General features: G+C 36.3%; 2 protein-coding genes across 2 annotated transcripts; one reads left to right on the top strand and one right to left on the bottom strand.

Annotated features, from left to right (window-relative positions):
• Nucleotides 1–51,288: 51,288 nt before the first annotated feature.
• Nucleotides 51,289–103,277, bottom strand: LOC145690589 (protein obstructor-E-like). Its single transcript, XM_081765627.1, has 5 exons — nt 103,111–103,277; nt 82,117–82,323; nt 63,657–63,863; nt 61,853–62,066; nt 51,289–51,826 (listed from the first exon to the last, which is right to left on the bottom strand). Exons 1-5 carry the CDS (start codon nt 103,151–103,153, stop codon nt 51,793–51,795), a joined length of 705 nt encoding a protein of 234 aa, XP_081621753.1. The 5' UTR covers nt 103,154–103,277; the 3' UTR covers nt 51,289–51,792.
• Nucleotides 103,278–112,789: 9,512 nt separating this feature from the next.
• LOC145689427 (uncharacterized) lies at nt 112,790–118,000 on the top strand. Its single transcript, XM_081763584.1, has one exon. It carries the CDS (start codon nt 112,790–112,792, stop codon nt 117,998–118,000), a length of 5,211 nt encoding a protein of 1,736 aa, XP_081619710.1.
• The last annotated feature ends 26,179 nt before the right edge of the window (nt 118,001–144,179 follow it).

The raw sequence follows: 144,179 nt of genomic DNA, 5'->3' as shown, positions 1-144,179 counted from the left end.
AAACCTCCGCAACAAAAGGATTTGAGTCAAAACACCCGAATCAAAACGCCCCTCTTTTAACAAGCCCGGCTGAAAAAGAGCCCTGCTACAAAACAGCCCGAGTCAAACAGCCCGGGCTAAAAGGCCTCCGCAACAAAATGGCCCGATACAAAAGGGGCCGAATCAAACGACGCTCATAAAAAGAGCCCGGGTCTATAGGGTCCCACGACAAAATGACCCGAGTCAAATTGCCCCGCGTCAAACGGGCCCGAATCAAAATACCCCTCATCAAAAGGTTCCCACTACAAAGGGGCTCGAGTCGCAAAGGCTCTGCGTCAAACGGGCCAGAGTGAAAAGGGACCCCGCTACAAAAGGACCCGAGTCAAATGGCCCGTTGTCAAATGGGCCTGGGACAAAAAGTCTACGCAACAAAAGGGCCCAAGTCAAAAGGGGACGAATCAAAACGCTTCTCATGAAAAGAGCCTGGTTCAAAAGAGTCCCACGACAAAAGGGTCCGAGTCAAAAGGGTCCGGCATCAAACGGACCCGAGTCAAAAGGGGACCCGCTACAAATGCCCGAGTCAAAACAGCCCCGCGTCGAAAAGGCCCGGGTCTAAAGGATTCTGTGACAAAAGGGCCAGAGTCAACAAGAAACTGCGTCAAACGGGCCCTGATCGAAAGGGGCACCACTACAATAGGGCACGGGTCAAAACGGCCAGGCGTCAACTGGGCCCGAGTCAAAAGGGCCCGCGTCAAAAAGGCCCAAGTCAGAAAGACCCCGCGTCAAAATGGCCCGGTAAATACGGTTTAATGGGTAAAAAGCTTGAGATCAAAGCAAGAGTGGATATCAGGCATACACAAGAGGATTTTGTCCCCTTAGTAAGTTGAAGTGTTTGTGCAAATGAAGGAAATATATCTGTAGTTATTAGTAACAAATAGGAAATTTGAATGGTAATATTAGTTTTGTTTGCTTGTTGATTGTTTTGGAACACTTGCTATCGCTTAAGTCGTTCTCCATGAAAGTTTGCTTGCATTCCCGTCATAGGCGGACTGGGTATATTAGGGCCTTGGCCGTGGTTATCATGGAGGGCCCTCAGACTATAACACTAATTTCTAAAGTAACGTACAATCAGTGGCGCAACCAGCTATGAACTCGGGGGCCCATGCCCTCTCCGAAACAAACCTGGTCTATCTTATACAGCAGCGCTGCAGACAAATTTTGGTGAAATTTCAAAATAGATCAATGCATAAATGAATATTGAATTAAGTCAAAGCACTGTACGAAAGAAGAAATACCCAGTGAAAACCCCTACATTAATTTCTTAGAGTAATAAATGTTAGTAAAGAATGCGTCATTTTATGCAAAAATAAAGATGTTCAAAATAATTATTATAGCGCAAATTTTAAAAATTGTAACAGTTAATAATAGGGAGTTTGTGAATTGGAATTTTCATTTTAAGGTTTTTTAGCATGTTAATAATAAGGCTTACTAAATTGCTTGTAATGAGGAGAATTCAAAATTTCAATTTTGTCCACATCAAGTGGTGCAGCACGTCGTTTGCAGACTACGGGCCCTGATATTCTTAGCCCCTCCCGAAATAAAATCCTGGTTGCGCCACTGCGTACAATGAACATCTGCGATGAGCCATCGCGTTATGCAGTTGTAAATTCGTTGTTACTTGATAGTTGTTGCAAGCTATAATTTATCATTGGTCATTGGAAATTTGATGTCACAGCAAGCACAGGATTTCCAGAAACATAAACTATCAAGAGAATATTTTATAATTATTATTGTATTATCACGGGGTGTCTAAAAAGTCCCCTGACATGGATAACTCTGTTATTATGAGTTACAACAAAATGTAAGAGGAGAAACCGCCTACAAATATAATGTTTTTAATAGACAGTAACTTCATTCATTTATGTTGTAGGTCCGGGTAAATGGTAACGTTGCATTTTCATGTAACATTGGGCGCATATAGAGTGTACAGCCCAAACGGCTTGTCCGATTTGAAAAATTCTTGCAGTTTAGATTGAAAACATCATATTTGGAGACCGTTTTCCCCCCTATATTTTGTTATAACTCTGATAATAAGAGAGTTACCGTATGTCATGGGACTTTTGAGACACTCTGTGTAGTAGCTGAAATACTAAAAAAAAATAATAGCGAATAAGTTTTACTACGGAACGAACAGGACAGCTTACTAAAAATTGTAACACTAAACAACTAATAATAACTTTTGACTGTGGAATGAACACGGTAGTTTTACTGAAAATGATAAACACTGCTAAACCACTAAACAACTAATAATTTTAAAAAGTTAAGATTCTTTGCAGTTCAGCTTATGAATTGCGGAGTTCCTGAATAACTTCCTTCACAGACACTAAATTTAACATGTCTCTTTCCATATTCATTAGCAAAAATGTGTCCAAAATATCTTCACACAAACTAGCTCTGAGATTTGTTTACTCTAACTTTAACTTTGAGAAGCACCTTCCACATGTCACTTGTGTGCATGGTAGAGACAACGCATGTTTGTATACAATGTATAAATTATTAAAGCAACTAGACTGACAGAAATTGGTACAAAATTTTCCCTGCACATGACAAACAATTTTTATACAAGGTGTTTGCAGCATCATTATCACTCTTACCGTGAATGCCGTCCAAAGATGTTCCATCTCCCATAGCATGCTCAGATGCATAATCATCATCTTCTACGGATTCAGGGGCATCACTCTCTTCAGGATCATCAAAAACCAGAACGTTTTGTGACAGTGAAATACACGACAGAGAACTGCTGGAGCTCTTTGAATATTTTCTCCTGTTTTATATTTAGATTTTTTTTCGCAAGAACTCTGAAAGCTCTTGCAGATACATCATTCTTCTTGATTTCTGAAAAGTGCTTGGGTTCCAGTATTTGGAGTTCTTTTGGCTGCTGAAATCTATCACTGACACATGTAACAGCTGCATTCAGAATTTTCGTTGAAGTTTTTTATTCTGAATAAATCATTTTCACTTATATTTAAGTTCTTTTCCAGTTCATCTGCTCTCCTAGCATTTTCTTCTTCTTTAAGATTATTCTGTGCAGAAAGTCTTTTTCCATTGCTATCTCTACACCAGATTGCGCAAGCTGTTGATTTATTTTCACACAAAATATTTTTGTATTTTCGTAAAGCATTAAACAGACATCTTTTGCCTCTATTTCCTTCTGAAGCTGCTGCTGCAAATTGTCTAGAAGTCTCCAGGTTGTAAGATAGTCCAATCCGTGAGACTTCAGGTATTTTGAAACAGGCTCCGTTTCCGTAAATAAGTCCTGAAACACAGAAGTCCTCATTACAGTGTTAAATTCTGTCCATTTATTCAGCAAAGTTTAGCTTAAAATTTTGATTTCGCATTAAAACCCCTGTCCTGTACATCATCATTGAGGAACAATAAAAATGAAAGAAATCTTGATGATAGACAGTCGTCCTCGTCTTGGCTTCATGTTTCGTAGCGAAACTCGTTAGTGTCCACTACTGCATTCAGTGCCTTGTTTCTGCTCCATCATCGTGTCGTACCAACTTGTTGAACTTTTCGTAGTCTGTCATGTCCCTCGTGGCTTGCATCAATCATTTTCTTACAAACATCCTTTCTTTTGTAGTATTCAGACAGAACACGGCACTGGTTTCAAATAAATTTGCAGCTTCAGGGATCTACTCAGTCGAATTTGTCATAACCAAATTAAGAGCATAAGCCATGCATTTGGTGTAAATGATTTCAGAATTATCCTTCTCCAGTAATGCTTTAACCCCCTAATAGCAGCCACTGAAGTTAGCAGCTTCATCAAAAGAGCAACTTACAATATCAGACATCAAAACATTTTTGTCACAAAGTACTCTTTTGATTTCATTATAAGTTACTTGTCTTGTAGTGTCACTGTTTACCACTGGCGTCTCTGGCATATACAATTTGGGGAGGACATCAAAGAAAGTTATTTAAATGGTACTATCTAGCCCAACCTGTTTATTATCTTTAATTCCATTTGTTACATTTCTGCTTACCTTCACGGACTCCGTGAGGCATATCAAGAACTCTGTTAACAGCCTGAATATTATTTGACAAATAAATATAATTATTATTATTTATATGTTATTCTGTCGTTAGTAAATAAATTAAATTAGAACAAAATATTGAATATTTTGTACTTCAAAATATTGGGGGGACGCGTCCCCCTCGTCCCCCCGCGAGAGACGCCCAAGCTGTTTACGACAACTGCTAACAACCGCTCAAATACTTGACCGTTTATAACGTAGAGAATTACTATATCCAGCTGATTAAGCCCTGAAACATCTTGGATAGAATCAACCATTATGTTGAAAATGCCCGCTTTCTTGGCGTCTTCCACTGTTTTCTCCTGTTATTTTGTAAACTTTTTGATAGAAAATAAATTTTTTAAAATGCGCTGTTTTTCCATTTTTGACTTATCAAATATAGACCTACAAGATGTATTAACATCCATAAAGAACCAATCAGCCTGTGGTTAAGTATGAACCCAGCTACAAACCAGGCACCAGTCTTCAACCTTGAAAGGGCCGCAACTACCCAACATTATGAAAAAGAGGTCCCAGGTCCCAACAGCTCAACATGATGAGAAACATGCCTAAGACCGCAACTGCTCAATGAAATGAAATAAGGGCCCCAACTGCCCAATATAATGAATAAAGGGCCCAGGGCCCCAACTTCTCAATGTAATGAAAGAAGGCCCCAACTGTCCAATATATTGAAAGAAGGGCCCAAGGCCCCAGGTACAAACTAAATCACAGTTTCTGATAATAAAAGACCATAGTGAAATATGGACCTAGCCACAAATCTAGTAACAAAAGGACCCTATTGAAAAAGATAACTTACTGATTGATGGAAAGATGGAAGAGGAATGTGTGTTGGTAGCATAATAACACTGAGCTACCGAATTATTTAGCTCTCTTTTGTTTTAGCTTTTCTTTCTCTTTCTTTCTTTATTCTTTCATCATTGTTTTCTTAGAGGGCCTACGCCGCGATTGCGACCTAAGGACCCTGGCCAGTCCACCCCTAACTACCGTCTTTCTGAGTTTGTATTCTCGTGACATAGCCCAATCAAACTTTATCTATTGCTGACTTTCTCCTTACTTCTAAAATTCCATTTCTACTCCTGGATCAAAGTATAAAAATACATATTAGTATGAAAAATATTCTGTGGAAAACATTAGTTTAATTTTGCTATGAGAAGACATATGTGGATCTGTATACAGGGTTACTGAAAAGTATTGGGACAGAACAATAATAACGACATGTCAATTGCATTGATTTGGAGTGTGGTCACCATGGAAGGCATCTTGAATTCCGCCATATTGCATATCACACAATATTGTTTTAAATGTAAAAGGTTATGATTTTACACTTCAACTTAGACTTGAATATTCCCACAAATGACAATGTGAATTCATTTTTGACATTTCATCTGTTTGAGACAGGGTGTGCTATGTTTTACATATGTATCAAATAGGGAAAGTATTATGACAGGGCTGTAACACAGAGACGCATAGAAGGAGGAAAAGCAAATTTTACAATTTGGCATTGGTGTATAAACTGCGTTAAATGATTTAGTGCACATTATGGCAGCCATCTTGAATTCCGAATATTGTATACCACACAATATTTTTAAATAGAAAGAGGTATGTGTTGACTTTTGATTTAGAGTTTAAGATCCCGTTCAGCAGTGATGTTATATGAAAAGAGGTATGTGTGTCACATATATTGATGCTAGAATCTTCGTACAAACTACATTCATCGTCCGTTTCAAAAGCATCGGAGTCTACATTATTTATTATTTCCATAATTTCTCCGGACGAAAATACGCCACTATCATAAGAACCACGACTTGTCGCGGTGGTATTCATTAGGGATTATTAGGGAAAGAAGCGTGGCAATTATTATCTTAAAATGGCCAAAGCTCGGAATCTCTGAAGATTAGATATATGAAATTTGATATATGAACTTAGCATTTAAAATTATTAGACAGGTCTTTCCATACATGAAAGTTCTTCGGGATCGTAATATGGCAAATTGTGGATGCGTTAAAATATCAAATAATACTTTTCATAAAGTGGATACTTTCTAATATTTAGAATCAATATTAACAGATGAAAACCATATTCACGAATAAATTAAATGTCGACTAAAAGCATTGAATTCGTGTTATTATTCAGTTCAAAATCTCTTGTCGTCGCGAATTCTGTTGAGGAATTTGAAGCTTAAAATATATAAAATAATAATCATGCCTGTTGTTCTGTATGATTACGAAACATGGTCGGTTACTCTGAGGGAAGAACATAGACTGAAAGTACTGAGACGAATATTGGAACCCAAGAGGGACGGGAATGGGAAATGGCGGAAACTTCATAACGAGGAACTACATAATTTATACGGTTTATCAAACATTGTTAGGGTCGTCATATCTAGGAGGCTCAGGTGGGCAGGTCAAGCAGCCAGAATGGAAGAAAGTAGAAACGCTATCAAAGTCTTAACTGGAAGACCAATCGGAAAACGACCATTAGTAAGACCTAGGCGCAGATGAGAGGACAATATTAATATGGATCTCGCAGAAATAGGAATACAAAGTAGAAACTGGATCCAGTTGGCTAAGGATAGCTTTTGTGAACACGGCATTGAACCTCCGGGTTCCATAAGCCATAGAGTTAGTTAGTTAGCTTTAGACACGTCTTTTTTAGTCTAGTTTTAGACGAAAATGGGGTGAAAAAAGAAGTGGGAATTATAATTATTATAGTAAGATATTCATATTCGGAACCTCTTAAGATTAGAGATATGAAAGTCAGTATTTGTACTTCTCATTTAAAATTATTAGTCACCAGTTTCACCAGTTTTGATATTTGCCCTAGAAGGGAAAGAAAAAGACGGAAAGAATAAGGTGCGAGTTATAAGTATTATAGGGTGAGTCAAAATAAGTGTTACAAGCCAATATCTCGCGAACTATACATCATATAAGAAAAATATTAAGAGACAATGTACAATACAGAGGGGCCTAACAAATGAGTCAAACATTAGGTTTCCCCCGCCCCCATTTTGGGGGAGGGGGTGAACGTGAAATTTTCAAATGGGAACATAGGTCCAGTGATACCTCGATCGAAAGAGCTTGAAAAATTGAACAATTTTTGTAGGAAATAATTTTTTATATGGGGCACCGTTCTCAAGATAGACCCCAAAATTGGTCCTGTAGCAGATAAAATTTCCAGTACTTATAAATCGGAAACGGCTAAGTAGAAAAACATGAAAGAAAAAATGAAAAAGGTAAACATCATAGGCAACGTGGAATGGTGTTTTGGCGGTGCCCCAGGGCCCCATCATGGGGCCCCGGGACCAATTTTAAAATTTCAAATCTGAATATAGGTCGAGTGATACCTTGTTTGATAGATTATGGAAAATCAAACAGCTTAGTAAAAAATTGTTTTGATTTCGGGCAAGCCTGTTGTAAAATGGCCGCCGAAAATGGTTCCACATTCAGATAGAAAGTGCAGTGTTCAAACTGAGTGTTACAAGCCAATATCCCGCGAATTATTGCATCAAATAAAAAGTGTTAAGAGTCAATGTATCCTCGTCGCCAAAAGTGCCTTTACATCGCCGCGGTATGTGACAGCGCAGTACTCTAAGGAAGGGATGGTTGCATAAGAAATTTTGATTAATTTTGAAGAGTTTTTATTTTGACTAGGGAAATAATGTAGGTATAGGGAGTAAGGGCATAGATTTAAAGCATCAGTGCACTGTCATCTCTGAAAAGATTTGTATTCTCAGCTTTTCAAATTATTATTTCCTATGTTAAGTTAAAAACTGCTAACAACTGCTACTAGCGCTGTTCTCTTCAGGAATTTACTACGACATGTTCGGGCTTGAATTATTTCATTCGCCTCACTGTAATTATTTGAGAATGGAAACTGATTAAGCTGAACATGAATATGTTTCGTTGTCTTAAAGCAAGGGCCGTAATAAATGTAGATAAGGTTCTTATTATTATTATATAAAACACATAAGTATTTATTCCGTGTATAGAATAATATAATACAGTAACTAGGCAACATCATAATCACTAACGCCCGCGTCAAAAGGTCTCCGCAACAAAAGGGCCCGAGTCAAAATGGGCCGAAACGAAATCCCCTCATGAAAATGGCCAGGACCAAAAGAGTCCCGCTACAAAAGAGCCCGAGTCAAAACTTTCCCACGTCAAATGGGCCCGGGTCAAAAGGTCTCCGCAACAAAAGGGCAGAAGTCAAAAGTGGCCCCTCTACAAAGGGCACGAGTCAAAACGGACCCGCGAAAAAAGGGCTTGGGTCAAACTTCTCCGAAAGAAAAGAGCAGGAGTCAAAAGGGCCGCGTCAAAAGGGTCCCACGACAGAAAATCCCGAGTCAAAAGAGATTTGCCTGAAACGAACCCGGGTCAAAAGATGCCCGCTACAAGAGGGCCCGAGTCAAAATGGCCCTCGTCAAAATTGCACGGATCGAAACCTCCGCAACAAAAGGATTTGAGTCAAAACACCCGAATCAAAACGCCCCTCTTTTAACAAGCCCGGCTGAAAAAGAGCCCTGCTACAAAACAGCCCGAGTCAAACAGCCCGGGCTAAAAGGCCTCCGCAACAAAATGGCCCGATACAAAAGGGGCCGAATCAAACGACGCTCATAAAAAGAGCCCGGGTCTATAGGGTCCCACGACAAAATGACCCGAGTCAAATTGCCCCGCGTCAAACGGGCCCGAATCAAAATACCCCTCATCAAAAGGTTCCCACTACAAAGGGGCTCGAGTCGCAAAGGCTCTGCGTCAAACGGGCCAGAGTGAAAAGGGACCCCGCTACAAAAGGACCCGAGTCAAATGGCCCGTTGTCAAATGGGCCTGGGACAAAAAGTCTACGCAACAAAAGGGCCCAAGTCAAAAGGGGACGAATCAAAACGCTTCTCATGAAAAGAGCCTGGTTCAAAAGAGTCCCACGACAAAAGGGTCCGAGTCAAAAGGGTCCGGCATCAAACGGACCCGAGTCAAAAGGGGACCCGCTACAAATGCCCGAGTCAAAACAGCCCCGCGTCGAAAAGGCCCGGGTCTAAAGGATTCTGTGACAAAAGGGCCAGAGTCAACAAGAAACTGCGTCAAACGGGCCCTGATCGAAAGGGGCACCACTACAATAGGGCACGGGTCAAAACGGCCAGGCGTCAACTGGGCCCGAGTCAAAAGGGCCCGCGTCAAAAAGGCCCAAGTCAGAAAGACCCCGCGTCAAAATGGCCCGGTAAATACGGTTTAATGGGTAAAAAGCTTGAGATCAAAGCAAGAGTGGATATCAGGCATACACAAGAGGATTTTGTCCCCTTAGTAAGTTGAAGTGTTTGTGCAAATGAAGGAAATATATCTGTAGTTATTAGTAACAAATAGGAAATTTGAATGGTAATATTAGTTTTGTTTGCTTGTTGATTGTTTTGGAACACTTGCTATCGCTTAAGTCGTTCTCCATGAAAGTTTGCTTGCATTCCCGTCATAGGCGGACTGGGTATATTAGGGCCTTGGCCGTGGTTATCATGGAGGGCCCTCAGACTATAACACTAATTTCTAAAGTAACGTACAATCAGTGGCGCAACCAGCTATGAACTCGGGGGCCCATGCCCTCTCCGAAACAAACCTGGTCTATCTTATACAGCAGCGCTGCAGACAAATTTTGGTGAAATTTCAAAATAGATCAATGCATAAATGAATATTGAATTAAGTCAAAGCACTGTACGAAAGAAGAAATACCCAGTGAAAACCCCTACATTAATTTCTTAGAGTAATAAATGTTAGTAAAGAATGCGTCATTTTATGCAAAAATAAAGATGTTCAAAATAATTATTATAGCGCAAATTTTAAAAATTGTAACAGTTAATAATAGGGAGTTTGTGAATTGGAATTTTCATTTTAAGGCTTTTAGCATGTTAATAATAAGGCTTACTAAATTGCTTGTAATGAGGAGAATTCAAAATTTCAATTTTGTCCACATCAAGTGGTGCAGCACGTCGTTTGCAGACTACGGTACTGGATATTCTTAGCCCCTCCCGAAATAAAATCCTGGTTGCGCCACTGCGTACAATGAACATCTGCGATGAGCCATCGCGTTATGCAGTTGTAAATTCGTTGTTACTTGATAGTTGTTGCAAGCTATAATTTATCATTGGTCATTGGAAATTTGATGTCACAGCAAGCACAGGATTTCCAGAAACATAAACTATCAAGAGAATATTTTATAATTATTATTGTATTATCACGGGGTGTCTAAAAAGTCCCCTGACATGGATAACTCTGTTATTATGAGTTACAACAAAATGTAAGAGGAGAAACCGCCTACAAATATAATGTTTTTAATAGACAGTAACTTCATTCATTTATGTTGTAGGTCCGGGTAAATGGTAACGTTGCATTTTCATGTAACATTGGGCGCATATAGAGTGTACAGCCCAAACGGCTTGTCCGATTTGAAAAATTCTTGCAGTTTAGATTGAAAACATCATATTTGGAGACCGTTTTCCCCCCTATATTTTGTTATAACTCTGATAATAAGAGAGTTACCGTATGTCATGGGACTTTTGAGACACTCTGTGTAGTAGCTGAAATACTAAAAAAAAATAATAGCGAATAAGTTTTACTACGGAACGAACAGGACAGCTTACTAAAAATTGTAACACTAAACAACTAATAATAACTTTTGACTGTGGAATGAACACGGTAGTTTTACTGAAAATGATAAACACTGCTAAACCACTAAACAACTAATAATTTTAAAAAGTTAAGATTCTTTGCAGTTCAGCTTATGAATTGCGGAGTTCCTGAATAACTTCCTTCACAGACACTAAATTTAACATGTCTCTTTCCATATTCATTAGCAAAAATGTGTCCAAAATATCTTCACACAAACTAGCTCTGAGATTTGTTTACTCTAACTTTAACTTTGAGAAGCACCTTCCACATGTCACTTGTGTGCATGGTAGAGACAACGCATGTTTGTATACAATGTATAAATTATTAAAGCAACTAGACTGACAGAAATTGGTACAAAATTTTCCCTGCACATGACAAACAATTTTTATACAAGGTGTTTGCAGCATCATTATCACTCTTACCGTGAATGCCGTCCAAAGATGTTCCATCTCCCATAGCATGCTCAGATGCATAATCATCATCTTCTACGGATTCAGGGGCATCACTCTCTTCAGGATCATCAAAAACCAGAACGTTTTGTGATAGTGAAATACACGACAGAGAACTACTGGAGCTCTTTGAATATTTTCTCCTGTTTTATATTTAGATTTTTTTTCGCAAGAACTCTGAAAGCTCTTGCAGATACATCATTCTTCTTGATTTCTGAAAAGTGCTTGGGTTCCAGTATTTGGAGTTCTTTTGGCTGCTGAAATCTATCACTGACACATGTAACAGCTGCATTCAGAATTTTCGTTGAAGTTTTTTATTCTGAATAAATCATTTTCACTTATATTTAAGTTCTTTTCCAGTTCATCTGCTCTCCTAGCATTTTCTTCTTCTTTAAGATTATTCTGTGCAGAAAGTCTTTTTCCATTGCTATCTCTACACCAGATTGCGCAAGCTGTTGATTTATTTTCACACAAAATATTTTTGTATTTTCGTAAAGCATTAAACAGACATCTTTTGCCTCTATTTCCTTCTGAAGCTGCTGCTGCAAATTGTCTAGAAGTCTCCAGGTTGTAAGATAGTCCAATCCGTGAGACTTCAGGTATTTTGAAACAGGCTCCGTTTCCGTAAATAAGTCCTGAAACACAGAAGTCCTCATTACAGTGTTAAATTCTGTCCATTTATTCAGCAAAGTTTAGCTTAAAATTTTGATTTCGCATTAAAACCCCTGTCCTGTACATCATCATTGAGGAACAATAAAAATGAAAGAAATCTTGATGATAGACAGTCGTCCTCGTCTTGGCTTCATGTTTCGTAGCGAAACTCGTTAGTGTCCACTACTGCATTCAGTGCCTTGTTTCTGCTCCATCATCGTGTCGTACCAACTTGTTGAACTTTTCGTAGTCTGTCATGTCCCTCGTGGCTTGCATCAATCATTTTCTTACAAACATCCTTTCTTTTGTAGTATTCAGACAGAACACGGCACTGGTTTCAAATAAATTTGCAGCTTCAGGGATCTACTCAGTCGAATTTGTCATAACCAAATTAAGAGCATAAGCCATGCATTTGGTGTAAATGATTTCAGAATTATCCTTCTCCAGTAATGCTTTAACCCCCTAATAGCAGCCACTGAAGTTAGCAGCTTCATCAAAAGAGCAACTTACAATATCAGACATCAAAACATTTTTGTCACAAAGTACTCTTTTGATTTCATTATAAGTTACTTGTCTTGTAGTGTCACTGTTTACCACTGGCGTCTCTGGCATATACAATTTGGGGAGGACATCAAAGAAAGTTATTTAAATGGTACTATCTAGCCCAACCTGTTTATTATCTTTAATTCCATTTGTTACATTTCTGCTTACCTTCACGGACTCCGTGAGGCATATCAAGAACTCTGTTAACAGCCTGAATATTATTTGACAAATAAATATAATTATTATTATTTATATGTTATTCTGTCGTTAGTAAATAAATTAAATTAGAACAAAATATTGAATATTTTGTACTTCAAAATATTGGGGGGACGCGTCCCCCTCGTCCCCCCGCGAGAGACGCCCAAGCTGTTTACGACAACTGCTAACAACCGCTCAAATACTTGACCGTTTATAACGTAGAGAATTACTATATCCAGCTGATTAAGCCCTGAAACATCTTGGATAGAATCAACCATTATGTTGAAAATGCCCGCTTTCTTGGCGTCTTCCACTGTTTTCTCCTGTTATTTTGTAAACTTTTTGATAGAAAATAAATTTTTTAAAATGCGCTGTTTTTCCATTTTTGACTTATCAAATATAGACCTACAAGATGTATTAACATCCATAAAGAACCAATCAGCCTGTGGTTAAGTATGAACCCAGCTACAAACCAGGCACCAGTCTTCAACCTTGAAAGGGCCGCAACTACCCAACATTATGAAAAAGAGGTCCCAGGTCCCAACAGCTCAACATGATGAGAAACATGCCTAAGACCGCAACTGCTCAATGAAATGAAATAAGGGCGCCAACTGAACAATATAATGAATAAAGGGCCCAGGGCCCCAACTTCTCAATGTAATGAAAGAAGGCCCCAACTGTCCAATATATTGAAAGAAGGGCCCAAGGCCCCAGGTACAAACTAAATCACAGTTTCTGATAATAAAAGACCATAGTGAAATATGGACCTAGCCACAAATCTAGTAACAAAAGGACCCTATTGAAAAAGATAACTTACTGATTGATAGAAAGATGGAAGAGGAATGTGTGTTGGTAGCATAATAACACTGAGCTACCGAATTATTTAGCTCTCTTTTGTTTTAGCTTTTCTTTCTCTTTCTTTCTTTATTCTTTCATCATTGTTTTCTTAGAGGGCCTACGCCGCGATTGCGACCTAAGGACCCTGGCCAGTCCACCCCTAACTACCGTCTTTCTGAGTTTGTATTCTCGTGACATAGCCCAATCAAACTTTATCTATTGCTGACTTTCTCCTTACTTCTAAAATTCCATTTCTACTCCTGGATCAAAGTATAAAAATACATATTAGTATGAAAAATATTCTGTGGAAAACATTAGTTTAATTTTGCTATGAGAAGACATATGTGGATCTGTATACAGGGTTACTGAAAAGTATTGGGACAGAACAATAATAACGACATGTCAATTGCATTGATTTGGAGTGTGGTCACCATGGAAGGCATCTTGAATTCCGCCATATTGCATATCACACAATATTGTTTTAAATGTAAAAGGTTATGATTTTACACTTCAACTTAGACTTGAATATTCCCACAAATGACAATGTGAATTCATTTTTGACATTTCATCTGTTTGAGACAGGGTGTGCTATGTTTTACATATGTATCAAATAGGGAAAGTATTATGACAGGGCTGTAACACAGAGACGCATAGAAGGAGGAAAAGCAAATTTTACAATTTGGCATTGGTGTATAAACTGCGTTAAATGATTTAGTGCACATTATGGCAGCCATCTTGAATTCCGAATATTGTATACCACACAATATTTTTAAATAGAAAGAGGTATGTGTTGAGTTTTGATTTAGAGTTTAAGGTCCCGTTCAGCAGTGATGTTATATGAAAAGAGGTATGTGTGTCACATATATTGATGCTAGAATCTTCGTACAAACTACATTCATCGTCCGTTTCAAAAGCATCGGAGTCTACATTATTTATTATTTCCATAATTTCTCCGGACGAAAATACGCCACTATCATAAGAACCACGACTTGTCGCGGTGGTATTCATTAGGGATGGTCTTTTTCAAAAAATCTGTTTTTCGATTTTTGGAAATTTCATTTCTCGTTTTTTCGTTCGTTTTTCAAAAAAAAAAAGTTTTTCGTTTTTCGGAATTTTTTCCGTCTTTCATTTTTCGAAAAAAAAATTGTTTTTCGGTTTTTCGAAAGATTTTTCGTTTTTCGAAAAAAATCGTTTTCCATTTTTCGATGATTTTTCGTTTCTCGAAAAGTTTTCGGAATTCGTGGAATGATGATGTGGGAGGAAATGGGAGTATCCCGGGAAAATACACGTAAACGATGTTGTCTGCCACGAACTTACTTGGCCTGGGATCAAATACACAAGAGGAAAGCGTTCTAACACTGAGCTAGCGTGCTCCTTGAATTTGGATCTAATGAAAGGATAGTGTGTAGTGCCTACTATTGATGAAACTCATCCAATCACGACCAAAATTAGTATGGTTATGGACTGCAAAGTATTTAGTACACACGTTAAATATTATGGTGTTTGGGACTTTGGTTCCAGAGTTATTGCTAATCAAATTTGTGTTTTAAGTTAGTGATATCAAGAAATTTCACTAAGTCGCATTTGATTAAACTCAAATGATCTTGACGAAAGTTGGTAGGATTGTAAATATTGACAAGCTTGGTATGCATTGGAAGCTCATGTAAAATATTATGATGTACAGACTTTTTGTTCCTGAGTTATTAGCTATCAATGTTAGGTTTGGAATCAGTGAAATCAAGAAATTTCATTAAAGCGCGAACGATGAAACTCATCCAATTTTTACCAAACTTGGTAAGGTGGTAGATCTTGACGAGCTTAGTAACTATAAAGGTAACCAAGAAAGATCTGTCACTTTTTCACCCAAGACCTTCAAACATCGATATTTAACCTAAGACATACCTGGAAGATCAAAAATAGTCTCCTTCTGCCATCGTTTTGGAAGGCCATGTATTCCATCGCAGTAGAACTTGGTGGGCCGTGAATCGAAGAAGGTATCAAGTGCATGTTGCACCTCTACTAGGGATTTGAACTGGCGTCCTCTGAGGTGATTGTCCAAGGAATGGAACAGGTGGTAATTGGACGGTGCAATGTCCGGAGATTATGGCGGATGCAATAGTGTTTCCCATCCAAAGTGTAGAATGGTGTCCCGGATCATCCTAGCCACGTCATCTTAGCGTTGTCCTGTAACAGGGACCCCTTTGCGATTCAGAAGTGCTGGCTCCAGAGTCTTGAGTTTTTCTTGAACACGGCTCAACTGCTGACAGTACACAGTTGCATTGATGCTCTGACTAGCCTGTAGCTGCATTTTTTTCTCAAAATACTGTCCAGAAAAAGTAGACTTGAACTTAGTTAAACAATAAATTTCATTAAAACGCGTTAACCTCATCCGATATTGGCCAAAGTTGATATGGTCATAGACTTTAACGAGTCTGGTATTCGTGCGAGCTCAGACCCTTGGTTCTCGGTTCTTGAGGGATATAAATTAGAAATAATAATTCACAAAGGTAAACAGGGTAAAATTTATATTTTACAAAATATTAAAAATAATTATTTACTAATAGTGATTATTAATGTGTTATCGACAATATGGCATTACTGCTGAATCGCCGGACCAATTTGAAAATCGAAAAAATGGAGCAAAATATATTGCATTCGGTTACATTTGGTTGGATTACATTAAGTTACGTTAGATTATGTTATTAGATGCGCAGTTTTACTATACGGATCCACAGTATAAGTAGGAGTAGCAGTAGTAGTAGTAGTAGTAGTGGGAGTAGGGGTAGTGATAGTAGTAGGAACGGGTTAGAAGCCCCACAGGGGTTTGTTGGTTTCTGTTCTCGACATGAAATGGGCAAATTAAAGATTTCCTCAAATTTATCTATACATTTTACAATCTACAGATCCGTATAGTAAAACAAGTGTACCTCTCCGCGAAATAGTCCATCCGCCTCCACATACAGTGCCGCTTACAACATCAAAAACAACCAGCAAATACAATCACTATCTGAGCTTTCGCTATTCCCCTTACCTGACTTTCAATCACTCTTCCTCATAAACTTAAATAAATTCTCCAATTGACCCGGTAAATTTCCTAAAATTTGTCCGGCGATACAGCAATTAGCCCGACAGTATATTTTATAATGTAAAAAGGAGATTAACAAATTACCAAATAGAAGGATCCTGTATAAACTGATCGTGATAGTGTCAGGCAACTCTGTAATAAATTCACTTTTAACAATTGATTTTAACAAAATATGAAACATGAAGTGATTATATGTACTGATACTAAAGACTTCTCACTAAGATCCCCCATTCATTTCTCTTATTTTCTATAACTAATTAAGTCAGTATCAAAAATAATTTGATTCTTTCAAAAATAGGCAATTTAATACTAACAAAATACTATTGAATGGTTTATTTGTTCTAAAGATGTTTTATGTACGGTAGGACAAAGAACTAAGTATCTGACTATAATAATCTCATCAAACGAGAATTCAAATTTTAAATAGGTGGGTCTTCGTTTTCGTATTAGTTTTTACTGCTACTAACTTCAGTAGAAGAATACTACTAACATGAAAATTTTTTATTTAGTTGTTTGTTGAAGTTCAGCGTCCCTTTTCAGTATCGAGCAAGACTATACAAGACGTGGACCTACATTTTAAAGTGGAATCCGAACTACCATAACCCGTTCAATGTTTTCCCACTCGGGACTCTGTGCATCAAAGGAATACGCGCTAGCCACTAGACCAATGGCAGGGCTTGAAATCTTTTCTTGGAATAATGAAATTATATATTTAAAAGAAACGTTTGTCGCTTCCTAGTACTTCTCTCGTTCTATGAGAAAAAAAATTGTAACCAGATATATAGTAAGTATTTATCACTTTCGGTTGCATTAAACAGAGATGGAAACTACCATTGTGGCACAGAATCCATATCAAAAACTGCTTTCGGCTATCGTCTTTTCTTTACTATGAAATCGGAAATGGTAGTTTCTCACTATTTCCGGTTTACATAGACGGATAGCGATCGATATGACAATCTTCGAATCCTGGATTCATATATATAAACATATCTCATTATCTCATTATTTTTGCTCTATGGTGATCACTATTGAAATTAGAAGTGGTAGTAAATTTCTACCACAGAATAAAACTTGGAGATAGTCTATTGCGAAGGTACTGAATTCATGCTTCTCGCTATTACCATACTTGCTCTATGGTGATCAAAACTGAAACCGGGAGTTGTGATCAGGGCCGGATCCAGGACGGACTTCTGGCGGGGGTTATAATACTGCTACTTAGAGCTATTTTTACGAGCTCCAACTCTGGGATGGGTTTTATTTATATATAAAATAAGAGTGTTCTTCTGGGGGGCGATCGACCCCTGGATCCCCCCTGATTGTGATACATTTTTCCTACTTCCTGTTTTTGTAGAGAAACAAATGAGTTTCGTTTCACAGTGTAAAACTAAAAAAAAAAAAAAAAAAAAAAACTAAGACTTGCAATCCATGCGAATTGAATATTCAAACTTCATTACAACAAGTAACACAACTAAAACTTTTGGTTGGAATAGATTAATAAGATCAAAGATAGAATCTGTTCCTCGGATGCTGAATCCATATCAGAAAGCCATTATTAGCTATCACTTATCGTTTTTGTTCTATGGCGATAAAGATTGAAAGCAGGAATGGCTAATTTGAACCACTTCCGTCTTGAATAGAGGGTTAAGGGAGGAGACGGAATCTATTTTTAGGATACTAAATCGATTTTAAAAAACTTCTCCATATCTTTTATAGTTTTTGTTCTATGAATATAAGTATTCGAACCGAAAGTAGTAGTAATTTCAAGCATTTCCGTTTACATCAGAGTGAAGCAGGTTATGATGATATGTTCTCTTAAAACCCTGAATTGATTCCAGAAAATTGCTTGTTGCTATCTATTACAATTTTTGTTTTATCGCGACAAGTGTTAACACCGAAAATGGTTAATTTGAACACTTTTGGTTCAAATAAAGTGTTAACGAAGAAGGTGGAATCTATTCTTGAGATGCTGGATTAATTTATTTTTTTTAAATGCATCTCGATATCTCTGACCGATTTTTCTCAATGGAAATTAGTATTACCTATAAAATCAAAAATAGTAATAAACTTCAACCATTTCTGCCCTTGTGGAGTGTTGCGGATTGTAATTGTATTTCCTCTTGAGAACCTGAATCGATTGTAGGTGAACCACTTGTCGCTATCTATTACCAATTTTGTTCTGTGGCGATTAATGTTGAAACTTGTAATCGTTAATTTGACCACTTCTGGTGTGAATAGAGATCAAGGGAGAAGGTAGAGCCTATTCTTAGAACGCTTAGTCGATCGCGAAAAGCCGCATCACTATTTCTTCAAGCTTTTGCTTTATAAAAATCCGTATTGAATCCCTGTTGAATATACTAATAAATTCAGCCACTTTCAATTTCGATAGTATTGTGCGTTGAGATGATATATAGCTTATATACTCTTGAGACGCTGTATCGATTCGTTTAAAAAAAAAAAAAAAAACACACACACACACACTTGTGGCTATCTATTACTATTTTTGTTCTATATCGATCAATGTTAAACCGAAAATGATTATTTTAAACAACTTCCGATCAGAAAAGAGGATTAATGGAAAAGATAGAGCTATTTCTAGGCAGTTGAATCGATTGCAATAATCTACATCTCGATATCTCGTAATTCAGTATTGAAACCGGAAATAATAGTAAATATAAAGAATTTCTGGTTTTGATTGAATGTTGTGGATAGTTGTATGTTGTCTAAGACGCTAAATTGTTTGCAATAAATCGCTTCTCGCTATCTATTACTCTTTTCGTTCTATAGCGATACAAATTGAAACCAAAAATTGTATTTGAACCACTTACAGTTTTAAATGGAAGGTTAATTTAGGAGATCGAACCTATTTTAGGGGCTCTAAATCGACTTCTCATTTTAGGGGCAAGAAACGACTTCTCAATATTTGTTCCTGTTTTGCTCTGACACCTCTCGACAGACAGACGGACAAAGCCATTCTAAAGACTTCCGACACTTATGCATAGCTTAAGCTGCAAGTGTAATAAGGGCGAACATTGAATATATTCTTGGGACACTGAATTGGTTCTGGAAAACCGAGTCTTTCTATATGTTACCGTTTGTGTTCTGTGTTGATCAACAATGTAGCAGAAAGCGATAGATCTCTACCACTTCTGGATTAAATAAAAGTCAAATGCATTAGATGAATCTATTCGTGTTGCAAATCTATGCTTCTCGCTATTTCTTACCGCTCTTGCTCTGATACCAGCTGACAGACGAAAGGATGGATAAGCAGACAGATGAACATAGCACATAGCATGAACATAGCATGAACATATGTAGAATCATAAACAGCACTTCAACTTCACGTAATTCATGATTTATTCATAATATTTCTGCTACGCACCACTGGTTATCATACATGTAACAAGAGTTCCTTTTTTCAGATTTCATAAATCTACACTTTGAATTGCAGAAGTTCGATTTTGGGGGAAGCATGAAGTTAGTTCATGGTGACCCATTACTGCCATAAAAACTTCGCCATTTTCCGAAAGCCAAAGATGACTTCGTTGAACCGGTCGCATACTTTCCCTTTTTTTTATTCCGAAAGTCGTCGAATTCAGTTCCAGGCAACAAAACGATATTAATACCCGGAGTTTGTACTTGCACTATACTCACGAATTCTTCTGTGGTTTTAGTGGGGGCGCGGTGGCTCAGTGGTGCCGGTGGGTGTAGCCGAGCGGTCTGAGGCGTTAGGCTGATGATCGTTAGGTGAAGCTCATTGGAGGTTCGAGTCCCTCTGTAGTAGCAAGGGTGGAATTTTAACTGTCCTCGATGTTTCTGTGTTCGTGTCCCTGTCGTGTCTAGTAGTCCTGAAAAGTGGTTGTAGTAGGAAATAAGTCAGGAAGTTAAAAAAAAGTGGTAGAGCGTTCACCTCCGGTGCTTGGGGTCCCTGGTTCGATCCTAGCTCGCGCCGTGTGGGCTTTGTGGTGGACAAACACTGTGCTCGTGGGTTTTCTCGGGGTTATCTCGTTTCCTCCCACTTTCTGCATTCCACCATTTCATTCATTTCTTATAATCACAGTCTTTAGCCTAACTGGCATAAGCGTGGGACGTAAAACTTAGATTTCATTTCATTTTCTTCTTCTGCGGTTTTAATACTGTGTATCTGTTTTTGCTTAAGGTTATGCCGCGTTGCCACATTCTTTACACCTCCCCCCTCAATACCGTCGCAGAAACCGGTTTCATGGCCGGTTTCACTGCAAAACCACTGCTTTATCGGACCTGTCTGCATATCGAACATCTGAAAGCGATTTTTAAAGTGGGATGTAACACCATCAGAAATCACTGACACGGTTTGGGAAATTGTAGACACTAATTTCACGTATTCAAACCTTTTTCTACAAAATATATTTTCGCTTTTCTTCGAGTATTTTTAGAATCTTGTCTATGGCTATGAGTACATGAGCCGAATCGTGTGTTTTATCGTCGTTTATTACAACAAAACTGCCAGTTGTTTCATATTCCGGTGATAACTCTGAATTTCACTTTGAAGATTAACAGTCCAGTTTTCACCGAAGTCCACATGAAGTAAAATAGAATTTGTATCTTAAAGTTTTATACGGTGCTTTTCGGTAGCAATTAATTCTCTTTGGATTTTCTTCATGTAGTCATGAATTACAATTCTTAGTTAAACCAGCAATGTACGATACGAAAACAGAAAGTGGCACAGTTTTTTAACGAGATTATTGTTTTCCATATGGCATATGTAACACTTTCATTTTCATCAGGATCAACAATTAAAGACTCCACACTTATTCCTTCCACTCCAGGACATTCACCACATTCTTGAAGAAGACAGTTGTCATTTTCTACGGATCATACTACTAAAGGAAATAGATCACTCATGACAGCTTCAATACAGGCTGCACCTTTGATTTGTAGCAACGCAGTAGCAGCTAACTTAAAATTTGCACAATACACACACACACACATACACACTTCCCTCGCAGGTTGCGGACTGACCCACTTTAGCCGAATACTGTAAAATTCCGAGTGACCCATTCTTATGTTGGGATTGTTCTGTTTAAAAAGTCAGTAAATTTCTTTGAAACGCGTAAGAAAACGTTTCGTTTTTTTTTTTAACTTTTTGTCCTCTTTCGATCACTGTAGTGACATCGCACTTAATCGAGACTTTGTCAACAGCATTCCAAATCATCACTGAGCTAATAGTTCAGGCTTTTTGTAAATCATCAGAATTTATTGGATGGCCATTTCAAGTAAACTTAAAATTTGTGTGTTTCGTAATCGTAATTTCCACCTCAGATTATTTCGGTTTAACAAAACGGAGGAGTAGGGGGAGGCTCATTTTACTATTTCAGAGAGCCTTCTTGATCAAAATGATGGAAAAAAAAGTCAAGAAAACCTTTTATTCTTCATTTAATGAATGTGAACCACAAACATCATCAAATCATTGCACTTTTATTGTTTGCAGTGTTGCTAACTGTGACATCAAAGTTAACGAAACTTCGATAACTTTAAAAGGCTGCAGTTAATTCATGAAGCATTGGTCGAGAATGGTATTTGGTGTGTTTATTATTCATGTAAAGTTGAACAATCTGACAAAATTTCAGAATTTTAAAAGATGGTGTTTTCGAGAAAATGCCGCCCAAATATGGAGATTTTTGAAAATTTTTCAATTTCTCGAATTTTTTGCGACTAAACGGTTGCACACACAAGCGATACAAATTTTTTTTCGGAAAGCAGGTAACCAGGTCTTACCAACCGCGAAAACAGAATTTTGAAATTCGAACGGGAAGTGCTCGAAAAAAATTCGCAAACTTCGACTTTTCAAATAAATTGACGTTCATTTGTTAATTTATGTACAAAAAGATACGCATGCGCAAACCAAACTATAATAAAATATAGTTTATTTATATCCCTATGTACATACCACAACAAGAATTATAACTCTACCTGTCTCCATAGCGGAATGGTGAGGCTCCAAAGTTGACCATTTTCTATGTCTTCTACAATTCATAAATTGTACTCCCTGTCTTTGATGGCCCATTACTTGGCGGGAAATTTTTTCGACAAAACAAAAAAATATAGGTCTCTTAAAAACATGTCTAGTTGCTATAAAAAAAGTTTCAACAATATCTGAGATGGTGATGGTACATGCTCTGCCTGAATTGAAATGGAAGGCACCAACATGCCTTTTAAATCTACGCCAGATGTGACCTGTACGCATGAAGGTAAAAATATTCGTAAAAGGTAAACAAAAGAGACTAGTTTTATGCTTCTGTTTCCTAAAAGTCAACTTCGTGTTCAACTGCAGGAACTGACCTTGATACGTACTACTTGACTGAACACCTTGTAACAAGAGGGCAACTATAATTACCCATAGGTCTCTTGCAGCTACACAGCGAGCTGTGTGTGTTATGTGTCAGTCCCTCTCTGCCCCTGGCTGTGTTCGCGAAAATATTGTATGCTTTTCATGCTTTGAGGGAAGGGGTAAGACACCCTTGCACACCTTCGAACATAAAATGATCGAAAGACGACCGATGTTAATGTAGAGTTCATAGTTTCAAACAGTGGCGTATACTGGTTTGAAGGCATGGGCTACCACTGACCTTGCATATTATTATTATTATTAATAAAATGTTAATAATAATAATAATAATAAAGTAATATAATAATAATAATAATAATCATAATCACAATATGCATAACAATGAAGAAAAATGGTTGATGTGTTTTGTTTGATCTTTTGTTTTGAGACCGTTAGTGCGTTTGCACACGGCAACGATAATATCGGTGGGACCACCGATAATGTCGGCGGTGAAATCGACTTCAATGTATTCAAATCGTAGCTTGCACACGCCACCGATATTATCGGCCGATCCTCCGACACGCAGATGCTGTCGGCCAAGCCCCTGATACTGTCAGCGGTATCGCCGACACCGATTTTGTCGGGGGCAATGTTTTCTTATGATTGGATGCACACGTCACCGATAATGTCGGCCAGCCAGCGGGTCAGATGAAGAGAGTGAGTGACAAGGCGCTGTGTATTTTTGTTTCGTTTCTTGTCTTTGGAATTTTGTTGTTTCCATTTTTTCTATTACAATTGTATATTATTATTATTATTATTATTATTATTATTATTATTATTATTATTATTATTATTATCTTGTCCTATAAACAACTTCGGTACAGCTTACTATTTTTTTACAGTCTCTGTTTTGGAGTAGCTAATTCCCTTTATTAAATAAGTATAAAATGTGGGAAGTCTGAAGAGTACTGGTTTCCCTCTAAATAGCTATTACCAAATAGAATATAGGAAATTTAGATAACCAATTTCTTGATTATTTTCCACTCTTTTTTTATTTTTGTTCTTTCTCTCTCACACACACACACTCTTAGATGGTATATTTTTTAATCTATTAATGCTCTTAAATTTAATACATTCTGGAAATTAACTTAAGCATAATTTTCAAAGTTTGATACACTGTGAACATAAGCATATGGAAAAATCCTGATTATTATTACTTTCTTTTATTTTCATCAGAATTGTGTGCAGATCACTTTTCCGGGTTCCACTCAATAAGCAATGATTGAATAGAATATTTGTTGACAAGTCAAAGTAGAATTATTATTATTATTATTTTGAAACGAAACCAGCACAATCAAACACTCTTTTCAAAGCTCCAAGGACAAGTTACTCATTTGGCATTTTCTTGATTGTGATCACAACAATAATGATGGATGTGACTTCATACTTCACTTGTTGCAGATTTTTCCTCTCATTTCCAAAACTATCCCCCTCCTTTTTAAAAATAATTTGTGGAATGGCAATTGAAAACAAAGATCAAAGCTATGTATCCAAGTTTTCCCTCTCCCCTTTGAACCGGGATCGACCCCTTGATAGAGTTCTGCAATTTAGCTACAGTGACTGAATGAAAAGGTTGTGTATTATTGCATTCGTATCTTTCTAGTTTTGCTTAGATTTTTAGAGATGGCAGGAATTTTTCCATTTGATATTTTAACCCTTATTGAACTTGTGGAATGTAGACCTTGCATATGGGATAATATAACAGACTCTTTCAAGGACAGAATTCAAAAGCAAAAAGCATGGCGACTTGCCCAGGATTTTGAGTTTATGAACAAAAAGAAACGGGAAACGACAGGTATGTATGCAACAGTGCAAATCTGTCTTCAACATTGGGGAAGGGGGGGTAAGATCGTTCCCATATTATATATATAGCAATGTTCAAACTATTTCTGTAGTCGAGAAACAATGCTGTGGAGGATCAGGGGAGCAGAGTTGTCTTCAACATTGGGAGGCGGGCAGATTTGAGGCTTATTCTGAGTGGACATTAATTTCATCTCACTTTCCTTTCTGGCGATCGGACACAATCAAATTTCTCTCCCAAAAAAACACATTTCAAATCGGATTATTGGGGGAGGCAATCTCCCCAGTTCTAAGATTGGAGGGGACATGTCCCCTTCATCACCCCCGGGATTTGCGCCAGTGTATGTATGGAGCAACGTAAAACAGAATTACTAATTCGAATCTTATCATTTAATCTACTATGACATTAATGTTAATTGCATGGAAAACAAAATAATATACACACAATATGTAAGTTTTCCAACAAAAATTAAAACTAATATAGTTTGCAATGTACAGCAGCATCAATTCTCATCGAAACGAAAATAATATGTTTACAGCATCTATTTAAAACGGCACTGTTAAATCTAAACATGTTTAGGCATAGGACTATTTTTTCTACCGTTTTGTACCGTCCTCCACACCTCTTCAGAACAGTTTTTGTAGTCCTTGTTTTAAAAAATAATTTTCCCAATTATTTTTTTTATTTGTTTTCATATATGGAGAAGATTTTTTGTGTGTCGCTTACTTCGCTCATCACCGGCAACGATATTGTCGGGGCTTCCACCGACATTGTCGGCGACGTGTGCAAAGTACGCCGACACCGACATCGATAATATCGGGGCTTCCTCCGATTTTGTCGGTATCGTGTGCAAACACGCTTAATGTTTTCCACTGTAGATGAAATTCCACCATACATTTGCGCAGTTAACTTCTTGTGGATTGCGTTCGTAAAATGTTAATTTTTACCAATGACACTTCCCTCAAGAGTCGCCTCTGTTACTGACGTTGGTTGTCATTCCGTACCAGTCTACACAAAAATTCTGCAGACATCATTATAAATGTTATGTTTATTATCCCTATCTAAATCTCAAATTTTTGCGTTGTGTTAACAAACGATTCTCGCACCTTTTTGTTGCGAAGACCTTTCGACCCGGGCCCTTTTGATGAGGGGCGTTTTGATTCGGGCCTTCTGGCTCGGGCCTTTTGTTGAGGAAACATTTCGACCCGGGCCCTTTTGACGCGAGCACGTTTGACTCCGGCTTTATTTGACCAGGGTCCATTTGACGCATGGCCTTTTGACTCGGGTCCCTTTGTCGTGAAACCCTTTTGACACGGGTTCTTTTTATGAGGGGCGGTTTGTTTCGGCCCCTTTTGACTCCAGCCCTTTAAACCCTCCACCTTTTGACGCACGGCCGTATGACTCGGGCACTTTTGTAGGGGGACCCCTTTGGACTCGGCCCCTTTTTATGAGGGTCGTTATGATTGGAACCCTTTTGTTGTGGAGACCTTTTGAACCGATCCCTTTTGATGTGAGGCCGACTTCACTCGGGCCTTTTGTAGCGGGGGCCATTTCGACCCAGGCCCCTTTAATGCAGGGCTTTTTTGACTCGGGTCCATTTGCCGTGGGACTCTTTTGATTATGGCCCTTTTGATGAGGGGCGTTTTGATTCGGGCCTTCTGGCTCGGGCCCTTTTGTTGAGGAGACCTTTCGACTCGGGCCCTTTTGACGCGAGGCCGTTTGACTCCGGCTTTATTTGACCCGGGTCCGTTTGACGCAGGGCCTTTTAACTCAGGTAACTTTGTCGTGGAACCCTTTTGACCCGGGCTTTTTTTATAAGGTGCGTTTTGATTTGGCCCCTTTTGACTAGGGCCTTTTTAACCCGCGACCTTTTGACGTGCGGCCGTCTGACTCGGGCCCTTTTGTAGCGAGGCCCTTTTTGACTCTGCTCCTTTTTATGAATTGCGTTTTGATTCGGGCCGCTTTTACTCGGACCCTTTTGTAGTGGAGCCCCTTTTGACCCGGGCTCATTTGACGCAGAGCCATTTGACTCGGATCCTTTTCTCGTGGGCTCCTTTTGACTATGGCTCTTTTTATGAGGGGCGTTTTGATTCGACCACTTTTGACTCGGTCCTTTTTGACGCAGGGTCGTTTGACTCTGGCTCTTTTGTAGCGGAGTCCCTTTTGACTCGGGCCCTTTTGTTGCGGAGACCTTTCGACCCGGGTCCTTTTTATGAGGGGCGTTCTGATTCGGGCCCTTTTGACCCGAGCCCGTTTGACGCAGGGCCTTTTGACTCGCGCCCTTTTGTTGCGGAGATCTTTTGACTCGGGCCTGTTTGACGCAGGGCCCTTTTTGACTTGGGTCTTTTTGTCTTTGCCCTTTTGTCTGGCCTTTCTGACATGGAACCATATATATAACGCAGCAGCTGAAATACCTGGGGCAGGGGGCCTGGGGAGTATGAGTAAATCGATGATCGATCGATCCAAGGCGCAGTAAAATTAGTTACACCACTGTTCATATCTATTTCTTTCTATTCTCTCGACATCATGTCTGGAGATGAATGTTCTGAATAATAGGCTACAGTGGCGAAAGACGATATACGCTATCAATGATAAATGTTATGACTGTTAACTTAATATATATAGGGAATAAAACGAAAACTGTACATCGGACTTCCCCCCTCCCGTTGGAAAAAATCCTGCGGGCGTTAGTGATTATGATGTTGCTTAGTTACTGTATTATATTGTTCTTTACACGGAATAAATACTTATGTGTTTTATATAATCATAAGAACCTTATCTACATTTATTACGGCCCTTGCTTTAAGACAACGAAATATATTCATGTTCAGCTTAATCAGTTTCCATTCTCAAATAATTACAGTGAGGCGAATGAAATAATTCAAGCCCGAACATGTCGTAGTAAATTCCTGAAGAGTAACAGCGCTAGTAGCAGTTGTTAGCAGTTTTTAACTTAACATAGGAAACAATAATTTGAAAAACTGAGAATACAAATCTTTTCAGAGATGACAGTGCACTGATGCTTTAAATCTTTGCCCTTACTCCCTATACCTACGTTATTTCCCTAGTCAAAATAAAAACTCTTCAAAATTAATCAAAATTTCTTATGCAACCATCCCTTCCTTAGAGTACTGCGCTGTCACATACCCGTCACGGCGATGTAAATGCACTTTTGGCGACGAGGATAAAATACAGACAGGCCTAAAAATATGTCGAACACGAGGTTCCATCATCATACTGTAAGTGAATAACAAGTAAAATGTTCGGGGGAAAATCGACCTATAAGGGTTAACGTAATAATAATAATAATAATAATAATAATAATAATAATAATAATAATAATAATAATAATAATAAGAAGAAGAAGAAGAAGAAGAAGAAGAAGAAGAAGAAGAAGAAGAAGGATACTACTACGAAAAATAATAATAAAACTATTAATAATAATAATAATATGAATGAAAATAATAAGACAATGAATAATACTAATACGTATGCGCAAAGAGACGTCGTTCCTCAATCACTACAATCCTATGAGAAAGGGATTGGAAGGTACCTATTAGGCCTTACTTGTAGGCAACATCTCAACATGTGCCCAGTTAGAGTAAGGAAAGCCCGTCAACGTCATTGCTTGGGGAATGGAACCGATGGCCTTCGGAACATAGTACAACGATAACGTTGTATATTGCATTCACACAGGGGACAGGGAATGTGATTTTCATTGTTGATGTTCTACTGAGAACATTTGAATGTACCTGTGTGTTGTTTGTTCATGCAGTATGATTAGTATGGTATTATTTTGTTCTTGTTGAGTAGTAGTGTTGAAGGATATTGTAGGTAGGGGCTGTAGTTGTGTGTTGAACGGTTCAAAAGCGTAGAAAGAACGGGTTATCAACTTTGGTGATAAGTTTTCCGTACAAGGAAACGAACACTATCGCATTAATATTATTAGTTTGGGTAGCGTTTGAATAGAGCAATGGCGGTGTTTGATCATTGTGTAGATATGTTGCTGGTGTTGGGCGAATGTAGAAGAAACTATCGTAACGCGGCACGAATGTATGCAATGCGCTATCCCCAACGCCAACAAACATCTCACATGGCATTTCTGCGATTGGAGAGACGTTTGCGGCAACATGGTAGTCTTGTCCGGGGACGAGATATGGGTCGTTACCGCTCTGCAACCAATGAAGAACGTGCAACAGGAATATTGGCAGCAGTGCATGTAGACCCACATGTTACCACGAGACACCTCGCTCAGGCCAGTGGAGTTAGCCAAAGATCTGTAGTGCGTATTTTGCACGAGTACATGTTTCATCCGCATCATATCATCTTACATCAGGAACTATCTGGCAATGATTTTCATGGTAGATTGCAATTTTGTCTCTAGTTGGAAGGTATGGAAAACAGACAGCGCAACTTCATATCCACCATCTTGTTTAGCGATGAAGCTACATTTACAAACACAGGACACGTAAACCGACATAATATGCATTATTGGGCTAGGAAAAATCCACTATGGCAGAGACAAGTTGCTCATCAGCATCGGTGGTCTCTTAATGTATGCTATGGCATCCTTGGTAACCATATCATTGGGCCATATTTTTTTGATGGACGTCTTACTGGTGATACATATGCCGCATTTATCAGTGATGTTCTATACCCGGAGTTGTTAGAGAATATTCCCTTCGCTGAACGTATAAGAATGTGGTATCAACATGATGGTGCTCCAGCACACAACGCACGCCAGGTCAGAGCCTTATTGGACCACCGTATGGCGAATAAATGGATTGGGCGTCGAGGTCCTATTCACTGGCCTCCACGATCTCCTGACTTAACCCCACTTGATTGTTTCCTCTGGGGTTATGTTAAGGATCGGGTAATGTCCAACGTACCAACAACTACTGATGATATGAAGGCGCGTATCCTAGGTGTGTGTGCATCTATCACTCCAGAGTTGCTACATAATGTACGAATATCCCTATGCCGCCGCTTACGGAGGTGTGTGGAGCAGGATGGAGGACATATCGAGCATCATTTGTAACATGGTAAGTGTTGAAATTATTTGCTTTACAGTGATAAAAATTACAATTTTTAACATCGCACATACCCGTAGAATTACTAAACGTTATTCTACTACTTTACAGGATATTAGGTTGTGGTAATGCTGTTGTGACAGGCTTGCTTGAAATCAAAACAACTTTTGTAGTAAGTTGTTTGGTATTTCACGATCTATCAAAGAGGTATCACTCGCCCTATGTTACGATTTGAAAATTCCATGTACACCCCTCCATAGAAAAGCGGGACGAGGGAACTTCCTTAACACAAATTTCAGGCTTTCTGTATTGTACATTGACTCTTCACATTCTTCTTATTTGATGCGTAGTTCGCTTGATATTGGCGTGTAATACTCAATTTGAACACTGCACTTTCTATCTGAATGTGGAACCATTTTGGCGGCCATTTTGAAACAGGCTTGTCCAAAATGAAAACAAATGTTGTACGAAGCTGTTTGGCTTTCCACGATCTATCAAACAAGGTATAACTCAACCTATATTCCCGTTTGAAATTTTGAAATTGGTCCCGGGGCCCCATGATTAGGGCCCTGGGGACACCACGACAACATCATTTCACATTGCCTATGATGTTTTTCTTTTTCATTTTTTGTTTAATCGTTTCTTACTCATACGTTTCCAATTTATAAGTACTGGAAATTTTATCTGCTACAGGACCAATTTTGGGGTCTATCTTGAAAACGGTGCCCCATATAAAAAATTGTTTCCTACAAAAATTGTTCAATTTTTTAAGCTCTTTCGAACGAGGTATCACTCGACCTATGTTCAAATTTGAAAATTTCACGTTCACCCCCTCCCCCAAAATGGGGGCGGGGGAAACCTAATGTTTGACTCATTTCTTAGGCACCTCTGAATTGTACATTGTCTCTTAATATTTTTCTTATATGATGTATAGTTCGCGAGATATTGGCTTGTAACACTTATTTTGACCCATGAAATTCGGTATTTAGACTTATCATTTAAAATAATTAAATAAGTGTTTGTGTGTGTGTGTGTGTTTTTTTTATATGTTCCCTATAAGGGAAAAAATCAGGAATAAAAGTAGAGTCGGGGAAGCAATTGCTAAAATAAGATGGCCATATCTCAAACTCGTTTAAGGTTAAAGACATGAAAATTGATAATTAGGCCTATAATTTAAAATAATTCCAGATGGGTTTCAGCGTTTTTTGAGGTTTCTCTTAGAAGGTAAGAAAAAGACGGGAAAAATGATGGGGTTTCAAGTATTATAATAAGATGCCCATATCTCAAAATCTCTTAAGATCAAAGGTATGGGATATGAGAAGTGCGCGGCTGTAGGCCGATCAAATCCGGAAGTCTGGAGGCGAAGTACCCAACTAGCCGAAGGCTAGTCTTTCTATATAAAAGAAGTCCTGAGTGAATGATCAACGCCCAGGCCAAACCCTTTAAGCTAGAAACCCTAAAGTTCAACACTGCGTAGAATTTGTAACGTAAAGTAGCACTAAGGAAGGATTTTTGGAAATTAAATAAGAAGGAGGGAAGAGAAAACGGGCCGACAATTATTATAGTAAAATGTCCATATCTTCGAATCTCTGAAAGATAGAAAAGTTTGGTGTATGGATTTCTCATTTAAAATAATTAGATATGTGTTTCAGCGTTTTAAGAGTTTTTTCTAGAAAAGAAGAAAAAGGGTGGGAAACAATTGAATCTTTGAGTTCGAAAACCGGTCATCTCCATCGAAGCTAATTTGAGAGGAGTGACAAACAAAACTAAATTAGTCAATATGCATCTGGCATATAGGGCTGATTTTATTTTCGGACCTTAGAACTGACATCTTTCTACTTTCAAAAATTGAAATAACCCTATATGTCAGAAACATATTGATTAATTTAGTTTTGTTTGTCACTCCTCTCAAATATGCTTGGATGGAGATGACCGGATTTTGAACTCAACAATTCAATTGTTGTAATACATTGCTATATCTCGAAATCTTTTAAGACTAGATACATGAAGTTTGGTATAGACCTATATGTCTTTCATGTAGTATAAAGACATGTTTCAGCATTTTTAAATATTTCCCTTACAAGAAAAAAAAAGGCGGGAAGAAGAAGAGCGTGCGGTTTCTATTGTTAAAATAAGATGAACACATCTCGACATCCATTTAGGTTAGTTACATGAAAGTTGCTCTTTGGATTTTTAGTTTAAAGTAATTAAAGACGTGTCAGAGATTTTAAAATGCTTTTCCGTACCAAAATAAAAAAAATGAAAATGATGGGAGCTACAGTTGTAATAAGACCATTATATGTCGAAATTTCTTTAGATCAAAGACATGAAAGTGTTTCAGTGTTTTTATGATGTTTCCCTTAGAAGCGAAGACAAAAGGGTGGGGGTTACAATTGGTATAATAAGATGGTCGTATCTCAAAATCTCTTAAGATTAGAGACGTCTTGGGAATATAAAACTTCCTATATAAACTCCATATTCAAAACAAGTCGTAGCCTTTACGAAAATTTCAGTCTCATCATTAGAGGAGAGGAGGAGGGACGGACTACTTGAATTGAAGTTTTGAACCCAGTTAGCACTTGGACTGACAAGGGTTTTTATCACTCCACCTTGATTAAAATAGTATTCCAAGGGACAAAAGCAGTTTAAAATTTTCACACAAAATAATGTCATAAACTTAATCTTTTCATACGAAGAACGGAAGCGAAGGCTGAAATACGAAGTGCGAGGCCGTAGGCTGAACAAATTTGGAGGTCAAGGCGAAGTTTCCTTCTAATCGAAGGCTACTCTAATATATAAAAGAAATTGATCTTGCTGTGATCGAATGATATAAAAACGGCTAAACCAATTGAAATGACTTTTTGCCTATAGCTCTCAACTATCTCGAGCTGAGTTAGTATCGTGTTGCCTTGACTAAAATGCTTAATCCATACTCTCTCTCTCTCTCTCTCTCTCTCTCTCTCTAGGGTGTTAATGAACTGTACCTACAAACTGCAACAACTGATTCCTCACAACAAAGTAAGAGAATAAGGTCATAAGGACCTATGGCAAAAAGTGTATAGTTTCAGAGCTAGGGCTGTCCAAAATCGCGAAAAAGCAGAATTTCAACAGGCCCTATTTCGAGTTCCAGAAGCTGTGGATGGTGGTTCTTATCAGCGTACAGGAAGCCACGCATACACAATCTAAAAGTGCATATTTCGTCAATTTTCAATGGGTGTATAGTGGGCCATAGAAATTCTTGATGTACGAAGTCCGCGAGTCAGGCAACCCAACTAACGCCTACTCGAAGATTAACTACACTGGTAGAGTAGCTAGAACAGCAGCATGAAGTTGCCACATCTGTTAAAAGAACAAATCGTAAAGTGTGTTTTTGTGCAGGAGTGAGGAGAAACGCTGGCTGACAAAATGACAGAAGGGAGATTTTGGATACTTGTATTCACAGTAAACAGCACAATACCAGAAAAATATACGGACACCAGAGGCACCGATCAGTAGATAACAGTCAGGGGACTTAAATAATCTTATAATTAAGTCAAATGGGATATTATATAACCAAGGTAACTTACTTCAAATGACTATACATATATGCGTATCAAATAATATACGGATAGATTATGCGCTATATGTATTAGTTTATTTTTTAAAATAAAAACAAAACCTTGCGCTGAGTTTTAAAATTATTAACAGTAGTCTTACCTGCAAATCAATTAAAGTATGGATTGATCATTCAGAGGAAGAACCCAGCTCTTAATGAAAATTTTGGCGGTCTAATAGTGCGTGAGCTCTTAGGTTCCAGCGCAACTGATTCATACGCAATGTCACTTCGAAAGAAGAACTTGTCTGATTTCATTATTCGTTAAATAATTTTGGAAAATGCTAAATATTGTTATGCAGTAATTTATTTGTAAATATTAAAAATGCAAAATTCGATAACACTTAAACAAGTTGGAGAACTTGCCCATACTAAGAGTATTTCTGCTTAGGTTGCAAATATAAGTGACGGTCCGTGATTTGTTTAATATTTGGCAAATTTACACATTGAAAAACCCGGAGAAAAGAGGAAAATAGACCTATAGTGTCAATAAACAGCAATTTAAAAATGCACGAAATTAACGGTTAATATCAACTATAGAATAATTAACTGAATTAATTCTGTAACTCGTTTTCTCCATTCATTTTCCTTCCTCTATTTTCAGGATTACATCATCACTGAATTTCTCCACAGCAGTTTATCTTTCATTTAGCAGCATCGAAATGGATCTCAGCCTTATAAATGAAACATTTTAAGAAAGGTAAACGGTGAAGGCGGGAATCGAACCCTGGCCGCCAGATTAGAAAACTACAACTCTAACAACTTTTCTTTTTAAAATACTTTATTGTACTCTTATTAGCCAATTACATCAGAAAGGATTAACAAACAAATTGTACTGTGAGCATCCAATTATACAAAGAAAAGTACAATAGACACATGAATAAATTGCTGCTAGAAAATTAGCAAACTTTTGTTTACGAATTGAAAGTGTTAGAGTTTGCATACGGAACAACAGTTGGTTGACATACAAAGTCACATTACTATTAAATTCATTACATAAAAGAATATCGATAGTTTGGGACGTGATCCATAAAATTGCGTTATGCTTAGTGCTGGGATAAAATTGATAATCCGGAAGCAGCATGAGTGACGTACAGTGATATTAGAAGGAGTTGTTCTGCAGATACGGGCAATGATTTTTTGATAATGAAACCATATAGCTGTGTTTCGTGGGCAGCTTTCGAGCCGGTGTTGGAGAGTATCGAGAACATAACAAGTACCACAGAAAGAAATATTACAGATATCAAATTCATAAAGTCTCCCGTTAGTAGGATATATATTATGAACAACACTGTACCAAAGAGATTGCATGGCAGGAGACAATACCGGAGTATGAATGTTTGCCCAAATTTTCTCCCAGTTTGTCATTGGGTAATGTTCTACAATACGGGGAACCGACATTCTGGTGGCATGATAACGATTATATAATTGTCTAACAGAAAGATCCTCAAGGTGGCTCCGTGCGATAAGCGAGTAACTAATATCAAGAAATACGTCCTTGAGTATGGCACAAGGGAAATCCAAGGTTGTATATGCAGGGGAGCTTGTAACTCAATATGACGGAGTGGTACACATAACGCCTTGCTGGAAAAGGACTCTGAGTAGGAGCATAATGTTTGGCAGATTCGATGTATCAGCAGCGAGTAGCTCTGAAGTTTAATGTCTTTAAGGCCAAGGCCACCGTCACGTTTTGATAAACACGCAGTCTCGTGACTTACCCGTAGGCAGTGATTATGCCACAGCAGTTGCCCTGAGTGTTTTCGTATGATACTTAGATATTTATTCGGCAAGGAAAATAATTGAGTCAGAAACCAAAGACGACTAAAAATAAAAACATTTAAAAGGTACACTCTGCCTGCAAGACTTACCTGCCGGACTTTACTTTGGTGTATGAGTGCAAACAAAGTAAAGGTTGTGGTATGAAAATTGTAGTCTATAGTATCTGCTATGCGACGTTGCCAAGTTACGCCTAAGATTTTGATGCGATCAGTAAAGGGGACCGTAGACATATACACGTGTTGGTCAGCCGGATTTATACACATCAGGCGTGACTTTTGTTTATTGAGAATAGCACCTGAAACGCACTCATAGTTTGATATGAGAATTTCAACACGTGACAGTTCCTGTGGACTTAATGAAACAATGTATATCGTCTATAAATGCTTGTAATTTTAAGGATGTTGCACCAATCTGTAGACCTTGAATGTGTTGTTCCAGTGTTAAAAGAAAAGGGAACAAGAACCAACAAGCTATATAGAATGGAAGACAGGGGGCAACCTTGTGCAATACCTTGACGTACATTGATAGGATATGTAAATGCACCATTAACCTTTAATCTTACATATCGTTGAGTATAAAGAAATTTAATCAAATTAAGAAAACTGTCTCCGAAACCATAGTTTTCAAGTACCTTAAACATGTAATCATGTGACAATCTGTCAAATGCCTTATGAAAATCAAGAGCCAAAAAAGCGACCTGCGGAGAACTTGTTTTCTGACACCAATGAATATCTTCTCGTATATTACTTAATGCTAAAAACATAGGTTTTGTATGTTTTAAGCCATACTGATCATTGTGTAAGACTTGATTTAAAAACGGTTCTAAACGAGAGGCAAGGCAACGAGATAAAATTTTCTGGTCAACATTAAGGAGGGCAATCGGTCTAAAATTATCGAAGTCATGCGCACCTGCATGTTTAGGTACAAGTACCATAATGCCAGCGGTAAAGGAAGAGATGCACGTGGAAGTGAGTCGGATTTCGTTATACATTTCTGTGAGAAAAGGCGTAAGAATGCTGTGAAATTGGCCGTAAAATTCTAGTGTAAGACCATCGGGTCCCGGAGATTTATTTAACTTCCCCGCAAAAATAGCGTGCTTGACTTCTCTTTCTGTAAAGGGCGCATTGAATATGTTACAAGCCTCCGGGGTGAAAGTATCGGTCGGACGCTCGAAGCAAGGGTCAGAAGATTCGGTTGGAGCGGGGGAATATAGGTTCTGGTATGGATCCTACAAGGCTGGGATTACCTGATCGTGCTCGTGAACTACACCGTTAGGAAAGGAGGCCTTGGAAATAAGGTTTTGTTTACCTCTGCGTCTTTCACAGATAACTGTATGTAAAGAGGGAACTTCATGCTGAAGCATCGTTGTTTTGCTTCTCGTGAAAAAACATTGATTTTTTTTACGATGTAAAGTGAGTAGGAGTGCCTTAATTTCCTTAATACGAGGGAGTACGTCTACTCCTTGAGAAAGTTCTTTATAGTAGTCACATAATAAGTGATGGTAATAATTATATTGCTCTTTAAGAAGAGAGGATCTGTCCTTGCAGTGCTGTTTACAGATAGATCGAAAGGACGGTTTAATGTGATGTAACCACCATGAAAACAACCTTTTCTTGTGAGATTTAAAGTGCATTAAATAGTTCCATCTATTGGTAATTAGTAATTGTAGATCCTCGTCAGTTAAAATGCTGTTATTGAGTGACCAAACAAAGGATGACTTTAAGTAATTACGGATGGGTAGATCAATGGTACAAACCACAGCACAGTGATCAGAAAAGCATACCGGTTGAACGTTTATGGAGCGCACAAAATTAATTAAAGTGGTACTGACATAGATCCTATCCAAACGTGAGGATCCATTTCGTCGAAAAAAAGTGTGGCCTTGGGCGTTACCTTTATAATGACGCCATAAGTCAACTAACTTAAAGTCTTGAATCAATTTACGCAATGTAGGAGAAGTATTGTAACCAAAACTTGAGTCTATAGGATCAAACACTGCGTTGTAATCTCCTACGCAAACCAAATCTCTGGCACCAGAATGTAACTCTATTGGAACGTCGGTGAGATAGAAGGAGTTTCGCTCAGCACGTTTGTTATTCCCGGACGGCGAATATAAATTACAAAAGTGTATGCTTTCATAATTGGCTGAGATAATACGTCCTGACGGAAATTTTGAGAAGGCGGTTAGTGAGACATCTTTACGATATATAATAGCTGTTCCAGAACCAGTTTCGGAAGGATTGACTTCCCACAAATGATTGAAAAGAAAGGAGAAATTGTCAATATTGCATTCTTGAAGGAAAATTATATCCAGAGAAGATGTGTTGATGTAATCGGCTAGTGCTTTTTGCTTGGTGAGACTAGAAATGCCGTTGACATTAAGAGTGGCTATACGCGTGGCATACATGTTCAATGGCCACAGAAAAATAAAAGACACCAAAAAAGCACGACACAAGGTAATGACACAATACACTTGAAAAAACCAAGACGGGGGGCAGCACTCGTCACACATTCCCGTTCTATACTGGAAGGTGATATGATCGCTTGTCCGAAGAGGCAGCACTATCATTTGCTTAGCACTTGCTTCACTATGGTGGGGATCTACTCGTGACCTCGTGAAACCAGACACACAATTGTTGTTTACGGGGGGAACACTCTTTGTTTTTTGAAGTTTATTGGCTCTACTGGATGTGTGACGAGGGGAAGACTGAGATCGACCTTTCTCGGGTAGAAAGGGAAACTGGGATGCTTCTGTAGATGGTGAATCTCTATCGAAAGAATCACTCACTTCCTGGTGAGAGTCATCAATGCCCACTAACGGTGGAGTACTTACCGTGATTTCAGGTAGCGTATCCATCTCCGATGCGGAAGATGCTGAAACAGTAATACTCTGTTGTGGAAAATCCGAACTATTAGGCGCTATGGTAGTGGAACTGGATGAGTCACTCTGCGTTATATTGGAAGCAAGGGTCTGCTGGGAGGCCATAGCAGGGGAACTGGTGTGAGATGCAGCTGTAGAACTAGGGGGAACATCAAGCGGACAAGTTGATTCAGTTTCATTGAGTGCCTTAGCAAAAGTATTTGCAGAAGTTGCAGTTGAGGGTGGAAGGTTCTCCTGTAAAGTTGGAGGACGTTTCTCACTTAGTACGGGAAAACTAGTAAACGAATGAACGTTCGGTAGAGTATCCACTTTATTCAAATTGCCGGGCATGGGCGGGGCTCTGGGCGGGACATTGCAGCATGCGTTTTCCGAGTACGAGAAACCGTGCTACTGACAATCCTTAACACTTCCGACATCCCGCCAAGTTATTCCATGTTCACTGCTACCAAGGCTTATCTTTCGCTTACTTTGGACGAATCATAAAGTCAGACCATATCTCAAAATTCGGTTGAAGGTATGTCTGGGAATTTCGCCATGCATGGAATACTCTGTACACCCATTGAACATTAATGAAATATGCATTTTTGGATTGCATATACATAACTTCCTTTGTGCTGATAAGGACCACCATCCACAGTTTCTGGAACTCGAAATATAGCCTGTTGAAATTTGGGTTTATCGCGATCTTGGACAGCCCTAGCTCTGAAATTATGCACTTTTCCCCACAGGTCCATCTGAACTTTTTCTCTTATTTTGATGTAAGGAATCAGCTGTTACAGTTTGTCGGTAAGGTTCATTAACACCCTGGATATATATATATAGGGTGTAACATAAATAAATGCATGGCCAAAGTGACGAGGTGATTGCAGACATCCAAATAAGTAAAAATATTCTTATAAACATGTGTCCGATGCAGCTTCATTTCCGAGATATAGGATGTTCAAATGTCGAGTCCTAATAATGGTTCACTATGGGAAAATAAATGGAAATATTCAATATTACAGAAATAATACAATGAAATAGAATTATTCCTGGGCAAATACATTTCCACTAACATAGAGAGCGAAACTAATAAACATTTGAGGTTGTTGGGTTGTCAGTGTTGCCACCTTGGCACAAAGTGTTATGTTTTCAAATAGCACTAGACGTCCACGTTAACATATGATTGCTGACATCAAAACGTTCTTAAACATGGGGCAGATTCCACTTCGGTTTAGAAAAACAAAGCGTCCGCAAGAGTGTGAAGTCTCGACCTAATCATGTACCTCGAACTAAGTTTGAGCTCTCTCGTGGCTATGTGGATAACGTAGACGCTTTTAGTATAGAAACCTAGGTTCAATTCAAGGCAGGAGTTCATGTGATTAAAATTCCACGTTAAACTGTAGGTTCACGTCTCATATAGCCTTGCTTCTGAAAGTTACACTAATCCCAAAAATCTAAATCTAATCTAAATTGAACTGAGTTGTTATCATGTTACTTTGATTAAAATTCATATCTAAAAGAAAGAGCGAGTTATTATAATGTACACAATAATTGAGTATCTTAGAAATCCATCAAGTAAGTAAGATGCAACTCATTCAGAATAATTGAGGTGAAGCGAACTCAGAAGTTCCCCGCCGAGCCGAACCTGACCCAGACCAAGCCTGACAACTAATAGTGATATTTAGTTCCCAATAACAGTAACAGTTACAATTTAACAGTAACAGTAATAATAGCAAAACTATAAAACAATAACAACTAAACGAAACTTAGGGACTATCCGACAACACTGCACTCTTGGGAGACGTTTTTCGCATAACTCACGAGACGACACTGAAAAAAAATTCAATGGATTGGGGTTGATGACCGAGACACACTTTCGCGTTCTATTGGATGCTGAAATTGGTAGATCTAAGTCAAGCTTCACGACTCCGTGTGATCGCTATAGGTGGCCATTAAGACCAAGACGTGTATCTGACCGAGTCAAGGTAGGGCGAACCGGGCAGACTGTATCCGTAATGAGCAGAAGCGTATACAAATATAGTGTAAAAGTCAAGGTCAAGTATATGCTGCGTAGCCACTAAAAGACTAAAAGGCCTCTAATCGAGTCAGAGCAAAGTGGGACAACTTGAAAAGTGTCCATAGGGAACAGGCGCGTTAGAAAAGTTTGGAATGCGCGTAAACAAAAGGTAAGAATATGAACTGGTGACCACTAAAACATGAAGTGTATCTATCCGAGTCAGCTTAGGGTGAAAGTTGTGGGCTCGTGTGGGGTTGTGTCCGTAGAAAACAGACAAGTTAGCGAAAGTGGCTACGTACGTAATCAAATATAGCGTTAACATACTGGTGAAATAATATTCCATACTTCTTCCATAAATATGTGTGACGTAGCATTTCTTAGCATAGATTAACTTTCGGAGTGCATAACCGTTAATGACTATGAGCGAGAGTTTTACTATGATAATTGAATCAAAACCACCTTAAAAATTATGAAACTTTTGCTTTTTCTACGATGCTCCACAATAATAGCATACAGATTTGCAATATTCTCCAAAATGAAGTCAAAGAAGCGGTTATTTTTAAAAAATATTTATAAAACTCTAATAGGTGGTCACTACAAACTAGCATTACATTCCGATACAGAATAGAAAAAGGTGGGGGCTTATAGTAAGTTGTTCCGTCCGGAGGAAGCATGTCAGCGACGGTGGGTATGTGTGAAAAAGAATACAAGGACGAAAAATACGCACCAGTCTGTGCTATGGGGTCACTACGATCTACCATTACATCTTTGTAGTTCAGGATAGAGGAAGGCTGTGAGTAAACGCGGAACTGCGTCCGTAGGAAGCAGACGTGTCGCCGACTGCATCCACATGAAAGAAGATAATTGCGAAAAATACACATAATCTCTGTTACGTGGTCACTAATAGCTACCATTGCATTGTATACCGGTCAGAGGTGGGCAATTTTCCTACCTCTTACTCATACTTACCCTCAACGTAATTCTCTCACACTCACTCTCTCTCGAAGGCCGCGGTGGCTCAGTGGTAGAGCGTTCGCCTCTGGTGCATGAAGTCCTGGAATCAAACCCTGCTCCCGCCATGTGAACTTTATGGTGGACAAACACCGTGTGTGTGGGTTTCCTCGGGGTTCTCCTGTTTGCTCCCACTTTCTTCATTCCACCATTTCATTCATTTCTCATTATCACCGTCTCCTTTAGCCTCACCGGCTTAAACGTGGGACGTAAAGCTCAAAAATTTCACGTAGAACTTCATTCCATTTTTCACTCTCTCCCGCTCTCGCCCTCAAATATTATTCACCTCTTCACCGTCACTTGCCCTCATACTCAAATATTATTCATCCCCTCAACCTCATATATCGAAATGAGATTGAGTGAGGATTAGATTGGTCCTCAAGCTTTGATAATAAATAAACAGTGAATAAGAGTAAAAATGACCCTCATTCAAGTAAGTGAATTTATATAATATATACATTTTATTTACATTGCTATTTATATTTATATTTCAAACTATTTTATGTTTCTGAATATGAGCTGTGACAGACACTTGACCCGTTCCTGCTTCCCCTCGTAGTGTAGTCATTAACCCTCTTGTCTCTATTCGAGTTCGATTTGTCAGTGGGTTCAATCGGTCGAAAGAGTGTAACAGCTTTTTAACGCCAGTTGTTCTGAGCGAGTCTTTCTTGGGATTTCCACATTCACATGAAGCAAAAGCCGTGATGCTATCTAATATACAGGTCCCAGGCTGCGTCTTTCTCTTTCCCCCCTTTCTCCCTTTTCTCTTTCCTGGATAGTGTGCTCATCGAGCAATATCATCACTTAAGGGTGACGGGCTTAAGAGAATATTTGCTGGTAATACCCAGAAATATGTATAAATAAATTGAACCGTTCTAGTCTTATTTTTGGATAAATTACTAAATTAATAAAGTATTAATATTATTTATTATTTTCGCCTGAGGTAATATCTAAAATCAAACTAATACATATGAACGTATTTTAACATTATAGTGGAAAACTCGTAACCTCTAAGAGATATCTTGTGTTTGTTTCCAGTATAACCCTCGAAACTTTAGTGGTGCTTCCTAAGTTATTTTCCTATGTAAAAAGTTTATTCAATACAACGGGTACATCTAATATAGATCTAAAACTTACTTATTAGCAAGAGTTCCGTACGAAATAAATTCCTACCGCGAATCGAACTCGGTTCAATCCACCTATACAAATTAGGGATGGGCAAAACCGTTTTTTATAAAACCGGAAACCAGTTTCTAGAAAAACCTAAATCCGAAAAACCTCCTCTAAAAACTCACAGATCTCGAAAGCCAAGTAGTAGTATAAGTCCTATTGCTATTATTACAGTTACAAATATCAATATCCAAAAGTGTCTGAAGTTCTTTTTTCACTTGGTTAGATACAGTATATAACATTCTTATTCGTACACATTGTTTTTTCAAACAAAATATTTAATTTCTCCATTAAACTACAATATTGTGCTAGCTAATTGTCACATTTGGATACATTAGGGCTTCACAAACTGAAAAACATAGAAAAATTAATTCGTTACAAATTAAATATTAATTAATAAAAACAAACAATGAGAGAAGCCATGTTTTCGTACAACTTTTCTATTCGTACACGTGCTATTATACCATAAATAAATAAAAGAAAAAAACACAAACTTGGTAAGCCTAATATTTTGTGGCATATCCCTTTGCCTCAATTACTGCTAGACACCGTCTCTTCATGAAGTTTACAAGATTTTTGCACTTTTCGGGGCTTATTTTATTCCACTCAGCTTCCACAACACGTTTAAGTTCCTCTTTTGATTTCACACTATGTTTACGGACCTGCCTTTTCAAATTTGCCCACAAATGTTCAATAAGATTTAAATCGGGGCTTTGAGGCGGAGTTTGCGGCAATTTCGGTACGTTCCAAATCAACCAAGGCACGCTAAGTCTAGCCTTATGTTTACTGTCATTGTCCTGTTGAAATCTGTAGACAAGGGGCATACCCATTTTTTGCGCACTCTGCTTGACATTGTTCTTTAATATGTCACAATATACATTAGCATCCATAATGCCATCAATAAACTGGATGGTGCCAACTCCCTTCGATGACATACAGGCCCAAACCATTAGTGACCCACCACCATGTTTAACTGTGGGGAGTGTGTTCATATTATTATTCTCTGTATTTGGTTTTCTCCATACCCTACGTACCCCATCTGACCCAAAAAGGTCTATTTTCGTCTCATTGGACGATATAACACTATCCGAAAATTCTTGATCGTTATCACAATGTTCTTTTGCAAATGCAAGGCGCTTCTTGCGATTCTCCTTACTTACATAGGCCTCTTTCGCGCTATTCGACCATGATACCCATGATTCCACAACACACGCCGGACAGTTTGGTCACACATCTGTTTCCCGGACACATTTTGCTCTAATGGACACAGTTCGGGACGCTTAATTTGGGATTTTCTCCAACTCTTTGAAGAATGAAACGTTTTTCGCGTGCTTTTAATTTACGTTCCTTTGGTTTCCTCGGTTAATTCCTCGTTGAACCGTGCTCTCTGAATTTTTGTACTATGTACTGCACAGTGGAGTGCGAGATATTAACGGTACGTGCTATTTGACGTAAAGAATTTCCTCTCAGTGCTAAGTTTATAATTACCTCTTTTAGGTCGGAATTCAGCTCCTTCTGCTTACCCATTTTGATCCGTGGTGTTGGAAGGAAAGTACGCGCTGCACCTACCACTACACAAGAGTCACCTACACCACCCACACTGCTTCAATACAAAACGAAGAATACTCTTGAATGATAATATTATTTACAACTAACAAGACACGTATTAATGTACGAATAGAAATGTTGCATGAAAATGTAGTGTTTTTCTTTAATTATTACTATTGGATAGTTTTAAAAACTATTTTGGATTGTTTTTTAAGTTGAAATGTGTGAGCAAAATCTCCTTTACTCATATACACATAGTAGATATAAAAATTATAAACATAAAGTACATATATGTTACATTTTTTCTCCAAAATTCAGGTGTACGAATAAGAATGTTATAAACTGTATACTCACCTCAGGTAAGTAGACAGAAACAAGTGAAGGTCTTGGAAGTAAAACGAAGACAAATTTACCAGTCTTCAGAAGATACTGTCTACAATGCAGTGAGCAGAGAGGGGTCGGTAGATTACTGAGTCGGTGGATCGTAGTGGGTCATGGTGGTGGTGGGTCGCAGTGGGTCATGGTGGGTGGTGGGTCGCAGTGGGTCACGGTGGGTGGTGGATCACAGTGGGTCATGATGGGTGGTGGGTCGCAGTGAGTCACGGTGGGTGGTGGGTCACATGCTGTTGATTCACAACCCACTCAGAAAACTTGACCCACTAGACCTACTGACCCACCGACGCACTGACCCACTCCATCTCTATTTGACACTAGTAACGCTACGCTTGTAACATAAAAATACAACTTTTGTGTACTGTACAGAAATACAATGTCGTCAGAAAATAATATCTAATACAGTCCTATTTCATATGCACTTATTTATTTGAACCGTCGAGTAGCACTTGTAACGAATTTACACTAGTAATTCTATATCTGTAAACATAAAAAAAATAGTACTACTTAGGCCTACTATTTAATTCAGTCGCCTGTGGAACATTTTTCCATATAAAGATGTCTTCCTATGCAGAGTGTTGAATTTAACTTGTAAATTCTACAAAATGTGGGGTACTTGAATTTAACCCACACCAAGAAAAGAGTGAACGTTTCGTTTTATAAAGGTCAAATATGTTTATTACTTCACAGAATATCCATAATTTCTCTGAGCGATTTACCCATTGCTAACGATCAAACTGCATTACAGTTGCTGACTATGATTTTGCTCAAACCTTTATTTGTTGGTTCAGTGGCTTGCACGTTCGTCATTAATACATGTAATATCTGGTTCGATCCCCAATAGTGGAGAACTTTTTTCACAATCATTTACTTTTATTAATCATTCAGCTCAACTTCTCGATAACTTCTTAGATATATATTCCAATTTTAGCTGCTGAAATTATGGACACTCTAGATCCAGATATTCTCAATGTCGACAAATTAATAATTTTAGCCATGTAAACATTATGTATTTTTAATGGGCGCCGAACTTCTGGAGATAAGGGAACCCGTGTCTCCAAAAGTTTTCGTATCCCTCAGCATTCGCATATTTTTGCTTCGATATCTGATGAAGATACATATCACTATCAAGAGATGTCCTCTCACTTTCAGGATCCTCTTCCTCAATGATAAATAGTAATCGGCGCTGTTGTTCGTTAGTAGTTTCCACAAAGGCGAGTTCTACAGATAATTTCCTTGTGTAGCTATCCGAGAACACTACTTCGCTATAGGAGGAATAGAATGCCCAGTATACTCTTTTTCTGATTCAAATGTGTTTAAATACTGGAATTGAGAAAACTGTAGTTAAGAAATAGGTTGAAATTTTGGAGTAAGAGTTTCATGTACACGAGTACTTAAACATAATGGCTTCATAATACAGATATTCACTTCAACAAAGTAATTAGCATTCTTCCAGAATAAAGAAGAGAATGAAAAAAGTTTTGTTTAACGTCCCACGTTCTTCTCTTTAGGCTAAAGAAGGCGGATGATTAATGAAAGTGAAGGATTGTGAAATTAATATTTTTGTGCTGCCTCACTTCGAATCGAACCCGGAAGGATGTGTACCAAAGACATCTAGTATAAGGGAGACTGACTTCTTATTCTGATTGAGTAGCTAGAAAAATCTTGCGAAGAAATGTCTTCTTCACACCGTCATAGAAGGAAAGATGAAAGGGAAGCGAGGAATAATAATAAGAAGAACACAACTGATCGGTGATTTGAAAGATGGGAGAAAATATTGGGAGTTAAAAGAAGAAACTGAAGATCGACAAAAGTGGAAGAAACATTTCCAGGACCAAATCTAATTAAAAAAAACAATGTCCTCATTAGTCCCAGGACCTGCCGAAAGACAGAATGCTTAATAGCTAGACAAAGGCTTTTATAACACAAATCGTAAGTCCTTCCAGTTTGGATAGTTGGCGGTTTTGAACACTGGACCCTCGTGCAATTCTGCTAACAGATACTACTTAGGAGGATATTTCGTTTGAAGTGTATTTCTAATCACGTGGTTCTTTTGCCACATTTCTTTGGATCGTGTACTTGTATGCAAAAACACACACACTTGGTTCGTTTGACGGCTGACGCTTTCTTACGACAAAAAAGCACGTGTTCTGTAAAGCACGTGTTATTTTCAGGCATGTCTCATGCTGCATGGCTATAGCAAACGACAGGTATTTATTTCCAGAAATCATCCTCCATACATATTTTTTGCCCTATGTTCAGAAATGAAAGAAAATCACCTATTTCTTTGATATATTACATGTGTATAGCATTAGAAACTTTTAAGAAAGATCCGCTCTTTGCCCTACCACTAAAAAATGTTGCAAGGTACTTTTAGAACGATGTTCAATGAGAAATTGTAACAATAAGAGAAATCCTTCCTCGTATTTGAAAGAAACACTGTTTAGGTTCTCGCTGGTAACAATTAACATCAGTACACAATCAAGAATGCAATATGATCATTTTGAGTGAATGTCGTTTTATACTTTTGCTTTTCCAGGAATTTACACCGTAACGTACATGAACTGCCCCTTTCAAGGGAAAATATAACTCTTTCTTTATTATTTACAGCGACAACCAAAGCACTTTATTGTACATTAGACCAATACACTGCCCTCCTCAATCTGTGTCTATTACAAACTAGCTAATATCTCGAAGAGTTACAGTGGGTAATATATTTCACACATTTCGAACTTTCCATCCATGTGAACATGAATAAAGAAATATAAACCTTCCATGACCTAGTGAGGATCTAAAAAGATACATTTGCTCCCTTGAAGGATATTGCGTAGCATGGAGATTGCGATTTTAAAAGCTGAATTATCCCAAATCGGTAAAGCAGAAAGCTCAATATCCATATTGAAAAAGCAATCTGCCCCAAGGATTTTGAGGAAACTAGAAGGCCACATTCATAGCGAGGCAACACACATTGAAGAATGTAGTGCCATGTGTCTAAACATAGGAGTGCAGTTTAAAAAATTAGAGAGAGAGATGAAATAACTCCATGTTTACACAGAGGTATTGGTGAAGTTAAATGGAAGGAGTAAGATGATTTCTGGTCAGATAGATATAGAATTGTTAACTCTGCAACACAAAATAGAGTTGGATTTATCTGGTAGGATTACACGTAAGAAGTTTCAACATAGTTATCGAAAGAATCATAGCGATGAAAGTAACTATCAAATTAAGAGATACAACTATCATCTAGGAATATATCACAACGACAGTACACAAAGTTGAAGAATAAGAGCAAGTCTATGAAGCCATTGGAAACATGATGAAAGATATAAAAGAAATAAAAACGTAATTCTACAGGGGGTTGGTGTGCGGTCGTAGGAGGAATAGTAAGAAATATATTATAGATTAGGGGAGAGCAGCGAAAGAGGAAAAATATTATCGAGTTTTCCAGAAATAATAGACTAGTGGTAGCGAATAATCTGTTCAAAAAACACAAGCATAGGATTAATAAGCGGGAAAATGCTAAATGATCAACAATGATACCAGATAGATTACATACTTTTTAAGAAAGGTTCAGAAACTAAATATACCCTAAAAACTCTTAAATTTACCAAGGAAAGAATGCGGATAGTGACCACAGCTTAGCCGTGATAAAGGGTGAGCTGAAATTTAAAAAGTTGTAAAAAAAAGGAAGAGAAACGGAAGATTACATATAGGCAAACTGTAGAACAAGGGAACTTAAGAAATTTTCCCGAAATAGCTCAAGATAAATAGAAAAGATAGGACAAGAACTAACAAAGGAAAGAATTTACCAGAAATGACAATACATAAAACAGTTAAGCAAAAACATACTGAGTCATAAAAAGAAAATAACAAAAAATGAATGAATGAATGATATTATGAAATTAATGGACGAAAGAAGAAATTTTAAGAATATCAACAATAATTATTGTAAAAAGAAATACAAAAGAAAAAGATTGTTCAGGAATGAAGGCTTGACACGAAGAGGGGATAAGACACAAATATCAAGAAAGAGAAAAGGATATGAAGACAAGGAGAGTGGTGTACCTTATAAAAATATTAGGATGAATTTCAAACCACAAAGACCAAAGAGGAATGTACTTGTACTAAAAGAGAAAGAAAGGATATGACCCATTATTTAAACTGAAGATAAGGAGAAAACATGGAACAAATATTTAAAAAGGCTCAGTGGAAACTCATGATATAAACAGTCTATAAAAGACTAGAATTCAAAATAGAAAAGGTGTTGGGAGAGGATCAGTTTAATTTCAGAATGTCGAAACGCGAGAAGCAATATTGGCTTAAGAGGATTGATACAAAAAAAAAAAAAAAAAAAAAAAAAAATCACATAGGAAGAAAAAAACATTACGAACTGCAAGAAATCGTTTCATAATGTAGAATGGAATAAAATGTTCAAGATTCTGAAGGAGTCAAGAGGAAACTAGGTGCTAAGAAAAACATAACTTGTCCAAAAAACAGAAGATAACGATTGAAAGAGAAGGGAAAAGAGAAGAAGCAACAATCCAGAAATGAGTCATGCAAGAATGTTTATTGTTACCAATTTAGTCAATCTTTAATTCAAGAATTCATAAAAGAAATTCAGGGACTCACAGCATAGGAATAACTCTTCATATGCAGAAAATACACGCACACATATTTGCAGACGATATAGCGTTGTTGTCAGACAGAAAAAGTTTGAAGCAAGTTTAAGTGGTTAACAGCAAACTCAAAATGAAGATCAAGAACAGGAAAACAGAAATTATGAAAAGTACTAGAATATAAACAAGAAAATTGTAAATCAAAATAGGATATTAGATGGTGGAAAAGATGCGACAATTCTGTTACTTAGGAAGAAGTAGATTAATAAGCGATAATAGGTACAAACACAATGTAAAATCCAGAAAAGCTTAGGTTAATATTATATCTGAAGAAAAACAACAGCTTCTGACCGGCAAACTTAGAAAAATGTTTGGTAAAACCATACAGATGGAGTGTGGCGTTGTGTGGATGCGAGACATGGAATCTAGACGAAGAAGAAAAGCAGAGAATGGAAGCCATCGAAATGTGATGGTATAGAAGAATGTTAAAAATTAGATGGGTATCAAGTGAACGAGTATTGTAAATAGTACGAGAAAAAAGAGTATACTGAAGAACATTTAAGAAATAAAAGATAAATTATTGAACATATTATGAGGCATGAAGGAATCACCCTGTTAGCTATGGAAGAAATGGTAGAAGGGAAAATATCCAGAGGAAAACTAAAATTGAAATATACGAACCAAATAACACAAGATCTAGGAAAAAGAAGTACAGAGAAGTAAAATTTCTGGGTCCAGAGAGAGAAGAATGGAGAGCAGTATCGAAAGTCACTGACCCAAGAAGAATATATTATTAACAAAACAGAAATTTAACATGAAAATACTATATTTGAAAAACTCATGTTCTTAGCACAATAAAAGGTCACGTTCAGACCATGTAAAGATAAATATTCATAATCTAAGTTCGAAAATCCAAGAAAAGTTATGTATAGGAAATACATACAGGGTGATTTTTAAAAATTCACAGGTTTCATTTGGGTCTAGAGTTTCTAACTGAAGTCCGATTTTCATGCGGTTTGTGGCAAATGATCAAGGAAGGATGGGAGGTTTATGGAACTATGTTTACTGATTTAAATTCATCCGGGGAAATATTGGCCACACCTCAAGAAGAAACGCAAATATTTGCCAGTGTACCTTACAACATTGGAATTAGGTGCGGTGAGGTGTGGAGATTTGAGTTTTCTTCGTTAGAGGGCAACCTCGCGAAGGTCAATAAGAAACATTAAACTGGGCCATTATGTTGGGCCAGTATGCAGTTTTATGTTACTGTGTGAGTATGGTCAGAACAGCGACTTCTCCTGAATGAATAATGTACTCTTTGGAGCAACATGAGTTTATCGTTAAAAGTTTTTGGATTTGCCTCAAGTTCTGCCCCAGACAGAAACATAATATGGTCGCTAGTGAATAAATTGAAAGAAACAGGATCGCTTCTGAGTGAGACAGGAATGCACGGACCTAGCAGGAAAGCACGATGTTGCCGAAGATGTTAGTTATCGACTTCTTAGGTCGCCCAAGAAATTACTCAGTCCTTTGTGACAAGAAACCGGCTATAGTTATTCAACATGTGATTTCTGGGTGTTATCAATAACACTTAATTTGTGTTCTCATTAACACTTAATTTGTATTCTGCAATTTCTCTTCAAACATCCAAAACCTCATTTCAATTGTAAGGTATACTGGCAAATATTTGCTATTTTTCTTGAGGTGTGGCCGATATTACCCCGGATGAATTTTAACCAGTAAACATAGTCACATAAATCTTCCATCCCTTGTTGATCATTTGTCACGAACCACATGAAAATCGGACTTCAGTTAGAAATTCTAGACCTAAATGAAAACCATGAGTCAGGTCCATATCCAGGGGGGTCTAGAGGGGGCCGGGCCCCCATTAAATTTTTGCTGGCCCCTCTAAAATTTTCACGATAGGCTTGGAAATGAACTATAATATGGTTGGATCATTCCCTCCATAACTTCAGCCGGCCTCCCCCCTACATTTTTGGGCTGGCTACTGGCCTGCCGTGAGATTTTTTTTTTAAAATCACCCTGTATTTCCGATTCGGTTCCAATCGTAGCCTATTATATAGTACAGCATAGAATATTTCTCTGAACAATCCTTAACCTACGATTTAGGCTGAGTTACACCATGTTCAGTTTTCGCTGTTTTCATATACGAAAGTGTTCACAATGCTGTAATCTTAGTAACAGTAGTTTATTCTATATTAGTGATATGTGTTGATTTTGAGTTTAACGTCTCGTTCAGCAATGAAGCTATATGAGACGTGGATCTACTGATTAAAAGTCTGTGGGCTTATATTTACGCCATTCTTTAACAATAAACTATGTCTTAGTGAATACTAATGCCAAATTTGAAAATAACTTCTCCAAACTATGCAGACTTATTGCTGTTATGAAGCCATATATAGATTTCGTAGTACATTTTCACATCGTTTTTTATAAGCATATTATTTTGCATATCAAAAAGGCTCTTCAGCAAGTGGTCACATAGAAACTTCTAGTTCAAGTTAAACTTAGAAAGAAATCAATCCAAGAACGTAGTACCTGTACATACAAAATTTACTGCGAGTCTATAACTAAGTCTGTTAATAAAAAGTAGAACAATATAATTGGCCAAAATATTTAATTCAAATGTGTTGTATATAAAAGTTTGTTTTACAGAATATACACTTAGTATCATAAAATTCTAAAAGAAAGTTGTTTTGACAACTATTGGAAGTATTTGCATAAATTAAAATAATACAAAATGCAGTTTGTAAAATCAATACAACACAAGTGTTTTAAATATGCTTACTTGATAACAAAAATGTAAAGTTGACACTCTCATTCCACAAACACACATTACGTACTTTTTTACTGTAATATTATAGCATGTTTCGTTGTTTTTGACCATAAACATGTAGTCAAATTTTGTGAAATCAATTTTTTATTATGTAAAAACAACTATTTTGTTTAAATAGCACTTTGCAAATCTTCGATTCTTTCTTCACTAGACACAATACTTCCATGAAAGAGTTGTTGATCAAAAGAAAACGAGTCTCATATTTCTTTATCACATTTATCAGATATTTTGACGATTAGATATTTACACTTCTACTGTAGTATTGTCACTAATTCTTTCCATCTTCTTCGTACCAGTTTTCACTGAAAAAAGATAAATAATATTTAAGTTAGAAGCTTAGTAGTTTCAGTTGGTAGCATAAATTAAAAGTAAATTTAAATACATTCATTTTTACGTACAAAACTTAAGTAGAAGCTCAAGTAAACAAGAAATTATTTGTAAATATTACATTGATGAAATATCGTGCATCGCTGTGTACAATTCAGAATGCGAATGGAAAGAAAAATTTCGCAAATTTTCATCTGAACAAGTTCACAAATGATAAACTCGTAGTTCACGAAATATTTGTCACATTGCCATTCTTAAATGTGTAGTGCACATCAAATAGAATTACGCATCTCCGGCGAACATAATGGCAAACGGCAATTCCGGTGAAATTAATTAGGTGCAAGGGTTAGGATTGGAGCATAGAACAGCATGTAGGTAGTTTAATTTCGGAAAGGTACTGGCAGATGGTAAGGAAGGTTGTTTAATATGTATCATTGCATTGAATTACATGAGAATGTTGAACCTTCTTTTCAGTTTACTCGGAAGGTAGAAATGTAGCATACTATTATGTTTCCTCGAGCAGCTCAACCTAATATACATTTTCAGCAAAGTTTAAAACCATAATGCGATAGTATACTAAAGCTTCTCTATTATGACGAGAACAATAGACAGAAACCGAAGTTAAACTATTAGCACATTTGCTTAATAGCCACAGAGCTTTCAAGATTTGGGCATTCATTAAGTTTAGAAAAGTTTTGCCATTACTGAAATCCTTTGTCATTGTAACTAACTTTTCCAAAGCCCAAATTCCTAGCTTCGTTGTTTGGTTTATTTCTTATGGCAGTAAAGGTCAGATGTAGTGAAATATTATAAACAATCCCCAACACGTGAAATTGTTAAGATATCAGTGGATTAGAAATTATCTACATATTCTTATTAGTTTTGCAGTTTAAACTATAGTATAATCTAGAACTGGAAACCAAGCCAGCAGGTACCAGCGTGTTTTATTCTCAAAATAGACTGCAAATGTGATATACAGGTTTCAAATATGATAAAAAATGTGTAGTTTTTGTTTTATTTTAGTGCCTAGAACAAGAGATAGTGTAAATATAAATTTAAAATATTTTGACTCATTATTTATGATTATAGATGACCGGTTTTAAACCTTGTACTCCTGATGATCAACAGCTTTAAGATGAGCTATAAGTAACACTAACGAGTGTTTGTAAAAGTTCACGTTTAGTGATAAGGACATTTCATTTCCCTTCGGAACAATATTGCTATCTTTTACATGAAAAATGAATGAGTTCCGAAACAATTAATTTCAGCTAGAACTTCCTACGTAAGATACCAGGCAAGTAAAGTTGGTGTAGTGAATTATATGTAGTAAGAGTTGGACTTATATGGATTGTAGTTGGGATTTATTCCTTCTCGAAAATCTAAAACAAAAATCTCAACTGGTAACTTCTCACATAAAAATCAACTTCACTGATTGTCTTAGCTGAGCTCACGTTGCTACAAGTACCAACTTTCTCGATTATTGTTTAAGGACATCAGGACAATTTCATCTGAGATTATATGGAATATCGCTTAGCTGGGGCTCAGATTATTGCCTATATAAATTAGGTAAAAAAAAAAAAAAACATCCAATTTTATGATGTTTCGCTACCAAATATCTGAATAGTAGAGTGATCGAGCTGCCTAAGTTGAAACTAGGAACGGTGCTGAAAGCAAAACTAGTCTCATTCTCGCCTCTTCCCGTCTCGGAATTTTGAAACAAGATTGGAATCGAGACAAATGTTTATAAATCGAGATGATCCCGAGACTTACTCGAGATAAGATCAATACCAAGACAGACATTTACATACACGAGACGCAGCCTACTCTGTGAAGTCTTGGTCTTGTCTCGAATATTGAAATAAATAACTTGAGTTGTATTTTAAATTCAAAATTCGTTGGATGTTACGTTATATTTAAGACAGTAGAATGATTGCCCTTGGATGGTCGAAATCATCTACCCTTGGATGATCCCAGCCAAACAGCCGAATTTCAAACCAATTTTACACAAACAACTACTTAGACAAAAATGGTTATTTTCAAGAAATCACTTCTGAGTAACTAATAACGTCAGTATCGTAAAATTACACACAGTTACCAGTAATGGCATGTTGTATAGAAGTATTCATTCTCACGTGTGAGTGACTATCGGGGATTAAGATATAAACCCTCTCAAACTGTGTTTTACGTGGTTTTGTAGCTGACTCACTCACATAAATGTTTGGTATTTTCCCGATCAGTTAGAAATCCGAAATTTCACACATTGATAGGGGGTAACACGTAAATCTTCTGAAAAATTCAACATCAGGTACCAATTCTAGGAAGAACAAATAGCGCCATCAACTCCGCAGATAGACCGAAATGATCATTTTCAACAAGATATGGCTACTGGCAGTATAATATCAGCTACGCCAAAGTACAGACAGTTACTATCAGGCCCATATTCAGAGTGGAACGATTGATCCAGGCTCTCGTAACTAAGAGTACAGGAAGATTTTCAAAAAATTAATGAAAACTTATTTTCAAACAATGAGAAAAACCATGCACACAATATTAGTTCACCACAAATACAACATGGTATAAGCCAGAATTGAACGAAGGACCTAAAGTCCTCAGGAAAGAGAAATAAGAGAGATCAGTGAGCCCCTGTGGTACCTCTAATTACTAGTAATGGCATGTTCTACAAAGCTACTAAACCTTAAGTGCGAGGTTTATGAGAGGTTGAGATACGAACCCATTGGAACTGTATTTTTCGTATAAATTGTGGACAAGATCGAAATAGTCATTTCTAAGACACTACTGCTGACTAGTGAAGAAATTGGAAAACTAAAATATTTTATGTTACTTTTACCAATTACTTATTGAAAAGAATTATGCTCACGACTAACTTAGAGGTGTGAGCGGTCCCGGGTTCGATTACCGATGGTGACACTCGTTTGAAAATATGTAAAAGCTTTTTCAGGCCAGCCATCCTGAATGGGCTTGTTCTGGATTCTTCTCATTCCTTTCTTCCTTCTCCCTTCCCAGGATAGTGTGCTCTTTAAGGGATATCATCCCTCATACATCATAGACTTAAGCCCACAGATGCCGTTGTGAGCAGTAATATGTTTAAATAAATAAATACCACTAATTAGAAATACAAATTTTTCACATTGATAGGAGGTAACATTCACATATCGAGAAAATTCCTACATTTCGGCCAAAGTAAATTATGATATTAATTTTGCCAAAATCTTGAAATAAATTTCCTCATCCTGACCATTTAGTTACAACAAATCATAACTTACTTGCATAAAAATTTGGCTGTATTGATAAACGTAATCAGGTAGCCAAGTCCTTCAACTACTTTCAGAATGAGGAATATTTTCAAGAACTTGGCAAAGTAGATATCATAACTTACCTTGGCTGTAGAATTTGACTATATTGATAACATAGAAATCTATAAATTGATAACATAACCTTACTTTCTTTATATTAGTTTTCAACTGGCTTTTTTTTTTTTTTTTTTTTTTTGACACAGTGTTTTTGATTGAGATAAGTATATATAGAGAGAACAAAGGGACAAATGCCACCATTTACCATCTTTGGTGTATCGAAAGTGTTTTAAACAGCACGAACTTTTGAGTTGAGATTCAATATATTTTATCTTCTTTGTAGTTATTTTATTATTCAAAGACCTTGTTGCCTAATTAATGTGGGAAGTTTAATGTTATAAACCAAAATATAAGGTTTCAAATTCCGAAAAAAGACATGCTTAAAAATTTCTTGATGTTCCGCTGCAATCGCCTATATAAGTAATAATAAGTGCTAAACTGAGTTTAAAATATTCAGATTGGAAGAGAGAGGAACCTGGAATTTCAGAATGAGAGGAGGCAAGATCACGGGAAGAGGAAAATCACTAGACTGAACCAGGGAATTGGTTAGAATTATTAAGTGTAAAGTAATGTAAAGTACTGCAGTTGTTTATTACAGCTTAGCTTCCCTTTTCTGTACCAAGAATACATGATATAAAATCTATTACTTAATCTGGGATCTGAATCATTATTCGGGTTGATCCAAGGTTCGGTACACACAATGAAAATAAAACCTGCGAATAAGTGCATAGAAAGCACGACTGTTAGCAAATGAAGTGAAAAAATAAATAGAAAAACGTTAGGAAAGAAATACATGTGTAATTTCGCACAATTTATTTCTAAACTATCGAGACGAACAGGCCGGTAGCCAGGCCAAAAATGTAGGGGGGCCCGACCCAACCATATTATAGTTCATTTGCAAGCCTACCGTGAAAATTTTAGGAGGGGGCAGTGAAAATTTAGGGGGCGGCCCCCTAGCCCTCTGTGGATACGGGCCTGGAGACGGACCGAGACCGAAACGATGGTTTTTGACCCGAAACGAGATCCAAGCTGAAATCAATATTTATCCATCTAAACTATATGAAATCTCGTCTCGATTCCATTCCTAGTTGAAAACACATTACAAATTACAAGATTAAACAAAACCCCACTGATTACCATTTCCACTTACAAATGAGATTGAAATTTTTTCAAATAGTGATTAACAATAACTTTTCCTTCACCTTTAGTGTTCAGCTATCACCGTCTCCCTTCTCTCCCACTTCAATTTATAGTAGTAAAAATTTACTCCTCTTTATCGTGTATCTACAAATCTACCTGCTCTACTAGTGTAAAAAATGAAATGAAATCTTTAAGTTTTACGTCTCACAGTTACGCTAAAGGAGACGGTGATAATGAGAGATGAGTGAAATGATGGAATGAAGAAAGGGGGAGGAAACGGGAGAACACAGAGAAAACCCACGAGCACGATGTTTGTCCACCACAAAGTCCACACGGCGCGAGCTGGGATCGAACCAGGGATCCCAAGCACCGGAGGTGAACGCTCTACCACTGAGCCACCGCGCCCTCTCTACTGGTGTAGTAACAAGATAAGAGTGAGAAACTCAAGGACTACATTTTCTTCTGTTATAGTAAATTAAGAAATAGAAACTAAGAAGTTTTGGTTCGAGAATGTTTATATTCGATATGTTTGTTGAAGGATTGCGAAGTGAGTTTCGGTGCAATTTTAAAGCTTAGGCTGTTAGCTTCTGTGAAACGTTCTCTAAAATTACATATATAAGGACTAGAAATTGTACAGAATATGAATATGCTATACTGGGACTTTTGACCGGCATCGAGAACTAGAACATATACAAGAATTGTAGAATGATTTAACCTGAATCCAACTTCCGTAAATATATTATGTAGTCTTTTAGTTACAAAATTAACTGTAAACGTACAGATCATTCTAAAATATCGTAGTGGTTTACTAAACTTCTAGAAACTGCCCTTCAAATTTCACATTTCTTGTTTGTAGAAACTACGTAAAAACAAGACTTTATATGATACTGTGGTGCATTTTTGAAACAAAATAGTTGTTAATTTACTTGCTTGTGTTATCTACCCCATACGTATGTATAAAATCATTTTGAAAGAAACAATATTAACAAACTTCAACAGAAGCGCTAAAAGGTAAAAAAATAATAATAACAACACTAAAAAGTGGAAAATAACAATTTTACAGCATTTAAAAGCAGAAAATAATCCATTAGTATTATCTATAAAAAATGCGAATATATGCCAAGCAAGACAAATTCATACATAATACAAAATTAGTTTCGATGATAATTTTATGAGGCATTAATTTGTTTGGTTTGAAGCAGGCTTCAACTTTTTTATGTAGGTAATAGTACGTAGTGAATTATTCTCTGCTTTTCAGCACTTCATTTTTATTTTCTGCTTTCTAGCGCTTTTATTATTTTCTACTTTTTAGCACTTTTGTTGTAGTTGGTTAATATTGTCTTTGCAAAAAATATTTTTATCGTTTCTAGTCTGTTTTTGAAAACGGTTATTATTCTTGTAAGGGAAGACATAAACTTCCTATAAATTGAGTTAGACTACGAAACATGTATGACCATATATATAAAGCGGTCCAAAAGTGTGAAAACACTCTAGTAAGTGGTAAGCTCTGCAACATACAACAAAAGTAACAAAAAGCTGAGGAGCAGAGACAGGGGAAATTTTCGAAGACACATTACAATGAAGTCCGCCACTTTGAGTATTAAACAATTGTCTTAAATAGAAACCATGGCATTTGATTTAACATTTTAATAGGAAAGCTTCGTAGAAATGGAATAGCACTACAATTTTCGCTCTAACGCTAACCATTAGAAGTGATGACTTTTACTTTGTTATGTCTCCAACAAAAGAGGTTATTCATACGGCAAGGTCCTTTCACTGTTACAAGACCATTCTGGTCAATTCTCAGATATAATCTGAGTTGTCAGTGACTCAAAACCTTGCGCAAAGTATCGGCTGTAATGTTGGAACATGTGTACACAATTTATTCCTTGAGATGCTAAACACCCTCAAATTCTACTGCATATACAATAGATTTCACATGTCCCCACATATAGTAGTACAGTAGGGTCAGGTCTGGAGAATGATGTAGCAATTCAACAGCACCTCGTCGCCTAGCTCATGCATTAGGAAACTGGTGGATGAGATATTGACGGACAAAGGCAACGTAATGGGTCGGAAACCATTACGCTGGAAAACAACTTGAGCTTGACCCAACCACCGACAACAGTGATTGCAAAGTTTTCTAACAACAAGTTGCCGTTAGGGTTTTGTTGATGAAGCATCGATCCACAATGCAAGTTACTCACACGCACCATCACATTATCACTTTCCTAGGAACACCTGCGGATTCGTCAAACCAATGCAGATTATTCTCCGACCTATACCGCACTTCCATTTCTTAAACTCGCCAGACACGTAAAAGTTTGCCTCATAAGTAAACAATACGTCAGAGTTGAACGTGTTTCTTTTCGTAGCTTACCTATGTGTCATTGAACGAATTCTGGTGTTGGTGAAGTTCAGCTTACAAGAATGCCGCTTATTCACTGGGATAATGCGCATGATCGATGTGAGACTAATACCACTTTAACGGAATACATTACGCGTGCTTCTCTTGGGACTTTTATTAAATTATGCCAACACTGCCACAGCTGTTGCCCCATGTGTTGCAATGAGTTGGTTACCAATTTTGGGTCAATCTGCTACAGATCCGATTTTCTGAAATTGCTTCAGCATTTTAAACACAATACCATTGCTGATGGGACTCTTTTCCGGAGGACAGAGGCTAAAATCGTCTGTAATCATCCTATTGCTTCATTCTCCAGAGATCATCACAATCTTAATGCGCTTTGCATGCGTCAAGCCTATCTTCTGTTAGTAAGTCAGCTGCAACGATGCAAACAAAGAAACAGTCATAATCGCAATGGTTAGCAGTAGAGCAAAACATAACAGTGCCATTCAATTTCTACAAAAAATTGCTATTAAAGTGACATATCACATGCCATTTAAGACAATTGCATGAAATTTAAGATGGCAGACGTCATTGCAATATGTCCTCAAACATTTTCCCGGTCCCTATTTCTCACTTACATTATTACTTTGGTTGTATTTTGCAGCATTTAACATTTATTAGCTAAAACTATTATGCGTTCAGTAGTTTCAAGTCTAACTACATGGTGTGTGTATACTATACATAAATCTTATCTGCGTTACTAATGTGTTCGAGATGGAATAGCAGCCTAGAGAGGTTGGGTACGTAGAAATTAGAGGGTGCCTAGTCTCTCTCTCTCTCTCCCTCTCGCTCTACTATATATATAATGATAGTAGTAAATATCTTAGAAATCGTAAAAGGCAGAGAAACAAAATTTTGCCACAAGAAACTGTAGGGAGAGGGACAACGTCCTAGGAATTTTGTAAGATCGCCGGAGAACAGTGTATACAATCCAATATAAAGTTATGTTTTTTCAAATGGCACTACGTCAGATTATTAGATGTTTCAAATCAACATGTCAAACTTAAACGTAAAATACCACATTTGTTACTCAGTATTGTAAGCCAAGGATGTTATAGTATCACAAACATCTTAAATTTGAAAGCCTCTATCTCTCATACACCACAATGGAGATAGACAGGATAATATACATCGAAAATACCTTAGCGTTGGATCCATAGTTTGAGATATTGAAATGCTGTAAACGACAAAATCATTTGCTTGTCAATTGCAAACCATACCAGTAACTATATTTATCTAAGCATGTTTTCGAAATAAACCCTTTCGAAAAAAAATTAAAATTTTCAAGCTCTTGTAACTTCATTCGAAAGAAGTTATACCATAACTATGGTATCCAACGCTAAGGTATTTTCGATGTGTATACTATTATCTAGCCCATCTCCATCGTGTTGTATAGGAGATAGAGGCTTCCAAATTTAAGACGTTTATGATACTATAACATCCTTAGCTTGCAATATTGAATTGTCAACACTGTTTCTTGGCGCAAAAATTTATTTCTCTGCGTTGTACAATCCGCGGCAAAAAACCTGCAACATGAGGATGTAAGTTTATTGTGAAACTACGCCTAACAGCACAGGGAATGAATATAATGTCTAAGTGGAACGAATCACGCCAGGATAAACCTCGGCCTCCTCCCGTGCACACTTATTTTGGAGCAAAAGACTTTGTCATTTCACAATAAACCTATGAGCTCATGTTGCAGGTTTTTTGCCGCGGATTGTACAATTTCTGAGATATATATAAGTGAGAAAGATAGAAACTTGAAATCCAAACAGTGTATGGGATTTGTGACGTAAGATGACATTATGACATTAAGGAAGAATTTTCTGAAATTGGACATTTGGACGAAGATAGAGAGGATTATTATGTTAAAATGTGCATATCTACGAATCTCTTGAAATTAGGGTCATGAAATTTGGTATTTATACTTCCCACTTAAATTAGACCAGCGTTTATTTTATATTTGACCCAGAAGGGAAGGTAAAATGGAGAGGATTACAATTATTATGTGTTACAATTAAATTTTAAAAGTAAGAATACATCACAGAAAAGGCTAACAAAAAATTGATAACATTGTTAGGCGTATGCTAAAGATAAATTGGGCTGAAACGTATATGGGAAAGCGTTTTACGTAATAGTATATACGCGTATTTAAAATGTTTATCATGGATCCCATTATATGGTATATGGTTTATACATATATACTATCCAAGGCGGCCAGAAAAAGAGAGGTGACGTCACAGGGCATCACGAGATAAGTTTGGCAACCCTCTAAGATAATCAAGTATAGAATTTTCATGTAAGTTCAAATATAAGTGAACATTAAATACTTAGAATGTCTTTAAGCGTAATGAATACCTAAAATATTATCGTATGTTTTGGTTTTGGTTTGTTGAGTGCTTTTTCCATTTCTGCATTCAGACTATGCGTGACTGCAAATATTCTCACCGGTAATCGAATCCTAGACTCTGACACCAAGGACAAGAACGCTACCCACGTAACTATGATTGAGCTCATAAATAGCTCAAAATACTCTGTATATGTAATATTCATCATTCTGGATAACGCATATCAGATTCGGTTTGTGTATTGGATACAGGAAAGAATGAAATTATGAGTGATAAAAATTATGAACATATGTAAAGGAGGTGAATATATTTCGATTGGAAGTCACTTGCTAAAAATACGATTTTTTTAAATGTATGACACACATACTATTGACCGAAATAATCCATCCGTGAAATAAGGTCAAACGTTTTGTTTTAAAAGAAGTGGACTGTCGTATAGAAGAGGATGGTGATGAAAAGCAATAACGGAAACTTGTGCGTCTGAACTTTCGAAAGAAAGGAACAGACATAAGAATAGAACGAAGAAAATTGATTAAAACTTAACTTGTTCGTGCTCTACTTTTCAGAAGTGTAATGCAAAGAATGAAGGCAATCACACAAATTACAGTTAGTGACCTGATGTTCCAGTACATCCTGACCTACTGACAATAATTACTGCAACTCGTCTGTGACGGCGGAGTTGCAACATCTTAAGTAAAAATAAAACATTTAACTTCGCAGAAAAGTACTCACCAGCCCTGAACGTTGGCGGGGTCATCGCACCTGAAGGTGACGTCATTATATACAGTTCCCGCCGGACAGCTTCCTAACTGAGGCTGAACTCCATTGCGGCAGATATAAAACTTTTGGCAGTCTTCTGGATGAGCGTATGTTGGATGAGGCAATACGCGACCATTGGGTCCAATTACATCACCATCAGGACATGAAAAGCCGTCTTTCAGCACCTCTGAAAAAAATAGATGAAGTTAGTGTTTTATGTTACTGTTTGTAATTAAAATACGAAAAGTTGTATTGAAAAATGTATTAGTATCACATGAAATCTTCAGATTAAGGTATCGCTGCTATGTCTTGTAGGTAGGGCTCTCAAACCAGTGGCGCACGCACACCTTGACCAAGATATTATGGAAAAATAAACATTTATTATGTTAAGATGTATATACAAAAATCACGTTTGTCTCTAAAGGATATAAGATTGAGTCCCTGACCCCCCTTAACGATATTCTGCATACGTCACTGTCCCAGACGTGCCGGTTTATCAGAAGTGTCCAGGATTTACATCGTCTGTCTCCCCAGGGATTATTCAAAACTCGAAACGTCTAGGTTTTCCTCCAAAACATGCATTAAAATCATTCGTACGATATACATATACACACCCTCTGTAATTAGTTATCGACACACAACTGATAGAAATAATCTACTCCCTGTCACTCGCTTGCGGTTAAAGTTAATTTGTTGTTTAATTGATTCTGATATTTCAGCAAGAAGCTAGTGCATAAGTATGAAAATACTGAAAAGTTTCATAGAATATCTGGTTTTTTAATACAAAGATATGGGAGACCTACCTGTGGGTTACTAGAAGCAAGTGACAAATTAATTGATTGGCTACAGAGAAGTTCAACATCTCCTTTCAGTTCCGAGGTTATAGAAAACGTGGAGTTACAGCTTAACATAGGACATGAACATATAAGTTCTAACTGGGGATAAAACCTAGGTCTCCCGTACGTATGCTACTCACATAACCATGAGGAAGCTGAGACAAATGATAAATGCAAATGCATAATATGAAAGAGGAATGAAGAGTAGTAGACAAGAAGAAAGCCCATGGGTGTGATGTTGCCCACCCTGAATGTGTGATGTTGTCCCACCGCATATTGTCCACCCTGCGATCGAGTCAGGAACCCCTCGCACGAGAGATGAGAGCTCTATCAAAGAGCTATTATGATATTTGCTTATAATGTAAACTTTGTACTCAACTTTTATTTGAAAGACGTTAAAATTCTTATTTTGATGCCTGAACAAATATTTTATTATAGTGGGACATAAACTTGGGAAGTTCCGACATTCATTTATCAGTTTCTAATTAAGTTCTAGGCATTGCCTGTATGATTCATGGGAAATATTAACAATGACATATGGAGAATTTTTTTTCTGGAAGAAAGCCAAACAGGGTTATTTAAAGGTACTCTTCCGGCATTCGATCTATTGCATTAAGAATTACATCAAGGTGATTAAGTTCAAATGTTGCATTGCCGGTTATATGAATCTACTACTAATAGTAGAAGTTTTGGAGGATGATCTGATGAGATGAAAATGGCTTTTCAAGACTATTTTCTTCACACAATTACTAGTTAGAACAAGTAATTAAAAACTCTTTAATGAATACCTTTTTTATTATTATTTTATCGTAGCTTATATATATTTTGATTGAAGAAGAGATTTGAAATGTACTTTGATAAAAGAAGAGATTCAATGGTATCTCTTAACTTAAAATAAAAAAAATATTAAAAGGAACTTAAATGCATATGTAAAAACCTACCTTTCTTGCTCTTATCGCAGCCAGTTCTGTAACTTTCTTTGGGCCATGCACAAGTGTTAACAACATCATCGTAAACCAATCCAGGCGGACATGGAATTTCGTTGGCTACTCCGTCCACGCAGTTGTAGAATCTATCACAGACTTCAGGATCATCGTGAGGGAAAAAGCCGTTGGCTCTTGGGCAGTGAGGACTAGGTTTTGGGGGTTCTGAAAGTAACAAACAAAAAATTATCAATGAAGCATATTATTTTTTATGTATTTGTATTAGAGTTAGTGACAATCAGTGTTGAGGTAAAAAGGAAAAAAAAAACATAAGGGGAAGATATTGAATCCCAAATTTAATCTCAAGATACAATGTGTATCCACCAACTAATTTCGATGAGATGTATTTAATCAGCATGTACCCCATATACAATTTGACAATTCATCTCGTTAATAATAATAATAATAATAATAATAATAATAATAATAATAATAATAATAATAATAATAATAATAATAATAATAATAATAATAATAATATGATAATGAGTAATGTACAAAACACTTAATTTTTTTCAAGGTAACCAAGAAAATTCTGTCGCTTTTTGTGGAGGTCTCTGTTCAATTGGACCTCACACTGTAAATTCAATGCGAATGGAGATAAAGTGAAGGTCAGTTGTTGGCATGTGTACATCCAACATACAACCTGGTTATGGCAGTTCACTTACACCGTAAACTTGCATAAGGACAGAGTGAACATGGGACCTCCACAGAGCGGCATAAGGGCTTGTATGCTGTACAAGTTCAAACTGGGATCAAACGCCGCTGGAGCGAGGCGGAAGATATGCCAGGCCTTTGGTGAGGGTGTCGTGATTACGCGGACAGTGCAGCGGTGGTTTAACAAGTTTAAGGACGTTGACGAAACACTCGAAGACGCATCACGTGCTGGAAGATCAACACATGTACACAATGAAGATCTTCAGGCAGTAATTGAGACGAACAATGGCCAGGCATGTGAGGAACTGGGACTGCAATTCAGTGTGAGTGGAGAAAGCATTCGGCAGCACCCGCATCAACTACGGAAGCACTTCAAGGTGGGTCGATGGGTCCCACACGATTTGACTTCGGGCCAGAAGGCAAAGCGAGTAGACACCTGTGTTTCTCTGCTTTCTCGTCTGAAGAAGGAACCATTAATGGACAGGGTGTTGACATGTGATGAGAAGTGGGTCCTGTACGAAGCTCCACTGCACTGTCATCATTGGTTAGCATTCCATGTACCGGTTCCCAAACAGCCGAAACGAGCACTGCATCAGAAGAAGGCCCTCCTGTGTGTTTGGTGGACTTCTCGCGGCATCATGCATCGGGAACTGCTACCAGCTGGTCAGACCATCAATGCAACTGTGTACTGTCAGCAGTTGAGCCGTGTTCAAGATACACTCAAAAGACACAAGATACGCATAGGAGTTCTCCTGTTACAGGACAACGCTAAGCCCCACGTGACTAGGATGATCCGGGACACCATTCCACGCCTTGGATGGGAAACACTATTGCATCCACCATACTCCCCGGACATTGCACCGTCCGTTTACCACCTGTTCCATTTCTTTTACAATCACCTTAGAGGACTATAGTTCAAATCTCTAATAGAGGTGCAAAATGCACTTGATACCTTCTTCGCTTCACGGCCCACCAAGTTTTACCGCGATGGAATTCATGGCCTTCCAGAACGTTGGCAGTAGGTCGTCGAAGCTGATGGGGACTATTTTTGATCTTCCAGATACGTCTTAGGTGATTTATCGATGTTCGAAGGTGGGTGAAAAAGCGACAGAACTTTCTTGGTTACCTTTATATTTAGGATTAATGTTATATAGCCCAACTTATAAATTTTGTTTATCTTTTAACAAATTTCAGGTGCAGATAGAAACATTGTGTACTGAAATATTTACAAAGAGAATGAACTTTGAAAGCAAAAGGGCGGGTTAATTTCTTAATTGAACTGAAGATATCCCTCAAATAATCATAGTCAGGATAGCCAACCTCGGAGAGTAATATGCAAAGTAACACTTAAAAGATAACTTAGCCTAATCACTGAGATAAAACAAAAACGTACTTTTGAAGATTGTAGGCTTCCCAACTCATTCCAGATTGTTGTGAATGACAGTAATACATATTTCGGTGTTGTTGAGATGATCTCGTTTTTTTCCCCTTACCATCTACATCCCAGAAACTATTTTAATGTTGTTCATTCTGATTTATCGTTCGTGTCTTTAGCAAGTACTTAAACGTTCACTTTATTCTCATTTCTTTGTTTATTTAAAAGTATATTGGTATACTTAATATGTTGAGTGCGGAATTTTGATATCGAAGTAACATAAGGTTTGAGATTTTCATATCCGTTATTTGGTAAGCAATTAACACAACGAGAATAATACATATAGAAGAATATATTTATGACTTGGTTTTCAAAGAAGTTAATATTGAAAAAAATGAAATCTTTAAGTTTAACGTCCCACGCTTATGCCGGTTAGGCTAAAGGAGACGGTGATAATGAGAAATGAGTGAAATGGGGAATGAAGAAAGTGGTAGGAAACGGGAGAACCCCGAGAAAACCCACGAGCACGGTGTTTGTCCACCACAAAGTCCACACGGCGAGAGCTGAGATCGAACCAGGGACCCCAAGCACCGGAGGTGAACGCTCTACCACTGAGCCACCGTGCCCCCAAGTTAATATTGAGTTTAGAGTTTAAAGATAGTGATCGAAGTTTATAGTAAGAAGTTCTATAAGGAACAAACTCCTACTAACTGCTCAATTGGACAGGAATACTTCTTTGTGCAATTATCATTCCATATAAGACATTGTAAAATTATGTACTATTCGGATATCACTATACATTGTATACCCACGTCGCATATAGCTTTGATGAGGAGACTCTAAACAACCATTCGAATAGGAAACCATACATCAGTTATTAAAACTGAAAATAATCCAAGACAATACATTGAAGGAAATACACTAGTCATCAGAGACTGCAAGTATTGTCTCAATTATATTTTTTCTTCATTTCTTTATCCTTGGGTAAATGAGGAACAGGAAATGAAGTATACGTAGATTGAACCTTGTCATTCATTGTCAAGTGTTCGTGAAGTGCAGTTGATAAAATCGTTAAATTTCTTTTATTGTATCTGTATTCCATTTATGGATGCTTTACGTGCATCATGCGAAAACCAAAAGGTTAACTGAATAATGAAAAAAAAAAAAAAAACATTGGCATGCTATGTTTATTTCTTCGTTGCTGGCAGTCGCAGGTTAACATACAATAGATTATATATCATAATGTGACTCAAAAGTGATGATATTATCGACGACATTGTAACTCAAGGTAACTGCAATGTATAGCAAATATTATCTTGGATTAGCTTTAAACACAAAAACGGTTTTCTTAAGTTATTATCTTATAACACCTAAAACAATTTTCTTAAAAAAAAACTGAAATTAATTTTGCAACAGAAATGTTTAAAGCCCTTTGCTTTCTATGTGTGTGTGTGTGTGTGTGTGTGTGTGTAGTCAGGGTGGCCCAAAAGTATGTATACACCCCTGCATTGATCAAGTATAACATTCTAGTTATGGATTTATTTGTTCCAGGATTAAGTTCTAACTTAAAAGACGTTAAGAGCAAATAATAAAGAAAGTAGATCTACCTGTTTGATAACAATAAGAAATGATATAAAATATAGTGAGCTGATCAGTACGGGACTGTATACCTACTTTTGTGTCACCCTATATATATATATGTGTGTGTGTGTGTGTGTGTGGTGTAGTCAGAGTGGCCTAATAGTATGTACACACCCCTGCATTGATCAAGTATAACATTCTAGTTATGGATTTATTTGTTCCAGGATTAAGTTCTAACTTAAAAGACGTTAAGAGCAAATAATAAAGAAACTAGATCTACCTGTTTTATAACAATAAGAAATGATATAAACCTACTTTTGTGTCACCCTATATATATATATATATATATATATATATATAAGAGGAAGTCCTAAGTGAGTGAGTGTGTGACTGGTTTGTTGATCAACACCCAAGAAGCTTGACATTTTGACAGTGCATAGGATTTGTAACATAACTTACCACTAAGGAAGGATTTTTGGAAATTCGACGGTGAAATTGAGAAAATGGGGGTAGCAATTAATATAGTGAACTTCTAATATCTTCGAATTTCTCAGCGATAGCGACATGAAATTTGGTAAATAGACCACATTTAAAATAATTAAATAAATTGTCGTGTGTTCCACAGGTTTTGATATTTATAATAGAAGAAAAAGAGACGGGAAGAAAAGGGTTATGGTTACAATTGTTTTAACAGGATGATCACATCTCGAAATCTTTTAAAGTTAGAAATATAAATTTTAGTATTTATACTTTTAATTTAAAATAATTAAAGACGTATTTTAGCAAATTGCTGTAGTGTATTTACGTTCATAGTGTATTTGCGTAAACTCACGTCAATTTCTAATCTTTTTATAGTTCCAGCAGGAAAGGTCAATCGAAGGCCAAGAACTATCAATGCTATAAACGTGTTGTTGAAGAAATGAAGAAAAGACTCAAAAGAAGCTTTTAGCCGTATCAGCCTCAGGTACTCATTTCCTTTTTAAAATATCTTTAATCTTAATTAATATTACACTTTGGAAGACTTTCGGTTAAACTGTGATATGGGTCTATAATCTAGTTTCATCCAAGGCTTGATATACCCACTGAGAGCGGAACCCGTAAATATACACACACATAAAAGCACAACCGTTATCCATTTTACTATGAAGGGGTCAACAATAATTCCCTAGTAAAGAATTAGGTAAATAAATAAATCGAGAGTTTTCACAAGAGTAGAATGTGAAATTATGAATCCTCAAATATTATCCTTAGACCTATTATAACGATTTCTAGGATAGTATAGAACCTTTAGAAGGATTAATAAAGAGTTAAAAGTTCAACTATTTGTGTAATGTGTTGTAAACAAGTAATAAAAAGGTATATGCCATTCTAGTAACAATTTGCAAAGGAGTATTTAGTATCAGTTATCAGGTTAGTAGTATACAGGAAAAATAACAATAACAAGATTCCTCAGGTATCCCTTGTAAATATTAAGGGGATCAGACATAGAATACTGCGATGTTCTAAAACCACTTAATAGTAGTACATAAGTTGTGGTATTTCGGTTTAGCTAACAACATCATGCGTTCTGTTCATCCATCATTAACCATTGATAAAGTTGTAAAATTAAATTGATTCTCATACTAATATTACACCTGTGTGACATATATTTATATATATCTCAGATGGAACTACACAACATTAAAAAAAAAAACAGTGTCATTTATATGAACTAGGAAGAATGTTCATTATACATAGATTACTGCCAGCGGTTATGGCAAAGTTTCATGCTTTGGTTTGAGGTACCTAGTGAAGCACTATGCAATTAAAGACAATTTTCAAAATCTTACTAAGCCTATTAAGGATTGTGCATCATTTATAGGTGACTTTAGCAAAACGCAGACTCATATTCAGTCAGTGTACCTAGCTGCGCATGACCTCCCAAATAATATAGGAACAAAAAACAAGTGGAATAAATAACCTGAGACTCATGATTGAAATTCAGTCTTGCCACTTGTGGGCAGCAATCGCTCAAAGTTTGCAATAAACAAACTGTGAGACACAATATGAAGATTATCGCGAAAATATGTAGTGTTGGAAAGATTCAAGGAACTGAACTGCATGTGCATTTCGGACTTTAAATGGTCTTTCCTAGTAAGATAGTGAAATCGGTCCTTGATCCAAATTGGGTCGCTATTGACCCAAAAGGTTAAACTTGATCTAAAACTACCTCAAAAAAATTTGACCACCTACCCCCTCCCCTTACTAAATTATTGTATCATATATGCTCAAAATTGAATATTTTTTTAAATTTTGGTGGGGTGGTCAAAAAATTTTGAAAGTTTCACAGATTGTAGATACTATCTAGATCTAAATGTGCATTTTTTTTTCAAAACCATCGATGCGCATTTTGTTTATGTTTTTGGGTATTGAAAATTTCCAAAAGGTGTAGAAAAAAATTTGGGGGGGACACGACGCTGATTTTTGCTTAAAAAAATTTGTTATACTCTTAGGTACAACATATATTTTTTTCGGGGCCTGAAAGTGACGGCAACATTGTCAAAAAGAAATAAAATTGAAAACAAACGTGTTTTTCGCACAGTTTTCTCAAAATTTTAGGACCTCAAGGTGAGGGCCACTTCAAACAATCCTTTCCCAAAGTTCAAAATTTTCATTTCTCTTGCGCCACTTCCGCTTCTGTAGTTCTTCGGCTCCTTCGTTTGTGTCCATTTCGGAATAGAAACACCAAATATATCTCCGTAACAGTGCTTCCACTTCAACCGACTCTTGCACAACAAAGTTAGACAGCTCGCGGTAGAGAGCGCCACTGTGTATTTGGCCAGTGAAGCAAGCACTGATAGATACGAGGAGCCGACGCGAGGTGTGTGTAACTTCGTTGTGCAGGAGTCGGTTGCAGTGGAAGCACTGTTACTGAGATATATTTGGTGTTTCTATTCCGAAACGGACACAATCGAAGCAGCCGAAGAACGACAGAATCGGAAGGGACGCATAGAAAGGAAAATTGTGAACTCTGGCGTTTGTTTGAAGGGGGCCTCAATGAGAAAACTGCGCGAAAAACACGTTTGTTTTCAGTTTTATTTCTTTTTGACAATATTGCCATCACTTTCAGGCCCTGAAAAAAAATATATGTTGTACCTAAGGGTATCGGTCCATGATATGCGCAGCACTCTGTGCCAACACCACATTTCAAATGCTTCCGGCTTGGATATTTCAGCTTTTCTCAATTTCTACATCTCTGATCCGTAAACCGCCACGCTCCATACCAGTGTCTTAATAAATCGTTTACGAACGTCAGCGACACATTTCTTGATGTTAGCAGTCTTCTTTTCCTATTGGATGCTTGTTTAGCCCGTGCTATTAAAGGTGTAACTAAAACTAGTAAATTAAAAGCGCTAAAACTTCGTATGACGAAAATATCGATAGGAAGATATTGAGTATGTCATTGTCAGCAGTGGATAGGTCAAACATTACGTATTTTCGCAAGTACTTTCAGCATTATTTCCGGTGGTTTCCAAGAACATGAGCTATTTACAATGGTTAAATTTGTGTTCGCTTACAAATCTTATATATAAAAGAGAACGCACAAATCCTTTGTTCCCTCATCACGCTAATACGGCTGAACCAATTTCTTTCATTTTTGGGGGGTTATTAGGATTTGGACCCTAGATGGTTTTTATCATATCACTTTAATTTTTAATTACCAGTGTCTTGAGATAATTGACCATTCAAGTGTCCATAACGTACAAATCCTTTGTTAGTTCATCATAGGTAAAAATAAACGTATTTATATGCAACCCGCATGACCGTGTCACTGGGCGGGTTAACATAAATGACAGGCGATATAATGTTAACATTTACTGCAATCTTCTATGGTTTTTATCATATCACTTGAAAGCGAAAAAGTAAAAATTATCTAAGTAACAAAGTTTATTGCGTTCCGGGGTGACCGCAGCGAAGCGGGGTGAACGCTGCTAGTATTACAATAAAAGAGAAAACTGTAATTTTTGTTCGACTTTACAGTAAGAAATTTAAAGAACAAACTAACTGAACCTGCGCTGTCTACTCAACTCATCGTTCTGTTATGACCATGAATCTTCCACTGTGCATGTCCCCTTACTCACACAAGCGAATGATAGGAGACTCACAAAAGAAGTTGCCAGCACGTGAGGCCTTTGTAGTTGCCAGCATGCAATAGGTTTTGCCATTCAGATTTAAGCAAAGCACCTGCAATGTCCGTCAACCCGCCATGCGTAACTTCTCTACTGGTTGCCTAACACCGTAGTTTCGGCTTTCAACAATGTTAACCTTATGGACTCAAAACGGCCCCTAAAATGTTGAATAGAAGAACACCGACACGGTTTTTGAAAATTTGAATGAGGATTTAACAATCTACATAAAATTTGGAATCCACCAATGAAAGCGGCACATTTCTAGCCCGTGTGGTTTTCGAGATCTCATTGTCGAAAGGATTGCGGACAAACATATCAACTTAGCATTTTAATATATACGAGTAGATGGATGAAAGATAAGAGAAGCAAGAAAATGTACTCTATTTACACGAAAATGAAGTAAAACAATCACCGGAGTGTGATATCTTTACTCACCAAACATACTATTTGGAACTGAAAATATGAGCTTTACAACTCTGCACTTGGGTTGACAGCAAAAGTAACAAAATTACTTCAACCGTACTACCAGATTAAGTGTTCCCAACCCAACACAAGGTTGTGATTCTTCAAATGGCATTGCCTGAGATTATTAAAAATTTCAAATCTGCTTGTTAACCAAAACGCACAATACAACAGTTATTACTCAGTATAAGATGCCTCCAAAGTTTAACCCTTCATGGATGTTTCTGACCCTCTAGCGTCCTTAGTTTGCAATACTTGATAATAAATGTAGTATTATATGTTTTCGTTTAACATGTAGATTTGAAGTTTCTGTCATAGTGCTATTTGAAAAATAAATATGTAAATTCAATTTTATGGTGGGTTGGCAACACAGTTAATCTCGTGGTATTGTGAAGTACGTCAAACAATGCTCTTTGACAATTTATCGTACGAAATTGCAGCGTTTCTTAAGCTATGCCTATTAGTTTAGAAGTTACAAGAGCGTTTCCAGATAAATATTATTATCCATTATGTACAGTGTGTCCGTAAAGTTGCGCAACCCAAAGTTTCCTTATATCTTTTGAACCAAGAACTATTAAGACCTGAGACGAAACAAATGTAAGCGCGTTCCATGTATATGTTTCCGAGATCATGTCCAGTATTGGAATTTGTAATATTTTTGTGTAGTTATCGAAAGAAAGTATCGAAAATGTAAAATAAAATGCACAAAATGAAGAAAATCAATATTCAGTTACACAAAACTGATTTTCTGTGGGTGAATCTACAGAAATGGCTCCTTTCTCAGACGAGACAGCAAACAAACAGAAGTGTCCCCTCATGTTGCCTTCTGGCAAAGAGTCAAATCATATGGGAACCATCGACCCAACTTGTAGTGCTTCCCAAGTTGTTGGAGGTGCTGCCGAATGGTTTCTCCACTCACACTGAATTTTAGTCCCAGTTTCTCACATATCTGGCCACTGTTCGCCTCAATTGCTGCCTGAATATCTTCATTTTGTACGTGTGTGCGTCCAACCTTAACCAAAGGCCTGGCATATCTTCCGCCCCGCTGCAACAGCGTTTCTCTCCAGTTCGAACTCGTACAACATACACGCCCTTATGCTGCTCTGTGGAGGTCCCATGTGCACTCTATCCTTACGTAAGTTTACGGTGTAACTAAACTGCCACAACCAGAAAATATGTTGGATATACCCACACTAACAACTGACCTTCGCCTTATCTCCATTCGCATTCAACTCACTGTGTGAGGGCCAATTGAACACAGACCTTCACTAAAAGCGACAGAATTTTCTTTGTTACCTTTATATTAAATGAACCCACAAGTTATTTAAGAATACGACCAAAATTTAAGCGACGCATAACTGTCTAGTAGACTGTTATACAAAATTCGACTAGATTCACTTCACTATCTAGTCGAAAAACATGGAGCCAACAATTTTGAAAGCAGACACTACATACCACACACCAATCTCTGCAGAATGGTGTTCGACAGTAGCATTGGAATTTCTGGCAGCTCAATATTTGCTGATTTTAGTGTGGATTTATCGCTGTAAGCAGTGTTCGAAGTGGAAGAAAAGTAGAGGTGGTATGTTTTATTATGATTTTGACTCACATACCGGCTATTTAAATATTGTCTTGATCACTGAAAAACCAGAGACGGAATGTCCTCACCGCATACCGTCTCACTTCAACCACTGGCTGTAAGTGAAACTACACCTCATCTGTAAACGATGTTACTGAGCTAGAAAAAAAAATGTTTGGTTGTAGAGTGAGAAGAGGCTGAAACTTTTACAATACTATGTTTGCCTTCTTTTGGCAATTCCTTCAGTTCATGTGTTACATACACTTTATACAGTTAAATGTTCTTTCTCTCTCTCCTTAATGTTGTTTTTGCTGCCACAGCCAAATGCAGTATAATCTTCATAGTATCATCCAAAGCAAAAGTAATATAAGAATTTAGTGTTACTCACGAGACGAAACAGAATTTTTGTGACGACACAGAATTCTTCCAATGGAAACATGCACACCTTCCGAGACGAGACATTACTTTCAAGATCTTTTTTTTTTTTTTTTCGATCCGAGACAGCCTCAGGTTTGTCTCATGCGTAACCCTAGGAGAGTTCCAAAACAACTTTTTAGCCCTATGAACAGTGGTTTAGTTGGATCAGAACGCACAGGAACATCGTTTCGGAGGACATTTGTCTATATTCTGCAGTTCAGTAATAGATTGGCTTTGAGCTGTATGCATTGTAGCTATTGTGGTGGTAAATACTTTTTCCAACTAAAGTACTACCTACTAGAATGATATACTCACTACTTGAATGGTGTATTCCTGCACCTTGTATTTGGGACATAATGAACCTTATTACACTTCTATCCTTAAGATTATTTATAATTATAAACATCAACTTCCCCGAGAATGTGAATATTTTACACTATTATTTTTTTTTAAAAAAAATCATACGATGACATTCAGCGAATAAGGAATAATACATTAGGAAAGAGCACCTGGAGCCAGAGGCGGATCCAGGAGGGGCGATCGGGGCAATCGCCCCCCACCCAGAAGAGGAAACTTTTTTTATTTTATATATAAATAAAACCTATCCCCGAGTTTGACGCTCCCAAAAGTAGCTCTAAGTACCAATATTACAACCCACCGCCCCCCCCCTTAAAAGTCCGTCTTGGATCCGTCCCTGCCTGGAGCACAATTCAATACATTCAACTTTTAGTTACGGAGATATCGAATTGATTACACAGAAAACAATAACCTTCTTTGAAACTTTTGCATTGAAATGTTATTATAGAAAATTCTAAGATCTCCTTTGTGGTTAAACGGTTACCATACGTGCCTTTGGTCTGGGAGACCTGGGTGTGATTTCCAGCGGGAACTCAAGTGATTTGGATTACACAGTAAGCTGTAGATCACATCTCATATAGTCATGCTGCTGAAAGGGATATTAAATCGAATCAATCAACAAATAAAAGTATCCAGAAATACGAAAAGTAATATATTGTCAAAAAAAAAAGTGTAAAATAATAATTTTACTTCAATCTCCTTTAATAATTAGGTTAGCTGGAAGATTCAGACGCATCATTTGTCATGCATGGTTTCTATTAATAGTTGAGAAGTGTTTTTCATGCAATACGCGGAAGCTTGGTAAAACGAGTGCTACCGGAAACCAACTGATGGTGTAACTGGTTTCCTTCTGTTCCTTCTTCTTTACGAATGCCTATTCTATATGGATGATGAAGTTCCGTATTCGTTAAAAGAATCACGACTTTTCCTTGAGGCAACCAAGTTTTCATCTTTGTCTTATCTCTGTGTAGTAGTTCAATATTCACTTTCCCCAGTTGTCCACTGACTCTTGTCGCTGTTGTGTTGCTGTTTTATGAACCAGAAAACTAGCAAGATCGCTTTGGTCCTTCCCTTCCATTCAAGGTTTCCGGGTCTCAATGAAGGAAGTTGAACTTACCTTAATATTATGGAATTGGGTCAGCGGCCTTCGCTTACTGCATTATCCCAATTATGCATTAACACAAACTGTGGTTTCCTTTCTACAACCGCATATCTAACTATTGTGCTCGTCCTTAAAATCGTAACTATATATTTAATGCCTCGTTGACATATTGATTTTATTTCACTGACCTTTGTAACATTTGAAGGAAGATTATGTTCTAACTTTAACCACTTTCCTTACATACAGATTTGCATATTAAAATTAATGAGCAATAACTCCTTCTAAAAAAATTGTATTGCATACGTAGTGGTTTATTTCAGACTTGACTTCAATTTAACTTTAACGTCTTATTTTATCACCAATGCTGTGTCAGTAACGGATCTACAGTTTAAATTAAGGACCACATCTACTCAAACTGAGAGTCAAACCCAAGCGTCTCACACCCAGGACTGTAGCCATCTAACTTGGGTCTCTTTTCTAACCATTATACAACTCTTCCCTGGTTCTTGATTGATATAAACGTGTACTTGTATATAACAAATTAGACCCCTCACAATAACGTACTGTATCCTATTACAGCGACTGTTTCAAGAAAAACTACCGTTTTTTTCTATCAATTCCTATTAAACGCAAGTAGAATGTCATGTGTACACCTCGTGACGGAGTTTGATTTGTATGGTGTGATACTTCTCAATTATTATTATTTAAACCGGAAGTGGTAGTAGATACTACAACCGGTTTTAGTAGAGAGATCACACTGAAGATGAAATATATTTTAGGGACGCTTAATCGATCACAAGAAATCACTCTTTCTATTTATTACCGTTTTTACTACTTTGTACAGATCAATATTAAAACATAAAATGGTTGATTTTCTTCTTCTTGCGATTTTAACAGAAAAAATAGAGTGGGAATTGAAAAATTCTTGGAATGCTTAATCGTTTGCAGAAAATCGATTCTCCTATCCATTCCCGTTTTCACTCTATAATGATCAAAGGTAAAACCGGACGTGGTTGATTTATACTTGTGTGGTTTAAATAGCAGCATGAACAACAGTATTTTAATAGAGAAGATGATGCCTATTCTTAGAATGGTAAATCGATTACATAAAACTCGTTATATCTTAGCGTTTTTGCTCTATAAAGGTCAATAATGGAACTCGAAGTCTTACTGAATTTCTACCATTTCCGGTTTTAGAAGAGATTTAAAGACAGAAATGAAATGTATCCTTGAAACGCTTAACCAATTGCAAGAAATCACTTCTTTCTATATATTGCCATTTCTGCTCTATAGCAATCAATGTGAAAACAGGAAGTAGTTGCTACCACTTCTGGTTTGAGTATTAGCTCCAAAAAAGAACTCGTTTCCGGTTTTTTTTAATCCTTTACACTTTTAACAAATTGGGTGATGATTGTTCAAATAATTCGTGGTATTTTTTCCCTTCCGGACGACAGGCTAAATATATTTCTCTTCTAGATTATAACTCTCCACACCTCTTTAGGATATGAATTTTAATAAAAATGACATGATAAAACATTAATTTCAGGTAATTCATAATTGAGTGGCTCAAGAAAATACGTGTTCAAACGGTATCGAACCTTTCGTTAGCAAAAATACATTTATTGATTTGGAAATCCGAAACACTATCCCCTCAAAATAGTCTCATTAACAACGCACGCACTTCTTCCAGCGCTCCCGCCATTGTTGCAAACACTTTGGAATAGTGAGCAACCGTGCCATCGCATTCCGCATAATGTCTTATCTTGACTCAAATTGGATCCCTTTTAGTGGAATTTTCAGTTTGGGAAATAATCCAAAGTCACGCGAAGCCATGTCGGGTGAGTAGAGAGGCTGACGACACAATAGTGTTGTGTTTGGTGATGAAAGCCTCAATCAAATTTCGCGGACACTCTCCTCACGTCCAAATTCTCGTTCAAAATTGAATGTACCGATACGATTGAATGGTTTCCACTTGGGTATCGCCAAGCTTTTGGCAAAATTTGATGCAAAGTCGCTACTTACGTTTTTCTGCCATTTTACCAAAAAAAAAAAAAAAAAAAAGAAAAGAAAAAAAGAAAAAGAAAAGAAAGAAAGAAAGAAATCAGACGACCGCTCACTACACGCCCTCACTCTTTGGCCGGCTGAAAAAGAAATTTCAATATTCCTATGTAATTCAATGCAATAACACACAGCAAACAAGTTTCTCCTGATGCCTACAGGTATATTTCCGAAATCAAACTACCTACATGCTGTTCTGTGATTCGACCCCAACCCATTCCAGCAAACAACTCTATTTTACTGGGAGTGACGATTATCATTATTTTCACACGCGCCGCTTCATTATATATATATATATATATATATATATATATATATATATATATATATATATATATATATATATATATATATATATATATATATATAGATAGATAGATAGATAGATAGATATAGATGTAGATAGATAGATAGATATAGATATAGATATAGATATAGATATAGATATAGATATAGATATAGATATAGATATAGATATATAATTTAATCGGTTCAACCGTTGTCAAGTAGTTCGGTCATACACAAGATTATTTTCATCTTTACCTTTGAGCTACAATAGGAGAGAACAATTTATAATGATCGTGAAAAATTCGAAATCAATATTTCTACAGATTTACACGTTTCATGACCCATACATACATTTATTTCTGCATGACAAGTATGGTATTGCGTGTTTTTATTTAAAATCTAGATTTGAAATTTGTAATAATCTGACATAGAGCCTTTGAATGAATACAACTTCATGTTGAATTGGCAGCACTGTTAATCTTCTGATATCATAGAGCGTGCTATCCCCTGTCCAATATTTGCATGGTACAAATTTCAAAGTTTTTTGTTCATTAGTGTAAAAGTTACAAGAGCATGTTAAGATAAATGGTCCACCCTGTATATATATATATATATATATATATAATATATATATATATATATATATATATATAACTAACTAACTAACTCTATGGCCTATGGAACCCGGAGGTTCAGTGCCGCGTTCACAAAAGCTCTCCACTGACTTCTATTCTTAGCTAATTGGATCCAGTTTCTACTTTGTATTCCTATCTCTGCGAGATCCATCTTAATATTATCCTCCCATCTGCGCCTAGGTCTTCCTAATGGTCGTTTTCCTATGGGTCTACCAGTCAAGACTTTGAAAGCGTTTCTACTTTCTTCCATTCTAGCTACATGACCTGCCCACCTAAGCCTCCTAGACTTGACGACCCTAACAATGTTGGGTAAACCGTATAAACTATGTAGTTCCTCGTTATGGAGCTTCCGCCATTCCCCATTCTCGTTCCTCTTGGGTCCGAATATTCTTCTCAGGATCCTGTTCTCAAATACTTTCAGTCTATGTTCTTCCCTCAGAGTAAACGACCATGTTTCGCAACCATACAGAACAACAGGCATGATTATCGTTTTATATATTTTAAGCTTCAAATTCCTCGACAGAATTCGCGACAAGAGATTTTGAACCGAATAATAACACGAATTCCCTGCTTTTAGTCGACATTTAATTTCTTCGTGAATATGATTTTCGTCTGTTAATATTGATCCTAAATATTTGAAAGTATCCACTTTATCAAAAGTATTATTTAATATTTTAACGCCTCCACAATTTGCCGTATTACGGTCCCGACGCACTTCCATGTATTTAGTTTTCTCTGCATTTACTTCTAAACCCATGTCCCTGCAAGCGTTTAATAATATTTCTGCATTTATTTCTACTGTTCTCCTATCATCCCCTATTAAATTTACATCATCAGCATATGCCATAACCTGGTGAATGCCGTTCAACTCTAGGCTCTGGTTGCTATCTTTGATTTTCCTTATGGCGTATTCCAGCACAAAGTTAAATAGTAATGGCGACAACGCATCTCCTTGTTTCAGGCCATTTTCGACGTGGAAGCTCGTGGACAAAAATTTTCCTACCCGGACTTTACTTTGGGATTCACTTAAACATATCTTAATTAATCTAATTAGCTTTCTCGGTATTCCAAGCTCTGTAAGAATGTTGTATAATGTTTCTCTCCTAACCGAGTCGTAAGCCTTTTTAAAATCAATAAATAGTTGATGTACCGGGGTATTGTATTCCCACTTCTTTTCGAGTATTTGGCGAATGGTAAATATTTGGTCGATAGTTGATCGATTTCGTCTAAATCCGCACTGATAATCTCCAATAATTTCATCTGCGTATGGGGTCAATCTATATATATATACAGGTAGAACTGAGAACTTCCTTCTTGTTTTGAAATCAGTTAAAAATTTTAGAGACGAATGATATAGATTTCTTATGGTAATGAGAGTATATGTTTAAATGCTAAGGATAAACAAAATATTAATGATATGCGGTTTGTTTGGTTTGTTAATGAAAATGTAGTATCAAAAATGAAAGAATATTGGAAATAATTGTGTTTATGATAATCAATTTTTTTGTAATATACGTTGATAGAGAATTTGCCGAAATATGAGAATGTAGAGGTAATATATTATTTGCAAGGAGAAGATAGAGTCACTGTAGGATAACAGAATATCGTGGATATGTTAAAAAAAAAAAAAAAAAGCGGTGATAGAAAATAAATGGATAAGAAGATAAAACAAGGTTTTGCTATAATATAGGCATAAGCATGTGAATGACCAGAAACTGTCACAAAAATCCTAGTAAACTACCAAATTTGTGATTTCTGATAGAATATGTTGAAAGTCCTGTTGTTAGTTTAGTAAACGAAACAATAAGGAAATTTTATAGTAAATTATGGAAAAAACAAGAAAATAGGTTAACAGGAAAACGTTTACTAGATGAAGATCTTATAGCCTTATTGTCACCAATTATGTTTTCAGAAGTTAGAAACAGGATAATAAAAGGGCAATCTGAGGGTTCTCTCCCCGGTTTGTAAAATAGGAAAGCAGTATACATTTTAACTAAATTTTATAATATACTTTTGTGTATGGATATATCCTGCACAACGAACCGAACGGTTTTGATCTCAAAATCGGATAAGGATGTGGCAGAAGTTAAAATTGGCACCCAATAACTATATCATCTCTGCTGTTCAGAATTTTTATGGTCGTACCAGATGCTAGGTTAAGGAAAGTTATACAGTTAAATGCAACTAAAAGAGGTTTTATACCTAGCTGCTCCATCGTCATGAATTGTTCTATTCTAAATACTGTAATCAAACAGAGTAAGAAAGAAAAACCTATATTTTGTTGTGCAATAAACATATTCGTGGCGTTTGACATATTGCTACCACATACATAATGCTGTTATTAAAAATCACTAATTTATATATATATATATATATATATATATATATATATATATATATATACCCAATAATTATTTCAATGATTAGTAATCTCTATTAGAACAACTGCATAGAATTTAGTGGAACTGGAGTTGAGACTCAAGATAAGATAAGCGTAAGGTAAGGGATCCTCTCCTCTTTAATTTAGTTATGGACAACGTAATGCAGGAATAATGAAGGATATAGGACTTTTACTGTTGAAACACCGATAATAAGCTATGCGGACGATGCCATTTTAATAGCAAATTCTGAATTTCAGTTGAAGAGTATTTTCAGCAAGGTTACACGCCATTTACTTCTTTCTGTGGGGGTTTGTGAAAGATAAGGTGTACACCACTCCCCTACCTGATAATGCTAATGAACTGAAACATCGCATCACAAAAGCCATGGCGGACGTTACCCCCGAAATGCTGGCTTCTGTTTGCCACGAAATTGACTTTCATTGGGATGTGCCCAGGATGACCGCAGGTACACACATTGAGCCATAATGGATTTGCCATAAAAAAAAACAACAACCTTGAAGTGTTTTGCAGTGGTTCCAATAAAGAATTATAACTGAAGTTGTAAACCCTATAAAGAATCACCCTGTATATATATATATATATATATATATATATATATATATATATATATATATATATATATATATATATATATATATATATATATATATTGTTCGGTTATTATAAAGAATATTTTTAATGTCTTTGTGGTGTGGTAGTAATAGCACTACATCTGTTCGCTTTATAATAGCTTCAGCTAGCTGGGGACTTCGCCCAAAACCCCCTCATTTACTCGACCTACAGCCTTTGAAACGTCTAATACCAAATTTATTGTCTCTAACTTTACTGTATTTCCAGATATGACAATTTTATTTTGTCTTGCAATTTCCATCATTTTTCTTACCGCCTTTTCTCTTCCCTTAGAAGGGAAATATTTAAAAACGTCAAAAATACGTCATTCATTATTTTAAATGAAGAGTCTAAATACCAAATTTCATGTTTCTAACCTTCAGAGATTCGGAGATCTGGACATTTTACTGTAACAACTGCCTCCCTATATCTCCATTTCCCCGTCGAGTTTTCAAAATTCTTATTTAGTAGTATCTTAGGTCACAAATTCTATGCAATATCAAAATTTCAAGCTTTCATCCCAGGTTTGGCCTGAGCGTTGATCAGTCAATCAGGACCCCTTCTTTTATGTATGGACATAATGATAATTAAATGAAGTAGTATGACCGCTGTTACTTCTGCATCAAATGTAGATTCTATGATATATGTAAGTAGTAATTTTTAAGGACTGGAATGTAAAACGTACATTTTAATTAAAATGTCGCATTAGTACTATCACTGTACTTACGCAGTTCTGTTCTCTCTCCACACTCAACATTCACAGGCATATCGCATCTCTCATGGTTGGGATTATTGTCATCGAACACAAGACCATCTGGGCAAAATTTTTCTTCTGCAACACCGTCTACACACTCGTAGTAGAGATCACACTGGACAAGGTCGGGGAAGAAGCCGTTTTTCTCTGGGCACTTAAATTGGCTCTGACTCAAAGCGCCTAAAATAGAAAGTGAGAATACCAATGTGAATTATTTATGTAAAAGTAATAATAATAATAATAATAATAATAATAATAATAATAATAATAATAATAATAATAATAATAAATATGTTCAATAGTCGCATAATCCTTTCCATATTTGTTTGTCAATAACTTCAGAACTGAGCGATCAATTGGGATACACTTATGCTGACAACGAAGAAAACTATTTTGTACTTCACCAAAAGCCATGCTTAAAATTGATTACGTCAACACCAAAGATATTTGAAAAAATTCTATGATTAGAAAACAAATTCTACAAATAAATTCCTAATTTATTAATATGAACTGTCTAAATAGTGGTATTGTCTTAACTGTTCACAGCGTTTCTTTTCTTTTTTAATGAATTAAATACTTTTAGCGGTAACACGAAACTTGAGTCTAATCATACAGTCTATGCATTAGTACAAAAGTATATGACATAATTGAGAAATCATACAGTTTATGCATTAAGTACAAAAGAATGTGAAAAAATTGAGACTATCTTGATTGGAATTACACAAAATTAATCTCTCAATAAACTAGTCAATTAGCAAATAAAATAACTAGCCCAATTTAAACGGAAGCAAGTTGTCCCCATAGGAAAGAAATGAATACGAAACGTCCTTATTAAAAAGTGTGGATTCGATATTCTGCACAACAATAAATAAATATAATAAAATGTTATCATCCAATGTTTAGAGGGCGAAGAAGTAATTTAGCCTCTTCTTGGGTATGGGCCTGTCTGACTGTATGGAACAGGCAATGTATTTGAGACGAACACAAATATCTCATTATTAATGTAGTCATGAGCGATCAGACAAATCATCTGTAGATAAAGTTAAGTATGTAACTTAATACTCTTTCTTCTACTGGCGGTGCTCATATAGAGAGAATGGGTCTTCATAATCTCTTCCATAACTTTTACTAATTATGCAATACTTTTCAGTTGAAAATGTCACTAAATTGTCACAATACCTGTCAACTAATACTTGAGTCCCTACACTGGATTTTGAAAAATGTATGTGTTGCTATTTATTCGAGAACTTGACTAAAATCAAATGGAGAAACGACGACGATTTGCTAAATATCGTTAGTTCTCTGTATCTTAAGAAGATACTTCAAACAAGAACATTACAGAAAAAAATAAATAAAAAATAAAAAAAAGAAATAACAAGAAGCACGTGCAACTATGTGGTAGTTTTAAAAGATAGAAACCACTTTTTGGACGTAACCTGTTTTGTGGTTTTCATTCTTTCTTTGTCTTAAAATATTTGAGATCCATTATAAATGATACCATTAGTTTTGATAGTATTAAATGAAAGTAAGTTTTATTTACTTTGATTATTTCTCTCATAGCACTACGTGTTTCAAACAGTTGTCTCTCTATTTCTTCAAAGTCAGTCTTCCATGTCAAGTAGAACAACTTTATGTACACGTAAAAAGAAAACCAAAAGGATCAGAAAGTAAAGGGAAAAAGTAAAGTTAGAAAAATAAAAGACATTGTGGTAGCATGTCATGAGGCATAGGCTGCGACAACAGAAGAGAAAACTAAAACGGGGACGAAACGATCTTTCCCGACGCATCACAAGACATGTAGCTCACTTCGTTAAACAATTTTTCCCTCCATGTTCTCTCTTAAAAAGATATTTTTGAGGAATATTTACAGAAGAGAAAGTAAACCAAACTTTCATTGTCATGGTTTATTCTGTTTTATCACATTTTTCCCTCTACGTCTTATTCAAATAATAATAATTGAGTGACAGCATCTTTAAAACTAGAAATATTTACTAAATCGAATATGAGAAGTTCTCTTAGTAGAATTGTAATATTTAGGTATATATGTTATTCTGTTCATAAATTTTAGGACTATAATTGAATTAGGCTACATTACTACATAGCAATTACACAAACACTGTGAATTCCTCTCATTCATATCTTTGGGAACTTCGAGCAATCTGATAGCAACTCACTAAAAAAGTAATGCGTTTGACCAATTTCACACGTTCTTCTTACGAAGTAGCCGGTCTTTGTGAGACGAATGTGTGAGTTGTATATACATCTTTTCCTTACTGTCCTTAATACACAGAGACGGACTCGCTAGGCACTAGAGACAACAACAACAGCAATAATAATAATAATAATAATAATAATAATAATAATAATAATAATAATAATAATAATATGGTATTATGGAACAAAAGTTTTTTAATACATAATATTCCGAATTAAATGTCATTCATTGTAGACGAAGCATATACTAATCGATAGATCTAATTAAAATGAACAAAATGACATAGGTGAATAGAAACTCTCATACATAGCTACCGAGAAAATCGATTTTTGAAAACCTAAAAGATTGATGCTATATGACAATCATACCATCCATTAAGATGAAACTGACATCAAGTTTTTTCTTTATTATGACACTGACAAGATGGCAGTACAATATGATTGATGGTTATAACTCTAAAGTATAATTCTCTTAAGACTTATTTTTTGTTCAAGTACAATTTGTCTAAAGATGAGACGCATAAATTACATCAAGCTGAAAACATTTACATGCTTGAGGGTAAATTGTCGTAGGTAACTTTCGAGAAAGTAGAGCAAATGACATTTTATATCAGTAAAAAGTATGCCGTCTCATTATCTATTAATCGGGGCTTCAAGTTTCGCCTAATACATTCTAGCTATGCAAACGTCAATCAAAGTGATGACACAGAGTTAATTTTCTTATTAGAAAAGTTGAACTTTTTCTAAAACTTGCTTTTTCCTTATTGAAATTATTTTCGAGCTCTTATTAAATATTCCAGTATGTAGGAGAAAATTTTGATAAACCCGGCAAATATTACTAAGTTAATGAAACTTCCAGGATAGTTTCCTTTCATCAAATATAGTAATATACTTGATACATAGGGCCTACAGTTTCACCTGTTTCGACCTAGTAGATACTGATGGCAATGAATATGGTCTTAAACAGGTTTCGAGGTGTCAGTATTTGTCTCAGCGAATCCGAATACTGTGGATTCAACACTCATACCGGTTGTTTCTGATTATTATTTTTACATATCAACCGCTTCCTAACCTACTCCTAGGAATGATAGGAGTGTCTTACACTTTCGACTAAACTTGGACTTAAATGTCACCGAGGCTGTCACTAGTCAGTTTAGTAACCTCGAAAACTTTAGATTTGACACCCATATTGGTTGTTTTTCACTATTTTTACATGTCACTTTTTTTCACTCCTGTGGCTGCTAATGGAATTACACTTGGACTTAAACGGATCAAGAGAGCCAGTATTCATCTCAGAGGCTCCGAGACTTGTTGATTCGGCACTAACAACGGTTTTTTTCAATTACTTTATGTTACTCTCTGTTAACCTCTCTAGGAATTGTAGGGATGTATTATCCCCTCATTACGTCTTCCATGTTGTAAGTCATATGTTTACCGAGGTCGGTTAAAATTGCTGCAGGCGTTCGGCTTCATGGCTTCTACTGTCTTTTCTGTGGCTAACTTATACTCTGGCTATTTGTTTTCCTTGTTTAATCTGCATTGTTTTAAATTTCTCTATTCCAAACTTAATTCTTAAGTCTGTTGAAAACATTCCGGCGATCGTCAGTAGATTTTACTATTATTGTTACCATTTAGTTTGTACACCAACTAACTTGCGGTTACATAAATATTAATGTCAAATACACATATGGTTCGACCTGTTACTGCTAGTAGCTATGCTACATGTGGGTACGCACTAAAGCTTGTTAAATATTGCACTGTTCTATAGCTAACATCTGTCCGTATTTCATATACTGGTTCACGTTGGTTAGTGATGTTGAATAAACACTTGTGAATTTTATGCAAATAATTATAAGATTTTGATATTTAATAGGGTCTTTGTCTAAATAATAAATAGCAAAACACATTCATTTTCAGCATCATAACTATCCATTTTCAGACAAAGACAGGCAGGAAGGCAGGTACGAAGCAAACGTAGGGGAGCGGTAACTGTTAACTATTAGGAATTATCGTGACTCACAAACTATATTACCATAAGATTTATCAAAGTATATTGCAAATTCGCAAATGCGAACTTTGGTTGGCCGAAGGAAGAACATAGACGGTCGTTCTTTCGATATGATCTACTAAAGGACGTTTCCTGCATAAGACTCATATGTAATCCAATTTAATTCTTAGCTCCTGGAGGGAGAATGGTTAGAATTTTTGGGGCGACAAAGTCCCCTTGAAAGTATGTCTGGAAGAAATTCCAATCGGTGACAAGTTTAGACCTTTCTGATTTTTTTGTTCGAATTTGATGTTATTCGATTCTACACGTCCTAATTAATAGTATACACACAAATTTTCAACTTGGCAAGCTAAGGGGTCAAATTTTACCAAGTTTACTCCTTATGTCTTTTCACTTTTTGAGTTTGAAATTTATGTTATTCAATTCTACACGTCTTCAAGGGTATACACACCAAACTTCAACTTGTGCAAACTAAGTAGTTAAAGTTTTGCCAAAAATACAGAAACTTTTAGTTTTTTCATTATTTTAAGTTCGGTTTCAATTTGAGCTAATATGAATTGTTTACTTAGTTCACACATCAAATTTCAACAAGAACAACCAAGGGGTCAAAACTAATAGAGGGTAAGCTTTTACAAAATGATTAAGGACTGTTTCCATTGATTCCAATGGAAAGTGAGGAAATATTTTCCTATTTCGTTTAAAATGCATGTAAAAACTAAAATTTGCATCCTTAGCCAGTCAAAACAATTTCTAAGGAATATGACTTGATGCAAACTACAAGCTTTCTATTCTCACAATTATTCTGTAATATTTGAAAAGATTTTGATCTTTATTCTTTTAAAGATTCTCATATTTCTTCTTGTTTTTGTAAAGAAAAATAACGTATTCAAACTTTTACGAATCCTTAGAATTAGACAATAATAATTTACAGCATTTAGTCAGTCCTATATCTGGGGTACAGGATTTGTGTAATCCGAGTTGTTCTATCCATCTTCATTAAAGTTGATAAGTGGTCAAAAATTATGGAGAGCTATTTTTTTTTTTTTTTTTAATGATTTTATATTCCTGTTTCGCTAGAAACGGATTGTATTTAGCAATGCAGCTTTAACCCGTAAGCATATAAAGGACGTCAGCCCTTATCTTACACTCGCTTCGGTCGGTTTACAGACGTGATTATTGCTGGTGTGGTTGTTGAAAGCTACTACTATTTTGACATAAATCGTGTACTTGCCACGCCTGAGTCTTTATTGATATCCTGCTCACTGTTGACAATCATGGAGAAGTGGCCAGAACTAGAAGGCATTGATGAAACCGATTTCAATGATTGTTTCAAGGGTGAAGAAGTGAGACACTTCTGACTGCCCTATGTTATCATGCTTAGTAGTTGTGGTTTTGACTCACTCATTTCAAATGCTCTTTTTATACAAATTTAAATAAAGTTGTCCCGCATTTTCCATTGAAATCAATTCATAGGATACTATAACTAGTTTTCAAAATTTTATCTTCCATTTCTTCTGATCTCTTGGTTTGCTCATATCGAAATTCGATACATGAAGTAAGAAAACAATCTATTAAAATCAAAACCGAACTCAAAAATCGAAAAGCCTAAAAGTATATATACTCGTATTTTCGGGAAAACTTTGGCTCCCATAACTTTTGACCCCTTTTTGTGCAAGCCGAAATTTGGTATGTAGACTTACTAAGAAAACTTGTCACCGACCGAAATACCGGATGTAAATTCCCAGATATATCACTTTTAATGCACTCCTAAGCTAGAAACTCACAGCACCTGTTTGACCCTGTCAAAAAAGTTATCAGCAATACAGTGCAAGTTACATGAGTGAACGGAGCACGTACAATAGGTAGGCATATCTCAAGAAAACCGAGACAGTTGACCGGTGAACACATCGGACAGTGTATAAATCAACTAAAAACCTCATATGAATATAGGTTTGTTTTTGTATCTGCCTTCTTTGGTACTGTTGAATTTTGTTCACTTTATTACACTGCAAGTCACTGAAACTACATTATTCATTATACCTACATTTCTCGTGTGTATACAGTACAATGATAATTCGTTTATTTTTAAGCAAAGAATGATCTATCAATTCTTGTTATTGAGCAAAGTAAATAATAAAATAAATATTTATTTAGTCTCTTTTTACTTTTATCAGTAGGTATCATATTCTAAAGAGTTTGTAAATAGATCTACATGAAGGCTAAAAGAATGTTTACTATAAACATATAATGTGGATCCTAGCGATTACTGACAGTGTTTGTTGGGAATTTGCTTTCAGCGCAGATTAAAAGATGATTTTTCTTGTAATATTTCTCCTTCGTGACATAATAATGGCAATGTTACGAAAATAAACTAGCATTGTCCTTCCTCTGTTGGAAGTCACCTTGCTACTAGGTCAGAAGAAGAATTTGTGAGAATCGTGCGAATTGAGAGAGAGGAGGATGAGAGAGATCCATACATGATACTTCGAATTTGCTTTGTCTCACTTTTCGCAGTATTTTGTCTTTTTTTCTCAAGAGTCTGTGGGAAATAATGTCAACGTGAAATTACACCTCATTAACACTGAAAATTATTATTATTATTATTATTATTATAAATTTCTCCTGAAGTAGCTCACAATTGGTGTTTGTTTACGTGTATCTCTTTATTTAAGCAAAATATTCTACCTAGGTAAAAACCCTTCCAAATGTCTTTTTGTAACATAAGGATATCCCAAATGATATTATATCCAAATAAAACGAATAACTCCTATTTACAGCTCTGCTTTTCTCTTTCCAATACAATAGATCCTATTTTGTTGACGGAAACTTGACAAAATAATGTCAGGTAGTATACGTAATCTTCTGATATTATTTTGCACAGTTTCTGTTAGATAGGTTATATTGAATTGTAAAAGTATAAGTTCTTTTGTAATATTGTAAAAATGTAATATATTAAAGTAATAATTGATGACATCACTTTAAAAACCCGTTTGTCTTAACTATTTACTACCTGAACTAGAAAAATAAATTACTGAAAAAAGCAACGTTTATTTTTTAAAAAATAATAACTGCGTGGCAGTTTCGCCAACTAACTGAACATATTGGCTTCATCAGGCACTCTGATGAAGTGTCTGACGTCATTAGGAGTGTCTGATGAAGCCAATATGTTCAGTTAGTTAGCGAATCTGTCACACAGTTATTATTTTTTAATTAAACGTTGCTTTTTTCAGTGATTAGTTTTTCTAGTTCAAGTTATTTAAGATAGCAAAGCTAATATGACCCAGTTTGTTATTTACTAGATTGGCAAATTAGTGTCCCAAGAAGAATCAGATCTAAACTACTTGAACTTCATTGTATATTAATTACTTTGAGCATATTCTCTGTATTTATCGCTGTATTACATTGTTGTATCGTGTGTGTATATATTGCCGTACTACCCAAGATTTTTGTATGCTACTTGCTACATGAGTTTGGGTAGGTTATCATGGAATATCGTAGTTGCAGTTGGCCTTCAAACAGAAAGACTTGAAAGTGAGTTTTGACCAAATAGAGAAAACATGGTCTATTGCATTTTTTGCTAGTAATGAGGGTCATGTAATACCATGCAGTAATGCAATTACCAAAAAACCATCTGTGCTAGCAATGAGTATGTTTTTACATAAGTTCAAATACGAGTACAAATAAATAATATTCATAATAATATAAATTTAATTGTAGTAATAAAATACTTAAATCTTCTCAAATGAAATTAATTTTCTTTTAGATTATAAAGTTTTAGTTTTTAGAGAAGATTTCTCATTGTACACTCAAGAATACACAGTATTTAGACGTTATATATATACACAGTGGCGGCGATTGGACGTTAAAAGTAGTGGGAGGTACAAGATATGATCTGAATATGTGTATATCAATATTAAGTGTTCCTTGTTGTTTCTAACACTTTGTTTGACGAAAGGTTGTATAACTAATAGGATACTATCTTTTTCAGTTAAAACACCGTATATCGTGTTTCATATTTAAGTAAATTGACAAGAGCAACGCACATAAGAGCTAACCCTTGATCCCTTGCTCAGGAACATCTTAAAATTCTGTCTGGGAAATTGTGTGACCAGATTATTTAATAACATATTTGTAAAACAAATAAATAGAAAGGATAATATTAATCATAGTAATGAAAAATGAGGTTTGTTTTGTAGAAGTTATATTGAAACTGGGGATTAATGAACAACTTATATTTTTAATTCCACACTTGCCATTAAATGTATGTTACTACTCTTAGAAAATGAAAGACAGTAAATACTACAAGCATATGCTACGACGCAATTGTAATATTAATTCCTTTGAATTGCAATTAAAACGCAATTCCTGTAGCTGTCTTAACTCCACGGGAAGACAAATAACCAATACGCAACAACACTTACGCAACGACAAATATTATATGGTACCATTTTTTTTCTATGAACCAGTAATATATGCAAAAACTTTACATTTCCAAATGAAACTATATACACAACCATTTTAAATTATGGCTTTTTAAAGGTAAATTATTGAATTTCAGTCAATCAGCTACAGCATCATCCCTATTTATCCTAGAATCATGGTTAGTACCTCATTCTCTTCAGAATAGAACAACCTATCAAACGGTTCCATTTACGTTTTCCTATCATGTCTCCAAGGCGGGAAATTTTGAGAGAAATCTGGATTTTTTCTGCTTTTTTTTTCAAACTTTGATCCCCTCTGGACCCCCTTTGTTAGCGCACAGATCTCAAAATAAACTGAAAAATACAAAGGGGTGTACTAAATGTGCATAAAAAAATTCAAGCTTCTATCTTGAAAACTAAGTGCTGGAAAATGTTTACCAATGAGCTAAGAACATTCCCACAATGCCTCAGATGACCCGGATGTACTATAAAATTTTCCTGAGACATCCCTATTTATATTATGATCATTGTTCGTACATCATTCCCTTCAGACTAGAACACACTTTCAAACAGTACCACTCGCATGTCTCCATCATGTACCTGAGGTGGGAAAATCATGAAAAAATGGATTATTTGTTTAAAAATTATCCCTTCTTTGTACTTTTTTACCCTTCTGTACCCCCCTGTTTTAACGCAGAGATCTCAAACAAATCTGAAAAATACTAAGGGGTGTACTAAACGTGTGTTCAAAATTTCAATCTTCTAGGTGCAAAAATAAGCCCGCCAAAAATAATATTTCTACAATACTCCAGATTCCCGTATAAAAAAGGATCTCAGGTAAAAATTCCCTGAGACATCCCTATTTATGCTAGGATCATGGTTCGTACATCATTCTTTTTAGAATGGAACAGTCTTTCAAACGGTACCGTTCATATGTCTCCATCATGTATCTGAGGAGGGAAAATCGCGAAAAAGGTATCTTTGTTAAAAAGATATCCTTCTTTTTACCTTTTTGCCCCTCTGGACTCCCCTGTTTTATCGCAGAAATCTGAAAAGAATCTGGAAAATATTATGGGGTGCACTGAATGCATGTGCAAAATTTCAATCTTCTAGGTGCAACAGTAAGCCCTTCAAAAAGTAATAAAAAAGTCATAACAAAAATATTTTTTAGTTATGACGTCATCACACTCTACGTCTTGACGAAGAAAGGCGTGACAGCATATGTAACGTGTTCTAAAATGCCTCTAGGCTTGAGAAAAAAAACAGAAGTGAAAAGCTTTTTTTGGTACTTTTTTAAATCGAATAATGAAGTTTCTAGACTATCACCGAAAAATAGATTATATAATTTAAAAGAGTTAAGTGGTCACTTCAAAAAAGTGGGGGGCAACTGCCCCCTCTTGCCCCCTAATCTCCGCCCATGTATATATATATATATATATATATATATATATATATATAATTCTTATTTGTCGTTCTTGCTTTGTGCGGGAGAGGACCAAGATTCTCCACCGACTAAGAGTTTGACATTTCTCACTAATTATATTAGTTTTCAACCGCTAAAATATATTTATTTATTAAATTCAAAGGGTCAGTTGCATCCTGCCCTCCCCAAACGACGTCCCTGGTTATAGCCCACTTTAATAAAACATTGTTTATACATACTGACTTTGCAGTTATATTCCTCAGTTAACTGTTTGAGGGGAGTCAGCAATGCCAACCTGTGGGAAAAATCCGATTTTGAGGGATATTTTGACGTTCATTATTCAGAATTGAATAAACGGTAGGTTCATTTTCATATTTTAATAATAATAATAATAATAATAATAATAATAATAATAATAATAATAATAATAATAATAATAATAATAATAATAATAATAATAATAATAATACCATGTGATAAATTAGGATGCAAAATGGGATTTTTTGTCTTTCAAGATGGGATATTATAGCATTTCAGGTTGATATCCCTGAGACCAGTTTTTTGCTTGGTATTCCCAGCGCGATCTAAATGTCAAATATCATTCGTTGTCTAACCGCTTCCGTGTGATTTCCTCTTCCCCTGCTGTTGTATCATTGATAATAGCTTGCCTAGTTTTCCTTCCTAAGTTGTTCGTTTCCTCACTGGTATGGTGTGGTTTATTTTGTGTCTTAAAACAATTCACATTTTATGACATGAAACAACGAATAATAGACAACATTTACATGTAATAATTTATAATTTCATAGTTGCAGCGTAAAATGTTAACTTCCACTACCCTCCTCACTATGCATATTTTAATGAAAGTGGCATGATTAAAACCCAGTTCGAGGAGATACTATGTTCAAAGATTCATGCCAATGGGCTCAGGAACTCGGCCGTCATGCAATCATAAACAAGATTACATTCACTCTTATTAACGCAAGTAATATGAATGTATGCAAAAAGAGAAGTGTCACAAGTAAAGGCAAATTTAAAAGCAGTGTCCAGACTCTTTAAGGATATTAATATTTGTAAGAATTTCAGCCTCATCTTTATTAGAATTTGCTTATATTAAAGAGTCAAGATGTTGAACATTCTATTATAATATTATTCAATTGGATTCAGCGTAATTTAAACATGAAAATTGTAAAGGGAAATATGCCATATTGTTATACAAGGTAGTTGAAGGTTTATGAGTAAGTATGATTTCATTTAACCCTTTAACGCACCATTTTTTTCGCTCAGACTGCTTTTTTTTTTAATTTGGAGTGGTTTCGGTGTAGGAAACACGCGGATGTGAAAAAACATTAATGCAAATAATATGAGGTCTATGGGATATTTTATGCTGTTTGTATATAGGGTCTATGCAAAGTTGCTCGTTGATATCTGCAAAGTCTACTAAAACCAGATAGAAAAAATGTCAGCATACTTGCACTTTTGCACTCATTACACTTCTGTCTAACAGAAAAAGTCAACTGTTGGAAACTGTCCACCTAAAGGAGCAAACAAAGCTCAAATATGGCAATATGGCGTACCTCCGCGAGCAACAAGTAAGACAAATAGTCCAGCGCTGGCTTACTATGACATCTAGCGGGAAATTCAGAACTTCATTAGTGAAAGGGCATCTTAGCTGATACCCAAAGCTGCTTTTCTATGTCCGAACTAGAAACTACATGGTGGAATACAATTTCAAAGTAAACTTTGCATATATGGAAAGCTGAGCACTAAAGGGTTAATTCTAGCACTTGAAGATTAAGTAACGTGATAAGATACATTGATCCTTCATTTAGGTAACAAATTTAGAAAAGTAAAGCTATGAGAATAAGCATAACATCCTATAAGAACATTCCCCTATGGGATGCAGATGATCAGGGAGGATAGGATAACGCTATCCTAATGGGGTGACGCCTTCACTAAATTAAACACTGTCTTTTTGTGTGTGAAGATAAAGAAGTTTTGAATAGAAAGTCAGTAGTCAGAGTTCTATGGGATACACAACCAGTAATTCTGCGAACTCTCTTTTCAATCTTCTTAACTTCAAAACCAGTGTAAGAAAAATAAAAAATCTTAGATGTTGCAACTGAAAAAACTAGCTTTTGATAGCTAGTAGATACTGCACCTCCTAATAAAAATTTCTGCGTATAGTAATAGGGCGATGGCTTGAAGAATAATTTAAATGTAAATTTGCTTAATTGAAACTAATTCCAAGAAAACATCACTATTTGTAATGTTTACGTATAAATAAGCTCGATGAGAAAAGAATCAAAAGAACAGCTCAAGGAGCGTATAATCACTTTGTGTCTATAGATTACTCTAATACTACAGTGTAATGAAATGCGTTTCCGGGAAATGTTATATTACTAAGAAATATGCTGTCTTTATATGTAATGACATAATTGGCTATAATATCAGTCATTGATCAGGGATTTATCAGGAAAACTTGTACTTTGACTCTTGCTGCTTCTAAATAAATGAACACAACCAGTGTTCATTTCGAATGTTTTATGTGTGTAGCAAAACGGTTTAAAGTGCTCGCCAGTGATGCACACAGACTTTAGTTTAGTTAGCAGTAAGAATACATTTTGAAGTAACTTTCAGGAGTGATATAATAAACTGAAGTTTCAAATTTCTGCATATGAATTTAATGTTTAAGTCTAAATATTGTCCGTTGCAGAGCCTACAAGGAGTGGATTAGTTCCATGAAAAACTATCAGAAGCTGTTGTATTCACAAAGCCAAGAGGAAGGTGTAACCACCATCGGTATCAACTTGTCGTTTATAGTTCAAAGACAATACGCGCTCAAAAGGCAGTCTTTTCTTCCCCAAAACACTGAATAGATTTGTCTTTGTCTTTCCAAGATTATATTACAGATTTCACGTTTTCAAAAATACTCATAGAAAATAATGTCATATTGAAAATCGACTAATATGGGGGCTCTATGAGCAGTCACAAAGTCGTATGTCTTCCCAATTAGTGCGAAGAAAAATAAGAAAAGAATACGAAGATTTATTCCTGTATGCAAATAAGAACGACTGAAGAAAAAAATAGTTATTTTAATATAAAGTTCTCAACTCTGATATCTGAGAGATTTGTCAACACAGTGTATACTCTGTGTTCACGTGTTCTGGCTTGGCTCTTTATGACAATCGCCTGCCTCACAGAACAGATCTTTAAACGTTTGTCCATATAATATATATAGAAAAGAATGGCTCATATTGTATCAACAACGGAACGGGAGAAATCCACGGTAGAATTTTGAATCATTGTTCTCTTGCGATACTCAGTTTTAAAGGAGTAAAGAATAACATTTCTTAGAGTACTGAAAACTTTGTAATTTTATAATTTAGTAACACTTGATGTGTGTTTACTTTTTTTTAACAAGTGTTTAGGAAACGAATGAATATTCTTGAATTACATTTAAATTGAATTACCACAGAAATGCTCATGTAAAACCAAGCATGTGAAGCTACAGACAAATGTTAAGTGTTAGAGTTGTAATTCAATCATAAAATAAGTAGAGAATAATCAAATGTCAAATCATGTAAGATAGGTTTAAGGTGGGCAACGCTTACGGGCGTAGAGTTGCGGAACTTCATGCATAGTTAGGGTTGCCAACTGGCCGGTTTTTCACCGGCCTGACCGGAAATATTGCTGTTATTTTGATTAAAGCCGGTGACCGGTACAAACTTCTTACCAGCCCCTTTATGACCGTTTTTTTTTTCAAATGTGTATCTAGTACTAAGCAATTGCATCTAGTTCAAAGTATAGATTTAAAAAGTAATTCTCATTCTGTAAACTCAAAACTGTCACCTTTCACTGTCTATCAACGATTAATATATTTTGTTCATGTATTTAGATAATTTTAGAGATGACAGAGATTGTATCCGGGAAAATTTGAAATTTACTTGTAAGGAATTTTATACATTTATTGAGACTGAAAAAGGACTTCTTAAAGCAATTTCCTGTAGTTGAAGTAAAGTTTAAAGAATAAATTTCATTTTCTAAATCCAAAATTGTCATGTAAAGATTAATATACTTTCCTTCATCTGTTTTTAAAGAAGTGGCATATGCTGGTAATGCCGATTTCAGTTTCTCATTTATAGCACAATGTATCTATTAAGCTTATCAATGAAGGTACTAAGGATATGCAGAATACAGATGCTAATGTACTTCTATTTACGATAGTACATTTCCTTCCCATGAATGGTCCGAACAGAGATACTTCACATTTACGAGGAAACCGATTCAAGTGTAACACGAAATTGTGGACAAGTTTATGCGCAAACGAAGTGTTTTTGTGTACAATTAAACTCATTAGAGGAAAAACCCTCGACCTCAACCGTTCCGGAGATATAGAAGAATGAAGGGAAGGCTGCTGCTCCGATATTTTGCTAAGTTTTGTATATGTAGCAATAGTACAAGTAAAATATACTTTTAAAAATGAAAAAATTCTTTCATCCACGAAACTTTACTAATACCTTGCATTAGACATGAGTGTTACAAAACCGAGCAGTCCATAAAAATTCTAGAGGAAGAATGTTTTGGAAGGGGAAGGAGAAAACGGAATTCAGTTGTTGCCTGAAATAGGCGTGTAAGGTGTTTATGTATAGGTTTCTTGGTACGCTGAATCGAATAAAAACATAATTAGGTCAAATAGGACGAAAAATATAAAAAAGATTGACGTTTGCAATAATATGTGTTTATATTTCATATTATTTGATTTGTTCCTCTATAGCGCTTTTGCACAGAATATGGCATTGTATTTTTGTTCACATAATAAGGTCTCTGTTCCCTTAGGAATATAATTAATACATTTTCATATAACTCTCATTTTCTACGTACTAAAGACATGATATATTAGCAAGTAATATCATACAATTTTGTTTTTCGTGTCAATGGCGTTATTTCTCACATGCCCTTCTTTTTCCGGCCCCGGGTAAAAGCTACGCCACTCACCTCAACATTCAACACAATTTTCATTCGCTCTGGTGCATCGTTCTTAACGTTTAAATGCAATTTTCAAACATATTCACTCGCAACATAGCCGAAAATCTACAAAATTTCAGAGCACCAGTTTTCCCCTTACCCTTCTATATCTCCGGAACGGTTGAGGGTGTGCCGTCTTTTTTTATTTTTTTATTTTTATTTTCCAGAAGTAGCAACTCTATGTATAGTTTGAAGCTTCATAATGAATATGTGGGTTGAAAACGCATCCTCGGCATTCAATTTCGGGTAGGGACACGTGTGATTTCAAGTCAATGTATTGGTGATGGAAGGTAATGGTCGAATGGCAACCATTTGCTTTAGAAATGATCGAAATTGAATGCGTACTTGTTTCAATGCATCTGTCCCTAGTTTAGAAGTTAATAAATAGGCTATTGTGTGTAGACTATATGTACGAGAAACGAAGCTAGTTAACTTTTCACTATTATCCCTTTCAAATTACACCCTTAACATAAGTATGAATACAGATAAGTATGTTACAGAATGATTTTTACAGAATCGATTGAGAAGGGTCACGGTGGCTCACTGTTAGAGTGCTCATCTGTGGAACGAGCAGTGCCTAGTACGATTCCCGTCTACTCGAATTTGTGGTAGGCAATATCATGTCAGTAGGCGTCGCGGTGGCTCAATGGTAGAGCGTTCACCTCCGGTGGATGGAGTCCCTGGTTCGATCTCAGTTCGCACCAAGTGGACTTTGTGGTGGATAAACACCGTGTGGGTTTTCTTGGGGTACCCCCCTTTCTTCCCACTATCTTCATTCCACCATTTCCTTTATTTCTCATCATAATCATGTCCTTCAGCCTACACGGCATAACCGTGGAACCTAAAATTGAAAGATCGTGTCAATAGGTTTTCTCGTGGTTCTCCCGTTTCTCCTCACATTCTCATTCCTCCAATAATTTCATAATTTACGTTCATTAATTCATCCGTCGCCTTTAGCCTAAGGCGCAGTACCGTGGGACGTAAAACTAGAAATTTCATTTCATGTCATTTACAGATTCGATTGAGAAAACTCAATTGAACTAATAAGTTGAAGAATGTTGTGAGCATCAATTGTGTGTCTTCACCTCCCTTCACCTCCCCTAGTTGTATCCAAGACCCGAACCTCATCTATGTTGAAAATTTGAATGAGATCGGTCCGTTGGTTCAACAGTTATTAAGTCACAAATATAGTGACTTTTATTTTTTTGTATATAGATTACATGTAGTACAAGGCGAACTATTCATCTTGATGTCCCCTTGTAACTTTTAAACTAACATACTTCGCACCGTGTAAATATCGGAAGAGGTCGTTGTTTTAAAAACTCAGCAATACAACTAGATTAAGAGTGTTGCCAACCAAACATAAAGTTGTACTTTTTCAAACAACGCTAGAACAGATTATTACAAAGTTTATAAAATGAAAACTTTACACTTAAAAGATATTACACTTGTTATGTAGTGTTGCAAATTAAGGATGTTACAGTAACACAAACTTCGTAAAACAACCAAATTTTGGGTGATTGTGCAAAAACGATAACACAAGTGATATGAATGAGATAATGCACATCCAAAATACGTTAATGTCGAATGGCATGATGCATTCTGAACTAGTAGAAACAAAGTTACAGGGAATTGAAAATTTTAATTTTTTCACAGGACTTTATTACGATAAATGTTTAGATAAGTATCACATCCAACTATATAGATGGTTTACAATAGACAGAAAGGTCATAATGTCGTTTACAGCAATTTGATATCTCAAATCATTCCAGATGTATGAAGTAAATGGTAAAATTTTATATATTGTTTAAAGCGGCAAATTTTGGGGAATTTTCCAAAACAACTTTTGATCCACTTTGTTTCTATAACAATATTTCTTAGTAAGTGTAATCACAAGAAGTTTTCTAAATTACATAACTGAAGCAGTGTTACAAAATTTTCCAATGTTTGCCATATTTCCAGAACGGATCGAGACATCAAATTGCTGAAAAACGAGATTATAGTCTTCACATATATCGAAAGCCATACATGCAATACAATGAGGTACCTACTGAGCAGCTTTTCGAAATAAAAGGTTTTTAAAATAGTCAAATTTTCAATTCTTTGTAGCTTTGTTCCTATTCATTCGAAATATGTCATGACATAATCATAGTATTAGACCTAAAATGCTTTGAATGTGCTTTACCCTCTATATCACTCATGCTACAACTGTATATAGGATTCCGAAATTTGGATGCCGTTGATATTGTAGCGTCCTTAGTTTGCAACATTGAAAATAACAAGTATGAGAAAGTAATTTTTCGATTAACATGCAGATTTGAAATATATCAAGTTTAACGTAATGGCATTTGAAACATATCACTTTATATTGGGTTTGCTACATTGATAACCTAGTGGTATTACAGAGTATGTCAATCAATCCCCCTGCCGACATTTCACGGTACAAAATTTCAGAACTTTTAATCTATTAGTTTCAGTTACAAGTGTAAATCGAGCTAAATCAAGATAAATGGTCCACCTTGCATGTGGGCAGTGTTGTTTTCAAAAGATTTCCTCCGGGGAGATTTGAATAAACGGGGGTGAAAACAGTCCAATATTACAAGATATTACGTCTAATGTAGTATTGAACAAATATTATTCTGCACTGGAAAAGAGATAAGTACTTGTAAAATACTTCCACCTATATTTTCGAATAAATAAATAAATAAATAAATAAAATTAAAAATAGAAATACGTTGTTTTTATAAGAGAAAGAGTACAGATAAAGTGTAACATCAAATTTTCCTGCTATATCAGTCATCTCCGTAATAAACAAATATAGTTTTTATTGAGAAAGTGTACAAATGTACGTTGAGTTATGAAGTTTTTGGGGAGTTCCGGACCTAGTGGACCTCCTTCCCCGTTGATGAGTCTCTGATCCCGCCCAGCAATTGTGTTGGATCTCTCCCAATTAAACTTTCTGGGTGAGCGCTTGCTCACAGTGTTCAATTTCCTATCCCTTTTATTTATGTCTCCATTGTATTGGTTTCTGCAGTATTTATACGTCCAAAATCATTGCAGTTAAGCATATACTAAAGCATGAAATGTTAATTAATTCAGTAAATTTTAATTCATGTAGTTCGGATTCCACGTTAATCAGTAGGTCCACGTCTCATATAGTTTCGCTGCTGAAAGGGACGTTAAACTGAAAATCAAAATCAATCAGTAAATTTTAGTCTATTTTGAGACTATATGAGGAGCTTAGAACGAAAGGAAACTAAATGAAATTTTAGTCAAAGTCGGAGTAACTAGAAAAATACGTAGTTGAAATAACACGAAAACTGCAAAAATACATTTCCATGTTTGGTAGTTCAATAATGTATGCATCCAGTATTGGTTGGGTTCTTAAATACATATAAAAACTTAAATAGAAATTTCTCCGTGATTTACTTCTAGAATTGTCGCAAGTTTTGTTTCTCGAAACAGATTGATAGAAGTGTCTCTTCATCACAAAGAGAAATATAATTTTTGAAAATCAGTAGACAAAATATCAATATAAGGATGCTATATAACTTAATCCTAGTCAGTATTACTAGTTTCACTAACAATATTAGGCCTAATACTAAGTCAACTTACTATATTGATCATATGATAGAAGCAGTTGTTAAATACTAATCATAGAACCTGTTGTTACGTACTAATCATAGTTCCACTTCTTAAGTGATTTGAATGATTCTGTTGCTTTATATCATTTATGCCCCCAATCCTTCATGAGTCTATTGGTTTGGGGGAATCCGAACCACTTTAGGATTTTAGTCTAAGGATAGGATAAGATATAACTTCTTGGAACTATAAGCAACAAGAAAGGCGAATTTTGATCATTTGACAATGAAGACTAGCAGCTGGGTTTTCTGGAATTGTGTCGTGTTCTGCGATGATTTTGCTTTTAAATATATAAAATTGGATTTAAAAAAAAACCGTATAATTCGTAGTATCCGTGGTGGCACTTATGGCTTATGTCTTCTTCTATTTCACTTTGTAACCTAATAGTTTGTAGTCTGTTAACAGTTTTAATCATGGCATATCTTCATAAGATTATGAATTAATAGCCCGAAGTGTATTCAATAATGAATCAAATCTTGGAGAAAGTAACATGCGACAATAAATGCAACAATGACAGCAAATTGAAAAATCTCGAATTGCTGTGGTACATACACATTGCCCCCAAACACTTTCAGACAAGGGTACCGATCCCAGTGGGGCCGCCCCCCCAAAGCTCATGTGAGCCCCCCTATTGTATTTATGAGTATACAATATTTGGCATAATTTGAATACAATTTGTCTTAAAAACCTCATATATATACCTTCTGCATCTGAATGGGCCCCCCAAATTTATAGAGAAATCGGCGCCCTTGCTTTCAGAGTATATTTTCTTGAGTTTGTCTAAATTATCCTGCCTTTTGAGTAACAAAGGTGTTCCGTCTGTCCAGTGATGTAACTAGGGGGGAACGGGTCTTGTGCCTCTGGCGCCGGATTGGGAGGGCGCAAAATTGGGCAAATATTTTGGGGAGCGTTTTGGTTTGGTTGGTCAGGGGGGCTAAGGCTAGTTCTTGCCTAGAACTGTGTGTGTAATTATATAGCACCAGACACAAATTTGCTGAAGTTCAAAGAAGTGAAACCACTTTCTACATATAGAAATTGACAAACAGACAGTACATAAAATCACTAACGTACGCAGAATTTCATCAGAAGTTGCTGAAGTTCCTAAGTTCATATCCTTTCAAGACTTTTGTAAACAAATTTTAAAATAGTAAATGCTTATGTTTTTCATAGTAATCTTGTTCAACGGAGAAGATAGTATTGTCCATGAGGCAAAGAATTTCTCGTCTTGTTTCGACTCTTGCCACGAAAACAAAGTGAGAAGTACATTTTCAAATTTGAGACGAGAAACATAACAATCCTTGCCTCGTTTTCGATACGATAAACGTTTGGACAACTCCTCTTTACTCATGCTTTGGATCTCTGTTTTACTGTCACATGGTTCATAGTACAAAAAAGAAAAAGAAAAAAAAGAAAAAACTATAAATTGATAAAGTGGTTGTAGGAACATTATGAAGGGCATTTATCAACGTTTAAAGATGGGCAAATCGTTTTAAAATATTCTCCAACAATAAATATAATTTAAATGTTGTTATATCATACCCTTCATGGACCTCTCATGACGTGGAAAGACCGAGAAAACTTCTAGATGAAAGTAAAAGAAAATAGAGCATACGTTTTATATATATTTAAAAAAAGACAAGACGAAAAAAGCTTTCCGAGAAGCGGGATGAGACAAATAATTCTTCCAGAATCAAGACGAGACTTGTAGAAAAAATACTAGACGAAATAAGAAAACCTTATTTCTCGTCTCGTCCCTCTCGTGGGCAACACAAGTAGGGGATTAAAATCAGAAATCCCCTTTCCGCCCGCCTGAGTACGCCACTGCATGAAATAATGTTACGAAGCAAAAGTAGAAACAGTGTCTGGATGTCAGGAAGTTTCAGAAGTAGAGCCACCCACAAAAGTACGTGTACAAGCACTTTTGATAGTAACACCCGATCTAATTAAGCGATTCCACTCAAGTTTTCTGAAAGGGAAAGTAACTTTCGTTAAGTTAGTGGAAGTTAAAAAGTTGGTTTATTCATGAAAGTACGTAGATGATGTGATGTCTAGACTTTGTGTTGGATACAACTTCTGGTATAACTGTGCATGCAATATCAACTACTTGACCAAAGTCTGTCAATTATATTTTTCTAAATATGTTTGATTCTGCATATAGAGCGTGGAGAAATGTAGATGAAGATTATTACAAACTACAAGGATGGTATGTGCTTATTGTAATATTGCTTACTCACCTAGGACTAGGCCTGAAAGCAGGACAGTAATGTAGGTCCACATGGTGCAGGTAAGTAGCTTTAGGTGCTGGTAACTTGTTCCCTACGCGGTGAAGAACTACACTAGCTGTGAGTGAGCCGCTTCCAAGAGAAGCCTTTGAGCTCTCGGGAGGGAAGTTCCTCTCCACATTAAAAGCTACGAAAGCTGTTTTTCCACTTGAACAAATTTCGCTGTCCTCTATCTCATTTCCCTTCCCCTTTCCCCTTCACCTGTCTCTCTTGTCTCAGGTGAAGGAGTGATATCACATACTTTATTATTAAATGAGGGAGGAGGAGTGGGTGGTTGGGTCTTTGCTGCAACAGGTCAACATACCATCGTCTATATGTGGCCTCGGTACTCCCTGAACCTCATCCAAAGGCCTTGCAACGCGAATGTTTTCTTCACACCAATATCTTCCTCTCCTCTAGTCTCCTCGCTCTGTTGAATCTTCTGCGCTCATTCACCTCGGAATAAGTAACATGGTGCGTGTACTGTACAACACATCCCATCTCACCTTCAACCATACAACTTCTTATTTTATTTTATTTACTTCGTTGCGGTGAATAGTTTTCTTTCTTTTCATTCTTTTTATTCTTTTCTTTTCTTTTTTTTAAGTACTTGTTAATCGCCTTAAGATGCATTTTGTTTTTGTCATGCTGCATTCCTTAACGCTGCGTGAGGATGATGATTACCAATTATTTTAAAGCACCGCCACATAAGCGACAAAACATTATTTGTTTACTGTCATTTTATTCATAAATATTATTTGACTCTTCAATATGTATAAAAGTGAGTAATACCTACATACAATACATGGGGATGAACTATTATATACGTATAAGGAATTAAATCCAAAGGGACTTGATAATATTACGTTGACTCAAGAGGATAGTTTACCTCTATCTTTATAATGGACTTTAATGAATTAAATATTAAATCATCTTATATATGAAACATACAAAGGGGACAAACAGAAATAAACGACCTATATCAACAAAATAACTCATATTTCATAGATATGTGATGCTGTTAAACTTATTACTACAACATAATGCATTTTTATATAGTTTATACATGTTGAGATGAATGACGTTTAATTTTAACTGAGTAATTTAGTGCGGAATCCTCATATTGTCCTCCTGTGCTTTCCCTGAATTTAATCCTGTACCTAGGTATATAAGTATTATTTTATCTCTATAATTTAAGGATTTGTTAGAAATACCATTCACCTTTAGAAGTATTGAGAATTCAAATAATGCCTACTAGAAAACAAAAAGCACGAAAAACACATTGAATCCATTAAGACAGGGTTTTTCAACCTGAAGGTTAGGACCTCTAGAGGGATCGGAGAAGAGTACATGTGGTTTCGCGAAAGGAGTGAGAAGGGTAAATGTAATTACGATTTAGTAACAGAAAATATATTTTTAAATATTATTTTGAAATTCTTATCTTGAAGGACATATTATTATTATATTATCATCATACTTATTGCCAAACTGTTACTCCTATTCCTATATAAGCTTACACAGATACATAAAAAAGATAAGCGATAAGCATGAATAACAAAAAGCTTATTAAAAAATGAAAATTACTTAATGGGGACACTGGCAAGAGGATGTGATAAAAGCGGGTCGTGATATGAAAAAAGGTTGAGAAAGTCTGCATTAAGACATTTATTGTAAAGGCAAGTTGCATTTATACATGTATACAGAGAAATGAAGTACTTTGTCTCATGAGGAATATGACAAAACTAAAACGCACGTTACAATTAAATAATACAAAAATGCATTATTATATTACTGCATATTGTTTCACTAACAAATACAATTGTCTTATTCTTAGGCTCGAGGGGAAGGAGTAGGAGAAGGTTGACAGTGGAGTTTTTCTCAAATTATGTTCAATTGGTACGACTGTAAATTATGGTTACCAGTTGCAGAAAAACAGTTCCGTTTAAACTGTGTCTGAATTAATTGACGTAAGGAGATTAATTTGGCGTCCTGTATGTTTCACTAGGCGTTCTTTATGTTTCCTTTCTGCTACTATCTTCGTCAATTATCAATTTACTTTATTGAAAATTTATATAGATCCTATAAGCTTAACACCAAATGGCAATAACGCTGTCGAAATCACATGGTATCAGCTAACACTACACTGAGAAAAAATTCTTTAAAAGATAGGTTACATGCGTAATTCCTGTAGTTTTTGGACTTAACGTACAGCAGACGTATAACTGAAAACGCATGTTTTATAATACTTTCTGTATAAGTGTTCCATCTATACATACTTTCCGTATGAAACAATGTAGGCGGTCAGGATCTCACATACAAATGGACGTATATAACATATAGCTGACGAAGGTAGCATAAGTATATGCATGTGATATACGGAAAACTGTTAGATGTCAGACATCCTGCAACGGCATGATGTAACACCTAAGGGCAGTGCCTATGTAGCATACGGATAACGTATGCTCCGTACTGATTTCTATAGTAAGCAAGAGGATACCGTATATTTGTACAATATACCGCTCTCCGGAGAACAGGTTTTTCTCTGTGTTGCAGGCGAAGGATTCGTACTGTGCACAAGAATAAGTGGTGCGCAAGAGGAGGTGTAGGCTCTGCAATTACATCATATGTTTCTCTTTTTTTAACGTTCCACGTTTGTGCACGGAGGCAAAGGAAGTCGGTGATAATGATAGTGATGAAATGGTGGAATGAAGAAAGTGCGAGGAAATAAGTTTCCGAGTAAACCCACGTATCTGGTGTTTGTCTACCACAAAATTCTTTTGGTGCGTGGTGGAAACAAACCACGGATTCCACACAAAAGAGATAAGCGCTTTAGCACTGAACTACCCCGGCCCTCAAGTTCTCCTTTGGTGACCAACAAATATTTTCCAAAATTTTTCCTCATTTCCAGAAGAAGAAATGTAGTTCATACTTAGGCCCTGGACACTTTCTACCATTTTCTTCCCTATTGTCATTATAATTAATTAGTTTGTAGTGTCACAATTGCGAAATATCGAGTTCGAATCCGATAATAAGCTATCTGGCTGAGATGTTTCCATGGCTTTTTCTCATTTCCACTAGATCAATTTGCCTTTGGTATATTTAAACCCTCGTACTTTCTTCAATTTCCTTTATTATTATTATTATTATTATTATTATTATTTGTTTGTTTGTTGAGATTTATGCAGGGGCGAATCCAGGATGGACTTAAGGGGGGCGGTGGGTTGTAATACTTATACTTAGAGCTACTTTTAAGAGCTCCAAACTCTGGGATGGGTTTTATTTATATATAAAATTAAGAAAAGTTTTCTCTTCTGGGGGGGGGGGGCGATTGCCCCGATCGCCCCCTGGATCCGCCACTGGATTTATGAGAAGTGGACTTACAGTTTAAGGTAAAATTCTAACAGTACCTCGTTCAAATGTAACTAGTCTTCCAATGGGAATCGAACCCGGTAAGGCGTGTATCAAAGATGTGCTCTAGCCACTTAACCAACAGCGAGGCATATTTTCTTATTATTGTTTAATGATCCCAATGTAAATTTGCCTCGCAGTCTGTACCTACAAATTTGTTAATTAAATAAATTAGTTTCCTAAAATCCTGAAAGTATATGTCACGTGAGATTATGTTATAATGTTTAAAAAAATATGTCAAATAATTAGTGATGAGCAAACGCAAGACCAAGACCAAGGCCCGGGTGGTCTTGGTCTTGGTCTTGGTCTTGCTTGCAAGAGTCTTGCAAGTCTTGCTTTTAAGAAATTTTATGCTTTTCATAGGGAAAGTTTACTCTGGATATAAGGGATAATAAATTCTACAATGCGTCAATAGTAACTGAAACACCAGATACATTTCTAAATGTAATATAGTTCACCTACATGTAAGTATGTTGATGGTATACAACATAGGCGATGACCTTTATTTTTTTTCAATGGATGCCCACACTTCACTACTTATAAATAATAACGTTTCATAATTCTTTTATATTTTTTAACAGACCCAATAGTTAACTGATTCCCAAACTGGGGAATCTACCCCTGAGACGCATGAAAGAAAATCAAGACGGCACAGATTACTGAAATACTAAGAATGTCAAAATTATTTTTACCTCTAAAGGCGTCAGTTTTGTTTTGTTTGCAACCTCGATTAGCTAATCATTTTATTGAACAAACTTCCAATTAAATATTGAAATTTTTGTTTTACTGATTCCAATATGTACTCTATGGGACAGAAACATGGACATTACGCAAAAGTAATTTTAAAAAAATGAAGGCTATCGAAACGTGGGCATGGAGAAAAAAGGAGAGAATTAGCTGGGTTGAACGGAAAAATAATGAGGTGTTAGAAATGGTAGCAATAGGGAAGAAAAGAATTTTAGATGTAATTAAGAGGAAGAAGAGGAACTGGTTGGGACATTGGCTGAGGAGAAACTGTATTATGAGGGACGTGCTAGAGAGTATGGCGGAAGGAAAGAGAGGGAGAGGGAGAGGTGAAGGCGACTGTAATTGAAGAAAGGTATTAAAACAGAAAATTGCTACGTCAAGATGAAGATACGTACTAGCTGAATACCACCGTATATCGAAGCATCTCAGTTGCAGCAAGTGACCTTCCAATAATGGCAGAATAACTATGATGATGATCATCATCATATGTTTAGCAATATTGGCCAAAAAAGCGAGAAAAAATTAAAATAATATTGAATATAATAAAACCAGGTTTAAAGAAATTGCAATATTTTGAGTTTGCTGCTGCTTGGAAACAGTCCCTGCGCTTCGTTCTTATGCGCTGATAACAGATATTTCTCAGTCCTGAAATGTTTCTGTTTTTCATTTTTATTGTCGGTTTTCCCGAATTATTGTTTAAAAACGCAGGAATGCATCGTAATCTAGCACCAATGACACATTTATTTGTGTGCAACAAGCTTTGATTAGAATGTCATCTGTGTGGCTTGAAAACGAGTAACAACTACAGAAAACGCGAACAACCGATTCAGAAAACTACATACTATAGCTACGTATATGCAACAGGGGCAGATCGACTCATATGGATTGCATAAACTACTGGGAACACATTCGCTCCAGCGGCACTTTTACTGAAGACAAGAATTCAACTGAAAGAAGTAATGATTTTTCCCCTTTTTACATTCTATGAAATAATTCAAGTAGTACCGGTACATTTGCAAGACTTGCGCAAGAGTATTGGTCTTGGTCTTGGTATTATTCTTGCACACCTTGGTCATAGTCTTGCATCGGGATTCCCGGTCTTGGTCTTAGTCTTAGTCTTGGTCTTGCATGCAAGACTCTTGCAAAAACTGCAAGACCAAGACTCTTGCGCTCATCACTACAAATAATAATGAAATGCGTTTATGTTTTCGAAGTAAAATTCTCGTCCGTCTACTGCCACCGCTCTTTCATACAGATATACTTTGTCATTGGGTAAAACACTACAAAAATATCAATATAAAACTTAAACTTGTTCCACAGATATTTAATTTCTTAAACTTGACATTGATCAAGTATAATTCAGACAGGCCATTCCCATAAAGTATTTTACTAATTCCTGTGCCACCGTCAATTTACTTGTATTTACTCGTATTTCTAGATAAGCTTGCAGATTATTTTTTATAAAATTTGCTCGACATATAATCAAAGTAACACGAAAGTACAAAGTGACGTCAATCCCTTCGTAACTTTTTTTTTTTAAAAAAAAGGATACATATCTATCTTTTCCTCTAAAAATAGACCTCAATGATTTTAGAAACTTGAAATCAAAATGTTATCAACGTTTATTTTATTGAAAACAGAGTATACACCTAAAATAGCGTTTAAATAGCAATTCAATCATTTTCTAAGGTTAGATAGGAGTCTTGAGTTGCAAGTTTAGAAAATTCTTCTTTATCCCAAAAATTTACAACTAACGTAGTTCATCCTAAAGAAAGTTACATTTTTAGAATTTGAAATTTTGTTTCCTTTGTTTACTTCTTTTTTCTTTAAATAACTCTTCTTGTGAGCTTTAAAAAACTGTAATCGTTACTGCTCTCGTACACTTTAGTACTGGCTAGCATATCCGTATGGTTAGAGTTGTTAAGCTACCGTAAGTACGTTTTGTGAGTTCGAAACCTACTTAGCGTATATATTTTTTAACAGTGTGTTACTCAGAAAAGACACAGGACAAAGTAACAATTAAAAAAAGAAAAACTAAGAATAGAAAAAATATGATTTTTAAATAGTTAGCATGTAATATTTGTTACACTTAGCCCCAAATGTAATTTCTGATAGATTGGTTAATTACGAATTTAATATTCCTGTCCAATATTGCTGCTATGTAAGACAAGAATATACAAGATCCGAGCACGTGAATTCGTGCCAAGAATCAAATTTTGGCTTCCCTTACCAAAGGGATGTACACTAATCATACAGGGCCCTATGCAGATTCGTTCTGACTCGTGATTAGCACCATACTAAAGAGTTGGTACATATTTTTCCTTTAGTATTTTCAGGCCTTTAGTATGACGCTAATCATACATCAAAACGACTCTGCATAACGATATTCTTTTGCCAAGGTTATTTACGTGACTTCGAAACGGGAGAACTTGTAAATGCCTTCGTCTACAAACCAACTGATATTAGTTGCTCTAAAACCTTCTGTCTGATTTTGACGCTTCAAAGAGATGATCGATAACTTGAACTTCTTTCTTGAATATTAGTTCAATCCATAGTAATACTCTGTTACCAACGGTCGAATAGATTATGGATCCCACGGTGGTAAAACCTATCATAATGTGAACCAAAGAAGTTGTCAACTGCATCAACTACCTCGTGAAGGATTCGGCTGTTGCCCCTGCAGCAGACTTTCGTCTAACGAACGGAACAATTGATAAGTAAGTTTAGATCTAAAGGTGAAATGTTCGAGGAGTATGGAGAATATACTATACTCCGCGTCACCCGTTGGAGGATGGCCTCAGCAAATAGGCTCGTAGTGCGGTGTTACCAAACCTTCAGTGACGAATTTAATCATTCATAGTTGTCCACAAATACGAACAAAATCAATTATGAATCTTTAGATTCCTCCCTGAAGGTTTAGTAACAGCACACTTGGCTGATACTCGTACCATATGCCAATTCGGGTGACTCGGAGTATAGAAGTTCCCATTCAAGACGCATAATATCACGGTAAACTTACTAATATGTTTTGTGCTGCACTGAAACAGAATAACAAATCTGCCATTCACATGCACTGGGTCCACAGTTTTCAAACTTTCAAACACTCGTTCCAATTGCTTCCAATACAGTTACATTGACTATATCTGGCTGTAGGTCTCTGGAGTTCGCAATGCACAGTCCCCAAAGTAACGTTCTTTGAATGAAGTGTGATTCTGGTTTTTAAGAGGTTGCTGCATGTGGTTTCAACTAACGATTATTTCACCATTTAGAGTCATAAAGAAGCTACTTCTCAAACCACCTCCAAAATCAGGTCCTTCTCTTGACGAGACAATAGAGAAATAAGCATTTCCTCGTAGCGCTTTCTAAGTCGTATTAAACTAATGAAGGATCCATCATCCCACTTTACACTGTTTCTGAAGGTGGCTGTGGAATTGGCAATAGTATATGCATTGCATTTAAATGCTAGTTCCAATACCTTACATTACCGGCCATTATTGGTTATAGTCACCTTGAGTACTTCGATGTCTGTGGCTTGTGGACAGTAGTATATTGTGTAATTTCTATACCATTTCTATGTCTAGATTTAGAGACCCTTCGCCGAAACTAGCCGAATTTGGTAATCCATACGGTATTTTCCACGTATTTTTGGTGAGAAAGTAACCAAATTTGGTTATTTTCACATTATGCTCCGTGCACAAAGTCTATTTATGTTGTAGCCTAGTTGAGTTTTCAGTTACAAATACTAATTGCAAAGTCGCCTAGACCAGCAGACGCTTTTCGGAGGAAAGCTCAACTGGCTTGAACTTTATCTTACAGTGTGTTGTGGACAACTACTGTATTTTGTACGAGGAACATATATTGAAGTCATCTTGTGAGGGTCGGTTACAGAAACTCGTAGAGAGTGCTTATCCCTAGTGATGAAACATTGCACTATGTGATTGAATACTCTAAGATAAGCATGTGCAAGTTGGAACAAAAAGTGAGCCAACCACAGAGGATTTGCTGCCGTCAAGGACCATACAAGAATATGTACATTTTCATAAGAATTGAATACCCATATCCTCCTGACTATATATAAAACTACATGAACTGATATAAAATAAGGGTAAATTTGGCATGATTGTAACTTTCCGGGACTAACCGGCAGAAAAATTGCCAATGGTGAATATTTTTAATTTTTAGGGAGTCTAAAGGAGGATGAAGAAATACGTCATGTTATTTAAATGAGCCTATTTTGATCGCATAATCTCATATTTTAGATACTTGAATTAGAACAAAAACTTGAAATACGGTATGTTTGCACATTCTTGTTAGCGTTATCTAAGTAAATTACCAAAAATAAAAAATTCCAACTTCAGACTGGTTTAATGGGAAACTGAAAAATCTTTCGCACGGTATTTATATGAGACATCCTCTACACCTATATAATAACATGTGTAGGCACTTCCGGCAGGATTCAAATGATGAAATTCAGTACGATTGTAGTCTTTCGGGACTAACCCAGAGGAAGACTTCCAAAAATGAATATTTTGAGTTTCTAACTTATCTAAAGGGAGATTAAGAAATTCCTATGTTATTCAAATTGGCGTTTTCTTGGGATATAAAATATTATCTTTCAAATAGTTGAAATACGAAAAGAAATTTGAAATTTGGTAGAATTACGAGTCTAGGAGGTGCGAGGCCTAGCTCGAATAGGGGGCGAGGCTCCTAGCTGGGCCATATTCAGGAAATGTGAAGGGCAAATGCACGAAATTCACCGTTGATGCTAAGACTGATACATAAGAAATGTTAGGTCGTAGGCCAAGCATACTCAGGGGTATGAGAGCGGAGCTCTCAGCTAGCCAAAGGTAATTCAATTTATCAATTTATAAAATTGTTCGTCATACACTAATATCACAGGAATATAAAAACTGTTATAACGGTAACAAAACTATTTACTTACTAAAAGGCAGAAAAATCTATTTATTTACCATTTTAGTGAAACATTTGGCCAGTTTGCCAACACGGAAGACATCAGTTATTCAAGAAAAACTTTCAGCTCAGTTTAAGATATTACGTAAGAAATTTATTTTCAATAACTAGTCAGGCGGGCCAGATTAAAGAGCTCAGTGGACCGGAGACCACCCAAACGCTGGTGCACATTTCTGCTCTAACATGTGTAAGAGGTGAAAGCTACTACCAAGGACTATCTTAAGGAATAGGACAGCTAGCGACACCCATTAAATAGTATGGGCACTACGCGATCATAGATCAGTGTTAAGTTTGTAGCAAGAGGTGAGAAACTGTTGTAGCAAGAGGTGAAAAACTTGTCTGTGTAGTAGTCTGTGGTTTTTACTAGAGAATAAAGGAGGCAAAAATGCAACAGGTTTTTAGAGGAAGATTAAACGGGTAGTTTAATTCTGTTCCTAACATTTTGGTGACCCCGACGTGATAGAAACTTGCAAGAAAGTACAAATTATTGTCTCAGTAATTTTGTGTGAATACAAAGAAAGAAAATATGGAATCCTTGGTACAAAAACGAAAAGTAGTACGGGCATCTTTCACCCGTGCACACAATGCCTTGTTAGTAGTGCTCAAAGAAGAAATTGTTTCAGAAAAATCTGTAAGGACAAAGTTCGCTACGTTAGAAAGATTATCTGGTGAACTAGAAGAGTTAACCGGGAAAGTGACTGAATTGATTTTGCAAGATTCTACGAAAACAGAGGAGGACTTTGAACAGGAATTCGGTAAGGCAGAAGAGTATAGAGAAAAGATGGATGCCGCTCGTATCGAGGTTGAAATGTTTTTTAGTGCACGTGCAGTGTCAAACAAAGGTAGTGAAGTGTCAGTGGTGTCTTCGCCTACTTCAAGGAGGAAGTTAAAGCTGCCAAAAATTGAACTAATAAAATACGGAGGTGAAGTTAAAAACTGGTTGAGTTTCTGGAGCCAGTTTAAAAGAATTCATGAGGATAGATTGATGGAAGAAGAAGACAAGTTCCAGTACTTGATCCAAGCCACGGTACAAGGATCCAGAGCTCGTGAAATAGTGGATAGTTTCCCGCCTACAGCAGAGAATTATTCTAAGGTTATTGAATGTTTGAAAAATAGGTTTGGTAGGGAAGAGTTATTAATAGAATTTTATGTGAGGGAACTGCTTGGATTAGTCATTAAAAACGCTACAAGTACAAAGTGCAAGGTTGATACGTCACAGTTGTATGATAAACTTGAATCGTACTTGAGAGCACTAGAATCCATAGGAATGACTACTGATAAGTATGCTGCGATGTTATTTCCATTGGTTGAATCGTGCATACCAGAGGACATTTTAAGAGTGTGGTTGAGAAATGCTAGTGTCACAATAAGTAGCGAGGATGGGCAAGAAAGAACATATGGTGACAAGTTAAACCAGTTGTTGGCGTTCTTGAGAGCGGAAGTTGAAGGTGAGGAAAGAATATCACTTGCAAAAACGGGTTTCAAGTTAATGGAAGCTTCCAATAAGAGGGAGAAAAAGAAGAGAGAAGAGGAGCACGTTATGACCGCGAGTGAATTGTTTGTGGGTGAAAGAAATAAAAATTCTGTTAGTTGTATTTTTTGTGATAAGCATCACGAAAGTAAGGAATGTTTTCATGCTTCAAAGCTTTCTTTGAACAAGAAGCAAGAACTCGTAAAAAAGAAAAAAGCGTGTTTTGTTTGCTTAAAAGTTGGGCATTTTTCAAAGGCGTGCAAAGCAAAAGTGCAGTGTGTTATTTGTAAACAAAAACATTGGGTGATTATGTGCGCGGAGTTACCGTCCGAACGTAAGGATACTAGCGAATCGGAAAAGGAGGAAGAGAAACCTAAAGCTACCTTGTCTAATCAGTGTTGCACACAAGATGTTGTGTTACAAACTTTACCTGTAGTGTTGGAAGCTAACGGTAAAAGGCGCGTTGTAAGGGCGCTCATTGATTCAGGTTCTCAGCGGTCCTACATTTTGTCTAGTACTGCTAAAGAGATGTGTTACACACCAGTGAAAACTGAACAAGTAATACATGCGTTATTCGGAGGTGGTTCTTCGAAGAAAACAGAACATAAACGTTACAATATAATGTTGAAAAGTAAGGTAGGTAATGGTGCAGTTGAAATACAGGTTTTGGATCAAGCTGTTATTTGTAATCCCATACCAAAACTAAAACCAGGTCCTTGGCTTGAGGAGTTGAAGGCAAATAATATAATTGTCTCAGATATTGGTGTCGGTTCTCCAAAAATCGAAATATTGCTAGGTGCTGATGTTATGGGTAAACTTTATACCGGAACTTTGCATCACTTAGATTGTGGTCTAACTGCTATTCAAACTGTGCTAGGTTGGGTAGTAGTCGGAAAATTGGTCGAGCATATGAGTGAAAGTGTTCATTCTATGGTGACTCTTACTCTTTTGAATCAAAATACACGTTTAGCAGATTTGTGGAATTTAGAAGCCATAGGAATTTCTGACCCCTGTGAAACCTTGAGAAAAAGTGAAATAGACGCAGCGGTTTTAGATCATTTTGAGAAAACTGTAACTGTTAACGAAGAGGGAAGATATGAGACTTGTTTACCTTGGCTAGATGGCAACAGTGATATTCCCGATAACCGAGATCTATCGGAGAAGCGACTAAGAAAAGCAAGTGAGAAATTAATAGCGGATGGAAAGTTTGATGAGTATAGCGCAATTTTTGAAGACTGGAAAAATGAAGGAATTATAGAAGAAGTTCCAGAAGAAGAGTTAGGTAATCGAGGGCATTATTTACCTCATCGGGGAGTCTTTAAAGTAAATTCCACGACAAATGTTAGACCTGTTTTTGACGCTTCGTGTAAAGAAAAGGGATCTCGTTCCTTAAATGATTGTCTAGCAAAGGGACCTAATATGTTAGAACTTATTCCTGCCATTCTCATGAATTTCAGAAAGAAAGGGATAGGTGTTGTTTCGGACATAAGAAGAGCTTTTTTACAAATCTCTATTAATCCAGCAGATCGCGACTACTTACGTTTTTTGTGGTGGCAAGATTATAAAGAACAGGTGATTAAAGTGTTTCGACACCGCAGGGTGGTTTTTGGAGTTAACTGTAGTCCCTTTCTTTTGCATGCTGTAATAGACCACCACTTGAAACAATACAATTATCCTTATAGTAGTGTAACTGAGAAGCTTAAAACTTCCATGTATGTTGATAATTGTGTAACATCCGTTGATTCTGAAAATGAATTGAAAGAGTTTATTGAACAAGCAACGAACATTATGGCTGAAGGAAAATTTGAGTTAAGAGGGTGGGAGCATACTACGTTGTGCAAAGAAGAACAGAAATGTGTACCAATATCTGTTCTAGGTTTATTGTGGGACAAGCAAGATGATGTTTTATTTTGTGACATAAACTTAAGTGAGAAACCTCCTGAACGAGTAACGAGAAGAGTTGTTTTGTCCTTTGCGCAACGAGTGTTTGATCCAATTGGTTTCAGTTGTCCTGTTACTCTTTTTCCAAAACTCTGGTTACAGGAAACGTGGAAAGAAAAGTTGAGTTGGGATACTGAATTACCGGAAAAAACAAGCAAACAGTTTCTTAAATGGTTAGAAGAACTTACTTTGTTAAGGACTGTAAAAATACCCAGGTGTGTTTCGTTTGTAGACATAGAATCTTCTAGTTTACACATATTCTGTGATTCATCTAAAATGTCCTATGCTGCAGTAGTGTTTTTGAGAACTGAGGTTAATGGCACTGTTTCAGTACAATTATTGCAAGCTAAATCGAGAATCGCGCCACTGAAGGGTATCACTATACCTAGATTAGAATTACTGGCATGTTTCATAGGAGCTCGTTTAGCGAATTTTGTGAAAACAGCAATGGGTTTTGAAAAGATCAAAGAATATTTTTGGACGGATTCATCTACAGCTTTGTGTTGGATACAGAGTGAAGGACCATGGGCAACATTTGTTAATAATAGGGTGAAGGAAATACGCAATTTAACAAATGTAGAAGATTGGCGTCATATTTCAGGGCAACATAACCCGGCGGACCTGCCTTCCCGAGGATGTTCAGTTAGTAAACTTTTAGAATCGCAATGGTGGGAGGGTCCCCAGTGGCTCAAGCAAGAAGAAACAGATTGGCCTCGATCTACTGTCATGACAAATAAAGAAGAAGTAAGTGCTGAAAGAAAAAGGGGATTGGTGATGAGCATGTACGTTGAGAGTAAAGTAGATCCGTGGTACTGTACATATTTTTCGAAGTATTCAAAGATAGTAAGAATGGTTGCTTGGATTATTCGATTCTGTAACAATGCAAAGAAATCAAATGAACGAGTTTGCGGAGAGCTGACAGCTATTGAGCTTAATTCAGCAGAACGAATTTTAATCAGGAACGTACAAGACGAAAGTTTTTCAAGTGACAGGAAGTCCGAATTGAAGTCTCTTGATATTTTCCAGGATAAGGAAGGTATTTACCGAGTAAAGACGAAGCTAACAGAACGTCAGGATGAAGAAGATTTTAAGTTCCCTATGATTCTACCTAGTAAGCATAAATTGGTGGAATTGCTGATTTTTGAGCAACATGTCAGTGTGAATCATGCTGGTGTAAGTGTAGTATTGACTTCTCTCAGAGAAAGATTTTGGATTCTCAAAGGTAGAAGAACGGTAAAAAGGATTCTTGCTCAATGTGTTAGATGTAAACGACATGAGACAAAAGGGATTCAGTGCATTCCCGCTCCGCTACCTGAAGAGCGAATACGAGATGCTTCTCCCTTTGAAGTGACCGGTGTTGATTTAAGTGGCCCTCTTATTTTGAAAGATGGTACAAAAGCTTGGATTATCCTATTTACGTGTGCTGTGATAAGAGCTGTTCACCTTGAACTCACCACATCTTTGTCCACTAAGAGTTTCCTGCTTGGATTTAGAAGGTTCATTGCTCGGCGAGGACGTCCGAAAATTGTGTTTAGTGATAATGGGACAAATTTCGTAGGCGCAAGTAATTTGCTCAATGAAGTGGACTGGAATGAAATACAAAGAGAAGCCTCAGTAAGAAGAATCGAATGGAAATTCAATCCGCCTACAGCGGCATGGTGGGGTGGTTTCTGGGAGAGACTTATACAGATTGTCAAAAGGCTTCTAAGGAGAGTATTGGGACGTGCATCTCTACAGTATGAGGAGTTACTGACCATTGTATGTGATTGTGAGGCTACAGTAAATTCAAGACCCCTGACTTATGTTTCTGATGATCCACATGATCCCATTCCTATTACACCGGCAATGTTCTTGCAAGATATTTCTAGTGTAGGTGTACCAGATTTAGATAATTTGGATCGTTTCTTTTTTGACAAGAAATTTCGACATCAACAAAATTTAAGAGGTATTTTAAGGAAACGCTTTCGGAATGAATATTTAAGCCAATTAATACAACGGCCTGGGAAGACAGATACTTACCAAAACATCAAGAAAGGTGATGTAGTTCTGTTGGAGCTAGAAGATAAGAAAAGAGTGGCTTGGCCCTTGGCTAAAGTCATTGACGTGTATCCTGGTAGAGACGGACTGTACAGAGTTGTTCGTTTGAAAACTTCATCGGGTGAGATGATTCGACCCATTCAACGTGTGTTTCCTTTGGAAATAACTTCCGGTGAGGAACTACTTGCAGAGAAAGTTAAAGGGATTTCAAGTGTACCTAAAGTTGAAAAGACTGTAACCACAAGGAGTGGTAGGCAAGTGAAATTCCCTAAGAAATTTTTAGATTAAGACTGTACCTTATGTAATATATATATTTGTTTGATTAATGTATTAATCAAAGGTGGGAGGATGTTAAGTTTGTAGCAAGAGGTGAGAAACTGTTGTAGCAAGAGGTGAAAAACTTGTCTGTGTAGTAGTCTGTGGTTTTTACTAGAGAATAAAGGAGGCAAAAATGCAACAGGTTTTTAGAGGAAGATTAAACGGGTAGTTTAATTCTGTTCCTAACAATCAGTCTTGTTCTGTGTGTTTTCAGTTTTAACGTTTAATTTGAGAAATTAATAAAATGAATAAGGATTCATTAATACACTTGTCGTATTGTGTCTTTACTATTATGAACATAGGATCTAAGTCAACCTGCATGAACTATTTAATGGTGAAATCCTTCAAACTGTTTAGAGGGCTAATTCACTAACCTGCCTCCTATAGTGTAACGATTTCTGTCTATCAACACATGTCAAGGATTTCTAAGAAAGTCCTTTTGGGAACTACCTCTTGTATCAATAGGAATTTACTTAGTTACTGGTTGGTTATATCTTGAAACTGGAATCGTATTATAGATATTTTGAAGGAAGATTCTTATGCTCAAAGTTTTGACTTGAAAGACACTTTATGAAGTTCGCTTATTTTATTAAGGTTTCGAATATTATTGGAGGCACATAATATGTGGTAATTTATTACATAATTACTTAAGACACGGGTTAAAATTAAACTAAATACATTTATGACATATTGAATAAGATTGGAGTGTTTAGAATTTTTCGTTAATAATGTAATACAGTTTATGTTCAGAATAATGACTAAATTAAGGATTGTGTCCTCTTGGACGTGAACATTGTTGAATAGGTTTGGTAATTATTATAGACATTGTCTTATAGGACACGCGCTAAGCAGGAATTTGGCTCATTAACTTTAAAGGTGCATACTTAATATTTTTACTGAGGATTACGGTAGATTAAATTCGTATTTGGTTCCGATATATTTATTGAGTGTTAAGCTTGTTAAGGGTTTACTCAGGCGTAACCTGTTAACTTTTATTTTTACTAGTGAAGGTGCTTTGAAACTAGAGCTCTTTCATTTATAGCGGTGAAACATGAAACTTCCATAGACCCTATATTTGCGACTACTTAAAAGTCTTGTGAAGTTGAATAATGTGTTTTGCAATTGAATAATTATTGTGATTGTATATTACTTTTGTATATGTACACCGAATTCAATAATATTACCAGAGCTCACTCTCATAAGATTAACAGGACTCACTCTCAGAGGAAATCGAATTAGGGACCCGTTGCAATAGAGATATCAATAAACCCTTAACGATTGTTTTAGTTTAACATGTCACACTAATACTTTCTAGACTAAAAATAATTCTAGGACGATTAATGAACTTGTGCATTTAGAAATCGAGTTAGTGGAATGAAAATGTGAGAGGGAACCGAAGAACCTTGGGAAAACCGCGAACATTATGTTATTAATTACAAACTCACGCGGCCAGGATCACACCAGAAACGTTTTGCACCAGGGGTTAGAATTCTACAACTGAATCTCATATTGATTGCACTTAGTTAACGTCTCACACTCTTTAGGCCGTTAGTAAGAATTGCAATACACTATATCTTATCAACAATATTGAACGAAATAGTGACGTGAGAATGAGAATAAAGGAATACCTGAATAGGATGGATTATATGAGAAAGTGGAGAGGTTATCACGCGTTGAACTTAACAGGTTCTATTCGTTTCGAAAAGGTGTGAAAATAGCGTCTCATCTCATCTCCTCTTGAAAATTCTTGTCATCTCTTTGGTCTCGTGGCCAACAATAATGTCTTACAGTATATGTGTTTTATTGGAAAACATCTGTCTCGTTCCGTTTCTTGTTATAAAATACAATCCTATCTTGTCTCGTGAAAAACCCCTACATAGAGTGCTTCTCACCAGAAAGTCTGCTTGAGAGGAACTGATCGATCAAATTTGGAACCCTTTGCATCAGTTACGAGCGGTCTACTACTGAGCTCTTATTTAAACTAAATAATAACTTATGAATTACGACCACGTGAATGCACATTTATTTCACACATCTGCTTATAAAAATTTGCTAGGATCAGAATTTGAAATCAGAAACTCACATACTGAAGATATGAAAATACTGCATTGAAATATGTTTTGGATTTTTTCTGACTTTGAAACATAAAATCTTCTGCAAGTGTGTTAAATGAGGATTTAAGATAAGTTTTGATTTTTGTCAGCTATATGAAATTGCTTGATATGGAAGTTTCGTTGTTATAATTTCTCTCCTTTTTTTAATGAAAGCCTTTAAGTATTATTTCCATTCACGCTTTTACTGAGAAGCATGATGGTTATGAGATTAAAACAAACTGCCAAAACTTTCAACACTGACCCTTTCAATACAAAACCTGACTTATCAGTACATCACAAAATCGCTATACACAACTAATTGTACAAATAGAGGGATATTTTCTCATACAACCCAGAAGATAATTTTTGTTTCAGGAGATATAAACATAAGATACGAATAGATAAAAGCACTTTATTCCATCACCGGTTTCCACCCTTTCCATTAGGAATACTGTACCAAATTGGTAAACGAATTCAACAATTGTTAGATGTTAAGTTCATGACAAAGACGCACTAGAAGTTATTTATCTCCCCTAAACCGACCATGAAAGAATTTGGTCGTGTTAAATGTACAATCCTGTAAAGTTATACGAAGTACCTGTCAACATCTTTTCAATTGAAGTACGATGTTTTAAAATCATTAAAAGGAAACAAAACTAATTTCAACTCTGGACATTTCCCAAAGATATTTTCAAATTTTATTGCATCTGAAACGTACTAAGGACATGATTTGAGATGAATCAAACACATAAAAGTTATAAATTAGAAAGATGTGTCATGGGTCACAAGACCAGCGCTTGTTTGCCGATGATTTTGTTAGTGGCTCATATACATGGGAAGAGCAACTCTCCGATTTCGAACTTTCATTCTGACTGCGAAAATACTATTTTCGTGTTAATCCGAAGAAGACGCATTTGAAATATGATGAATTAGAGATTTTTAATTACTCTATTACATTTTCAAGTTTTAGAGCATCATTTCGGTTCCCTTATACAGTGTCTACTGCAGAAGTCCGTCACTAGTGTCCTAATCAAACAAGAACTTTCCCGGAAAACGATTGCGAATAATCAAATTTTACATGGTTCATTAGTAGAGCACGATCAAGATTTCTTCTATCAATGCTCGAAGGCTTATCTTACCTCTTTTACTCCTCACTGGCAGATTCCTATCACAAACAAGAAGAGTCATTAGATACTCTATAAAATCTTTAACATTGAATTCTTAACCGACACTACCTATATCCGTCATAAGATTATATAATGGCCTTAAGTCAGTGGATTTTCGTGGCGGAACGATTTATATATTTTAATTTTTTATATTATAATTAAACATTTTATGCGTTTCTGCCTTTTTGAAAACTCCATTCCTAAGAGGGAAAGAAATATCGTTCTTATAATATTCAAATTTATCTTTGTTTATTAGATAAATGTCAAATGGAAACATTTGCTTAAGGTGGAGGTGTGAAACTCGGGACGTAGGCTTTCAGTTAAAAGTAATGAAATGTGTTTCAGTGTTTGAAAAATTTCCGCTCCTAAATATATCATTTCTATATTCAAATTTCCTTTATTTTCTTTACTCTGGAAGTTCTGAATGTGAGAAGACGTTCGAGTTACAGACACGCAATTTGGTAAATAAACTCTTAAAAAATAATGAAGTATGTGTTTCACTATTTCTAAAAATTCCGCTCCTAGGGGTGAAAAGGGTATCATTCCTGCATTCAAATTTCCGATCAGAAGATGCATTCAAGGTGGAGGTGTAAATTTTGGTGTATAAACTTTTGAGGGAATACATGTTTTGCGTTTTCGAGAACCCCGCTTCTTAAAAGCCTTCTAAATTATTGAAATATCTCATTCTTGAATCATTATGTGCTTTGTTTAAGTTGGGCGTATGTTCTTCGATACGCAATACATTCACGAAATCACGGATGCAGTGTTTTCGAAAATTCCGAATCTTAAGAAGAGAAGGTTGATAATTTCTACAATATTCAAATTCTCGGTTTTATATTTCTTACACGTCATTCTGTCCGCGCTCAGAGCGGACACTTCTGCTACTATTGATAAGATGTAATGGCCATTTATTTTCTTGTATACAATGATTCCCTATGAGCGAAATAGTAAGAAATTAGTTTCGAGGATGAGCATGTTTCCACATTGTTTTCTGTTTAAGAGTATACATTAGAGACAACAAAGGTGAGATTTGAGATTTTATTTAATATGTATGCTGTAATGTACATTACATACACTGAGAAAAAAAATGTAGGTGGCATACTTAAAAACGTAGGTTACATTCGTAATTCCTGTAGTTTCTGGACTTAACGTACAACCGTATATAACATCCTGCAGCAAACGTATAGCTGAAAAAGTATGTATTATACGTACTGTCTGCACAAGTGCAATGACGTCATTCGTGTGACGTTATCTGCAGTAACAAGTATATACGGAGGTAATATCTAGCTTTGTGACGTCAGGGTCGTATGTAGCATGTGGGTTAATAATGACGACATACACTGACTATCAGGACGGAGCATGATTTCAAGAAGTATGCAATATACGTTCTGTACGTATGTTTCTTGCGTTCAACCCCGAGACAGCATCTATATTGTACTTGTGCCCCATACGTACGACTAGATACAGTATACGTATTGTACGTATGTATTATACAGATTTTCCTTATGTCGCACACAGCTTGTCCAGATACAGCATACAGAATATCCGTATGCACCATACAGAGTGCATATATGTAGCTTACAGACTGTCTGCATGCAGCATATAGATTATACGTATGTCGCGTACAGGTTGGCCATATGTAATGTATAGATTGGATGTATATAGCTAATAGGTTGTCCATATGAAATATACAGATTTTACCTGTATCGAATACGTATTGCCTTCTTGTAATGTATGGATCGGACATATGCAGGATCTAGAGTGTACGTATAGTGCACCATTATTAAAGTGCTGCAACATACTGCAAAGTGCATGATACATTCTTACTGTAATGTTGTCAAATATTGTTTTACTCTGTATGAAAACAAAAATAGCTTAAAATATGGTTGATCTCCTTTGTGCCAATAATAATAAAATTAACAATACTACACTTTTCAAATCTTAGTTTGGAGCAGTGAAACTGTCCAAAGAAATGTATTTACCTGCAGGGTGTCCTATAAGTTTGGGCTTCCTGCTAATTCGTTGGAAAGCTACTGCAAAGTCAAGTGTTGAAAAGTGACACAAGCGTTAATTTTAAAATTATGGGCACAAAGCAGGGGCGGATCCAGGACGGACTTCTGGGGGGGGGCGGTCGGCGGTAATACTGCTACTTTTAAGAGCTCCAAACTTGTTATGGATGGGTTTATTTATATATAAAATAAGAAAGTTTCCTCTTGTGGGGGGGGACGATCGCCCCGATCGCCCCCCTCTGGATCCGCCCCTGGCACAAAGGAGGTTAACCATATATTAAACTATTTTCGTTTCCATACAGAGTAAATCAATATGTGATATATTACTGTAAGAATTTATCATATGGTTTGCAGTTAGTTAGTTGCAGCACCTCAATAATAATGCAAAATGCACAGCCTTATACAATCCTATATTCAAACTCAAACAAGATTTACGTACAATCATTTATTAAGCTGTTATCATCCATTGCTTGTACGATATAAAGATTATTTTACCTCATTCTTTTCCTTAATAGTATCTTCTACTAAAGTGCAGTTGTTACCACAAGAGGCCTGAATAGAATTTTCCAGAAATAACTTCTCTGTACATTTTAATTAACAGTTTTTTTTTTTTTAAATGTCGCAATAATTAAAAGTGTGGTGTCAGCCGGAAACGCATTCGCTTACAATATTATTCCTACTCAGTACTCGCCATTAAAAATGAAACACCAAGAAGGAGACTGGGTAGATGCGCCAAAGTTCCCAGGCCGATACCTAATAGTAAGTGCAGAATACTCTTAAACGTTCGCTGTATTCGCTGTGTGACAACGTGATGACAGCGGAGGCGTTGTGCAGCCATCGACTAAACATATTTATTCTTACCTGCTATAGACATTCTGCAAATTTGGACTTTCCTGGATGCATCCTTCTTAGTGCAACATTTTAAGGAAAGAGCAATTTAACAGTCTCATACATTGCTTAAAGAAAGAGCAATGATTCTCAGAATTACTCGGAAGATATATATACACAATAATTTAAAACGGTTATTTCAAACTTTGCAATTCAAAGCACGAAAAGAACTATAGATAAAGGAACACTGATTTTAGCCAAATAGTAATTAGTAAACTCAATCACACTCAGTACCATTAGTTGCTTGGTGTTATCCGTAAGTCAGAGATCACGGTATCTCATTTCGTGTAGATTTTTGCATTTGTTTAACGCTAAAAATGTATTTTATCGCTAATTGAACCCAGTACCATATATATACCGACAGGACGTACCTTAGTCACAAGGTGACATGAGTGAAACACTAAACTATTCGATTGACACCTGCGGCCTTGTCAACACTAGAGAAAGTTACAAAGTGATTAAGTAAATACGGAACATAGTTCATACAAAGTATAGCGATGTATGAAGTCTCCGTTTCATACGACTTGGATAAAGGATACATCTGAAATAGCAACAAAGAAATATATAATGATTTCTCTGGATAATTTGGATTAGTCCAGAATTCGAACACACACACGCTGGTAAGTCCAACATTTTTTTTTTTTTTTAAACTTCTTTCTTCGGATTCCCAATAAAGTTGACTACTGAAAAGCTGAGTTATAGATTCTGTATTAAAACAACACCTTCGCTAGACATGTTCAGTATACACATTGTCTTACATACAGAACAATACATTAGTTATTAATGCATGTCTGAAATAATAGTGCTTCGTATAGAATTTTACTTCATCCAATCGCAATAGCACAAAGATAAAAAATATTGCTAGGGATAATGTTCTTATTACAGAGAAAAAGAATTAAAATGACTTAACATTAACAATCATTTTCTTTAAACAGAGATAATATTTTATTATAATTTATGGAAGAAAGAAATAATTTGTAGTACAGTATCTTTATTAGGGTTATATATTCGTACAAAATAATGTAAGTACAACTGAGTCTGTCTTCAGAAAGGGCGTACTTTTAGCCACAACCTACACTGCTTCTTTTGACTGTCTTTCAAGCAGAATCCTGGTTTGATGCACGAAATACCTGCAACAAAAATCAGAAAATATTTAAAATGTTATATTCAGTGTGCTTAATTTGGTTGTACTTAACAATACAAAGTATCTTAACATTTTTGAGATTAAATGGACAAAATCTGTTCGGTCAGGTATGGACTTTTGGGTTGCACGTAGAAAAACTATGAAGTGTTTATTGATGCTGAACAACAACTCAAAATGTATTACCATTCAAAAGTAAGTGGGTACCTCAATGGTGTTCGGGCTACCATGGGGTACCTAATGTCTGTATTTTTTAGATATATGAAAATATATGTCTCTAAAATGTAAGGAACTGACATCTGTTTACCGAAAACCTCAACTCGGTAAGCCTTATGGATATCGAGATATGGGAAAATAAAGAGCGACACTACAGAACTGTGGAGTTTGCGTACTAGATGGTGCAGTTTCGGAAACGTAATTACGAGGGCTTACAACAACCTCAAAAGTAGTTTCAATTAAATACACTACACACACGCCCTGATGGGGGTTTTCGGGTACCATGATATTCCCAGAACTCTCATTTCTAAATATTCTAAAATATGTCTTAATAACGTTTTAAAGAACGTTAGAGGTGTGTGTTTACCGAAACCGCAAGTCGGTACGCCTAACAGTTACCGAAATATGGTGAAATAAAAAGCGACACCATAGGTACGTGGAGCTTGCATATTAGACAGTACAATTTAGAAAATTAATTAAAATATGACTATCAAGATATTGTCAAAGAAAGGGAGGATCCATATAGTTATGGGGTTTTCGTGTTAGGTGGTAAAATTTCCGAAACCGGTCATGTAAAGTTAATAAGCATCAGTAGCAATTTCATCTTAAAATAATTAGGTATTTCCATGGAGTTTAAGAACATCATGGGGTCTACCAAGATTAAATTTTAAAAGTTTTGTAAAATATATTTTGACATTTGTAAAGAGTATTAGAAATATGTATTTACCTAAAAGTTCCAGCTAGTACATCTAGCAGCTAGAGAGACACCATACAATAAAAGCGTATTAGATCTTGAAATTTCAGAAAACAATTATTGATCCTAACAAAAGTTAAATAAGATGGTACTTATATGGGTTAAGTGAGAACCTCAGACTCGTCAGTACAATTTCGATCGAAAGATTAATTCAGCTCTAAATTTTCTTTGGACAATTCCAAGCGTTCATCGGGCTCTGAAATAAAGTGAACATTTTTTGTCAATATCTAATATAGCAAGCGAGATATAAGGAATTATGTATTTTATGACGTCGTAAAAATAGAGACCCACATGGATTTGTACTTTTGAGTATTTGCTGTAAGAAGAAATTTCAGAAAACAACCGTATATACCTTAATAGACAATTAAATGGGCGGGGGCACAGTGGCTTAGTGGTAGAGTGCTTACCTCTGGTGTATTGGGTTCTTGGTTCGATCCACGGCCAAGTCAGTTTGTAGTGGACATCGTATTCGTGGGTTTTCTCGGGGTACTCTCCTCCCACCTTTGCATTCCATCAATTCTGTCAACAACATTCACTTGCTTTAATCATAATCTCCCTGAGACTAAAATGCATAATCGTGGGTCGCTACACTGAAATATTTCCTTTTATTTAATTTTAAAATTAAATAGGGAGTTAAGTATGATCGTATTTCTATGGGTTAAGTGAATACTCCAATAGTTTCTGCAAAAAAAAAAAAAAAAAAAAAAAAAAAAGATTAGTTAAATACCCTACCACTAAGCTACTGTGTCCCCGCCCACTGAATTGTCTATTAAGGTATATACAGTAGTTTTCTGAATTTTTTTCTTTTAGGAAAGACCCAAAAGTACAAATCCATAAAGATCTCTATTTTCACGTCATAAAATATATAATTCCTTATATCTTATTTACTATCTTAGATATTGACAGCGAATTTTCATTCTTTTGCACAGCTCGATGAACCCTTGGAATTGCCTGAAGAAAACCTAGGACTGAACTAATCTTTCGATCGAAATTGTACTGAGGTACTGATTTAACCCATAGAAGTACGATCTTATTTAATTTTGTTGCGACCAATAATTGTTTCCGAAATTTCAAGCTTTTATTTCACAGTGTTTCTCCAGATGTTAGATGTACTAGCTGGAAGTTTTGGGTAAATACATATTTCAAATACTGTTTACAAATGTCAGATTATATTTTCAAAAGCTTTTAAAATTTAATTTTGGTAGACTCCATGATGTTCTAACACCCCATGAAGATATCTAATTACTTTAAGATGAAATTGCTACTGGTGTTTATTAACTTTCCATGACCGATTTCGGAAATTTTAGCATCTAACACGAAAACCCCTTAACTGTGTTGGTCCTCCCTTTATTTGACAACATTTTGATAGCCGTTAGTCATATTTTAATTCAATTTCCGAATTGTAGCGTCAAGTATGCAAGCCCCACATACCTATAGTTTATTCCCCCCCCCCTAAAAAAATCAGTTCTTTACATTTTAGAGACATGTATTTCCATATATCTAAAACGCAGAAATTAGGTACCGCGTTGGAACCCCATTGGAGTACTCACTTACTTTTGCATAGCAAGGTAAAAACGCCAGTGGTTCTCACTTTAAGTTTGAAAACATACTATTTTGTCTCTTCTCTGAGCATCGTGAATCTGTCGGAGCTGTACCATAGTTGGAAAGACTCACTGATCCTTCCTATAGTGACCATGTAGTCAGAATTCAAAAAGGAGTAGCCCTTGAAGGAAAAACAATATTTTAAAATCCTTGCACCAGTAGTCGTCACCTTAAAATCAAAATGTTCCAGTAGTAGTCAGGATTTTCTACCAGTGTTCATCACTCAAATAACTTGACAATTTATTCAAAAACGCACTGTGTATCAGTTTAGGGTTGAGAATACAATATAAAGTAGTAAGCTTAATAACTTTGCATCACTTTTAGCACTCAAGAAAGAAAATAAAAACGTTTTTACATACTTTTTAAAGCAATTTCAGAAAGAAAAATGTTAACTGAATACAAAAGTTAACTGTATATCACTTCCACGTTAAGAGTACAATATTAAATACTATGTTTAATAACTATACGTCACTTTAAACTCTCGAGAATGAACATAAACAATTGTACATACATTTTAAAAACAATCTGAGAAACAAAATAAGTTAACTGAATTCAAAATTTAATTATACATCACCTTAAGCTTAAGAATACACTATAAAATGCTGAGATTAATAAAAAATGAAATCTTTAAGTTTAACGTCCCACGGTTATGCCGGTTAGGATAAGGAGACGGTGATAATGAGAAATGAGTGAAATGGTGGAATGAACAAAGTGGGAGGAAACGGAAGAACCCCGAGAAAACCCACGAGCAAGGTGTTTGTCCACCACAAAGTCCACACGGCGCGAGTTGGGATCGAACCAGGGACCCCAAGCACCGAAGGTGAACGCTCTACCACTGAGCCACCGCCCCCCCTGAGATTAATAACAATGCATTACTGAAGAATGAAAAAAATGTTTTAGCTACCTATATTGTATTTACATGTTATTTCTCATTAACATTTTTTTTTTTTTTTGATAACTCATGATCAAGTCTAGGGATGCGCAAGAGAAAAGATTTGAGGTTGTCTCCTCTCGAAAAGGTGCCGCGAAAGTTGTCTCGTCTCGAAAACTGGATCCGTTTCTATTGGAAAAGCTCTATCTTGTCTCGAATTTCGTAACAAAAATTGTCTCGTCTTGTCTCGTGCGCATCCCTAATCAGGTCCATAGCCAAAAACTTCATTTCGGAGGGTGCTCGATAGGGCTTTGGGATATCCGAATTTAGATATAGATAATCGATGTCGACAAACTATCGAAACTTGTTCGAAATATCGAAAAATACAGCAATATCGAAATATAAACAATATCAAAAATCGAAAATATAGAAATATGAAAGAGATCAAAAATATGGATATATCGAACAAAAATGGATATATGATCTTGGAATACGATTTGGTGGAATAATGAGGGAGAAAAATAATCATTGATTAAATATTAAATTGAAAAGAAATAAGAGCCTGACGCTCAAATACTTATCTATCCGGCACCCATCTTGATCCCCATAAAATATCATGAAGTGCTTCATTGATTCTAAACCCAATAATAGTAATTTAACAATAAACACAATATATAATTTACTACGCACCTTGAAATGTAGAAATTAATGATTGTAATCCCCAGCTTTCCAATAGACCTTTGATTTCTCCAAATGAAGATTCGGATATCTTGTTTCTTCTCAAGCAATAATGGGTTACAATAATCAGTTGCAGTCCAAAGCCAAGTCACTAAGTTAAGCATAAAAATAAAAGAATTCATTAGTTAGATGCATACAAAATCCTACGCATGTAAATCCGAATCTACTTGTATTAAATTGTAAATTTAAACAAACTAAATTATACTACAGTTATAGTGACATCAAACATACATTAAATAAGGTATACAGGGTGTCTCAAAAGTCTCCTGACATAGGGTAACTCTGTTATTATCAGAGTTACAACAGAATGTAGGTGGGAAAAGCATATCCAATTATGATGTTTTCAATCTAAAGTGAAGGAATTTTTAAAATCGGATGACCCGTTTGCGCTGTACACTCTCTATGCGCCCAATGTGAAATGAAAATGCAACGTTGCCATTTACCTGGACCCACAACAGAAGTGAGTGAAGTTACTGTCTTTTACGCTAACATGTCGATGGCCAGCCCCCGTTTCAAACAGTAACTTCATTCACTTATGTCGTGGGTCCAGGTAAATGACAACGTTGCATTTTCATTTAAAATTGGGTGCATAAAGAGTATACAGCACATTCATCTTGTCCGATTTTTTAAAAAAGTGTTCACTTTAGATTGAAAACGTCATATTTCGAGATGTTTTTCCTCTTACATTTTGTCGTAACTCTGATAATAACAGAGTTACCCTATGTCAGGGAACGTTTGAGACATCCTGTATACATCATAAGAGGTTCCTTTCTTAATTCTACACGGATGTGGTTTCATTGAATGTGAGGTGGGTGATACACATTAGGCCTTTTGGGAGTACGTCACACGGACGACCGTAATTTTGTGTTCAAAATTTTTATGAACTGGTGGGATATGTGATACATATGGCCACGGGCTAGAATTTTCTCAGTATGTCAAATATGCAATCAGATTTCATGCAGCTTAATTTGGTGAAAAGCTATTGCCAATTGAACGTTACATTTACCTCTTTCTTGCAGATGTTGAACCATGCCGTTAGCACGTGAGGAATGGATCGAAATAATCAAACTGTGGGGCGGGAGGAGTATATGTGCAGTGGTTGCCGATTGCAGAGTCATCCACAATGTGACTCTGTGTCACATGTTTCAGTGTCACAGTAATTAACTAAATTTGAGAAGACGGGCACATTCGTGAACATACATCGTAGCGGTTCAAACTCGCGGGACCTTGTTCCTTCCCCATTTTGAACCGGTACATGAAAATGCCATTTACTCCATGTTTGCCTGCGCCGATTTTGAAAATTCCTTCACTAATCGATTTCTCCCGTTGAGTACTACAAGAACCAGTTAAAATCTCGCGGGCCCTTTATTCTTCCCCATTTCGAACCGGTACATGAAAGTGCGATTTTTTTTCATGCTTGCCTGCGCCGATTTTGAAAATTCCTTCACTAGTCGATTTCTCTCGACGAGTACTACAAGAATCAGTTAAAATCTCGTGGTCCTTTTTTCTTCCCATTTTGAACCGGTACCTGAAAATGCGATTTTCTTCATGTTTGCCTGTGCCGATTTTGAAAATTCTTTCAGTAATCTATTTCTGTCTTCGAGTACTACAAGAATCAGTTAAAATCTCGCGGGCCCTTTTTTCTTCCCCATTTTGAACCGGTACATGAAAATGCGATTTTCTTCATGCTTGCCTGCGCCGATTTTGAACATTCCTTCACTAATCGATTTCTCTCGTCGAGTACTACAAGAATCAGTTAAAATCTCGCGGTCCTTTTTTCTTCCCCATTTTGAACCGGTACATGAAAATGCAATTTTCTTCATGCTTGCCTGCGCCGATTTTGAAAATTCCTTCACTAGTCGATTTCTCTCGACGAGTACTACAAGAATCAGTTAAAATCTCGCGGGCCCTTTTTTCTTCCCATTTTGAACCGGTACCTGAAAATGCGATTTTCTTCATGTTTGCCTGTGCCGATTTTGAAAATTCTTTCAGTAATCTATTTCTGTCGTCGAGTACTACAAGAATCAGTTAAAATCTCGCGGGCCCTTTTTTCTTCCCCATTTTGAACCGGTACATGAAAGTGGGATTTTTTTTCATGCTTGCCTGCGCCGATTTTGAACATTCCTTCACTAATCGATTTCTCTCGTCGAGTACTACAAGAATCAGTTAAAATCTCGCGGTCCTTTTTTCTTCTCATTTTGAACCGGTACCTGAAAATGCGATTTTCTTCATGTTTGCCTGTGCCGATTTTGAAAATTCTTTCAGTAATCTATTTCTGTCGTCGAGTACTACAAGAATCAGTTAAAATCTCGCGGGCCCTTTTTTCTTCCCCAAGCCAATATTTTTTTGTATATTTTGAATGTATTCAAGTATGGAACAAAAGTATTATATAATTCCCTTAGTAGGCTTCTCAACTTAATATTTTTCAACTTAAATTTTATTTATTTTAATTATTTATTTTCTTGTGACTCAATATTTAATTGCAATCGTTCATTGGGGAGAAGGGTGGCCATTCTCAAATATATAAATATAGTATTCTTAAAATTTATGTGTTCTCGTACTATTAGTTTCTTCCACTAGACCTGGAAATTGCAAAATTAATACCTGGAAAACCTGCAAAATTCAGGGAAATTGAGTTCCATATTTATGTATGAACACTGCTATTTACATTTTTTTTTTTTTCGAATAGGGAGAACTGTACGAAAGGGTGGTTTGAGAATAGTATAACAGTAGGTTTCTGGGAGTGTTGTTCGAAATGAAATCTTTAAGTTTTACGTCCCACTATTATGCTGGCTAGGCTCAAGATGACGGGGTGTTGTTCGGTGGGGATCAATGTTGCCAATTTTGGGTAAAGTCGCTAAATAAGGGGAATTCGACCTCAACGATAGCGCAGGGTGACCATAAAATTTTCAGTTAAAAACGGGACAGGTTCTTGCAACACTAGACTTTTAGATCTACCTTTGTTCTTATCAGTGCCTTGATATCAGAGTTCCCCCTCTCTCTCTTCGTTACAGAGCGGGTACTTATGAAAAAGGAAAGACACGTTGAAGTTTGTTTAACACACAACCAACTGCTAAAACCTCTGCTGCCTTTCGAGCAGTACTGCGAACTATAGAGTATGTTTAATATAGGGATTTTCAGTTCAATTTTTGCCGCTTTGTTATTATTAATACTTTTAAAAGGAGTAAAGGTACTGGGTTTGTTATTTACTTCTTTCATTTACATAAAACGGGACGAATACTACTTTTTTCCATCTACTGACGGGACGGCCGCGACACGCCCCTAAAACGGGACTGTCCCGGTCAAAACGGGACGTATGGTCGCCCTACGATAACGACAAAAAAAAAATTCCGATTGGAGACTTTTTTGGGTGATTTTTAAATAACGATTTACCTACTTACACATTTAGCGACTTTTTGCTGCAAACAAAATGTTCATCTGTAGAGAAGCATTATTAGTTCAAAACAGTTTTTACGTTCTTTTTTTCTGTTTGTTTGTTTTAATCAGCGCAAGTGATGAAGAGTTTGGAAATACAGCGTACTCACTACTCCACAATCCTGCATTGTTATGTTACCCTTGCCCTCTAACGAAGAATAACTACAAACTTGATGTCCTTTAGTTCGCAGAGTTTCCGTTGAGAGACACACGTAATACATCATTACCGATAGCAACAAGATTAGCTATAGATGCGTGAAAAAAGGCGAAGAAGGTGTTTGTTATATTTGTCCTCTGGGGTCTTTTAATTATTCTGCACTTTTTCTTTTACAAAAAATTGCTTAACGTAAGTACTGTAGTGTTAATTATTTCGGAACTATTTTGACCACAACATGAACAAAAGTACCCGAAACAACCTGAAATGATCCCTGAATTAAAGGATTGGTTGCGCCCTGTTTACAAAGATGTGAATAGAACCAGCGGCGCAAATCTGTCTTCAACATTGGGGGGGAGGGGGGGTAAGACCGTTACCATACTTATTTTGGCGATGTCCAAAATACTTATGAAGTTGAAAAACAATGTTGTGGAGGATCAGAGTTGTCTTTAGCGTTAGGAGGCTGCAGATTTGAGGCTTATTCTGGGGGACATCTCACGTTCCTTTGTAGCAATCGGACAAAAATCATCAAATTTCTCCCAAAAAACACATTTCAAATCGGATTATTTGGGAGAAGTCCCCCTCAGTTCCAAGATTGGAGGGGACATGTATCCGTCATCCCCCCCCTGGATTTGCGCCAGTGAGTAGAACATATTGTTTAGTTTACATCTACAACTTTTACAATGCTTATAGACAATGAATTTCTCGATTATTTCTTATAGCGACTTTTCACCCAAAATTGGAGTCGTCACCTCTCGTTTCGCAAACTTATTGCCAACATTTTAGAAACTGGTTGCGGGGAGAGCTACAATGGATGATTCAAGTTATTTCGTCGCTTCCGCTGTGAACCTAAGTACAAGATTCCAAAAGTCACATTTTTTTGGTTCCAAACAATATGTCTGCTGGGTGAAAGCATAGACTGGAATGTGTTGCCTTTCCTACCTTATCTTTAATCCCATAGTAGCTCCTTTCCCAAAGTTAAAAAAATGCAATTCTTCCTTTCTTAATAGTACTTATGACCCAAAGTATTACGTAAGCATTGTATGTTACTTATGTAGCTCACAGAGCCGCAGCTATGGGCGAGCAAGCAAAGCACGTGTCCCGGGCGCGTGGTTGGAGGGGCGCCTAAAAGAGAGGTTATATATTAGTACTTTTCCTGGCGGTATTTAATACTTTTCATCAGAGTGCGAAATCATGAAATCAAAGTGAGAGGAAAAAATGAAATGAAATCTTTGAGTTTTACGTCCCACGGTTATGCCGGTTAGGCTAAGGGAGACGCTGATGATGAGCAATGAATTAAATGGTGGAATGAAGTAAGTGGGAGGAAATGGGAGAACCCCGAGAAAACCCACGCACACGGTGTTTGTCCACCACAAGGTTCACTTGGCGGGGCTAGGATCGAATCCGGGACCCCAAGCACCAGAGGTGAACGCTCTACCACTGAGCCACCGCGGCCCCCGGCCGGGAATCGAACCCGGGTGTCCCACGCCAAAGGCGTGTTCATTAACCACTTAGCCACGAGGGAGCTCATCTGTGAGGCAGTGTAAACCCCCCAAAAAAGAAAGAAAATAAACGCACACTGGATGTTTGCGCAATTGAGGATCAAAACATTCTCAATGGAGTATGAGAAATAGTAAACGTCAATCAATGTGTGCTTTTGCTTATTCATTACTTCGTTAATACTTAATTCCTTCTAGAAATAGTGAAACAATACTATGAAGAAACACTAATTAAACTAATAACAATTACGTTGTATTTCTTACCATACCGTTTTTACCACCCATAGAATTTCAATCTAGCACTATACTGCATTAGTCACGCCGTAACGAAAGCTGAAATTCAAAGACCTGGCACTCGTTAACTGTTGAAGCTGTGTTGTAGCTACCTGTATATCACGCGGCCTGCGTTGGTACTCCTCAACATAAATACGTCACAGCCCAAAGCCAGGAAACATCACAAACAGAAGACAGGGACACAAGCAGTGCCTGACACTTCACGAACTCAAACCCACCAAGACTCAACTCAACATGACCTTCAATTACGTTCTAGAAACCAAACCAGTGCTAAGGCACAAACTCACCAACTTCCTATATGAAAACACAAGAAAAAAATCTAACGTTTTGGTTCCAAAGTGATGACATAACAATAATACTAAAAAGGTTTTAATTTTCAGTAACCCAAACATTAATTAACTAGGGAACATAACAAAGCAAAAATAAATAAATAAAAATAAATTAAATTAAAAAATAAAAACCTGACAAGTAAGCTCTCCCTGACTACTTTTTTTTTTTAAATTTCAGTGAGGCTGTAAAATATGTCAATATCTTCGTTATATATATATTTCATTGTAAACAAGTTCTTTAAACAAAAGAAAGCTCTGAGAGCGCTTACCTCTGACGCGGTAGGTCCCTGGTTCGATTCCTGCTCCCGACAAATAGGCTTTTGGTGAACACTGTAGTTGTGGTTATTCTTAAGACTTTCCAGTTTCCTTACATTTTCTTGATTCCACCATTATCATTTATCTCATCGTCACCTTCTCTCTTACATTGATGTACAATCATGGGGCGTTAAACTAAAAGAAAAAAAAATCTTGCAAATATCCTAGTAAAAATGAGTTTTCTAAACTACACTAGTGGCCCCGCGTAGCGTATTCGCTAACGCTCTCGCCTTCGGTGCGAACGGTCCCGGGTTCGATCCCTGTGGGGGAACTCGGTCGAAAAAGTATCAAAAGATTTTAAGTCCAGCCATCCTGAATGAGGTTTCCTTGGCTTTTCCTCATTCACAGCAGGCAAATGCCGGAGTGGTACCTAACATATAGGTCCCAGGCCGTTTTCTTCCTTTAGTTATGCAATTATGTTAAGCAGCCCTGTAGTAAAACTGCTCCAAGAAATAAATCGTCACATATAAAACGGAATGAATAAACACATAACATTCATTTTGCTACCTTGAAATGTAAAATGTTTCAAAACATTAATATTCAAAGATTTCTCAAAATTCAGATTCACCCATTCCATTGTCCTCAATCATTAACGAGTTTTACAATAGTAAGAATTGTATTCATAAACTACATTACTTACTTAGTACTATATTAAAGCAAGTTACACTAAAAGAATATATAATTAATGGAATATTTAACTAAAGTAATAGTTAACTAGTGTACTTACCCAAGCACTTGTTTCCTTCCTCTCTTCTTTTCCGTTTGTAAACAACCTCGTTTCGCAAGCAAAAGACGGTAGTTCAATGACGTCAGCCATGGCGAAAGAAAGAGGTGTCTATAGGCGGCCTGGATCTAACACACAGATGGACGTATTTAACATATAGCTGAAGTATTTAACATACGTATACGTATGTAAAATACGGAAGATTGTTAGATGTCAGACATCCTGCAGCGACATGATGTAATATCTAAGCGGGTAAAAGGCAGTACCTATGTAGTATATGGATAAAGTACGCTCCGTACAGATTTCCTTAGTAAACATAACGAATCCTTGTATTTGTACAATATACCGCTGTCCGGATAATGGATTTTTCTCAGTGTAGGTATGGTATAATTTCTTACATTCATACACAGATGCTCTTTGACAATAAATTGTATATTCTTTATACAAATGAATAAAGTAGTTTTTGTAAACAGGATCAGTTTCAAACCTTTCGTCGTTGCAAATTCTATTGAGGAATTTGAAACTTGAAATACATAAAAGGATAATCACGCCTGTTCTCTTCTATGATTGCAAAATATGATCGCAAAATGAAATGAAATAAAATAAAATGAAATCTTTCCGTTTTATGTCCTACGGTTACACTGGCTAGGCTAGGAGAGACGATGATAATTAGAAATGAATGGAATGGTGGAATGAAATAAAGTGGGAGGAAACAGGGGAACCCCGAGAAAACCCACGCACACTCTTTGTCCATCAGAAAGTTCACTTGTGAGAGCTGGGGTCGAACTAGGGACCTCATGCACCTAAGGTGAATGCTCTACCACTGAGCCACCGCGGCCCAAACATGGTCGCTTACTCTGAGAGAATAACATAGACTGAAAGCATTTGAAAATAAGATAATCAGATGAGTATTCGGACCCAAGAGGAACGGGAATGTGGAATGGCAGAAACTTCATAATTTATACCACTTACTGCACATTGTTAGGGTCATCAAGTCTAGTAGGCTCAGGCGGGCAAGTCATGTAGCCAGGATGGGGAAAAAGTAGGTACTTTTTCATAGTTTTAACTGGAAATCAAACGGAAAACGACCATTAGGAAGACTTAGGCACAGATACTATTAAGCTGACTCTTCAGAAATACGAATACAAAGTAGAAACTTTATGCAGTTGGCTAAGAGAACATCAGTTATTAGAGAGCTTTTGTGAACGCGGCATCGAACCTCGAATTAGCTTCATGATACTATCTACTACCTCAAGGATGCATGACTCTGATTCTCCTCCGTTTATTTCTGTTACTGTTCTGTGGATGGTCTCTACAATTTTGGATCTAGCATGATGCAGTATGTCAGTTTTTATTTTTATCGATTCTTTTCTACATGCCTTTTGAATATATACTTGGCAGTAATGTCCAGATAATCTATTTCTATTAAAGATCACTCATGTTGCTCCATAACAGGAGGACGGAAAAATATGTTTCCCTTGTAAGGATACCGAAGGGACGTAAAAATCTAGGTACAAGTTTTTTAATTTAGTCTCTGGAAGGCAATCTAGGTTTTGTGAACAGAATACCATCACTGTTACTCTATATTGTGATCAAATCCTGCCGGTTCATGGAACACGCCAAATAAACGACATGACATGATCATCCACATGGACAAAGGTAGGCCTCATGAAGCGCACATGACAACCGTTGCCATTTATCAGCTTAAATGGGAGATTCTTCCTCATCCGGCGTATTCCCCAGATGTGACTCCTACAAATTACCATCTTCTCCGGTCCCAGTAGAATGCATCCGTGACATTTCGTTCGAAAACACTGAGTAGCTGCAAAATAATTCATTGATGACTTCTATGTATCCAAGCCACCAACATTTTCCTTTAAAGCCATCCAACAATTGACTGGACTTTGTAACAATGCTAGAGAATACATAGCTGACTCACTGTCTGATTAGTTCAACCATCAAACAAGAAACGTATCCATTGGTTTCAAACGGCACAAATTAATTAATCAATTCACATATGAAGTACGATTTGCCTTATTAAACTACGTAGAAACAATAGCATTTGAAATCCATTGAATACTCGAGCTCTTTCGGGGCTAAGCGGTTACTGTACGCTCCTTTGGCGTGGGAGACCCGGGTTCGACTCCTGGTGGGAACTCGTGTAGTTCGGATTCCACGCTAATCAGTAAGTCCACGTCTCACATAGCCTCGCCGCTGAAAGGGCTGTTAAACTCAAAATCAATCAATGAATATAAAGCATATCTGTGTGAAGAAAAAATCATCTTGAACTTTCATGAAAAGAAAAAAAAGGAGATACCAGAAATGCCCGATTAGCACAATAAATTGGGTTACATGCATAGGATCGAAAAGGGATAGAACCGAAACCTCATAGGACCGAAACGGCACAGGATCGAAAATAGTCACCCGCATACGATCAAAATAATAAAAAACATATTATTTTATAATCACACAGTATTAAGGAGCAATCATTTTCTTGGGGATACAGAAATATGAGGGAAATGATACACCAAATTCATGTACAATTTTCTCGGAAATTCATCGGTGTAGTGAATTTTACCGTAGATTGTACCATTGGCAAGGTATAATCTGTTAAGTGTCAGACACTTCACGAATATTGAACCAAATAGAAAGTTGTGCATGGCCTCATGTGCATATGTAATCTTTCACGTAATTTATCGTTGATGAAATATTATATACTCTGAACGTACGTACATACAGACATACAGACGTCAACACAGAAAAGCTATGTCTTCACCCAAATCTGGTCGTATCTGGATTTACATTAGGCATTTTGAGCGTCATACATTACTTCCTTATTACAGTATAACATAGAAATAATCACAATCACTCACAGGAAGCAATAAGATTATGACACCAATGTTGTAAAGAGTTTGTTCATACCTACAGTTTTTTCCAGTTAGAAATTGTTGTAATTTGTCAACATAAAAAACGTAAGCTTAATTGATATTACTCTGCAATGTCTATTTGCGAAGTGCCTGGAGGAATTTAACACGCAATATCTTCCAAACGGTACAAGATACGGCAAAATTCATTATAGCAGTGAATTTCCGAGAAAATTGTACATTAATTTGATGTATCACTTCCACCTATTCCCATTTGAAAAACCGAAAGTTGAATCCAATATAGTGGATCCAAGATGGCGACCGGGGCGGGTAACATGTGTCAGAGAAGCAGTACTTGATTTTTTTTTTTTTTTTTTTTTTGCATATGTCCACCTTCAGGTCCAGTTACACCTAAATAAACTAAAAGCAGTTTTGTGTCCGAGCGTCATAGTAGTATAGGATTGAATTCAGGATATACCAAGGTCCATAAATATGTAAATTATCCGTATGGGCCGTTAATATTAGTACAATACTCATTGTGCCGCAGAGAATTTGCATTTGAATCAATTTTACACGTATCCCGAGGGGACACTTCGCGAATGTACCTTGTAAGTGTGAAATTTTAGCACCATTTTGGTGACTTGGGCGATTCGGGAGGGATTGAATTAACACCACCATTTTTACTGTGTAGAAAGGGAATTTGGATATGATAGAAATGAACCCCATTTCTCACTTAGGGCGGAATTTTCCTAAACACTGAAACATGTGTTGAATTACTTTTTCTTTGGAGCCACGATAGGAGAGAAGAAAGTATAGTAATTATGAAAAAGTCGAAATCGAAATTTCGACGGATTTACACATTTTATGTAACTTTCATGTCAAAAAAAAAAGAAAGAAAAAAAAAAGAAAAAAGAGAAAAAAAAAAGATCTTTGAATGCCCGTCCGTCTGTTCGGATGCAAATATGTTCAGTCTCCTAGAGGCTACATCGTCCAACGAATCAAGCCCAAGTTTCAAACTTAAGGTTTTTCGTAAGATTTTCTAGGTGGAGGGTTCAATTTTTTTTTACTACCTTCAAAATTAAGCTAATTTACAGGAGAAAGAAAATATGATAATTCACGTCGATTTTCTCGAAAACTAATCCAATGATTTTCTTTATGAAATATTGAGGTCATTTTTCTACAACAGTTCAGAGCTAGGTGGTCATTTTATCCAGTGACGGATATTTTTTCCTACATCCCAGTTTTGTTTAGGACTGGCGAACTTGCTTGAGCATACGTACTCATATCGGAACGATTCTGCACTAATTCTGCAAATTCTTCCAGTTCGCCGTCCTATGTTACGCTGTACTCGAGCCCAATATTCTTCTATACTTTGAGTATATGTTGACCTGTCATTAGGGTTTACGAAATAAAAAGTATGGTTAACAGTATCATGCTTGTATCTTAAACACGTAAACAAGCTATACCTTCTCCAGCAATCACTTTTTTTTTTCAGTACCTAGGAAGACATTGTTGGCAATTACATTATCCAAAGTTGCAGCATTCCTTCTTTCAACTGATTCCATAAAAAATTCACTGTGTGTACCAGCCAATACCTCTAACTGCCCATCGGGTATGTGTTATCCGAACTCCACTTTCCAAAAACACTCTCGTCAATTATAACAGTGTGTCCTATGCCTCCAATTTTGGGATATTTTCCACTAATCACATTGAAAGAAGTTATCTGAACTCATTCAGCAGTTTGGAGCCAGTACTTTTGACCAGTCCTGTCTCACTTATAATCACAGTGGTCGGTTGCTCCCTACTTACAAAGTTAAAATAAAAGTTTCATTGTCAGAGTGACCAAATACGGATTTCTATCTTTAAAACAACCCACTTTAAAAATTGATGCAACGATATTGTTTCAAAGCTAGGGATCCCAGACGTCCAGGTTCATCCGGGACAATCCCGGATTCAATAATCTGTTCCCTCAAAATTGTTCAAAACTCAAATTTTCCCTATTTTCTTCCAAAATTGTTTTGAATAGACCCCCTAAAAGATAAGTTAATATCGTTCGTGAGAAATTTAAAAAATCCCACTTTTGTTAATCATTAATATTTAACTAATAAGAATAATCTACTTTCTGATTCATTTGGTGAGTATTGATATTTATTCAATTACATTTCAATAACAAAGTGCATGACTATGAACGTGCTGTAAATATTCAAAAAGTATCCCCTCTTTTTAGTCTTGAAATTTGAGGTCTATTCAAAAGAGTAAAAAAAGAAAAGAAATTTATAGTGAGCAATTTGTGTCTTAAAAATGAACTGTGAGAATAGGGTGTAATGACCCATCACAGTTTAGGTAATAAAAAGTTTCTTCGGGACCAATACTTTCCGAACATACCGTGTATTGAAAATTTTAACTCATAATTTTCGGTTTTTGTCTTAAATCCGTTTGTTCTTTATTTAAACCAAAATTGACGCAGGAGTTTCAGAATAACCTAGTAAAATCATTTTTCGAGGGATAATTTCTTTATTTATATAGTATGTCATTGTAATTTCTGTATATAGGCATTTCAAATTGGTGATTATTGAAATTATACATCTTAATGCGATACGAAAACGTAGGTCAGTAATTCGACAGAATTTTCTGAAATTGTCCACCAATCTGATATTTGTTAGAATAATTTAGACCCCCCTCGTCCCTTTGAGATGACCATATCCTCCCAAAATCCGGTTTCATCCAGCTTTTACTATTTTTCATTCGCTTTGTATTTTCCGCCGCCAAAATCCCTCTGCTCTGATTGGGAACTTCTGCTTTGGACACACTTGAAGTTAGACAACGTTAATTCGGCTCTTGGAAAATTTGGAATCTCGACGGTAAAATGCAGTTGAACTCAGGTAATAATGTACAAATTAGTTAAATAAACATTTCAAAAGTAATAGGGAGCCCTAAACTGTTAAATTCTGCAGTGAAATCAGTCAAAAAATCTAAAATAAGGAATTCAGCTCAGCAGACACCATGTTGGTGAATACCGATAGCCAAGGACAGGATTCATAATGCAGTGCATAAATTTTTTCGGTTTTAAGTGATGTTTTGAACTAAGTTTTGACGTTTAGGATATCCCTTTTACCCCTTCAAAGCTAATTAGAGTCCGGTAGCCTGACCGAGTATAGTTCTGTGTACGTAGTATATGTGATTTTTTTTATTAACATGGCGGTATGTGTAAGTTTCTTTGTCTATACATTACATTTTATAGTCTAGTAATCAAATAATTAATAAAAAGAACTTTTTGTTTGTCCTTAAACCGAAGTTTACCTACATAACACTATTCTGTTATCAGATTCCAATTTCAAACTTTCTCTTTTCCTTACGCTCTGTGAACGGCTTCATTGTTGTTGGTTTCAAAATATAATCGCAAAGTTAAGAGTACAGTCAATGATATTAAATTTTCATCTATATATATAAAAGAGAACGTACAAATCCTTTGTGAACTCATCACGCTAATACGGCTGAACCGATTTCTTTCATTTTTGGGGGGTTGTTAGGATTTGGACCCTAGATGGTTTTTATCATATCACTTTAATTTTTAATTACCAGTGTCTTGAGATAATGGACCATTCAAGTCTCCATAGTTCATCATAGGTAAAAATAAACGTATGTATATGCAACCCGCATGACCACGTGACTCGGCGGGTTAACATAAATGACAGGCGATGCAATTTGAAAGCGAAAAAGTAAAAATTATCTAAGTAACAAAGTTTATTGCGTTCCGGGGTGACCGCAGCGAAGCGGGGTGAACGCTGCTAGTTACATATATAGATAATATGAAGCTGTGAAGGGCAATATGTAGAGATGTATAGGAAGAATTGAGTGTTAGTTCATGCGCATTCTCGAGTATTGATCAGTGTACGATAGTTCATGTAGTGGCTTGTTGAATTTAATGTATATAAAATGAGACTGCTTTGAACAGTCTTGGGAAAAATGACAGAATAGGGTGTCTATAAAGGAATTAATGTTGTAAATGAGAATAAATATATAAACGAATAAGGATAATGATAATATATAGTATAGTAAGTGTGATTAAATAATAGGACACCTGTGAATATATGAGCCCAATTGTAATTTTTGCCACAACGTATTGCTTATTTATATATAATGATGAATATTTCGAGCACTGACCATTACGTTAGGATTTCGTATGAGGAAGTGTGTCGTTTGAAAATGACGGATCATGTTTTCACTTCGTGTCTTGGCGTTTACTAGTAACCGTACATATTGGTCGGATGACGTGAGTAGTGTCATGTAGCAAATGATTTCGAATAATTTCCACGTAACTACCGAACAAAATAATCGTTTACATAATTAGTACAGTTTAAATATACGCATCCAGCTTTACATTTGCGATAGTACTCTACAATTTTGAAGTTTTTTTTCTTCCGTCACTTGATTAAGCCGAGTTCATCACTGTTCACAGAGCCGACGAAGTGGATAGGAATGAACAACATAGTTAATATATTACAGTAGAATATCATACTTCAGTACCAAGCTGTCGTTCCGCCCCGAAAATATTTTCATTTTCCTTAGTTTTTAAGCTATGTAGTGATTGAAATTAAAAGACACCTCAAGGTTGGCGCCCTTGCGGAGATGAGAGCTACTAGTAAGTTTTGGTAGACAACTTGCTAGTACAAATTTTTTTATTTAATTTTTTAATTTTAGAAAATTTCAGTTAGAATTTTCGCTATTTTTATCGACTTTCTTCTAATTTTCTATACTTTACTCGGAACTCCTCTCAGTTTCTGAGGGTTTTGATACTTTTTTTTTATTTTGAAATTCTAAATTAAGAAAACACACTGACCTTCCGGTAGGGTCGGAGTCTCCAAGATCTCGGTCAGGTACGGCGCGAAGTAGGATTTTCAAAAAAGCTCCTGTCTTTGTGGAAATCTTGCTCAGGACAAAGACTAGCTCGTGAGCTTGGAGATATACTTATTTTAGGCCGCATATTTAGTAGGACAACTGTTTCGGCATATGAAGAGTATATTTAGCTCTGAAGTTGACGATTATCATATATAAAA

Source organism: Thermobia domestica, chromosome 7, assembly GCF_964235325.1.
Source record: "Thermobia domestica chromosome 7, izTheDome1.hap1.1, whole genome shotgun sequence".
NCBI lineage: Eukaryota > Metazoa > Arthropoda > Insecta > Zygentoma > Lepismatidae > Thermobia > Thermobia domestica.
Note: the sequence above shows the minus strand (reverse complement) of the source record. Positions and strands in the feature narration are given on the sequence as shown.

Bases quoted from the DNA above. Each gene is read 5' to 3' on its own strand.
- LOC145689427 (XM_081763584.1), top strand. From the start codon at position 112,790: ATGGAATCCTTGGTACAAAAACGAAAAGTAGTACGGGCATCTTTCACC.
- LOC145690589 (XM_081765627.1), bottom strand. From the start codon at position 103,153: ATGTGGACCTACATTACTGTCCTGCTTTCAGGCCTAGTCCTAG. The intron at 63,864-82,116 runs GTAAGTACAGTG...TGTTACTTTCAG, and splicing joins TGGAGAGAGAACAGAACTGC to AACCCCCAAAACCTAGTCCT. The intron at 51,827-61,852 runs GTGAGTACTTTT...ATCTTTTTTCAG, and splicing joins CCCGCCAACGTTCAGGGCTG to TGAAAACTGGTACGAAGAAG.